Source organism: Camelina sativa, chromosome 4 (genome assembly GCF_030686135.1).
Source record: "Camelina sativa cultivar CO46 ecotype springtype chromosome 4, ASM3068613v1".
NCBI classification, from domain to species: Eukaryota; Viridiplantae; Streptophyta; class Magnoliopsida; order Brassicales; family Brassicaceae; genus Camelina; species Camelina sativa.
The window spans coordinates 8526718-8654366 of NC_141883.1; the positions used below are offsets into that span (position 1 = coordinate 8526718).

At 36.8% G+C, this 127649-nt stretch overlaps 3 protein-coding genes, 1 long non-coding RNA gene and 2 other non-coding genes across 6 annotated transcripts; 3 read left to right on the top strand and 3 right to left on the bottom strand.

Moving 5' to 3' along the window:
• Positions 1-16834: 16834 nt before the first annotated feature.
• Positions 16835-16941, top strand: LOC147945609 (small nucleolar RNA R71). The gene has a single exon (XR_015597801.1). It is a non-coding gene; the product is annotated as a small nucleolar RNA R71 (small nucleolar RNA).
• A 16933-nt stretch (positions 16942-33874) lies between these two features.
• Positions 33875-33981, bottom strand: LOC147945610 (small nucleolar RNA R71). Its single transcript, XR_015597815.1, has one exon. It is a non-coding gene; the product is annotated as a small nucleolar RNA R71 (small nucleolar RNA).
• A 16465-nt stretch (positions 33982-50446) lies between these two features.
• On the bottom strand, positions 50447-57608 carry LOC147945611 (uncharacterized). The gene is made up of 5 exons (XM_087509316.1): positions 57472-57608; positions 52375-53972; positions 52140-52323; positions 50995-52044; positions 50447-50744 (listed from the first exon to the last, which is right to left on the bottom strand). Exons 1-5 carry the CDS (start codon positions 57606-57608, stop codon positions 50447-50449), a joined length of 3267 nt encoding a protein of 1088 aa, XP_087365442.1.
• A 34676-nt stretch (positions 57609-92284) lies between these two features.
• On the top strand, positions 92285-95318 carry LOC104780197 (cytochrome P450 85A2). Its single transcript, XM_010504694.3, has 9 exons — positions 92285-92604; positions 92683-93007; positions 93393-93542; positions 93626-93871; positions 93957-94043; positions 94131-94209; positions 94529-94635; positions 94732-94856; positions 94961-95318. Exons 1-9 carry the CDS (start codon positions 92414-92416, stop codon positions 95046-95048), a joined length of 1398 nt encoding a protein of 465 aa, XP_010502996.2. The 5' UTR covers positions 92285-92413; the 3' UTR covers positions 95049-95318.
• A 5662-nt stretch (positions 95319-100980) lies between these two features.
• On the bottom strand, positions 100981-102638 carry LOC104780198 (uncharacterized). The gene is made up of 5 exons (XR_766664.3): positions 102017-102638; positions 101730-101915; positions 101613-101651; positions 101411-101502; positions 100981-101297 (listed from the first exon to the last, which is right to left on the bottom strand). It is a non-coding gene; the product is annotated as an uncharacterized LOC104780198 (long non-coding RNA).
• A 6889-nt stretch (positions 102639-109527) lies between these two features.
• On the top strand, positions 109528-111679 carry LOC104780199 (uncharacterized). The gene is made up of 3 exons (XM_010504695.2): positions 109528-109828; positions 110527-110656; positions 110945-111679. The coding sequence occupies exons 1-3, from the start codon at positions 109651-109653 to the stop codon at positions 111462-111464; spliced, it is 828 nt and encodes a 275-aa protein (XP_010502997.1). The 5' UTR covers positions 109528-109650; the 3' UTR covers positions 111465-111679.
• The last annotated feature ends 15970 nt before the right edge of the window (positions 111680-127649 follow it).

A 127649-nucleotide genomic window follows, 5' to 3' on the forward strand; every position in this document is an offset into this window, starting at 1 on the left:
GTCGGCCGAGTGGCTCATCGAGTAGGAGAAAATGGGAGAATCAACCTGAGGAAGAAGATTGGGTCATGACTGAGAGTGAGGGCGAGTTGGTGTTTGATTTTTGTGAGCATAGGAGCAAAATTTCAAGAGGAAAGAGGCCAGCTGAGGAGCCACAATAAGAAGAAAGTTATGAAGAGGAGGTAGAAGAAGATTCTGGAAAGCTGACCACAACCCAGCTCTATGATGCCTTCATGAGCATGAAGTTCCAAGGGACAAGATATCCACACAAGGAGACCACGGTGGAACTTGGTATAGCTGAGGATGTGGAGTTTCTTTTTGACAAGTGCAAGATAACCAAGTTCATGGGGATGCACATGGAGGGTTACAAAGAGATGAGCTGTGAGTTCTCAGCCACTCTCCAAATGCATGGCTATGAAGACCAAATGGATCAAGATGAAGAGCTAGGCTACATCACCTTCTCCATAAAAGGCAGAAATTATGAGCTCTCTCTAATGAAGATTGCGGAGCTTTTTAGGTTTGATATGGGAACTGATGCAAACTATTGGAGAAAACAAGCCATATTCCTCCTCCAGAACCAAGAGTTCCAAAATCAGAAGCCCAGCCCAAAGGTACTTCCACAAGGCTTTGGCAAACACTCTTTTTGCTAGGAAGGAGAATGGTAATGTCAATGAGGGAGAGCTCAAGCTGATAGATATAGCACTATATAGCATCATCACAACAGCAAGAGATGGAACCATCATTCTTGGGAGTAGTGTGTCAACAAACCTTGCCATGTTCCTGGTTTACCAATTAACATGCTACAGAAGCTGGGTTAGCAAGTTATACAAGATGGGCTCAACTGGAGTCCTAACCACTGGAGGCATCATCACTCCAATCCTTGTGGCTGCTAATGTTCCATTGAGAGGTGAGAAGACCAAGCCAAGGTGGATTGACATTTCATACCTCACCTCTACTCTCATTCTAGCCAAGGATAAGCATCATGGGAGATACTTGTTCAACTTTGATCACATAACAGTGGGGAAGTCTCAATTTGTTCTACCAAACCCAGAAGCAACAACAATAAGTGAAGGGCTCAATATTGATTTCTGGCCAGCAGCTGAGCTATTGTTTGATGGAACAACCCCTTATGCTGAAGAACAAACTCGTGATGTTGATAAGTAATAACAGGCTTTTCCACCCAGGGTATCAATTCCCTATGCAGTTGTAGTACAAAGGGTTATCAATCCAAATGGTTGTTATGCTAGCAGATAAGATGCAATCAGAACTATGCAAGTCAAGCCAAACAATAATGGGGTTTTGTCTAACAATCCTAAGATAATAAAAGAAAAGAATATAAACAAAGAACCACACGACCTAAGCACTCGATGCAAGCATTCGAGTACAGGATCAGGTGGGGTGATCGAGTAAGTAAAGAAGGTATGAACAACTCGAGGGGTTACTCGAAGAAGGTGATCGTGTACCTGTTTGGGTAAGGAATCGAATGATGAATAGATACGAAAGCTTCTAAGGATGGGGTAATCGAATCCTAATTGTTCCTGACCAATACGGATGTCTTACATGCCTCAAGTAAATATTCCCTAGACAATGAATCTCTAATATCTTGTTAAAACACTCTCGTGATAGAAACAATCAACCTTGATCACTCCCCTACCCAACTCTCGTTGGAGAAACATGACCAAGCATGCAATAAGAATCGATTCATTATTGTCAATAAACCCCTATACTCATCTAATCTTTTAGGCTAAGTGAGTAAATCTCTAGCATTGGTTGATTCAAACATTTCATCTACACCTCTCGGTGGTAAAACACCTTAGATCTAATCTCACCCTCTCGGTTTGTTGACAGCATTAAGAACACCAACCTAGAAGGGAATCTATAAAACATATTCAATCAAACTAAGACATCCTAACCGATCAAGAACACAAAATCATCTATCCCATCCCTAGAAACTTTACTACACTACTCGGAAATCATTGCAAGAAACATAAAAGCAAATATGAACGAAAATTGCATTGTATTAAAAGATAGAGTAGAGGATAAAGAGTACAAAGTAGAGATCTAAGGAAATGAAAAAAAGATATATAAAAAATCCTAACAAAAAGTAAAAAGCGTTTTGAGTCGCTCAGTTCTCTCACAGAAGCTCTCGCTCTCTGGTTTGGTGGTCTGCGGCTTGCTCGTTTGCAAGGAAGAAGAGGAGGGGTTTATATATGGAAACCCCTTTGACCTAGTTTCCCAGTCTTGTCCGAGGGTCTACTCGATGGGGTGCACGAAGATGAGGTCGGGTTAATCCTCGGGTAAATTTTCGGGTTGTTCTTCCTGCTCTCGGATCCTCCTCGATCGTGTTGTGATGAGCTCGATGGCTCCTTCGGGTACACGTTCGGATTTGTCCTTGTTTTTCCCCATTTTAGGCTCTAAAGCACCTGTTTTCATCCAAAGTATGCAAATGCAAGAATGCAACACCCTAAATGGCCTAAAAGCGAATTACTAAAGTTAATGATCTAAGAATGCTAAGTGAAGGGTATAAACAATACATAATATGGACAAAAAAGGATACTTCAAACATGTAAATTAGAGAGTTATCAGACCCCCAAACTTAAATCTTGCTAGTCCTCTAGGAAGGAAGTAAGAGGGTGCCGTTCGAAAATGGGACTCATAACCTTTGGATCTAAGCGAAGGATTCAAGCTATAGTCCTTAAAGATAGTTTAATGGTGCTAAGATCAATCAACATACTTACAAATATTTTTCTATGCTTATTACCATGCATTGATCTAGTTCAACCTCCAACTAAAAGTAAAGTCTTGCAAGTCCAAAGAACATCTCTTTCACATTCAATTAAGTGTTTGGCGAATTCTTGCAAATGGGATGTGAATCAAGCTCAATCGGTTTCAAGGGTAAGGCTTTTTTGGTAAGGTGGTTTCAAACAAATTCTTTGGGTGTTTTTCTCTCAAAAGAAGGAATGCTAGACAGTTGTGAAAACTATCTAAGATTGAGAACAATTTGGGCATACAAAGTTTAACTCTTGATAATCTACCATTTTCTCATTCATTTTCTCTCTTTTTTTTTATTTAAACCCCCTAGACTTAAACTACCCACAACCTTGATTTTTAACTCTCATTTTTTTTTTTTTTGTAATCCCTAAGGTCTAAACTTTAAACATCTAGCTCTCTTCTCTTTTTTTTTTCTTTTCTTTCTTTGTTAAACTCCTAATATGTATATATATATTTTTTCTTTCTTTCTTTCTAGGAGACTATAGCAATATCCTTTTCTCTTTTTTTACTTAGAGACTTAGAGCTACTTTATTCTAACCTTAGGGACTTCTTTTCTTCTTCTTTCCTTTTTTTTTTTTTTATTTCTCAACCCAACCCAAATAAACATGCTAACCACCTATCTTTCAAAACCGATTCTATTAGCTAGTCCAAATGATTCTAACTCAGCTAAATCAAGAGCCAGTTCTTTGTCGTTCTCAATACTCTCAAGGTTTCACAACCTATAGCACAATGAAAAGGTCTCACTCAAAAATTCATAACAAGGTTTGAAAGAATGGTTTGGGTTCAAGGGTAGGGAAAAAAAAATCGGGTTAAACGAAAAGATTGGTAAGAATGGAGTGCTAACCCGAGTTTAGAGTTACCATGAGCAAGTATTCAAATTCCATAAGCAAGACAATTTTAAGTTCAAATTAAGTCCAATAACATAGAGATGATTCAATGTTCAAGCAAGTGGAGGAAGCATTCAGACACAAGGTTCTAAAAAAAGATGTTTCATTTTTTTTCCAAAGATTGATCTAGCAACAATGAACTATGATTAAGGGCTATAGCTTCAATCCTAAGGTTTGGCATTAAACAAGGTGGTTTTAATCATTGTACCCTAAAATGCATATGCAACAATCCTATATGAAGCAAAGTAGACTCAATCCTAATATGTAAATGCAACTACATGAACACTTTTTTTTTTTAATATTTTAATTTTTCAAAAACTTTTTGGGTTTTTTCAATGCACATAGATGCAGACTCAAATGAATAAAACTAGCATGCAAAAATTTTGAAATAAGAAAATAAAACGCAATGTTATATACATTCTAGGACCCTCCCCCCAAACTTAAATTACACAGTCTCTGTGTAAATAAAAGTCTGAAAAAGAATCGAAGAATCACACAAAATGAAATAAAACTAAATGCAATGTTATTTACAAAGGGTGGGTGAATTTGGTACCTCATGGGTTGGTGAAGAAGGAGGTTGTAGCAGACTCCATACTCGCCAACGTGTAGCCAGGGTCGTCGCCGGCTTCAGCAGGTGCCGGTATTTGCTCGTCAGAGAGCTCGGTGATATGCACGGATGACTTGCTCGGACCAGCATCCGAGGGGTTGATTGTGGGGGTATCGCGTAGGTCATCGTGTAGTTATATTTACAATTCTTCATCTCAGACTGGCGCGGGATCGACGAGATGCAGAGACGACACCGTCTCTGTGCTCTCGTTTGTCATGTATTTCTTCACTCTCTGGCCGTTCACAGTAAACTTAGTCTCATCCTTCCCGAGCAAAGTCACTGCTCCATAGGGCAGGACCTCTTTAACTTCGAAGGGTCTCGACCATCTTGACTTGAGCTTCCCTGGGAATAGCCGGAGTTTAGAGTTGAATAAAAGGACTTTGTCTCCAGCTTTCAAATCCTTGTGTTGGATCTTCTTGTCATGAAAGGCTTTGGTTCTTTCCTTGAAGATCCTTAAATTATCATAGGCCTCCAACCGTATCTCATCAAGTTTGTGGAGATCCATTGCTCTCTTGTCTTGAGTAGTCTTTATGTCCAAATTCAGTAGCTTGGTCGCCCACATTGCTTTATATTCTACCTCGACCGGAAGGTGACAGTTTTTTCCATAAAGAAGCTGGAAAGGTGTTTGCCCAATCGGTGTTTTGTAAGCTGTCCTGTAAGCCCATAATGCATCATCTAGCTTAAATGCCCAATCCTTTTTTGTGATTCCCACGATTCTGGCTAATATTGCTTTGATTTGTTTATTACTTACTTCCACTTGTCCGCTGGTCTGCGGGTGGTAAGCTGTTGCGACCTTATGCTTGACTCCATGCTTTCTCAACAAGCCATCGAAAACTCTATTAATGAAGTGGGTTCCTCCATCGCTGATTACTACTCTTGGGATTCCAAATCTTGGGAAAATGATGTTTTTGAACATCTTCAAAATGACCTTGTGGTCATTTGTAGGACTGGCGATTGCTTCGACCCATTTTGAGACATAGTCGACTGCTACCAGGATGTACATATTTCCATTTGAGGGGGGGGGGGGTTGAAAGGTCCCATGAAATCTATTCCCCAAACATCGAAAACTTCGACTTCCAAAATCGGCTGTTGAGGCAGCTCATTCCTCCTACCGATGTTACCGATTTTCTGGCATGGATCACACTTGGTTATGAAGAGCTGTGCGTCCTTGAACATGGTTGGCCACCAGAGACCAGCTTGAAGTATCTTTTGGACGGTTTAGCGAAATGACCTCCATAGTCGGACCCATGACAATGCTCTAGTACTTTGTGCTTCTTCCTATGCTATACATCGTCTGAACAGGCCATCTGTCTCTTTTTTGTACAAGTAAGGCTCATCCCAATAATAGTTGTTGATGTCCCTGAAGAATTTCTTCTTTTTGTGAGCATCATAATCCTTAGGAATTTCCCCGCAAACCATGTAGTTCACGAAGTCAGAGTACCAAGGTAGCCTAGCTGACTCGATTGCCATGAATTCAACCAACCCTGTTGACTCGGGGATCGAGTGAGCTATTGTGTGCCTGATCGTGTGGCTCATTTCTTCCAAGAAGTCGCTGTGCATTAGCCTCTCCTCGGGCATCGAGTCATCTATTGGAAGTGGATCCTCAATTCTCATTCTAGACAAATGGTCTGCCACTCTGTTCTCGATTCCTTTCTTATCTAGAATTTCTATGTTGAATTCCTGCAGAAGAAGTATCCATCTGAGGAGCCTAGGTTTGGTTTCCTTTTTCGAGTAAATGTACCTTAAGGCAGCGTGATCTGTGTAAACAATCACTTTCGATCCGACCAAGTAACTCCGAAGTTTCTCAACCGCAAAAACTACAGCGAGGAGCTCCTTTTCAGTTGTTGCATACCTTGTCTGGGCATCGTCCATGGTTTTGCTGGCATAGTAGATCACATGGAGCTTTTTGTCTATCCTTTGGCCAAGTACCGCCCCTACTGCGTAATCTGATGCATCACACATTATCTCGAAAGGATAATCCCAATTAGGAGCTTGAACTATTGGTGCACTCACCAAAGCTTCCTTTATCTTGTTGAAGGCATCTAAACAATCCTTATCGACGATAAATTCTGCTTCCTTACAGAGGAGTCGCGTTAACGGCCTGGCGATCTTAGAGAAATCTTTAATAAATCTCCTGTAGAAACCTGTGTGACCTAGGAAACTTATGACGTCTTTCACCGATTTAGGTGGTTGTAGTTGAACCATCACTTCTATCTTGGCCTTGTCAACTTCTATCCCCTTTTCTGAGATCTTGTGTCCTAAGACTATCCCCTCCTGGACCATAAAGTGGCACTTTTCCCAGTTTAACACCAGGTTGGTTTCTTCACACCTTCTGAGCACCTTGCAGAGGTTTGAAAGACAGGATGAGAAGCAGGCTCCGTATACTGAAAATTCATCCATGAAAACCTCCACCATTTCTTCTATTAAATCCGAGAAAATGGACGTCATGCATCTTTGGAAAGTCGCGGGAGCGTTGCACAAACCAAAAGACATCCTTTTATAGGCAAAACTACCATAAGGGCAAGTGAAAGTCGTTTTCTCTTGGTCGGCAGGGTGAATAGGTATTTGGGAAAATCCACTATACCCATCAAGGAAACAGTAGTAAGGGTGGTTAGCGAGTCGCTCCAGCATCTGATCGATGAAAGATAGGGGGAAATGATCCTTCCTGGAGGCTGAGTTTAGCTTCCTATAGTCAATACACATTCGATGACCAGTTATCGTCCTTGTGGGGATTAGCTCGTCCTTCTCGTTTATGACAACGGTGATTCCTCCTTTCTTCGGGACGCAGTGCACCGGGGACACCCAAGTGCTATTAGAGATGGGGTAAATTACTCCAGCATCGATCAACTTCAAAATTTCCTTTTTCACCACTTCTTTCAGGTTTGGGTTTAGCCGACGCTGAGGTTCTACACTAGAGTACGACTCATCCTCCAAGTTTATCTGGTGGGTGCAGAGATCAGGGGATATACCCTTGATGTCATCTAGAGTGTAGCCTATTGCTCTTCTATAGTTTCTTAATTGAGTGCCAAGCAATTTCAACTCTTTTTCAGGCATGCTAGAATTGACGATAACCGGATAAGTTGAATTAGGTCCCAAGAAAGCGTACCTTAGTTCAGATGGAAGAGGTTTGAGTTGCACTTTAGGCGTGAAACTAGTATCTTTCTTGTGTGTGTGTGAAATGGAATGTGAATGAATGATATGATGATGAACAATGGTGAAAGCAAGGTGTTTCAATTCCCCTTATGCAATTGTAGTATAAGAGGTATCAATCCTAAATGAGTGAATGCAAGCAATCAGGGTGTGCTATACTTGTCTAAGTTAAGCCAATTATAGAGGGTGTTTGTCACTAACAACCTATTGCAGAATGTAAAATGCAGAATGTAATAGCTGAATGGACAAGATACTAAATGTAATGGAACAGAATGATTATGGCAGTAATGAAACTAGAACAGATATCAAACTATAGTAATGCAGGTAATGAACTAATGCAAGGAAAGTAATGAACATGAAACTAAATGAATGCAACAGAAATGCAACTAGAATGAAATAAGAAACAAGACAGGACAGACACGAATCATAAACAAGAGTTCTGGGAATGAACTCGAGCAAGCACTCGATCGAGTGTTGATAGAGTGCAGGGTCGAGCTGGACAAAAACGTAAAACAGAGCAATGCAGATAAAACAGAGCAAGACAAAAGTAAATCAAACAACGATCAAACAACAGGATTTAGACTAAGAAATCAATAGACAAGGAAGGTCTTAGGGATGGATTCATGGGCTGAACTTAGATTGTGGTTATCTAACTTGATCAACAAACCTCAATCAACATGAGCTAATCTCTAGATATTAATCTCTAAGAACATGTTAATCCACTCTCATGGCAAAAACAATCAAGCTCATATATTTCTAGACTTGTTCTCACAAAGTAAAGAATCTATACAAGCAAGCATTAAGCAATATGTCAAGAATCAAACAAGACTTCTAATCTCTTAGCAAGCCTAATGATAATCTCTAGATCTAGCCTTATCTATGCACCTTAGACATTGGTGTGATGCTAAGAGCTTGAGATCAAACTCTACCCTCTCAGTTATATGATCAGCATTAAGAACATCTAGACTAGAAGAGATCTACAACAATCAAGCTTCACCAAATCAAATAACCACAACATCCATCCAGCCTAAACCATCCCTAAGAGCTAAGGAAACTACTCACAATCACACATGATGAACAGCAAAGTCATAAACCCAGAAAAACACGAAACTTGCATGATTAGAAAGAAAAAACAAAGATCTACAATATTGGAGAAGGAATCAAACTCGAATTCTTGATACTTTGAAAGTTATGAAACAAACAAGTATGAAGAATCTTGTGTTTTCTCCTTCAAAAGAGGTACAAGATCTAAGAAAATAAAAGTGCAAAAAACATAAATCCCAAAAAGGGTAAAAAGGGTAAAATATCTAAAAAACTCTCCCCTTTGTGGCTGCAGGGTACAAGGTCCTTAAATAGGAAAAAGGAGGGGAAGCCCTAAAAATGCTAAAAGACAAAATAGCCAGGCGGCTCGGCCAACTCGACCCGGTGCTCGGTCGAGTGACCGGTCGAGTTGGGTTTTCTTGTGCTCCTTCCACTCGGTCGAGTCACTCTCAGCACACGGTCGAGTGTCTGGTCGAGTGGGCAGTCGAGTTGGACTCCGGACCTTGGTTCTCCAGCCTTAACTCCTTTGCTTTCTCCTCATGATTGCTTCACTTCTTCTCAGCATTGCTTCCATGCTCCTTAGGCTCCAAAATCACCTGTTTATGCAAGAAAAGATGCAAATGCAATGCAACTACACTCTAATGCAAGAACAATCCTAAAACTATGCAATAATGGTCAAAAAGGATAGCAAAGGATGCAAAAGATGTGAATATATTAAGGGAAAACAGGGTAAAATATGTAAACATCAACACCCCCAAACTTAGTCTTTGCATGCCCTCAAGCAAATAAACAAGACATAAGAAGGTAGGTGAGGGTTGAAAGTGGAATCTCAGCTCCTAAAGCTTGCAAATAAATCAGCTAGAATCAATTTCCAAGTTACTAGTACTATGATGCAAGTTGAATGAGCTGTACTTAAAGACTTTAGACAAACCTATCACAACCTTTACTGATTTGAGCCTTAGATGTCCACATGCCTTCAAATCAACCATTTCCTTTAACATTCATTTAATCAAGAACATGGATCAATCTTATGCAATGTTTTAAACTCATTTGGCTTGGAAATAAAGATTTAGAGACAATGATGGTCTCTGTTTAGAGTGGGGCTTATCAATATCAAGGTTCTCTCATAAAAAATGGATTGAGCTTTAGAAAAATGCTAAAGGTAAGAACACTTAGACACATACAAGAACAAAACCTTGTCTACCCAAAAGTAACCCAAGTGTTTGATCCTATCATTCTAAGCCCAAATGATCCTAGTTCTACCCTTTATCTTCTTCTCTTCTCAAATACCCTTTTCTCTTTTGTTTTCAAGCCTTAGGAGAGGTTTCTTATTTGATATTTCTAGTGGAATGGGAGATTCTTACTTATTTGCTATGGTTCTCTTTTCTTCTTATTCTTAAGACATAAAAGCATTTTGCTATACTCTTCTTTTTCTTTCTTTCTTTTTTTTTTTTTTTGACTGAAACCATCTTTAAACAATATCATACTTCCCATTCTTTCAATAGACTTTGATTTTACTTAAACACATTCCCCTCCTAAAGACTCTAACCTTTTCTTTCTCTTTTCCTCTTTTCTTTTCTTTCTTTTTCAAACAACCAAATCCCAAACCCAACAATGAAATCACCTAGTCCTATCTAGTTTGGAAAATGCAAACTAGAACTACACAAGGCATTATTCTTGTCAGTTCAAACCTAACACTTTCTACCAAGCTCAATCCCAAAATAGGCCTTACACACTCAAGAATAAACATGACTTGAAAGAAGGGTTGGTTAAGGGTATTGGAAACTGATTTTAACGATTCAATCAGCTACTTGGATCAACAAGAGTGGTAAAAAGGAGAAAGATGATCCAAATATGTATATGGTATCCATGAGTTTAAAGCAATGCACAAACTGATAATTACAAGTCAATATTAGGTTCATATAAATAGGAAATGGCATCAAATCACAACATGCTTCAATTTAGACCAAATGCAATGCAGGAATTCAAGGCTTGGTTCAATCTTATGTTTCTAACTACTCAACTAGCATCAAAGTACTATTAACTTGGGCATTGATCCTAGTTTAGTGAATTAAACAAGCTAACAAAGCAAAACTCATCATAGATCCCTAATGCAAATAATTAACAGTCCTACATGAAACATGCTAAACAAGATGCTATTATGCAATGCAAACTACATGAACACTCTTTTTATTATAAAGATTTTTGCAAAAATTTTCAAATTTTTAGGGGTTTTCTATGCCTTAGATGCTATGCAAATACTAACATGATGATGCTAAAAATTTGAAATAAGAAAACAAAACACAACATCAAATGCTATCTCAAACCCTCCCCCAAACTTAAATCACACAGTCCTCTGTGTGAAAGAAATTTGCTAGAGGATTCAAGACTGAAAACAAAACACAACATTAAATGCAATGATATTTACAAGGAAGGTGATAGTGGTACCTCATGGATTCTGGAAGAAGCTGTCGACATCCTCATTCATACTCTCATAAGTGTATTTGAGGTCTGGTTGGTAACTTTGAGGGGGAGATGGAGGCAACTCGACGATGGGAATCGACTGGCACTCGGTCGAGTGCATGGTCGAGTGGGGGGCTCGAGTTGGCTGCCGAGTCTCCTTTTCTTTGTTTGTTTTGACTCCCTTGCTTCCCTGATTATGAAAACAACAAAACAAATATCAAAATAACAAAATCCTAATCATTATGTACAAGGATACCTTAGGGACTTCCTCCCTAGTGAGCTTGTTTAAAGTCACTAAGCTTGACTTTTGATGCCTTTTCAAGCTTAGTATAGGGACCAAGGAGGTGATGAAATCCCCCCTGGTTCTACTTGATAACCTTGGTGTTCCTTCTTGATCACTACTTCCTTGACACTTGAACCATGTTTCTTCTTAAACTTGAGTCTTGGTTTTGCCTTCTTCAAAGACCTCTTGTTGAGTTGCACTTGAAGATCCTTCACTAGATCAGTCAACTCTTGAACTGAACCCTTGAGCCTTTCAACAGATTCCTCTGGAGATGAGAACTTAGCCTTTGGAGTTTCCTCTTCACTTGAGACCTCATGACCACCTTTGTCCTTGATAGTAAAAGGTTGATCACCAATAGTAGGCAGGTTGGTTGGGTTATAAATGTCAAATTTCATGGTTAAACCCTCAGCTATGTTCAAGGTTACAAGACCTTCCTTGACATCTATAACAGCTCCAGCAGTGGCTAAGAATGGCCTCCCTAGGATGATAGGGTCTTCAAGTTCCTTATCCATCTCTATAACCACAAAGTCTGTAGGAATTCTTGCCTTTCCTATCTTGACTGGAAGGTTTTCCAACTTACCAACCACATCCTTGTTTGATCCATCAGCTAGACATATGTGAAGATTGGTGGACTTGAATTCAGTTTGCCCAAGCTTTTGTGCTATAGAGTAAGGCATTACACTGATAGATGCTCCCAAGTCACATAAGCATTTGTTGAAGTGAAGGTAGCTGATGGAGCAAGGTAGATTGAATGGACCTGGATCTTCAAGTTTTGTTGGAACAATAGCTGTCCCAATCTCCTCTTGATCTCTCCTGTCTTGATTCTGAGCCTTCTGCTTGGATATGTCAAGTAACATGCCTTTGTAGAGAGGATATGGGGCATATTGTTCCAAAGCTGGTCCTCTCTCCTCTTCCTTCTTTTCAATGACAACCTCCTGTTGAATGGCCATCACTTCCTTATTTTCAATCACCACCTCTTCCTTCAAAGCCATCACTTGCTCTTGTTGCAAAGCCATCTCTTCCTTGTTTTCAATTATCTCCCTGAGTTCTTTAGGCTTATGTGCCTTGAAACGTCCTGGGAATGGTAGAGGCGGTTTGTAAGCATGAGGGATGTATCTAGAAGGCGTAACAGCTTCAGTGTCTTCAACTCGATCAGTCACTCGAGTATGCACTCGGTCGAGTGCTTTGACGGCTTCAGTCTGCTTTGAAGAACCTTTACTCTGGGCTTCAATAATTGAATCCTCCCAACCTTGAACCTCATTGTCCACTGTGACAGCTTCTTCATAGAGATTAATAGCTTTAGCTTTAAACTCCCTTGGGTTTTGAATAGCTTTTTCAGGAAGTTGGTTTGGCTTAGGAGCGGAAGTAGAAGCAATGGAGCTCTCCATGTACTTGACCGTAGAGTTCAGGTCAATAGAATAAGAATTCAACGTTTGGTTCAGCTCAGCAAATTGCTTTGCTACCTCAATCTGCCCATTTGCTTGCCCAAGTAAAAATTGCTGCATCATAGCTCTTAATTCAGGTTCTTGGGCTTGTGAGGTCTGAAACCCTAGAGAGGGATACAATTCAGCATTGTACACTGGTTGATGTTGCATGGGTACATAATGGAACATACTGCTTTGAAACATGATTACTAACTCGAATGGACACTCGGTCGAGCACTAGCTCGAGTTGAAGGTCGAGTCGTCTGAGATGAGAAGTCTATTTGAATCCGGGTTGTGGCTCGATCAGGTACTCGAGCACTCAATCGGTCGAGTGGTGGTCGAGTTGAAGGTCGAGTTGGTACCTGAAACTAAATCACAAACAAGCAGTAGAAGAATCGAGATCAGTAGCGAACAAGGGGATACAGGAACTTAATCTTAGACTAATATTGACCCTAATTGTCACAAATAAACACTCAAATGGGCAACAGCGCCAAATTGAAACTAGTATCTTTCTTGTGTGTGTGTGAAAGGGAATGTGAATGAATGATATGATGATGAACAATGGTGAAAGCAAGGTGTTTCAATTCCCCTTATGCAGTTGTAGTATAAGAGGTATCAATCCTAAATGAGTGAATGCAAGCAATCAGGGTGTGCAATACTTGTCAAAGTTAAGCCAATTATAGAGGGTGTTTGTCACTAACAACCTATTGCAGAATGTAATAGCTGAATGGACAAGATACTAAATGTAATGGAACAAAATGATTATGGCAGTAATGAAACTAGAACAGATATAACACTATAGTAATGCAGGTAATGAACTAATGCAAGGAAAGTAATGAACATAAAACTAAATGAATGCAACAGAAATGCAACTAGAATGAAATAAGAAAAAGGACAGGACAGACACGAATCATAAACAAGAGTTCTGGGAATGAACTCGAGCAAGCACTCGATCGAGTGTTGATCGAGTGCAGGGTCGAGCTGGACAAAAACGTAAAACAGAGCAATGCAGATAAAACAGAGCAAGACAAAAGTAAATCAAACAACGATCAAACAACAGGATTTAGCCTAAGAAATCAATAGACAAGGAAGGTCTTAGGGATGGATTCATGGGCTGAACTTAGATTGTGGTTATCTAACTTGATCAACAAACCTCAATCAACATGAGCTAATCCCTAGACATTAATCTCTAAGAACATGTTAATCCACTCTCATGGCAAAAACAATCAAGCTCATATATTTCTAGACTTGTTCTCACAAAGTAAAGAATCTATACAAGCAAGCATTAATCAATATGTCAAGAATCAAACAAGACTTCTAATCTCTTAGCAAGCCTAATGATAATCTCTAGATCTAGCCTTATCTATGCACCTTAGACATTGGTGTGATGCTAAGAAGCTTGAGATCAAACCCTACCCTCTCAGTTATAGGATCAGCATTAAGAACATCTAGTCTAGAAGAGATCTACAACAATCAAGCTTGACCAAATCAAATAACCACAACATCTATCCAACCTAAACCATCCCTAAGAGCTAAGGAAACTACTCAAAATCACACATGATGAACAGGAAAGTCATAAACCCAGAAAAACACGAAACTTGCATGATTAGAAAGATAAAACAAAGATCTAAACTATTGGAGAAGGAATCAAACTCGAATTCTTGATACTTTGAAAGTTGTGAAACAAACAAGTATGAAGAATCTTGTGTTTTCTCCTTCAAAAGAGGTACAAGATCTAAGAAAATAAAAGTGCAAAAAGCATAAATCCCAAAAAGGGTAAAATACTAGGTTTTAGAATATCTAAAAAACACTCTCCTTTTGTGGCTGCAGGGTACAAGGTCCTTAAATAGGAAAAAGGAGGGGAAGCCCTAAAAATGCTACCTTCTTATGTCTTGGAGGGTACAAGGTCCTTCCACTCGGTCGAGTCACTCTCAGCACACGGTCGAGTGTCTGGTCGAGTGGGCAGTCGAGTTGGACTCCGGACATTGGTTCTCCAGCCTTAACTCCTTTGCTTTCTCCTCATGATTGCTTCACTTCTCCTCAGCATTGCTTCCATGCTCCTTAGGCTTCAAAATCACCTGTTTATGCAAGATAAGATGCAAATGCAATGCAACTACACTCTAATGCAAGAACAATCCTAAAAATATGCAATGATGGTCAAAAAGGATAGCAAAGGACGCAAAAGATGTGAATATATTAAAGGAAAACAGGGTAAAATATGTGAATATCAAGGCGCCTTTGACTCGGACCAATCATCAGTGGTTCGCAGTTGCGGCTCGAAGTTGTGCTCGATTATTTTACCCGATGAGGCGATCGTGTTAACCACCGGGTTGGTGATCGGGTGGACTGGTGTTGAGCAACTGCACGACATGACGTAGGAGGTGACTCCTGACATGTCCAAGCTTTGGATTTCGAGCATTATCCCCTCTCTTTCAGCTTCCCCCATGTCTTCATTTATCTCCGGTTCGATGACTTCCCGATAGGTATCAAGCAGTTCCTTGTAGAGCTCCGTTTCTTGATGTACGAATCCCTCCTTACTATCAAATGTCAGCGCTGGTTGTAAACAATCCCCGATTGCAATCTCCTCAAACGCCTCTTCACTCAGTTTGTCTAACTCCTCTATCCAGAAGGTTTGCCCTGCTATTGTGGGTTTCTTCATAGTTTCCGGAATGTAAAATTGCATAGTAAGGTCTTCCCCGCGCTTCAGATCGATCTTTCCATTCCTCACATCTATCATTGCCCCTGCGGTGGCTAAAAATGGTCGTCCTAAGATAAGCGGATCCCTTGGCTCCACATCCATCTCCAAAACCACGAAGTCGGTTGGTACGTCAACTGACCCTACCTTGACCGGCAAGTCTTCTAATAATCCGCTTGGCAACCTTGTAGTTCAATCTGCTAGGACCAATTGGATGTCGGTGGGCATGAATTTCTCGAATCCAAGACGTTTGGCTACAGTTAAAGGCATTAGGCTGACTGATGCTCCCAAATCGCAAATACATCTTCCGAAATTCAAGTGTCCAATCGAGCAAGGTAAAGTAAACGACCCTGGGTCGCTCAGTTTCTTAGGTGTAGTAGTCCTCTGGATTATAGCACTGCATTCATGATTGAGTATGATCATCCCTTGAACTTTTTTGATCCGTTCCATCATTGCATCCTTCAGGAATTTCTGGTAAGGAGGTATCAGGGTGAAAGCGTCTATTAGAGGCATGCGAAGTTCGGGTTCCTGCATCTGTTTCTCGAACAATGCCTTGTACTTCTCAAGAAGTTCCTTGCGAAATCGTCTAGGGAATGGAAAAGGTGGCTTGTAAGGTGGAGGGATGAATCTTCTTTCTTTTTGTTTCTCTCATCTTGGCTTGTCTGCAGGAGGTGGACTGACCTAGGTGTCAACCCAATCATCTATCCGAGTAGTGTGGTCGGGTGCCGTGTCTGGTTGCTCTGGAGAATGGTTTGGTGGTTGAGCAGGAGTGGGCGGTTCACGGAGATCCTCCCCATCTAAATCATTGCTGGCCTCAATAATGTGCGGTGGTGCTGGCCGAGGTGGTAATTGGCGTCCACTCCGTAGGGCTATGGCAAGCGCAGACTCCTGACTTTTGGAAGTTGAGGCCGATTTATCTGTAGGCACCTGGATTCGAGAGCCTAAGTCATCAAACTTGTTGTGTAGTTGCTTGAAATTGGCTGATAAACGGCAGGCAAGATCATCGAATCTTGTAGTTATTTGTATGGCATCGGTCTTCTGAGTTGACAGGACTTGGTGCATCAGTGAGAGCAAAACTAGCGATGAGGAATATATGAAGGTATGGGGCTGATAGTCGGATTAGTTGGGAGGTAGGTCCTAGTCCTTGGTGTGTGACCACTTTGATTATAGATGTAGTTCATGTCCTCTAGCTGAGCATTCTCCCCATCTTCTTGTAAAAACTGTTCTTCCTCTCAGATTGCATGAACATGCTGCTGCTGGCTGAGTAGTTTATCGATCTTGTCATTGAGGGCTTTCATGTCCCTCTTGTACTTGGCATCTTCCTCTCCTGTAGATCGCACAGTACGATCATATTCCTCATTATAATACCCATCAGATTGAGCCAAGTTCTCCACTAGGTCCCAACCTTCATCAACATCCTTGTTGAGGAAGTTACCATTGCTTGCGGTGTCCAGCAACATCCGTATCTTGGGGACCACTCCTCTATAAAGTGTACTTAGCAAAGAAGCATTGCTGAAGCCATGATGAGGGCACCTGGTAGTGTATCCCTTGAAACGTTCCCAAGCTTCACTGAACATTTCATTGTTCTTCTGAACAAAGCTGGAAATATCATTTCGATGCCTTGCGGTTCTGGAGTTGGAGAAGAATTTGGCCAGAAACGCCTTCTTGCACGCTTCCCAAGTGGTGATGGACTCCTTGGGGAGTGATTTCTCCCAGAGGTGCGCTTTGTCTCCCAAGGAAAATGGGAAAAGCCTTAGTTTGAATCCATCCTCACTAACTCCATTTATCTTTGTGAGGCTACAGAGCCTATCAAACTCATCCAGATGGTCTAATGGGTCCTCCATTGGCAATCCATGAAACTTGTTGCTCTGTATCATCCGGATGAGACTACTCTTGATCTCAAAGTTGTTGTTCTCGACAGCAGGTGGCACAATGTCATTCCTTTGAGTGTGAGTAGATGGAGCATCTCCTGCTCCGATGTAGATCCTTGCTTGAGGAGCTGGTGGACCGTTTTGATCGTTCATTGTCTCATCAATTGTTGGTGGTTGCGGTTGTCGAACTTGTTGTTGGCGGAGTAAGTGTGGTCTGTCGATGTTGTCGATGAATAGACTTAGGTTTTGGTTACCCTTGGATCGTGTTTGCATGCAAAAGTAGGTGACCAAGTGTGTACACGAGGGTCAACTCGATCCAGGTGATCGAGTGACGGGTTGGCTGGGTGCTCGGGTTTGTACCTGAAATGCAAAACGAACAAAAAAGAAAGCAAACAAGTCCAATTCCGAACCAATGTAGATAAGAGAACTTGATCTAGCAAGTGCTGAAATCCTAAACGTAGTAAAATTAAATTCAACCAAATTGCAACAACGCCAAATTGATAACAGGCTTTTCCACCCAGGATATCAACTCCCTATGCAGTTGTAGTACAAAGGGTTATCAATCCAAATGGTTGTTTATGCTAGCAGGAAGGATGCAATCAGAACAATGCAAGTCAAGCCAAGCAATAATGGAGTTTTGTCTAACAATCCTAAGATAATAAAAGAAAAGAATATAAACAAAGAACCACACGACCTAAGCACTCGATGCAAGCATTCGAGTACAGGATCGGGTGGGGTGATCAAGTAAGCAAAGAAGGTATGAACAACTCGAGGGGTTACTCGAAGAAGGTGATCGTGTACCTGTTCGGGTAAAGGATCGAGTGATGAATATAAATGCAAGCAATTAAAATACGAAAGCTTCTAAGGATGGGGTAATCGAATCGTAAGTGTTCCTGAGCAATACGTATGTCTTACATGCCTCAAGCAAATATTCCCTAGACAATGAATCTCTAATATCTTGTTAAAACACTCTCCTGATAGAAACAATCAACCTTGATCACTCCCCTACCCAACTCTCGTTGGAGAAACATGACCAAGCAGGCAATAAGAACCGATTCGTTATTGTCAATAAACCCCTTACTCATCTAATCTCTTAGGCTAAGTGAGTAAATCTCTAGCATTGGTTGATTCAAGCATTTCATCTACACCTCTCGGTGGTAAAACACCTTAGATCTAATCTCACCCTCTCGGTTTGTTGACAGCATTAAGAACACCAACCTGGAAGGGAATCTATAAAACATATTCAATCAAACTAAGACATCCTAACCGATCAAGAACACAAAATCATCTATCCCATCCCTAGAAACTTTAATACACTACTCGGAAATCATTGCAAAAAACATAAAAGCATATATGAACGAAAATTGCATTGTATTAAAAGATAGAGTAGAGGATAAAGAGTACAAAGTAGAGATCTAAGGAAATGACAAAAAGATATATAAAAAATCCTAACAAAAAGTGAAAAGTGTTTTGAGTCGCTCAGTTCTCTCACAGAAGCTCTCGCTCTCTGGTTTGAGGGTCTGCGGCTTGCTCGTTTGCAAGGAAGAAGAGGAGGGGTTTATATATGGAAACCCCTTTGACCTAGTTTCCCAGTCTTGTCCGAGGGTCTACTCGATGGGGTGCACGAAGATGAGGTCGGGTTAATCCTCGGGTAAATTTTCGGGTTGTTCTTCCTGCTCTCGGATCCTCCTCGATCGTGTTGTGATGAGCTCGATGGCTCCTTCGGGTACACGTTCGGATTTGTCCTTGTTTTTCCCCATTTTAGGCTCTAAAGCACCTGTTTTCATCCAAAGTATGCAAATGCAAGAATGCAACACCCTAAATGGCCTAAAAGCGAATTACTAAAGTTAATGATCTAAGAATGCTAAGTGAAGGGTATAAACAATACATAATATGGACAAAAAAGGATACTTCAAACATGTAAATTAGAGAGTTATCAGACCCCCAAACTTAAATCTTGCTAGTCCTCTAGGAAGGAAGTAAGAGGGTGCCGTTCGAAAATGGGACTCATAACCTTTGGATCTAAGCGAAGGATTCAAGCTATAGTCCTTAAAGATAGTTTAATGGTGCTAAGATCAATCAACATACTTACAAATATTTTTCTATGCTTATTACCATGCATTGATCTAGTTCAACCTCCAACTAAAAGTAAAGTCTTGCAAGTCCAAAGAACATCTCTTTCACATTCAATTAAGTGTTTGGCGAATTCTTGCAAATGGGATGTGAATCAAGCTCAATCGGTTTCAAGGGTAAGGCTTTTTTGGTAAGGTGGTTTCAAACAAATTCTTTGGGTGTTTTTCTCTCAAAAGAAGGAATGCTAGACAGTTGTGAAAACTATCTAAGATTGAGAACAATTTGGGCATACAAAGTTTAACTCTTGATAATCTACCATTTTCTCATTCATTTTCTCTCTTTTTTTTTATTTAAACCCCCTAGACTTAAACTACCCACAACCTTGATTTTTAACTCTCATTTTTTTTTTTTTTTGTAATCCCTAAGGTCTAAACTTTAAACATCTAGCTCTCTTCTCTTTTTTTTTTCTTTTCTTTCTTTGTTAAACTCCTAATATGTATATATATATTTTTTCTTTCTTTCTTTCTAGGAGACTATAGCAATATCCTTTTCTCTTTTTTTACTTAGAGACTTAGAGCTACTTTATTCTAACCTTAGGGACTTCTTTTCTTCTTCTTTCCTTTTTTTTTTTTTTTATTTCTCAACCCAACCCAAATAAACATGCTAACCACCTATCTTTCAAAACCGATTCTATTAGCTAGTCCAAATGATTCTAACTCAGCTAAATCAAGAGCCAGTTCTTTGTCGTTCTCAATACTCTCAAGGTTTCACAACCTATAGCACAATGAAAAGGTCTCACTCAAAAATTCATAACAAGGTTTGAAAGAATGGTTTGGGTTCAAGGGTAGGGAAAAAAAAATCGGGTTAAACGAAAAGATTGGTAAGAATGGAGTGCTAACCCGAGTTTAGAGTTACCATGAGCAAGTATTCAAATTCCATAAGCAAGACAATTTTAAGTTCAAATTAAGTCCAATAACATAGAGATGATTCAATGTTCAAGCAAGTGGAGGAAGCATTCAGACACAAGGTTCTAAAAAAAGATGTTTCATTTTTTTTCCAAAGATTGATCTAGCAACAATGAACTATGATTAAGGGCTATAGCTTCAATCCTAAGGTTTGGCATTAAACAAGGTGGTTTTAATCATTGTACCCTAAAATGCATATGCAACAATCCTATATGAAGCAAAGTAGACTCAATCCTAATATGTAAATGCAACTACATGAACACTTTTTTTTTTTAATATTTTAATTTTTCAAAAACTTTTTGGGTTTTTTCAATGCACATAGATGCAGACTCAAATGAATAAAACTAGCATGCAAAAATTTTGAAATAAGAAAATAAAACACAATGTTATATACATTCTAGGACCCTCCCCCCAAACTTAAATTACACAGTCTCTGTGTAAATAAAAGTCTGAAAAAGAATCGAAGAATCACACAAAATGAAATAAAACTAAATGCAATGTTATTTACAAAGGGTGGGTGAATTTGGTACCTCATGGGTTGGTGAAGAAGGAGGTTGTAGCAGACTCCATACTCGCCAACGTGTAGCCAGGGTCGTCGCCGGCTTCAGCAGGTGCCGGTATTTGCTCGTCAGAGAGCTCGGTGATATGCACGGATGACTTGCTCGGACCAGCATCCGAGGGGTTGATTGTGGGGGTATCGCGTAGGTCATCGTGTAGTTATATTTACAATTCTTCATCTCAGACTGGCGCGGGATCGACGAGATGCAGAGACGACACCGTCTCTGTGCTCTCGAGGGTCTGCGGCGTGCTCGTTTGCAAGGAAGAAGAGGAGGGGTTTATATATGGAAACCCCCTTTGACCTAGCTTCCCAGTCCTGCCCGATGGGGTGCACGAAGATGAGGTCGGGTTAATCCTCGGGTAGATCTTCGGGTTGTTTTTCCTGCTCTCGGATCCTCCTCGATCGTGTTGGGGTTCAGACTGTTCTTCCAGCTCGATGGCTCCTTCGGGTACACGTTTGGATTTGTCCTTGTTTTTCCCCCATTTTAGGCTCTAAAGCACCTATTTTCATCCAAAGTATGCAAATGCAAGAATGCAACACCCTAAATGGCCTAAAAGCGAATTTCTACAGTTAATGACCTAAGAATGCTAAGTTAAGGGTATAAACAATACAAAATATGGACAAAAAAAGGATACTTAAAACATGTAAATTAGAGAGTTATCAATATGGCAGATGGAGAGGAGCAGTTCTACTTTGATGACTATTAGCCAAATCCAAGAGATAGCAGAGGAGTGAGAGAGACCAGCAAGAGGGTGACACTACTCCAAAAGTGGAACAAGTGGCATGGGAAGACTGTTGAAAAGCTGAAGAAGAAGGTGGTGAAGATGTCCAAGTCTATCAAGGGAATGAAGAAAGAGATTGCTGAGCTTAAGAGTGGAAACTAATCCCCAGCACCAACTGAGCATTTAAGGAGGAGTAGCTCAATAAGGGTATTGTCTAGGGCTGAAAACCCCTTGGAGCCTTCAAGAGCTTTTTCATTTGAGCCTTTACAGAGGAGAAGAGGTCCAATTCGCATAGAACAGCAGGTTCTGAGGCACTCGACCAGTGCACTCGAACCAACACTCGACCGAGTGCCTCCAATGTACTCGGTCGAGCACTTCCCCAGGCCTCAGTATGGTTTCCCAGTTCACCAAGGTTATCCACCTTACCCCTATGGCCAAGTTTACCCTCCCTTCCCACCTTAATACTTCCTGGACCCTGCTTTCAGGCACCAAGCCTTCTATGGACAGCAAGGGCAGCCATTCAACCCACTCGACCGAGTGCATGTCCGGAGCTATGGTTGAGTTCCCCCCTTCTCCATCAACAAGCCAGATTCAAGCCTCAGGCTCAAACTACACATATGACAACATTAGTGAGGCTGTTGATGACCTTTTCCACAACCAATGAGATACCATCATCACCTTATCCATTGTTTATACCATTTAGTTGCATGTTTTGTTTGTTTAAGTTCTTAAATCCTTTTTCAAATTTTTATTACACAAGGGACTGTGTAATTTAAGTTTGGGGGAGAGTTTAAGATAGCATTTAACATTGTTTTCTGTTTTCTTATTTCAAAATTTTAGCATAATCATGTTAGTACTTGCATTTCATCTAAGGCATAGAAAAACCCTAAAAATTTGAAACATTTTACAAAAATCTTCAAAAAACAGAGTGTTCATGTAGTTTGCATTGCATATTAGGATCTTGCTAGCTTGTTTCATATAGGATTGTTTCATAATCTGCATTAGGGATCAATGATGAGTTTAGCCTTGTTAACTTGTTTAAATTCACTAAACTAGGATCAATGCCCAAGTTAATAGTACTTTGATGCTAGTTGAGTGGTTAGAAACATAAGATTGAAACAAGTCTAGAATTCCTATGTTGCACTCTGGCCTAAATTGAAGCATGTTGTGATTTGAAGTCATTTCCTACTTATAAGAACCTAATATTGACTTTTAATTATCAGTTTGTGCATTGTTTTAAACTCATTGATACTTTATACATATTTGGATCATCATTACTTTTTTTACCACTCTTGTTGATCCAAGTAGCTGGGTTTGGGACTTGGTGTGTTTGAAAAATAAAAGAAAAGAGGGAAAAGAAAAAGAAAAGGATAAAGTCCTTAGGAGGGAAGTGTTTTAAAGTAAATTCCAGCTCTAAGTGAAAGGATGGGGTGTAGTAAAAGTTTCAAATAAGGTTCTGGTCAGAGAAAAGAAAGAAAGAAAAGAAAAGTCTAGTAAAAAGCGTTATGACTTGGGAAACAAGTAAGAGAAAGAGTCTTAGCATTTAAGAAATCAATAAGAACCCTCTCCTAGGACTGAAAAACAAAATTGAAAACGAGCAAAAGAGAAAAGATGAAGTTAAAGGGTGGAACTAGGACATTATGGGGTTAGAATGTTAGGAGCAAACACTTTGGGTGCCTTTGGGTAGAAAAGGTTCTGTTCTTGTATGTGTCTAAGTGATCTTACCTTTAACCTTCTTCTAAAGCTCAATCCACTTTTTGTGAGAGAAACCTTGATATTGATAAGTCCCACTCAAAAGAGAGACCATTTTTGTCTATAACCCTTATTACCAAGCCAAATGAGTTTAAACATTGCATAATCTGATTCATGTTCTTGTTTAATGAATGTTAAAGGAAATGACTGATTTGAATGCATGTGAAAGTCTAAGGCTTGAATCAGTTAAGGTTGTGAAAGGCTTGTCTAAAATCTTTAAGTATAGCTCATTCACCTTGCATCTTAGTACTAGTAACTTGGACATTGATTCTAGCTAGTCTATTAGCATGTTTAAGGTTCTGAGATCCCTTTTCAAACCTCTCCACCTGCTTATGTCTTGTTTGCTTGAGGGCAAGCAAAGACTAAGTTTGGGAGAGTTGATATGTATATATTTTACCTAGTTAACCATAGTTTATTCACATTTTTTACATGCTTTATTAGCTTGTTTTGTTACTTTCATACAGTTTAAGGTATGTTTGTGCATTAGAGTAGAATTTGCATTGCATTTGCATTGTTTCTTGTTTAAACAGGTGAATTGGACTCAAGAAGCATGGAAATAGCATCTGGGATGAGAGGAGTGCAACCATTGAAGCAAATAGGATTTGAATCAAGGAGAAGACCAACAAAGCATGAAGCACTCGACCACCACTACTCGTGCACTCGACCATGTGCTACTGAAGCACTCGACCGTGTGCTACTCAGGGACTTAACCAGTGGAGAGCAGAAGGATGGACCCCTCGACCAAGGCCACTCAACCGCTTGTGGTCGAGTACATCGAGCCGACTTTCTATTTTGTCAGCTAGCCAAATCAGAGCTTCCTTCCCTCACTATATATACCCCTTGTACCCCATGGCCGCCAGAAGACCCTCTTTAGGCAAAAAAGTACCTGTAGCCACCAAAAAAACCTTAGTCCTTACCTCTTAAGGGTTTTTAGCTTTTTAATATCATTTTGCCACTTTTATTTACTGTTTTTCTCAGATTTTAATATCTTGTAAGTCTCATAACTTTTAGGGTATTGAGAATCTGAGTTTGCTTTTTTATATTAAGTTGTTGTTCATCATCTCATCTATCTTATCATGCTAGTTTTATCATTTTCTGGGTTTATGTTCATCATCATCATGTTTTGTTCATCTGAGTAGTGAGTTAGGATTCTAGAGATGGATTAGGCTGGTTTAGGGCTGTGGTTGTTTAGGTTGGTTAAGCTTGATTGTTTACATATCTCTTCTGGGTTAGATGTTCTCTAAGCTGTTCTTATATCTGAGAGGGTAAGAACAGATCTTAAGCTTCATTGCATCATACCAATGTTTAGGTTGTTAGATAAAGCTAATACTAGAGATTATCATGCTTATCCCAAGAGATTGATTGTATAAGGTGATTTTTGACAAGTAATGGTCTGGTCCTTAATGCCTGTTTAGTATGGTTTCACCAATGAGAGTTGGGTTAGGATGTTACTTAAACTTGATCACTTCTGTCATGAGAGTGGATTAGTGAGTCATTAAGATCATTGTCTAGAGATAGCTCATGTTTGATTGAGGTTTGTTAACCAGTTTAGATAGCCCATGAATCCATCTCTGGAAGCCTACTTTGTTATTTGATTGTTTATTATGGCACCTTATCTTGTTTCATTGCATTCTATTCTGTTTTAAGTTGTTTAGATTGCTTCTGTTTTTTGTATTTACCCACTCAACCTAGCCACTCGACCATACACACGGTCGATTGCTTGATCGAGCACCTTCGGGTTCTTCATTTTACTTTATGTTTCATTTTTGTTTCATTTAGTTTACTTCCTGCATCTCTACTGTTTTGTTTCATTGCTCATATCTAGTTATTGCGCTTGTTTAATTTACATTCAGCATTGTTTACATTCTGCATTTTACATTATCGTCTTAGGATTGTTAGAAATCAATCATCATCATATTTGGCTTAACTTGAGTCACTGTTACATCTTGATTGCATGCAACACACACTTTATGGATTGACATCCTTTATGCACACATTCTGATCATCCATACTCATGTCTGTTTGTTTGATTGCATCATCCATTCATTGCATAAGTAAACCCTGAGAAAACTAGTGTTTCAACAACCTAACAACATTCAAACCAAAACACCTAACCAAACATGAACCAATGAATTAAATAACCAAAAACGAACAAATCTATAACATCTATCCAACAATACTAATAACATAAAGCAAGTCAGAGAACAATGAACCAACAACCTAAACAATCGTTCTGGACCACTATATTTCATTCTAGCAACCTAACAACAGCATAGAATGAAACAACCAAGCCTCTAAAAGATCCTCCTATTCATTGCGCTGATTCAACGATTATACTTTGCCTTTACCTGCACCACAAACACAAATTGAGATGCATGAGTATTGCAATCCTTCCATCTACTGGGATATACACACAAGCAACTGAGAATCCAATGTCAAACAACAACCAAACAAACACAACAAACCAGGAAAACAAGTATCAGCCATCTACTGAAAGGGTTAGTCTCGACCGACACTGCTCCTTGGTATCGACAGACACTGGGAGTCAGTGTCGAGCGACACTGCTCCTTGGTGTCGACCGACACCGCCTTCTGGTGTTGACCGACACCCCTCCTCGACCCGGAAACCCTAGCATCAACACATGCCAAGACTCTGGGCCGTCAAACTCCTTGGTTTCGATAGACACCAACCTTATCTCGATACCTGGTGTCGGTCGTCACCGACCCCGCAGATGCATTCTGCCCGAAGACAAAGCTTTTTTTCATCGGATTTCACCGATCCAAATCGTCCAAAACTCACCCAAAAGCCATAAAATGCCATTGGAACCATGAACAAACCAAAAACATGCAAGGAAACAACCAAATACAGCCATAAAACATGAAAACAAAGGAATCACAGGCTTAGATCAGTCATGGTCATGCACTCACCTTTTTAGCAGGAAGTTTCTGACCAAAACTGACTAATACAACCTCTTAGAAAGCTTCTCCCTCGCTCCTAGCACCAGATCTCCACCCCACAGGAACAGACCTCACAAACAAAGCCAAGAAATCTCCCAAAAACTCTAACACCCTCAAGAACTCTTTTCTTTTTTTCTAAAACTCTATGGAACGAGAAGTGAGCGGCCTTTGCAACCCTCAAAATCGACTTCTAGTTTAAATATTTTGGTTTAGGGATTCCCCAACCCAACCGGTCAAACCACCCACTCCCAAAAACCAACAATTCGGTTCGCGCGCGGATGTTACATTTATTTCATGTCAAGTATGGATATAACAAATATTTATTGGTATATACGGTAAAACCTCTATAAAATAATAAAGTCGGGACCATAAAATTTTATTAATTTATAGAGGTTTAAATTTATCAATAAATTAATAATTATTAATTTATCGATAAATTAATAAAATATTAACTTATGAAAAGTTTTTTTTCATTTTCATAATTTTAAACATTTTCTATTACAAAATAAGAACTTTGTTATGATTCACATTTTTATAGAATTTTTTTTAATTATAATTTTGGCTATCGTAATAAGATTGATGCTAATAATTTACTTAATTATGTAGATGAAAATGATAAATGTTAGAAGTTTAGAGTTTAGAAAAAAATTGCTAGTACTATCCTTCATGGTAATGATGAAGTCGAATAAGATATTGGAGTGCCTTTAGAACTAGTTACATGTAAAAAAAAGTAATTATCGCATCTAGGACTCTCCACAATTTTTGTATGCGATTTGAGAAGACAACACCAAAAGTTTTTAATACAATGAAAAAGATTAGAGATGAGTTCTAACTAGAATACAAATTCAAGAATACACAAACAATAATAAAGCTATATTGCAATAAGAGAACATTCTCCCGGAAGCATTCATTGCCATGTTCCGATCCACCGGATGCCTGAGATCCAACACAGTCAAGCTAATGACTGAAAACAAACGCTTAGTGGGAGGCAACCCACTCATAGGTTTTTCTTTTCCACTTAAATTGAGTCATTTTTATTCTTGTTTTGAGTCAGTTTGAATTTGTATTGAATTCTGAACTTCTATCTATCATGTTGCGTTTAATCTTGTGTTTGAGTGATTCTTAGCAGTGCTAACATCCAAGGAATGAGAAAAACACAAATTAATCGCAGCTAACTCAAGAATAATGTTCGAACTCTCTGCATCTGCAGAATGCATCGACCGACACACCATCAGCATCGGTTGACACAGAACATCCAAATTGGTAACACGATTTTGTTCACAATTTCAATACTTATTCGTTTTTGTTTATTTTTCTTCACCAATCTCTTACTTGATAACACTGGGGACAGTGTTGTCTAAGTCTGGGGAGGCAGTTACTAACTACGTTTTTGTTTTAGAATTAAAAAAAAAAAATTTATTGAGTCAAAATTTTTGTTGGGAACTATGATTTTTCTATTTAGTGTACTGCCTTGGTTGATTAATGCTGCAGATTGAATCCAGAATCCGACTAATGAAAAATCCAAAGGCTGACCAGTGAACCAGAGACATCCGAATTTCCAACAGAATCCATAAAAGCATGAGATAATTTTCTGTGCTTTTCTTTTTACCTCATCAAGGAGATTGATGTTCATAGAGCTTGACTCCTTATTCATACCTGACAAGTAAGATTTCAGAAAAAAAAAATGGTACTCCTCTCCCTTATTAAAGTTTTAAATATTTTTCCAGAGAGCTTTGTTTAAAAAAAAAAAAGTGAATAAAAGATGAGATGATTTTAATCAGTTTAGAGAGGTAGGTAAATTACATGTGACCTCACTATTCTACTCTTGAGTCAAATGATCACACAAAGCTTGGAAGAGAGGGGTAGGTAAATTACCGATGACCCCATTGTTCGCCTACAACTTTGAGAAAAAAAAAGAAGAAGATAAAAAAAAAACAAAGCAAAGCTCTAAGGAAGATAAAATAGAATAAGTCTGAGGGAGAGAAAGAGTACCACATGTGGTAAAAGATATGTCTTGCTTGTTATGGTATAGTACGGGAATGAGTCTAGAAGGTTCTTGACATTGACCAAATTGATGAGACCCACCGATGAAGGCTTAATGGAGGAAGTAGTGGAATTTGGTTTGAATTTGGGATACTATGAATGTCAACGGAGAAGTACATGGTGGTTCAATTTGGATTTATCTGCTAAGCATATGGATTGTGGTTTGGATGATCATGGCATTACTTTAAAAAGAAAATGATTTCCTGCATTTTCAAACCTCTTTCACAGGTCTAAGTTTATGTTTTGCTTGAGGGCAAGCAAAGGCTAAGTCTGGGGGAGTTGATATATCATGGTTTTTAGGTGTTTTTAGCCATGATATAAGTCTTATTTATAGAGTCTTTTTGGTATTTTTAGAGTCTTTTGACTCTTTATAGGATTTAGTATGGATGGGAGCATAATGGAGCTAAATAGGAGGATTTGGAGCATAGTCAAGCATTGAGGCTGAGCTACGAAGTTGGGAGACCAGTTCAAGAGCAAGCATCGATCGATGCTTCATATGTGTCGATCGATGCATAGCCAAAGAAGAAATCGGAAGTTTTCCCACAAGTTTTGAAGATTTACAAAGCTGCCACAAAGTTTTCCATATTTGCATCATTTGTCCCTGGACGTGTTTTAGGAATATATATAGGATTTTTATGGTCATTGTTTAGACCTAAGCTTTATTTTTCCTGCAACCTTTTGAGAGAGAAATCCCTGAGAGATTTTAGAGAGTTTTTGGAGGGAAGAATCAAGACTCCTTCTAGAGAAGATTCAAAACTCTTTTTCTACTTCTTTTAATCTTTTAATGCAATTTATTCATAATATGATTTGTGTTTCATTGATCATGTCTGAGTAGATCTCTTGTTAGGTTTAGGGTTTTCAAAGGAATTCATGAATTGTTAGGTTATCAGATTGTTAGGTTAATATCTATAGAATTCTTCATCTAGATTGGTTTATTGTGTATTCTAGAGTAGCGAGAGCAACCTAGAATCTGATCTTAGGTTAATTGATAGACATGAGAGTGTTATTAATTTCCTGAAATAATCTATTTACAAAGTGATTTGATTTGCAAAATACCTATTTACAAAGAGATTTGATTTGCAAAATACCTATTTACAAAGAGATTTGATTTGCAGAAAAAAAGAACAAAGAGATTTGATTTAGGGATTTTGTGAACTTATCAAACCTGAATTTAATGCTAGTTTAATCATTAGGATTTGCAAAGAGATTTGGAATTCTAGTTTTTAGACTTAGGTAATTTTCGCAGCGAGAGCTGGTTAATTTTACTTTTGTGATTTGAGTTATAGAATTGTTCTTAATAAATCCTAACAATTATTTTAACTGATTTTTATGAATTTCCGAAGAATTTCCCTGAACCTATCTTCTCTTTTATTGAATTAACTCTTCTTTCTATTGTTTTTCTTGCTCTTTTGATTTTAATACAATTTATTTCTGTTTAGCTTAATTAAAAGATTAATAAATCTGTTGTGTGATCTAGAGTCTTTGTGGATATGATCTCTAAATACTACAGTGATCTCTTAATTTGAGAGAGTAGCTCTAGAGTAAATTTGAGCATATCAATATATATATATATATAAATATATATATATATATATATTTATTTCGTCTATATTATTATTAATTTATGATACTGTTGCAACCATATTTTTACATAGGATTTTCAAAAAAAATTATTATCTTATTATTTTAACAAATTATGTCATTTTATATACCGTCCCAGCTCGGGACCGAAAAAATTTATTAATTTATAGAGAGTATTAATTTAAAGAATATCTAATATAATAAAGTAGGGTTACAATTATAAGGAGGCTCTAACTGCTTGCCACGTGGCACTTGTAGAAAATCCTACACCTGTCTTTTTTTTTCTTTTTCTTTTTCTTTCTATCTCATGTTTAAATAAATTGTTAATGGGTTGTATATTATGTTTGTAGTAAATAGTTAATGGACCACTTTAACTAAGCCTAACAAATTTATCGACTTATCCCCACAGATAATAGCGACAACGGAAACTATGAGTTCCCGTCTTCTTCTCTTCTACGTCTCTCTCTCTTCCCCACAAATAAGATTATTTCCAATTAAACCAAAAATAAAACACTTTGAATTATTTAAATTTAACTCACACTTTAATATAAAGCTAAAATTAAAAAAAAATCAATTAAACCATAAATAAAACACATTTAGGAATGTACATTTAACTCACACTTTAATATTAAAACTGAAAAAAATAAAAAATAAAATATTTCCAATTACACCATAAATAAAACACATTTTTCCATATAAATTTAACTCACACTTTAATATAAAACTGATAAATTGTTTCCTATTAAACCATAGTTAAAACACTTTTAGTCATACAAACTTAACTCACACTTTAATATAAATCTAAAATAAAATAAAAAATTCATTTAAACCATATATAAAACACATTTAATCATATACATTTAACTCACACTTTAATATTAAAAAAAAAGCATTAACTATATTTCTCCACTCAGTTTTATTCAAAACACAATAAATTAGAATTAACTCTCATACATTTTAGTTTCCAAATTGTAACTCTCATCACTTCCCATCCTATAAATACTCATATTTTTAATTTTCTCATTCTCTTTCACTTTATCTTAGATATTATACACTTTTTTGTGTTTTTTTGTAGGTTGTTGTTGTATGTGTTAGAAAAAAATGAAATATCGTTTTAAAAGCTTAATTCTATATTTTAATTTTAGAGACTATATGATATGTATCTTAATTTTTTTTTTTTTTTTTTTTGAAGATTCATCTCTATTCTCTGCAAAACAAACATTCTCAAAATCAACCTATTAAAACTTACAGACCATTTGTCCATATGTCAAAATCCAAATATTATCACTTAACGAGTCCATATTATAAATAACTCTTGTACATACAACTAGCCTAGATTTTTAAGTTAATATTTTTTTCTCTAATAGCATATATTGCTCAACTGAAGCCCTACATTCCTCCTATCTTGATGTTCATATATTTTACCCTGTTTTCCCTTAATATATTCACATCTTTTGCATCTTTTGCTATCCGTTTTGACCATTATTGCATAGCTTTAGGACTGTTCTTGCATTAGAGTTTAGTTGCATTGCATTTGCATCTTTTCATGCATAAACAGGTGATTTTGGAGCTTAAGGAGCATGGAAGCAATGCTGAGGAGAAGTGAAGCAATCGTGAGGAGAAAGCAAGAGAGTTAAGGCTGAAGAACCAAGGTCCAGACCGGAGTCCCACTCGACCGCCCACTCGACCGCCCACTCGACCAGACACTCGACCGTGTGCAGAGAGGGACTCGACCGAGTGGAAGGAGCATAAGAGGAGCCAACTCGACCAGTCACTCGACCGAGCACCGGGTCGAGTTGGCCGAACCGCCTAGCTATTTTGTCTTTTAGCATTTTTATGGCTTCCACTACTTTTTCTATTTAAAGGCCTTGTACCAGCAGCCACAAAGGAGTCCAGCTTTTTAGAGAGTCAAAAACCTAGTTTTTACCCTTTTGGGGAATTATTCCTTTTGCACTTTTATATTTTAGATCTTGTACCTCCTTGAAGGAGAAAAACTCATAATTATTGGATTTTGTTGGTTCCATAACTTTCAAGATATTAAGAATTTGTGTTTGATTCCTTCTTCAATATTGTATATCTTTGCTTTATCTATCTAATCATGCAAGTTTCATCATTTTCTGGGTTTATGACTTTGATGTTCATCATGTTTTCTTGTGAGTAGTTGCTTAGGATCTTGAGGATGGGTTAGGCTGGGTTGTGTTTGAGGTTTGATTGATTTGGTCAAGCTTGATTGTTGTAGATCTCTTCTAGGCTAGATGGTCTTAATGCTGGTCCTATATCTGAGAGGGTAGGATCTGATTTCAATCATCTTAGCATCACACCAATGTTTAAGGAGCATAGATAAGACTAGATCTAGAGACTATCATTAGGCTTGCTAAGAGATTAGAAGTCTTGTTTGGTATTTGACATATTGCTTAATGCCTGCTTGTGTAGATTCTTTACTTTGTGAGAACAAGTCTAGAAATGCATGAGTTTGATTGTTTCTTGCCATGAGAGTGGATTAAACATGTCTTAGAAATATATGTCTAGAGATTAGCTCAAGTTGTTTGAGATTTGTTGACCAAGTTAGATGATCTCATTCATTAGTCCAGCCCATAAATCCCTCCTCAAGACCTTCCTTGTTTATTGATTTCCTAGCTTAAATCATGTTGTTTGATCATTGTTTGATTTGCTTTTGTATTGCTTTGTTTTTCTTGCATTGCTCTGTTTTCCGGATTTGTCCAGCTCGACCCTGCACTCGATCTACACTCGATCGAGTGCTTGCTCGAGTTCATCCCCAGAATTCTTGTTTATGCTTTGTAGTTGTCCTGTCTTGTTTCCTGTTTCATTCTAGTTGCATTTCTGTTGCATTTACTTAGTGTCTTGTTCATTACTTGCCTTGCATTAGTTCATTACCATAGTTTCTATTTCTGTTCTAGCTTCATAACTGTTATAATCAATCTGTTTCATTTACATTTAGCACCTAGTTCTAGTAGCTTTTACATTCTGCATTTTACATTTCATCATAGGATTGTTAGTGACAAACATCCTTAATATTTGGCTTGACTTAGACATATATGCACATCCTGATTGCTTGCAAACACTTAGATTGGATTGACACCTCTTATACTACAACTGCATAAGGGGAATTGAAACACCCTGCCATCCATTCATTTCATATCTCACCATTCCATACATCCATCATCCACCACCACAAAATATACGTGTTTCAATTTGGCGCCGTTGCCCATTTGAGTGTTTATTTGTGACAATTAGGATCAATAGAAGTCTAAGATTAAGTTCCTTTATCCCCTTGTTCGCTACTGATCTCGATTCTTCTACTGATTGTTTGTGATTGAGTTTCAGGTACCAACTCGACCTCCAACTCGACCTCCACTCGACCGAGTGAGTGCACGAGTTCGTGAACGAGTCAGAAGCTAGATACAAATAGACATCACCTCCCAATCGACTCGACCATCCACTCGAGCCTGCGCTCGACCGAGTGCCTGTCCGAGTATGTACTCGAGTCTGTTGATGCAAACAAGATCCAAGGGTCATCACAATCTTCAGAGACTCCTTGATCACATCAACCGACCACCAAGGGACCTAAGACAGTAGAGAACAAGAATCAATCAGGAACAAGAACAACAAGTGCTAATGGAGCAACAAGATCAACAAGCTCCAAGGGCAAGGAACATTGGTGTTGTGGATGCACCTAACACACACAACCAAAGAGATGGTATTGTGCCTCCTGCAGTTGCCAATAATAATTATGAAATCAAGAGTGGATTGATTTTCATGATACAAGCCAACAAATTTCATGGGTTGCCAATGGAGGATCCTCTAGATCACCTTGATGAGTTTGACAGGATATGTGGACTCACAAAAATCAATGGAGTGAGTGAAGATGGCTTCAAGTTAAGGCTATTCCCATTTTCCCTTGGAGACAAACCTCATCTCTGGGAGAAGACTCTTCCTACTGGAGCAATAACCACATGGGATGCATGCAAGAAAGCTTTTCTGGCCAAATTCTTCTCCAATGTAAGGACTGCTAGGTTGAGGAATGAAATTTCTGGGTTTGCTCAAAGGAATAATGAGAGCTTTTGTGAAGCTTGGGAGAGGTTTAAAGGATTCCATACTCAGTGTCCTCACCATGGCTTCAGCAATGAGTCCCTTCTAAGCACTTTGTATAGAGGGGTGCTTCCCAAAATAAGAATGCTTCTTGATACAGCTTCAAATGGCAACTTCCTCAACAAGAATGTGGAAGAAGGATGGGAATTGGTTGAGAACCTTGCTCAGTCTGATGGAAATTATAATGCGGACTATGACAGAACAATAAGGTCCACATCTACTGATCAAGAGGACAAGTACAAGAAGGATTTGAAGATGGTCAATGAGAAGCTTGACAAGATCCTACTAAGCCAATCACAGACAATCCACTTCATTAGTGAAGAAGAAGGAGATAGGGAGTTTGTTGAGTTGTGCTACATGCAAAACCAGGGAGGATTCAAAGGTTACAACCAAGGAGGATTCAATAATAACAATCTCTCTTATAGGAGTAACAATGTGGCTAACCCACAAGATCAATTCTACCCCCCCCCCCCCCTCAACAGCCTCAACAACCTCAACAGCAACAAAACTATATACCCAAGCAGCAACAACAGGTGTTCCATCCCCAATTGTGTCCCCCACCAGGGTTTCAGACTAACCAAGGCCAGGAACAAGACCTAAGAGCAATGATACAACAGCTGTTGATTGGGCAAACCAATGGGAAGATTGAGGCAGCAAACAGAATTGCTGAGCTGAACAAGAGGATAGAAGATATTTACAGTGAACTTCATGCCAAGTTTGACACACTAACTTCCAGGATTATGACTATAGAAAATCAACAAGCTTCTGCCCCAAAGCATGACCATCACAAGGGCAAAGCTATTGTGCAAACTACTGAATTTGCCAATGCTATCAATCTTCGCAGTGGAAAAGTCTTACCAACACGACTAGGAGCACATCCCAACACTGAGGACAGTGGAATTCAGGAAGGGGAGGGTTTCCAACAAGAAGAGACTCAGAATGAAAACACCATTGAATTCGACGCACCACTCGACCACTCACTCGACCGAGTAGGTGGTCGAGTACCCGATCGAGCAGCTTCTCAGGAGAAAATCAATCCAGTTATCTCCAAAGAAAAAGAAGTCCGGTTCATTCCTCCTCCTTACAAGCCTCCACTAGCTTTCCCAAAAAGATTTAAAAAACAGATGGTTGAAAAATACAAGGCATTGTTTGACAAACAAGTTAGAGAGATTGAGCTTAGGATGCCTCTAATAGATGCCTTTGTGATGATCCCTCCTTACCAAAAATTCTTGAAAGATTCTGTGATGGAAAGGATCAAAGAAGTTCAAGGGATGGTGATTCTCAGCCATGAGTGTAGTGCCATAATCCAAAAGCAAGTGAACCCTCAAAAGCTAAGAGATCCTGGTTCCTTTACTCTACCTTGCTCTATAGGGCCCTTAACCTTCAATAGATGCCTTTGTGATTTGGGAGCCTCAGTAAGCCTAATGCCTCTATCAGTTGCTAAGCGCCTAGGGTTTACAAGGTATAAGCCATGCAACATCTCCCTGATCTTAGCTGATAGATCAATAAGATTACCACATGGTGTTTTGGAGGATCTACCAGTTAGAGTTGGAGTAGTGAAAGTCCCAACAGACTTTGTAGTCTTGGAAATGGATGAAGAACCAAAAGATACTTTGATCTTGGGGAGACCTTTCCTGGCTACAGCAGGAGCAATAATTGATGTGAGACAAGGGAAGATTGATCTCAACTTGGGAGAGGACCTCAGAATGACATTTGAAATTGTAGAGGCTATGAAGAAACCAACAATTGGAGGACAAGTCTTTTGGGTTGAAGAGTTGGACAAATTATCAGGAGAATTGATGGAAGAGCTAGCAGAACAAGATCAACTTAGAAATGTTTTGACCAAAAGTGGAGAGGAATGGTTCATCCATAAAGAAACCAAGGCCTATGAAGATATATTGGACTCCTGTAGAGAATCACACCATCCAGAGGTTTTTGAGGGGTTACCAGCATTAAGAGAGGAAGTCTGGTCAGTTCAAACAGCAAATACAGATAGCTCGACCACCTACTCGAGCATACACTCGACCGAGCACCAACACTACTCGACCGAGTGCACTGCCAAGTCCTCCACAGACGACTGGTCTGAACTGAAAGCACCAAAAGTAGAGCTAAAACCTCTCCCATCTGGGCTAAGGTACGTTTTTTTAGGTGAGAAATCTACTTATCCTGTGATAGTAAATGCTAACTTGGGTAGGGAAGAGCTTGATTTGCTAGTTATTGAGCTAAGGAAGTTTAGAAAAGCTATTGGTTATACTTTGGATGACATTAAAGGAATTTCACCTAGTCTCTGCATGCATAGAATCCACCTTGAAAATGAATCCTACTCTAGTATTGAACCTCAAAAAAGGCTTAACCCTAACCTAAAGGAAGTAGTCAAAAAAAGAGATTTTAAAACTGCTTGGAGCTGGTGTGATCTATCCTATTTTTGATAGTACTTGGGTCTCACCAGTCCACTGTGTCCCTAAAAAAAGAGGAATCACTGTAATAAAGAATGGTCGTGATGAGTTAATTCCCACTAGAACCATAACAGGACATAGAATGTGCATTGATTATAGGAAGCTTAATTCTGCTACTAGGAAATATCATTTTCCTCTTCCATTTATTGATCAAATGTTGGAAAGATTAGCCAGTCATACCCATTACTGTTTCTTGGATGGATATTCTGGATTATTCCAAATTCCTATTCATCCCAATGATCAAGAGAAGAGAACATTCACATGTCCATATGGTACCTTTGCATATAGGAGGATGCCATTTGGATTATGTAATGCTCCAGCTACCTTTCAAAGGTGCATGATGTCAATCTTCTCTAATCTTATTGAGGATGTGGTTGAAGTTTTTATGGATGACTTCTCTGTCTATGGAGATTCCTTTTCTTCTTGTCTTACTAATCTATGCAGGGTTTTAAAGAGATGTGAGGAGACAAATCTAGTCTTGAATTGGGAAAAGTGTCACTTCATGGTTGAAGAAAGGATAGTTCTTGGTCATAAGATTTCAGAGAAGGGTATTGAAGTTGACAAAGCAAAAATTGAAGTCATGGTTCAACTTCAACCACCAAAAACAGTCAAGGACATAAGAAGCTTTCTTGGTCATGCTGGATTTTATAGAAGGTTCACCAAGGATTTCTCAAAGATAGCTAGGCCATTGACAAGGTTGCTTTGCAAGGAGACTGAGTTCAACTTTGATGAAGATTGCTTGAAGGCTTTCAAGGAGATCAAGGCTGCTTTGATATCAGCTCCAATAGTCCAAGCTCCAAACTGGGATCTTCCATTTGAGATTATGTGTGATGCTTTAGACTTTGCAGTAGGAGCAGTTCTGGGACAGAAGAAAGATAAGAAGCTGCATGTTATTCACTATGCAAGTAGGACATTGGATGAAACTCAAGGAAGATATTCAACAACAGAGAAAGAGCTTCTAGCAGTGGTCTTTGCCTTTGAAAAATTCATAAGTTACTTAGTAGGGTCCAAGGTAATTGTGTACACTGATCATGCTGCTTTGAGGCACATCTACTCAAAGAAGGACACAAAACCAAGGTTGTTGAGATGGATTTTGCTTCTCCAAGAGTTTGACATGGAAATAGTTGATAAGAAAGGGATAGAGAATGGAGTAGCTGATCATTTGTCCAGAATGAGGATAGAGGAGGAGATTCCAATCGATGATTCAATGCCTGAGGAGAAACTGATGCAAATTGGGACAACTCGGCCTCCAACTCGACCGCCCACTCGACCAGGCACTCGATCGAGTATGTTTGGGCACTCGATTGAGCAGGATGAGATGGAGGAGTGGATGGCACTTGAAAGTGAAGATTTACCTTGGTATGCTGACATAGTCAATTACAAGGTGTGTGAAGAAATCCCAGCAGACATGGACTCTTATAAGAAGAAAAAGCTCCTCAAGGACATCAATGGATACTATTGGGATGAACCTTACTTATACAAAAAGGGATCAGATGGGCTGTTTAGGAGATGCATAGCAGAAAATGAAGTTGAAGGAGTGCTAGGGCATTGTCATGGTTCTACTTATGGAGGCCATTTTGCAACTTTCAAGACAGCCCAGAAAGTCCTACAAGCTGGTTTATGGTGGCCTACATTATTCAAAGACACTCACAAGTTCATCACAAAGTGTGATGCTTGCCAAAGAATGGGGAATATCACAAGAAGGAATGAGATGTCCCAAAATCCAATTCTTGAAGTTGAGATATTTGATGTGTGGGGAATTGATTTCATGGGACCTTTTAATCCTCCTTCAAATGGGAATGTCTACATATTAGTGGCAGTGGACTATGTCTCCAAGTGGGTAGAGGCTATTGCCAGCCCTACTAATGATCACAAAGTGGTTCTTAAACTTTTTAAGACCATAATCTTCCCAAGGAATGGAATTCCAAGGGCTGTGATTAGTGATGGAGGAACACACTTCATCAACAAGACCTTTGAAGGAATGCTAAGGAAGTATGGAGTTAAGCAGAAGGTGTCTACAGCCTACCACCCTCAAACAAGTGGGCAAGTTGAAGTGTCAAACAAACAAATCAAGGCCATTCTATCAAGAATAGTAGGAGCAACAAGAAAGGATTGGTCTAGTAAACTTGATGAAACACTTTGGGCCTATAGAACAGCTTTCAAGACACCTATAGGAAGAACCCCATTCCAACTGGTCTATGGCAAGTCTTGCCATCTCCCAGTCGAAGTTGAGTACAAAGCCCTATGGGCAATCAAACTTTTGAACTTGGATCTAGAGACAGCACAAGCTAAGAGAAGCCTTGAATTGCATGAGCTTGAAGAAATCAGATTGGAAGCTTATGAAAACTCCAAAATCTACAAGGAAAGAACTAAAGCCTTCCATGATAAGAAGATTCTCATCAAAGACCTATAGGCTGGAGACCAAGCTTTGCTTTATAATTCAAGACTCAAGTTATTCCCTGGGAAGTTGAAAAGTAGATGGGGAGGCCCTTTTGAGATAAAGGAGATCCTACCATTTGGAGCTGTCACACTTCTCAACAAGGATGTTAGTGAGTTCACAGTCAATGGTCAGAGAGTTAAGAAGTATTTGGGAGAAAAGGAAACACCTGAGAAGTTCACAATGCTTCTCCAGGATGCTCCTCAAGCCTAAAAAGGCATTAAAAGTCAAGCTTAGTGACTTTAAACAAGCTCATTAGGGAGGAAGTCCCTAAGGTATCTCTGTTTATATTGCTTAGGATTTGTTTTGGTATTTTGATTTGTGTTTTGGTGTTTTCATGGTCAGGGAAGCAAGGGAGTTTAATTAGAAGAAGAAAAGGAGATTCGCAGTCCAGCTCGACCCCCCCCCCCACTCGAGCACATACTCGACCGAGTCCCAGTCGGTTGGCATCGTCGAGCTGCCCCAATCACCTTCTCCAAGTCACCAACCAGACCCCAACTACACATTTGACAGCATGAATGAGGATGTGGACAGTTTTTTCTCCAATCCTTGAGGTACCACTATCACCTTCACTTGTAAATATCATAGCATTTCATATTGTGTTTTGTTTTTGGTCTTGAATCCTCTTACAAATTTCTTTCACACAGAGGACTGTGTGATTTAAGTTTGGGGGAGGGTTTGAGATAGCATTTGATGTTGTGTTTTGTTTTCTTATTTCAAATTTTTAGCATCATCATGTTAGTATTTGCATAGCATCTAAGGCATAGAAAACCACTAAAATTTGAAAAAATTTGCAAAAATCTTTATAAAAAAAAAAAAAAAAAAAAGAGTGTTCATGTAGTTTGCATTGCATATTAGGATCTTGTTTAGAATGTTTCATGTAGGACTGTTAGATATTTGCATTGGAGATCTATGATGAGTTTTGCCTTGTTAGCTTACTAGATTCACCAAACTAGGATCAATGCCCAAGTTAATAGTACTTTGATGCTAGTTGAGTGGTTAGAAGCATAAGATTGAACCAAGCCTTGAATTCCTGCATTGCATTTGGTCTAAATTGAATCATGTTGTGATTTGATGCCATTTCCTACTTATAAGAACTTAATATTGACTGTTAAATATCAATGTGTGCATTGCTTTAAACTCATGGATATCATATACATATTTGGATCATGTTTCTCCTTTTTACCACTCTTGTTGATCCAAGTAGCTGATTGAATCATTAAAATCAGTTTCCAAATACCCTTAACCAACCCTTCTTTCAAGCCATGTTTAATCTTGAGTGTGTAAGGCTTATTTTGGGATTGAGCTTGGTAGAAAGTGTTAGGTTTGAACTGACAAGAATAATGCCTTGTGTAGTTCTAGTTTGCATTTTCCAAACTAGATAGGACTAGGTGATTTCATTGTTGGGTTTGGGATTTGGTTGTTTGAAAAAGAAAGAAAAGAAAAGAGGAAAAGAGAAAGAAAAGGTTAGAGTCTTTAGGAGGGGAATGTGTTTAAGTAAAATCAAAATCTAGTGAAAGGATTGGAAGTAAAAAAATTGTTGTTGAAGATGGTTCTAGTTAAAGAAAAGAAAAGAAAGAAAAGAAAAGTCTAGCAAAATGTTTATATGTCTTAAGAATAAGAAGAAAAGAGAACCATAGCAAATAAGTAAGAATCCCCCATCCCACTAGAAAGATCATATAAGAAACCTCTCCTAAGACTTTAAAATCAAAAGAGAAAAGGGTGAAAGAGAAGAGAAGAAGTTAAAGGGTAGCACTAGGATCAATTGGGTTTAGATTGATAGGATAAACACTTTGGGTGCCTTTGGGTAGACAAGGTTTTGTTCTTGTATGTGTCTAAGTGTTCTTACCTTTAGCATTCTTCTAAAGCTCAATCCATTTTTATGAGAGAACCTTGATATTGATAAGCCCCACTCTAAAGAGAGACCATCATTGTCTCTAAACCTTTTACTACCAAGCCAAATGAGTTTAAGCATTGCATAGAATTGATTCATGTTCTTGATTAATGAATGTTAAAGGAAATGGTTGATTTGAATGCATGTGGACATCTAAGGCTCAAATCAGTAAAGGTTGTGATATGCTTGTCTAAAATCTTTAAGTACAGCTCATTCAACTTGCATCATAGTACTAGTAACTTGGACATTGATTCTAGATGGTCTATTTGCAAGCTTTAGGAGCTGAGATCCCACTTTCAAACCTCACCTACCTTCTTATGTCTTGTTCATTTGCTTGAGGGCAAGCAAAGACTAAGTTTGGGGGTGTTGGTATTCATATATTTTACCCTGTTTTCTCTTAATATATTCACATCTTTTGCATCTTTTGCTATCCATTTTGACCATTATTGCATAGCTTTAGGACAGTTCTTGCATTAGAGTTTAGTTGCATTGCATTTGCATCTTTTCATGCATAAACAGGTGATTTTGGAGCTTAAGGAGCATGGAAGCAATGCTGAGGAGAAGTTAAGCAATCGTGAGGAGAAAGCAAGAGAGTTAAGGCTGAAGAACCAAGGTCCGGAGTCCCACTCGACCGCCCACTCGACCAGACACTCGACCGTGTGCAGAGAGGGACTCGACCGAGTGGAAGGAGCATAAGAGGAGCCAACTCGACCAGTCACTCGACCGAGCACCGGGTCGAGTTGGCCGAGCCGCCTAGCTATTTTGTCTTTTAGCACTTTTAGGGCTTCCACTACTTTTTCTATTTAAAGGCCTTGTACCAGCAGCCACAAAGGAGTCCAACTCTTTAGAGAGTCAAAAACCTAGTTTTTACCCTTTTGGGGAATTATTCCTTTTGCACTTTTATATTTTAGATCTTGTACCTCTTTGAAAGAGAAAAACTCATAATTCTTGGATTTTGTTGGTTCCATAACTTTCAAGATATTAAGAATTCGTGTTTGATTCCTTCTTCAATATTGTAGATCTTTGCTTTATCTATCTAATTATGCAAGTTTCATCATTTTCTGGGTTTATGACTTTGATGTTCATCATGTGTTCTTGTGAGTAGTTGCTTAGCATCTTGAGGATGAGTTAGGCTGGGTTGTGTTTGAGGTTTGTTTGATTTGGTCAAGCTTGATTGTTGTAGATCTCTTCTAGGCTAGATGTTCTTAATGCTGGTCCTATATCTGAGAGGGTAGGATCTGATTTCAAGCATCTTAGCATCACACCAATGTTTAAGGAGCATAGATAAGACTAGATCTAGACACTATCATTAGGTTTGCTAAGAGATTAGAAGTCTTGTTTGGTATTTGACATATTGCTTAATGTCTGCTTGTGTAGATTCTTTACTTTGTGAGAACAAGTCTAGAGATGCATGAGTTTGATTGTTTCTTGCCATGAGAGTGGATTAAACATGTCTTAGAAATATATGTCTAGAGATTAGCTCAAGTTGTTTGAGATTTGTTGACCAAGTTAGATGACCTCAATCATTAGTCCAGCCCATGAATCCCTCCTCAAGACCTTCCTTGTTTATTGATTTCCTAGCTTAAATCCTGTTGTTTGATCGTTGTTTGATTTGCTTTTCTATTGCTCTGTTTTTCTTGCATTGCTCTGTTTTCCGGATTTGTCCAGCTCGACCCTGCACTCGATCTACACTCGATCGAGTGTAGATCGAGTTCATCCCCAGAATTCTTGTTTATGCTTTGTAGTTGTCCTGTCTTGTTTCCTGTTTCATTCTAGTTGCATTTCTGTTGCATTTACTTAGTGTCCTGTTCATTACTTGCCTTGCATTAGTTCATTACCATAGTTTCTATTTCTGTTCTAGCTTCATAACTATTATAATCATTCTGTTTCATTTACATTTAGCACCTAGTTCTAGTAGCTTTTACATTCTGCATTTTACATTTCATCATAGGATTGTTAGTGACAAACATCCTTAATATTTGGCTTGACTTAGACATATATGCACATTCTGATTGCTTGCAAACACTCAAATTGGATTGACACCTCTTATACTACAACTGCATAAGGGGAATTGAAACACCCTGCCATCCATTCATTTCATATCTCACCATTCCATACATCCATCATCCACCACCACAAAGATACTAGTTTCATATCTCCAAGCTAAATTACCAAAAATTTCCAGAAAAAGTAGTAATGTCTAAACTATCCAATAACATGAACAACACATCCACTTCTGAATCCCAATAGTTCAAGAACCAACGCTTTATTGGGTGATTAGTCACTTATTTAGAATAGATATATATTATATGTAGGTTATACTATATTATATTCAGCTGCTACCATCAGCTAATTCCTATGTTTGATTCTAAAATACCACCAGAAAAAACAAATCAAAAATTGTTATCAAAGAATCTGATGAGAGTTTGGTGAGTAGGTGACAGTCTGATCGTGCCATGGAAGATAATGTGCCTAACACTCTCTCATTGAAGATACACAAGAAGATTTAATGTTTAAGCCTCTTTTCTAGTCAGCTTTGTTATGCTTTTTTATTTGATGGTTTGTTTTCCCTTGATTATAATATACACTTCAATAATTAACAAAAGTGTTTTGGTATTTCTCAGCATATAATAAACAAATTCCTCATATCTTTGTATTGTATTCTTATATATAAGGTTGAAGAAGATATCTGAGCTTTACACACGCTGATACCACACAAACCAAGTTTACTACCCGTCCTACCAAGCTTAAATATTAAATTGTCACTCTATTTAAATTAATTTTTAATGCAAATCTTCAGTCCAAACTTTTATGACTAGTTTTAGTTTTAACTTCCAAAACTATTACAAATAAATATTACAATCTAAATTACAATAATTATAGTAGTCCCCATTTCTGAAATACAAATTAAGAGAATTATAATTATTTTTAAATTTCCAAAGCATATATTTGGGCTTATGATTTATTTACGTTAAAACTAAATTTGATAATTATATCCTAAATTATCAACAAAATCTTCCTAACAAAAATAAGGTCATCACCTATATAATTATGTGTTCTAATATCATACTTTAGACAATATATTATTTCCTCCCAAAAAGTTCTTATTAGCTATTAAATATTAATTCATGTGCTGATTAGGATAGAACAAGTATATAGATGTGTCGTCATGATTTACCATGCTTTAAACTCTTCGTATATATTGTGCGTATTTTTATAATTTTTTTTAAAGTAAATATGATCATTCTGTACATACGAGGAATGGATGACATCAAAATATTTAAAAGTGTTTTTTTTTTCGAACCTCATAAACGTATATTTTTATACATGGTCAACTCCCAAAATTATTTATATAGGCAAATAATATTTTATTATTTGAAAAAGAGAATGACTATCGGATATTCAACTAAATGGAGGATGAACTCAGTTGTTTTATTCCAAAAGTACATGTGTTTAATTTATAACGGCATATTAAGAAGATTTGTAGGTGTAGTAGTGATATGCTGTGAATTGGCAAGCATTTACTAATAAGAACTACTTCGAAAAAAAACAATTTCCAAATATACTATTAATCAAATTTGATTTACACCAAAAAATTCATCATGAATATATTGCAAGCTGGTTACATCACAAGACAACAAGTCCTAATTGTAGAATAGAAATAGTATAAGCTTTAATAAATTTTCTAATCTAAAAAAATGAGCCTGAATTATAAAATTATTTCAAACTATGAGAATGGTTTTTACTTCTTTGATCATTTAAAAAAGAGCGAACAAATATTTATACAAAAGGTAATGAAAAGAATATAAAAACACATAATAAAAATAAAATTAAATAAAAACTAAAAGGGAATGCCCATTATCAAATAAGAAAAAAAATTTCATTTACGAAACAATTCAATTTATAGAAACAAAAATGTTTAAAAACAACAAACAATAACCCTTGCAACGCATGAGACTCTACCGTTTATATTTTAGAGCTCCCTTCCGTTTCTCAGTATGTAGTAATTCAGTTATGGTTTTTTTGGATGTAGGAGAAGTTTAGGATAAATTCGAGTATGTATATCGGTTGTGGTTCGGTTCATTGGTTTCCAATTTGGATTGGTTCCTATTTCATTCTTCATATCTGAATATTTTAATTATGCCTTATTGATCGAGGACTTGATAATAAGGCCGTCCGTACAAACGTCCGTACAAGCGTCCGTACATGCCAGGTCGTTAGGCCATTAGGCCATAAGGGAAATAAGAATGAGATGAGCTGCAATGGCCTTATAAGAAAGAAGCCCATGAGGGAGAAGGATCTAGAAGGAATGAAATATCTCCCATGGATAGAGAGTCACGTGTGCCTTCGGTTGGTGAAGCTTGGCGAGTCAAACAAGGGAATGGCATGTCGCTTTCACCATTAAGAATGATCACGACATGCCCAAGCAAGTGGCTAATCTTCTTCCTTTTGTATCCAACGGCTATGTTCTCTTTGCCTCTATATATTAGGCCATGTAACAACATAAAAACTATTCTAATTTAAGCATTCTATCCTTCATTCTCTCTTTTCTTATTCTACCTTAGTAGTTCCGCAATTCTAACATGGTATTAGAGCTAGGTTTCTGCCCTTGACAAAACCAACTCCATTCTCTAAATCTCTAAGTCTTGATTCTCCATTCTTGTTGTTCGCTTTCTATTCTCTTTCATATTACCCATCGGTCAAAAAAAAAAAACTTTACCCGGCGGTCAATAGCATACTACCATGGAGAACACCAAACCGCTTGTTCTCCCTACTGTCCTGAAGGGAGGCAACTACCTCCTGTGGTCAAGAACCACAAAAACCGCGTTGTGTGGCCGCGGACTTTGGAGCCACATCGAAGGTGGAAAAGCTCCAAAGAAAGTCACTCAAGAAGATGGAAAAGAAAACATCAAAGAAGATGAAGAAGAGGCCAAGCTTCAAGAAGAGGCTAAGTGGTTTCAAGAAGACCAAACTGTCCTCTCCATACTTCAAAACTCTCTTGAGGCTCCCATATTAGAAGCCTATTCGTATTGTGAGACAGCTAGCGAATTATGGGAGACACTTAAGAATGTTTTCGGCAATATCTCCAACCTCACCCGAGTCTTTGAAGTAAAGAAGTCTATCAATGACCAGAGTCAAGAGGATATGGAGTTTAACAAACACTTTGGGAAGTTTAGGTCACTTTGGGCTGAATTTGAGATGCTCCGGCCAAACACCATGGACCCGACCATACTCAACGAGAGAAGGGAACAAGACAAGGTCTTCGCCCTGCTCCTCACCCTCAACCCTACCTTCAACGACCTCATAAAGCACATCCTAAGGTCAGACAAGCTCCCAAGCCTTGATGATGTGTGTGCACAGATACAAAAAGAACAAGGCTCTCTCGGCTTGTTTAGCGGTAAGGGGGAGCTAGTCACGGCCAACAAAGGAGTCTTCAAGCAAGAGGATCGGAAGCCAAAGGGAGGATGTGAGCATTGTAAGAGGAAGAACCACACTAAGGAGAAATGTTGGTTTCTACACCCTCACTTGCGCCCAAGTCACTATCACAAAGATCCGAGAGCCAACGTGACTCACACCAAGGACGAACAAGTCCAGACCGACAGTTCCTCGAAGAACGGTGAAGAGATGGCTTCCGGAGACTATGTGAGGAAATCTGACTTGGAGGCCTTCTTTAAGTCCTTGGCTCTCAAGGAGTCAAGTGGTAAAACTTTTTCTACCGTAAAGCTTAATAACTCTCTAGTAGTAGATTCGGGTGCCTCTCACCATATGATTAGTAACTCGAATTTGCTAAATAATATAGAACCAACTAAGGGAAATGTTGTTATTGCTAATGGTGATAAAATACCAATTCAAGGCATACGAAACTTAAAATTGTTTAACAAAGAGTCTAAGGCGTTTTATATGCCTAAGTTTACTTCAAATCTTTTGTCGGTTAAGAGAGCTACCAATGATCTAAATTGTTATGCTATATTTGGGCCTAATGACGTTTACTTTCAGGATATTGAGACTGGAAAACTGATTGGTGAAGGTGGAACCAAAGATGACCTTTATATTCTTGAAGATAGTTCACCAAGTTCACCAAAATCTGTTTATTTTAGTTCTTGTCTTGGAATTTCTTTGAATGCAATGTGGCATGATAGGCTAGGTCATCCTCACTCTAGGGCTCTTGAATTAATGATTCCTAATGTTTCTTTTGATCACTCTAGTTGTGAGGCTTGTATACTTGGAAAACATTGTAAAACTGTTTTCTCTAAGTCTACTACATGTTATGAAAAATACTTTGACTTAGTTCATTCAGATGTTTGGACCTCTCCATGTGTTTCTAGGGATAATAACAAGTATTTTGTGACGTTCATAGATGAAAAATCAAAATATACTTGGGTAACCTTACTTCCCTCCAAGGACCGTGTGATTGATGCTTTTATAAACTTTCAAAACTATGTGACTAATCAGTTTAATGCTAAGATTAAAGTATTTAGAACAGACAATGGAGGCGAGTATACAAGCAATCGATTCAAAGAACACCTAGCAAAGCATGGCATTATACATCAAACAAGTTGCCCCTACACTCCTCAACAAAATGGTGTAGCCGAAAGAAAGAACCGACACTTGATGGAAGTGGCGAGATCGATGATGTTCCATACTAATGTTCCAAGGAGATATTGGGGAGATGCAGTACTGACAGCCTGCTATCTAATTAACCGAACTACAACGAAGATATTGGACGATAAATCGCCTTTTGAGGTACTAAACCAATTTAAACCGTCACTTAGTCAACTAAAAGTGTTTGGATGTGTCTGTTTTGTGTTAGTACCAGGTGAGCTAAGGAACAAACTAGAAGCAAAAAGCACCAAGTGTATGTTCCTTGGTTACTCCATCACTCAAAAAGGCTACAAGTGTTTTGATCCAGTCAACATCCGCACTTTTGTCTCTCGCGATGTCAAGTTTCTTGAAGACCATGGCTACTTTGACAAGAAGGATTGGGCTGGCTTGAGAGATTTGGCGACGCCTACGGATCAGTCAGCGGGTCTCAAGTTCCTCCTCGATCATCTTGGAGTCACCCCCACTCAGCCGTCTCAATTGTCCCAGAATTCTACACCTGACTCCCGTACCGACCAATCATCGGAGCCTTTGCCCGAACGGTCCGACATACCGGTTGATGTTGTGGCTCCGGAACCGGAGGGGGAGACCAGTAGGCTAGATCTGGAAGCTGCTGCGTCCGGGGACCCAATATCGACTGAGCCAGCTCCAGAACCACAACCGGTCTCTCAGCCGCGTCGGAGCACACGCGTCCGGTCACATCCATCTACTTGGAAGGACAAACGCGTCTACTACAACAACCAAGCTATGGCGCATCCCATACAAGCTGCATGTTCTCTTGCGCACCTACCAGCTGATCATCAAGTGTTTCTTGGGAAACTAGACGCACAACCGATACCAAACACCTATGAGGAAGCGAAAGAAAGCAAAGAATGGCTTGGAGCGGTAGACGATGAAGTTGACGCCATGATACGTAATCACACGTGGGATGAAGCTGACCTACCATTAGGAAAAAAGGCAGTGAGCTCAAAGTGGGTTTTCACAATCAAACATCTCAGTAATGGAGACATCGAGAGATACAAGGCAAGGTTAGTGGCCCGTGGCTTCACACAAACATACGGCCAGGACTACAAAGACACGTTCGCACCGGTGGCGAAGCTTCATACGGTGAGAGTAGTCTTATCCTTAGCTACGAACCTCTCTTGGGAGTTATGGCAGATGGATGTCAAAAACGCCTTTCTACAAGGAGAATTAAAGGAAGAGGTTTACATGACACCATCACCGGGTCTTGAAGACATGATTGCTCCCGGGAAGGTATTGAGACTAAGGAAAACTATATACGGTTTAAAACAATCCCCGCGAGCATGGTATCACAAGTTGAGCACCACACTCTTAGGATACGGCTTCAAGAAGTCCCACTCGGACAATTCTCTATTTAGTCTTCAAAACAACAAAAGTATAGTGGTTGTATTCGTCTATGTGGATGATCTTATCATCTCAGGAGACAACCAGGAAGGTATTAAAGACATTAAAACTCACTTAAACTCTGTTTTTGATATCAAAGATCTTGGTGAGCTTAAGTACTTCCTTGGGATTGAAGTGTGCCGTTCTCCGGAAGGCTTATTTCTTTCACAAAGGAAGTACACCCTTGATTTGCTTTGTGAGACAGGAAAGCTAGGATCCAAACCAGTCGACACTCCACTTCCTGATGGCTACCAAGTCGAACGAAAGGGGGAGAGGAATGACCCTCCATATGAAGATCCCTCTCGCTACCGCCGTCTTGTGGGTAAGTTGATCTATTTAACACTCACTCGACCTGATATCTGCTATGCTGTGAATCAGGTTAGCCAATACATGAAAGCTCCAACAACCTACCACTGGAGTATCTTGGAGAGAAACCTCCACTATCTCAAGAAGGGTCCAGGCCAAGGCATATGGATGGGGAAGAATGACAACACCGAGCTTGTAGGATATTGTGACGCAGATTGGGCTGGTGATAGGACAGATAGGCGGTCTACAACAGGTTACTGCACCTTCGTAGGAGGCAACCTAGTGACGTGGAAGACCAAGAAACAAAAGGTGGTATCAATGTCTAGTGCCGAGTCCGAATATAGAGCGATGCGGAAGCTGACCACGGAGCTCACATGGCTCAAGGCACTACTGGAAGAACTAGGCATCAAGTCATCAACACCAATTCCTATGCACTGTGACAAGAAGCTGCAATTCACATAGCCAAAAACTCGTTGTTCCATGAACGAACTAAACACATCGTGTTGGATTGCCACAAGGTTCGAGAGAAGATCGAAGAAGGCGTTACACTACCATACCATACACCAAGCGTGGACCAACTCGCTGATGTCTTCACCAAAGCAGCCAGTCGCAAAGTTTGTGATCACATTCACAACAAACTTGGACTGGTTGACTTGACTCATCCTTGATCAAGTCCCCTACTCGTGACCATCACACTCTTTTTCCCTCAAGGTAGTTTTGTCCCATGAGGTTTTCTACTTTGAGGTTTTTAATGAGGTGATGGCTTACGAGACTCCAAGCTTAACCACTTCACCAGGTTAAGCTTGAGGGGGAGTATTGATCGAGGACTTGATAATAAGGCCATCCGTACGAACGTCCGTACAAGCGTCCGTACAGGCCAGGTCGTTAGGCCATTAGGCCATAATGGAAATAAGAATGAGATGAGCTGCAATGGCCTTATAAGAAAGAAGCCCATGAGGGAGAAGGATCTAGAAGGAATGAAATATCTCCCATGGATAGAGAGTCACGTGTGCCTTCGGTTGGTGAAGCTTGGCGAGTCAAACAAGGGAATGGCATGTCGCTTTCACCATTAAGAATGATCACGACATGCCCAAGCAAGTGGCTAATCTTTTTCCTTTTGTATCCAACGGCTATGTTCTCTTTGCCTCTATATATTAGGCCATGTAACAACATAAAAACTATTCTAATTTAAGCATTCTATCCTTCATTCTCTCTTTTCTTATTCTACCTTAGTAGTTCCGCAATTCTAACATGCCTAATTGGGGATTTGATCCCGCAAGAGTTTGTTTTTTTTAACTCATGAATTAATAATAAAGAATGAGGAGTGTTACAAGAATAACCAAAGAAAGAAACATAACAGTAGTAACAGAATAAAACAAGAACCAAAGCCTCTGCACTTAGTATCTTCGGCATCGCTCCTCTTCAATCCTTTCATGTAACCATGCCGGTCCGCCTCTAGCCAGATAAGAAGTAAGACGACCATCGCGAGTGACACTACCAGCAATATCCCTGACCAAAGAGTTAGCTTTCGAAGAAGAAAGTTTAAAAGTAACCTCTCCCATCTCCTGCACCACTCGTTGTATTTTCAATAATTGCGACTTGTACTTTGGCCAAGCGGACGGAGCCTCTAAAGCTGAAATAGCTGCATTGCAGTCCGACCAAACTTCAACCTTTGCGTATTGTAGTACCTGAATACTCGTTAGACACCACCAAATACAATTAAGTCTCGCAAGAGTTTTAGCGACAATTTTTTGTTAGTTGTCTTTGTTAAAACTATTTTACACTGACTTAATTCAGATATTATTATTATTATTATTTGTATGAATGTTAAATTATATTCACCAAAAAAAATTTTGTACAACTTAATGCAACATTTTAGCTGAAGATAGAAACAGAGGTAAAGTAAAAAGTATTAGAAGCAGATTAGATGGGGTGGGTTTGAAACCAGAACTGGAGACCATTCTCATAGCCAGGAACAGTCAACAAGGTGAGCAGCCGATTACGGATATTCTTGTCAATGAAACGGAGGAGATTGGAGGGTGGAGTTGGAGCTTCACCATGTCGTCTAGCATTCCGTTCCCGCCAAATGCAGTGTAGCGAAGTTTGGAAGACATAACGGAGGATAAAACGTTGGAGCCAAGGGGTGGAGGAGTCAAGGAGCAGAGTGGCCAACTGATCCCAAAGCGTGGTGTACTTGATGCCTAGCACAGCACGAGTCAAAGCAGACCAAACTTGAGAAGAGTAGGAGCAAGAGAAGAAAAGGTGATTCCGTGTTTCCAGTTGGCCTTGGCAGAGAACACAATCACCGTTTGCATCAGCATTACATTGTACTAGTTTATAGCCCGTCGAGAGTCCATTATGAAAAGCAAGCCATGAGACAAAGGAGTATTTTGCAGTTGAGTGAGAGAACCACACCCCCGTAGCCCAAGAACAAGGAGGGTGGTGTTGTCGAACAAAGTGCCAGGTAGCTGATGTTGAGAACTTAGACTTGTAAGAGCCATTCTTATGTTGCCAAAGATGTCGATCACACCCTAGGGGCTGCACTGAGAGGCGGAGAGAGTTCAGCTCATCCTCGAGCTGGTTTAGTAGCTCTGTTCGATGTCGACGCCTGAGATGCAGAGTAAGAGCCTCGGCCACTGTACTCTGTTTTGGGATGCCCATATCAATACATCCTCGAGCCCCAAACCAAGCAAATAGTTGCCCAAGAGGGCACCAAACATCGAACCGGAACGAAGTATCAAGCCCGGATTTCACCTCCACTTTACGAAAAGATCTGGCCAAGTTTCGATATTTCAAAAATTTTCTCCACATCCAGGAGCCACTCACACTTGCATCCCTAACCGACCAGAAAGAATCAGCTCGTATGAGGGTGTTACGAACCCAACAGACCCATAGAGACGATCCAGCAGAGACAAGACGCCATATTAGTTTGAGAATGCTAATTGTGTTCGTATCAGACAAACGTCGAAGACCCAAGCCTCCCTCAATTGTCGGCCTACACACATCAAGCCAGGAAACCTTAACTTTTTTCGAATTTAGATTCGGTCAATTTCCTTCAAACATTTCTTTGGTAGACAAAAAGTTGATAGCCAGAAGTTGGTAAGGCTAGAGAGCACAGATTTGATCAACTGTAGACGACCCGCAAAGGACAGGAAACGACTTGTGCAGGAGGTTATGCGGAGGCGAATATGTTCAAGGAGGGGCAAATAATCAGCTCTTGTCATTGACCTGGTAAGAAGCGACATACCCAAATACCGGACGGGAAGAGAGCCAGCTGCAAAAGGAAAGTGTTGAAGGAGTTCTTATTGTTGCTATGGCGTTGAACCAGCCATGAAAAGAGTAGACTTCTCTAGGCTGATTTTAAGACCAGAGCCAGCAGCAAACTTATCAAACACAACCAAAGTTTCAGCTACAAAGCGAGCACTCCAATCTGTGAAGACTAAAATGTCATCAGCAAAACATAGGTGGGTAAGACCAAGGGATTTACACCGAGGATGGTAGCCTATGCGACGATCGACTGCTGCTTTGTTAAGCATGAGAGACAACATATTCATACAAATAACAAAGAGGTATGTAGACAGAGAGCAACCTTGGCGCAACCCTCTTGTACTCTGAAAATAACCGGCTAACTCCCCATTAATCTGAACAGAGAAAGAAGCAGAGCCAATGCAAAGCTCAATCCAATGGATAAAAGCAGCAGGAAGGTTGATGACCTTGAGGATGTTGAGCAAAAAAGACCACTGAACCGAATCAAATGCCTTAGAGATATCAATCTTCATCATACAACGTGAGGAAATAGATGCTTTATGATAATCCTTAACCAGCTCCGAAGCTAACAACAAGTTCTCCATCATAAGTCTATCTTTAATAAAAGCAGATTGGTTAGGAGCAATGAAACTTGGTAAAATTTCCTTAAAATTATTGGCAATAATCTTGGAAACAACCTTGTACAGCACGTTACAGCATGAGATTGGGCGATAGTCCTTCATTTCCTTTGAATCCGTCTTTTTAGGTATGAGAGCTAAAATTGTCGAACTAACACCCTTAGGGAGGAACTCCTTGATGAAAAAGGATTGAATATCAACAATAAAATCATTCTCCAATATTGTCCAAGTTTGCTTGAAGAAGTCGACAGTGTATCCATCCGGACCAGGAGCCTTACACCCTGCCATTTTAAAAAGAGTGTTGCAAATTTCCTCCGCTGAAACCATCCTCACCAAACTAATTTGATCGGAATCGGAACAACGAAAAGGTACCAACTGCTCTAGCTGAGCAACAGTAAGTCCAAAAAAATCAGATGGTGTATGCCTGAGAAAATCCTGGAAAAACCTCACCGCCTCCATTTTAATCTCAGATTGAGATTTAATAACCGTACCATCAGAGCAGGCTATTGCATTTAACGCCTGCCTTGACTTAACAGCAGAGTGAAAGAATTTGTTATTTTTGTCACCAACTAACATCCAATGAAGCTTCGAACGTTGATGCAAAAAGTTCTCCTCAAGATCAGAGACGTGATCCAAACGGTGGAAAGTCTCAGCTTCAGCTGCTAAAGATACCGGAGTAGGGTTGGAGAGGGTGGAGGTTTGACAATCACAAAGTACCTTGTGAGCCTCCTCCACTTGCCTAGTGAGCTTACTGAGTTTCTGCCGACCAAAAGAACGCAAAATGGGTTTGAGAGCCTTAAGCTTTTTAGCAAAACGAAACATAGTAGAAGTGGATTGGAAAAGACTATCAGTGGTATCCCAAAAAGTTTGCACTGTTGACTGAAAGTTCAGGAAAGACATAAGAACATTGGAGAACTTAAAAGACCCTCGCGGCTTAAGGACTTGAGTTCCCACAATAAACCTACATCGAAGATGATCATAAACACCACCCGAGTCAAACACACCATAAGCATCAGCAAAACTACGGCTCCAAGCCTCACTGACCAAAACTCGTTCCAACTTTTTACATACAGAAAAAAGTTTTCTAACTTATTTGGCCTAACTTTTTACATACAGAAAAAAGTTTTCTAGTTACATCAGCAAAACTCGATCCAACTATTTTACTCTAATATAGTTTTCTTTCTTAGCCTATTATGCTGCAAAGTATTTGTTTTCTAACTTATTCATCCACAAAAACATTTACAAGAAAGTTTCAAATTAGAAAATTTGAAGAATATTAAGGTTTGAGTAAGAACAGATATGTTACCAAAAAAGGATTCTTGACTTTGAAAACATAAGTTATCTTATAGATGATGTATTTATGCATCTTTTAGATAAGAATGGAGTGTCTAAAGTATACTGGAAAAAACAAATTATGTTAAAACGGTTAGTCAAAATGATTTATTTGAATACAATATTACTATTCTAAACTCATGGGCATATAATCTGGAAAAGATACTTCAAACTATGTCTTTGGGCATGAGAACAAAGCTTCACTTCTATTGCAGATAGATTTTCATCGTTTGGAACAAAGAATTTGAAAACATTACGTTGATCACTTGATCACATGACTTCAACATAAATTCATGTCTAATGATATTTTCATATCAATTGGGATTGCTTTAATTCTTTGAGAATAATTATTCTGAATGTACAATGCTATTTCGGTAGTTATATACCATTTTAGTTGTATCCTAGTTAATTAACCCATTATTGGTGTGACACCTTTGTTTTAGAGATTTGCGGAGAGGTTTAAAGAATTGATTTGACCATTTCTGTCATCAAAGTGTACTTATCTTTTCGGTCAAAGGTCCCGAGAGAATTCCAGAGTTAAGCGTGTTTGAGCTAGAGTAGTTTCAGAATAGGTGACCTTCAGAAAAATGACTGAAACGACCCGACCAGTTTTTTTAATAGATAATAATAATAATAATAACAACAACAACAACAACAATAATAATAATAATAATAATAATAATAATAATAATAATAATAATAATCTAAGATGGTCTCATACCCACTAGCCACCTAACCACAATCAAACCAAAAAGCAGAAATTAATCAACACTTACCAATATCCAATAACTAAATAACTGATATTAAATCATACCAACTATCCAATAACCAAACAACATGAAACAAAGAACCAACAACCTATCAATGTTCTGTTGACCAACCTCTAGCAACCTAACAAAAGTCAGACAACAACCAAACGAGTCCCTAGAACATCCTCCTCTTCATTTCCTTGATTCCACGATCACACTTTGCCTTTACCTGCACCACAAACACAAATTGAGATGAATGAGTATTTGATAAACACTCAAGGCAATTCTCCCATCTATTGGGCAATACACACAAGCAACATAGATACCAATGTCAAAAACAATCAACAAACAAGATATACAAACAAAGAAACAAGTATTGTCTTCACTGGAAGGGAGGTGTCGTGCGACACCAGCCAAGTGTCGACCGACACTACCCCACAATGTCGATCGATGCCGCTCCATGGTGTCGACCGACACCCACCTGGAGTCGACCGACACTAACTCTGCAACCGCGATCCGCTCGAAGCTGAGAGTCGAATCTCGTTTCCCATCACCTCCAATCCGTCCAAAACTCAATCCCAAAGTCATATAAATACGTAGGAACCTTAAAGCAACCATATCCAGCAAGAAAAACACAACAACAACACAGAACAAGCAAGACAAAAGGAAATCTAAGGCTTAGATCAGTCATGGTCATGCATTCACCTCTTTGCAGGAAGTTTCTGATCAACAACGACGAATCCAACACCCTAGAAGGCCTCTCCGTCGTTCCTTAGCACAAGATCTCCACTCTTCAGAGACAGATCTCACCAAACAAACCTTGAATCTCCAAAATCTCCCAAGAACACTCTCTTCTCTCTAACTTCTCTTTGTAGCGGCTAAAAAGTGATAATCCCAAAACCCTCAGGTCGATTTCACGCTTATAAACCTTGGTTTGGGATCCCACTTAAACCAAACCGTGCCAAAATGACGATTTAAAAATGATTTGGTCGAACCATAAATTGTTGGTGTCGACCGACACCACCCTTGGTGTCGATCGACACCCATCCCAATCGCGGATGTTACAGTGACTGTCGGAACTGTGTGAGTGAGGACAAAACACAGGGAAAGATCATGTGGTGATTTGTATGGATGGTATCAAGTCTTTAAAACCTCCCGGACGTAGCAAACCGCTGTGTGACACCCCGGTTTCAGAAACTTGCGAAGAGGTTTAAGGGAATTGATTTGGCCACCTATGTCAACAAAGTGCACTTATCATTTCGGTCAAGGGTCATGAGAGAACTCCAGAGTTAAGCGTACTTGAGGTGGAGTAGTTTCAGGATGAGTTACCTTTCGGGAAGTAACTGTCGGAACTGTGCAAGTGAGGATAAAACACAAGGAAAGATCATGTGGTGATTTGTAGGAATGGTAACAAGTCTTCAAAAACTCCCGGACGTAGCAAACCAGCCGTCGGATATGGATGGACTCACGGGCCTAGTGAGAGGACGTGAGGCCCATTAAGGAAGGTGGACCCATAGACTGGAATTGGACATGGAATCGACTAAGAGGTAGCGGTCAGGGCATTACAGTTGGGAACTGTCGTATGTGTAAGCTATTACCGGTGTGCATTTTGGATTTTTCGTTTGGTTTTGCAATCAGAGTCAAAGAAAAAAAAAGAATATGAACAAACATATGAAAGTTAAGAATTTTGATGAACAAAAAGAAAAACTAGGAACGTATGCAAAAAAATCTCCTTCTATTGTAGGAACTGAATTTTTAGAAATAAAGTTTTAAAAATTGCAGGTTTTGAGACTACGTGAAACGACCCGACCCGTTTTTTTTAATAGATAATGATAAATAATAATAATAATAATAATAATAATAATAATAATAATAATAATAATAATAATAATAATAATAATAATAATAATAATCTAAGCTAGTTGTTTCATACCCACTAGCCACCTAACCACAATAAAACCAAACAGCGAAAATTAATCAAGAATTACCAATATCCAATAAATATCCAATAACAAAATAACCAATATTAAATTATAGCAATTATCCAATAACCAAACAACATGAAACAAAGAACCAGCAAACTTGCAATGTTCTGTTGGCCCAACTCTAGCAATCTAACAGAAGCCAGACAACAACCAAACGAGTCCCTAGAACATCCTCCTCTTCATTGCCTTGATTCCACGATCACACTTTGCCTTTACCTGCACCACAAACTCAAATTGAGATGCATGAGTATTTGATAAACACTCAGTGAGGCAATCTTCCCATCTACTAGGCTATACACACAAGCAAATGAGATACCAATGTCAAAAATAATCAATAAACAAGACATACAAACCAGGAAACAAGTATCGTCTTCACTGGAAGGGAGGTCTCGACCGACACTGGCATTGGTGTCGACCGACACTACCTCACAGTGTCGATAGATACCGCTCCATGGTGTCGACCGATACCCACCTGGTGTCGATCGACACTGACTCTGCAACCGCAATCCACTCAAAGCCGAGAGTCAAATCTCGCTTCCCATCACCTCCAATCTGTCCAAAACTCAATCCCAAAGCCATATGAATCCGTAGGAACCATAAAGCAACCATATCCAGCAAGAAAAACACAACAACAACACAGAACAAGCAAGACAAAAGGAAATCTCAGGCTTAGGTCAGCCATGGTCATGCACTCACATCTTTGTAGGAAGTTTCTGACCAACAGCGACGAATCCAACACCCTAGAAGGCTTCTCCTTTGTTCCTTAGCACAATATTTCCACACCTCAGAGACAAATCTCACCAAACAAGCCTTGAATCTCCAAAATCTCCCAAGAAAACTCTCTCTCCTCTCTTTTCTCTCTAACATTTCTCCGTAGCGGCTAAAAGTGATAATCCTGAAACCCTTAGATCGATTTCATGCTTATAAACCTCGATTTAGGATCCCACTTAAACCAAACTGTGCCAAAACGACGATTTAAAACGATTTCGTCGAACCAGAAATTGTTGGTGTCGACCGACACCACCCTTGGTGTCGATCGACACCCATTCCAAAAACCCAATTATTTGTTCACGGATGTTACACTATGACTTTCCCACGACTTTTCGGCCAAATTTCGGTCAAATGGCTGAAAGAGTACTACAAGATGGTTACTCATACATCCAAAAAGGAGTTGATTGAAAATGAGAAATAAGGGTGTGAAGTAAGCCACTTGGGATGGTTTAGAAAATACCCAACTTCGGAAATGGGAGTGTTTTTCATTCCTTTATATATAGATTCACACTCTTCTAATTTCAATAGTGTGTAGAAGGAAGATGGAAGGTTCCAACACGCATGATGAACCGAACCAAACCGGGCCGGATGCAGGCATGGGCCTTGGGCTCTTGGGAATTTTTGCCTCACCGAGTATTCTTTGGACCGCATTTAGGCCCATTTATATTTTTTGTAAAGACTTGGCGTGAACTCCAAGCAACTTGGCATGTAATCCGAGAATATTCTCTCGAGACCTTACTTCCTTCCACTATATATAAAGCCACAGCCTCTTATTATTTCTCAAGCTATCAAACACAAAAACTCAAAATTCTAAAATCGCCTCCCTCTCTTGCTTTGTCCAAACTAAGTTCTAAGTAGTTAATAGTCTCGAGAGTATAACGTAGATCTGTTTCCTTGAGTTCTATTACTCGTGTTCTAGAGTAATAGTTCATGATCGGTTGTATCCTGAGATTCATAAATCGTGATTATCCGAAGCACTTACAGCTGATTTATTGAATAAAGGAAAAAGATATCACATCTTGCCTCCGTGATTTATATTATGCTTTATATTAAGTTAAAAAGATATCATATATTACTTCTTTATTCTCTACTCTCTATGGTTTCCACGAACGCTCTTACTTGAGTGAGTTTGTGAAACGCGAAACGAGTTTCTACGAATGCTTCAGAAGAGAGTTTGCAAAACTAATTCAGTGTAATTTCATTACTTGAATTATTTGATTAATATACTAATCAGATTTGTTTATTGTTAAACAGAATGTCTGGAAAAACCACCAACAATGTTGACGGTAATAGATTTCTTGAGACCCCTGTTGAGACTCCTGAAGAGTTGGCTTTATGTCTTGCTATAGAACTTGAAACACGAAAGTTATCGATTATGGTATAGAAAATGTGCGTTGAAATCTGTTTGGTAATGGATCAATTCACACGCGGATACTACCTTCGGCTTCCCCAGGGATGATACCAGATAAGCTTAATGGCAAAGCTGGGTTCAAAACGTGGCAAAAAAAGATGCGCGACTACTTGGCCAACATAAACATGGAAAGATACCTCATAGAGGATCCACCAACGCTTGCACAAGGCGTCACATATGTGTATGTGGTTGGAAGTATGGATAACTGGATCCAAGGGGCCTATTGTTGCAAAGGTCAGATTCTCAACCATTTGGTCAGTGATCTGTACCACCTCTACAACATGTAAAAGACTTCAAAAGTATTGTGGATGGCTTTGGAGAATAAGTACAAGACTGACGAGTCTGGGATGTAGAAATTCTCAACTACGAAGTTTTTGAACTTCAAGATGATGGACTCCAAACCAATTATTGAACAAGTGGAGGCTCTTCAACGCATCTTTCAAAAGATAGAGTTGGAAGGGATGTCGATATGTAATGTCTATAAAACGTAAGGCAATGTCTTTTGATGATCTCATCTGAAGGTTAAGGGTTGAGGACAATAATCATGGAGCTCATTCAGGTGCTCAAAAACAAGGGCATGATGTCCATGCAGCTGAGTATAAGGTCAAGCTGAAAGGTAAGTAAAGGGATCTTTATTCCTCATAAGGATTTGAAGGCATCATCAGTAACAAACTTCAAGAAGAACAACTGATAACATCATTATTTTACCCATTTTAGCTATAGTTTTAGTATGAATTTAGGAAGAGTTTGACATGATTTCAAGGCTTTAATGTCTATTATCAAGTATTTTAGGTTTCAAGAAGGTTTTACAGGTTTTATAGCAAAAAGGACCAAAAGAAAAGGAAAATACGTTTCAGGACAGATTCAGAACTTTACAGTACGGGACACTTTTGAAGAACTTAGAGAACTCACATTTTTAGTAGCTTGGTGTATATGGAAAGCTGGAATAGTCATCTTACTCCTCGAAGTGGAATCAAGTCAATCTGTTCAGCCGTTTGGAAGATATGCTCGATTTACCATAACATGTTATAAACCGATGAGAAGATAAGTTTGAAGCCAAGTTGACTTTAATGACGGCCCGGCCCGGAGGAGCCACGATGGTCCAGAACCTTCCTACGCTGCCCTTTGTCTTGCAATCAACAAGAAAATACGTTTTTACCTTTACAAAACTTTAAGCCTTCAAAACCCTATAAATACTCATCTAAGCCTCGTTATTTCAATATAATTCGCATCTTTTCATAGTTTGATTTTTGCGCTCCTAACCTCTACTACTGTCAAAATGAAAAATGTTCATATGGTTCATAACTAATATATATAATCGAGAACCTTTTAGACAATGATGGCCTTTGTGACATATTGATCTAGATTGACGAATATGATTTCAGCACTGACTTACGAATATGGTTTTGTCAAGTGAAAATTCCCCTAGATAAGTTTGATAAGATTAAAGACTTTGTGTGTTTCTCAGAAGGATAGTTTAGCACAAAGTGTTAATACTTTAGCCGTATAATGTTATCACTTCTTTTTGACCACATGTCTAGAACCTATTTTAGCATCCGTAACCGGACTAAACCCCATCATCCTTAAAAAGAAAAGAGACTAGCATGTTTGAGACCATGGCTCTGATATCCTGTTAATGGGGTTGGGCATATGGTTATTATAAACTTATTTCATTCTTCAAACACGATCAGACAAACATTTCGTTATCTCCATATCTTCGTAAAGCTTACTTCATTGAAACTATTTTCATCGTCGTCGTAGGTGTTGATTTATGAATACGTTTCTGAATATAAATATACAATCTAAATCAACTTTTCAGCATTTCGTTTTCTTTTTAAACCTAGTTCTAAAGAGAATAAAGCGAACACCATTTATATAGTCTATTACTATATTGATAGGTTTAGTGGGGTTTTTTTGTTCGCTGGTGTTGAGGCTCTGATTTATGGATCTGCAAAGGTTATTTATACTAACATATGATGCAACATTGGCTTAGTTATATTATGAACGAGGGATCTGATGTGTAATTACTATATAGGTGTTATATAGTTCGGTTATTTCATTTTCATATTACGTATCAAGGTGAATGTTGTAAGCACATATATAATATATGATGCAACATTGGCTTAGTTATATTATGAATGAGGGATCTGATGTGTAATTACTATATAGTTGTTGTATAGTTCGGTTATTTCATATTGCGTATCTAGGTCAATGTTGTAAGCACATATATAAGGTACATCCTTCATGACATTAGAAATAAGAAAACCTTTTACACTAAACAAGGTTTTTGACATAGTAGCAAAGCAAGACCTAAAATTTTAGGTTCTTCGATCCTCTATACCCTTACTAGTCGAACTCTGCTTTCGATTCTCTATATTTTCTTGACCTTTGTATACTCGATTATTTTGTTGGTATACATCTTCTGAAATCATGACAGACGATGAATCTGCTTCGAAGCTTGGTTCCTCTTTGTCCTTGGGTTCTAAAAGATGACACAGCGTCGGATCGATCCATATGATCTCTCTACTAGAGATAATCACGGATCTGTGATTTCACAACCACAACTTCGTGGTTCTAATTATGATGAGTGGGCGATGAATCTCCGTCTTGCATTGCGGGCACAGAAGAAATTTGGATTTGCTGATGGGTATATCCCTAATCCTGCTGAAGAATTGGATGATCTTGAAGATTGGTGGGCAAATAATGCCATGGTGGTCTCGTAGATTAGACTTACGGTGTCACCTGAATTGAGCATCTCTTTGCCTCCTCATGAGATCGCTTATGATCTCTGGACAAACATACAAAAGCGATTCTCGGTGAAGAATTGACAAAGAGTACAACGTCTTAAGACGGAATTGGTGAATTGTCAACAAAAAAGTTCGCGGTTGAGGCATATTATGGGAAACTTATAAAGCTGTCGACGAGCCTTGCGGATTTTCAACTTACTAAAACAGTTGAAGAGATTGCAAAGAACGAGAAGAAGATAGGTTGCATCAGTTTTTGATGGGGCTTTATGAGAGTGTTTTTGGTGCTGTGAAGTCTTCTCTTCTGTCACGGATCCACTTCCTTCACTCGATGAAGCGTACCAGGTTGTTTCACAGGCCGAGGAGTCTAAACGGGCTGGTCGCTTACTTGAAGAACAAAACGAACGCAATGAAGGTGCTAGTTTCGCGGTTCAAGTGGCTTCACGTTCTGCTCTGCCGTCTCAGCTCAGGGATTCTTATGCCATCTATACGAGCTGTGGTCGGAAAAGACATCTTGTTGACCACTGTTTTAGCAAAATAGGTTATCCATGGTTGTGGGGTGATAGACCACGTTCCAAGCTTCATACTACACAATATGGAAGTTCTGGAAATTCGAGTGTCGATCGATGTGTATCATATGTCTTGCCGAAGCGTGTCTAGGGTTTTACAAGCGTGATAAGAAAACCTTTTACACTAAACAAGGTTTTTGACAAGTTATAAGTTTCATGGGTTTAATTTTTGCTGACAAGAACTTGTTGGTTTTTTAGAAGGGGCATATGTTTCTTTCACCTCTTGTACAAAACTACAAACTGCAAAGTACAAACTTATAATGACAATATTACTTTACGTAATAGTATTAGCCTAATACTACTAAACCAACGAAACCCATTTATAATTGGGCTTATGTCAGTTATGCCCAAAGGCCTTTTTCTTTCTTCGTGACCCTTCTACTTACTACCAACACTTCTTTCTCTTCTATGGCTTAAGATTCTTGATTCTTCATGCTCTTGTGCAGGAGCAGAGGACGAAACTTCATCTTCATGCTGTCATCTTATGAACTTTTTATTCGAAAGCGAACATGCGTGCTTGATAAATATCTGTCACAAAATGGTTATGGTTTCGGAGAAGTTGAGTTAGTGTTTCTATCATGCATCTTTGATTTTTCTGTTTTATAATTTTGTGTGTTTGTGATGTTTTACTATGGTTAAAAATAATATCATTATTAGTTATATATACTTCCGAAAGCTCAACTTTTTTGCCTTAATTGTGGATTTTTTTTTCTGTATTAACTTTGTATTGTTGAAAGAAAGAAATTAAGACACACAAAATAAATTTTGAATCTCAACATACAATGACAATTCTTAATGCTTCAAAATACATTTCAAAAGAAGTCCACTTGGTAGCTCGGTCTTTAACAAAAATTAACTATCCTTTTTAAACAAAAATTTACTCTCTATTTTGTTACGTATTATACCGTTTTTTGTTTTATTATTGGTTTACTAAGCAATGTAAATATTACCATCTTCCGATTGATTTCTAATTTATCGTTTGATATAATAATCGTGTACATTTACATCGTTACAAATTTGATAAACACATATCTTTTTTGTTTTAACATATATATGTTTTTAATTAATCTCCTATTGTTTTTACGTACAACGTAAGTGGTTATCTCAAGGAAGACAATACATAATGGAGACGATGGAAAAAGCCGGCTAGTGATCACATCAAGGCATGTTGCTATCAGCCTACAGATCGTACAATAAGGACACAATATATTGATTTGGAATCCTTAAGCCCACGAGGGGGCAACGTGAACTTGGGGCTAACAAATTCACCTTTTTCCTCTTTTGTTCTTTTCACCATTTATTATACACCAATCCATTCCATAAATACCATATATATACTGATATATATATATATGATAATTGATAAATATATACAATAACGTAGACAATACCAGAGAAAATAAATTGAAAACTCAAAATACATATGTAGTACTATCTTTACTGTTAAATAATTTCTGAAATTGCTTATACTTCCTTATCTTTTTTTTTTTTTTGAACAACCACTTATATTTCCTTATCTTAGCTCAAAAATTAATACAATAACCATCTTATCACATGCAACAGATCATGTTATCATCCTGTTATCATACTATACATCTTCATGAACAAGCATAATTAAAGTTGGGAATTTGTAATATTTTTGGTATGTTGCATCAAAATGTAACCCCACATAAGAGTGTCGATGTAGGGAGGAAAAAGGCACACCACATGGTAGTCTACTGGTGTATCAGTGTATGGAGAGTTTGTCTTAGTATCTGCTATTGCTGAATGTACAGTAAAAGCTATAAAAAATTAATGTTAGAATAAAAATATTTTATTAATTTACTGATAAATTAATAATTTTATAGAGAAATTTAACTAATTTTATATTTTAAAAAAAAATCTATTTAAAAATAAGAAATTTTCTTTGTAATACATATATTGATTCTTTGTAATAAATATTTTTACAGAAGTAATTACACGTAAGAGAAACAAATATTGCATTTAAAAATTTTCATAATTTTTTATGTATTTTGAGTAAGCCAAAAAAATATATATATATTATAAATGAGGTCCAACAAAAATGCAAATTCGAATAACAACAAATAAAAAATATCACTTTAGTTTTATTTTACTAAATTTTCTTTTGTATATATTATATATTAAATAAAAAAATATGTCATTTTTGGTGTATGATATTTTTTATAATTTATGATATTTAAAAAACCATAATTTTAGATATAGTTTAAAAAAAATAATATTTTATTGAATTGCTAACTATTCATTGTCACAACTCACGACCATAGAATTTTATTAATTCTATGATAAATGAATATGTGGCGAACCTAATTTTAGGATTTTTGCAATATTAGTTGTGATAAGATTCATGTTTTGTTTTTTAAATCTTATAAGTTCAAGAGATGTTAGAGTGAGAAAAAACTCTTAGACACGAAACCCGAGAATTCAAATTACTTCTTGTTTTTTCGTTAGATCGTTTTCTAGATCTGAGTTTTGTCACGTTGTGGCCTTCTTTCGATAGTGGTCGGAGTTAACCTATCCTGCCGCCTTTTTCTGTCCATCTTTACTTCTGGGTAGAGAGCTTTCTAATTGAATCTCGGCTAGAAGTTTCAGATCTACTTTCGCAGATTCTTGAATTGAAGCTTTCATATCTATTTTTTGTCGATATGGCCGAACGCTTCTCTTATGCTCAGAGAGGCAAGGCAATCGCCTCCTCTTCAGTACGACCGCGAGTTTCCCGAGTCAAGGCCCCTGACAGTGACAATTCCATTTTGCTTCTCCGTCATAAACTCACGCTCATGGACGGGTTACAAACCTGGTGGTGCAGCGAGCATGGTCAATAATTCCCTTCTTTACGGACCATTGGAAAACTTCTTCCAAGCTGCTGGGAGCAGATCCAGATCATGGGCAATTCTAGTTCCCATTTGCCTCCGAGGAATATCCTCAAATGGTGTTAGCGGGCAGATGCTACCATTTTGCGGGTCTTGCAGAGATGGGAACCCACCATCTCAAGATCTTTTCCTTCAAAGAACCTGTTTTGGATTCAAGTCACTAGAATCCCAGTCTATCTTTGGACCAAAAAGTTGATTCAGAGTATTGGAGAGGTATCCGAACGGTGAAGCAGCTTGATGACTCCTCCACAGTGGCTTGGATGAGAGTGCGTATTAAGGGTATCCAACCCGTGGTGAAGACCGCCAGTGTTGAGTTCAAAAATGGAAAAGAAATTGAAGTCGAACTGGTTTACGAAAGACTCAAGAAGCATTGCAAGTTGTGCTATCGGCTGGACCACAATGACAAAGATTGTCCGTTGGTAAAGCCAACTAGAAACTTTCCTCCGCTGCCACATTCGTCAAGGGGAAGAAATGATAGATCCTTTAAACATTCAGAAGACATATCACGCTCTTCTAAACTTCCACCCATGGTTTTCTTGGGAATCATTCACCTGCAAAAAGTCGTGATTATCAAAATAGAGAGTCAAGATCCCGGGATCTTCATTAGTCTAATACGAAGGATACTTCTCCTTCTGCTAGGCGATATTCCACAGAGCGTTTATGGGGGTACATGCAGCATTCAAGTAGCCATACAAGGCTTCTATTGCATCAAATTGCCTCGGATGAGATGAGACATAGTTCATCTCACCATGTCGATGAGAAAAGATCTAGATACTACTCTAGCAGCTATCAACCAGGAGATAGAAGGCAGGAGGGTTTTGGACAATCAGGTTTTAAGGAACTCTCAAGTAAAGCAATGTACATAGAGATTTCTACTAGAGAGGATACTACTTCCAATCATAAAATTCAATAATTGCCTCATGACGCTATCGAAATGGCTCTCGGTAAAGTTAGAGTGCAGCTAGGAGGAAGAGATAAAGGCAAGCGGAAGCCCAGGGGGAGCTAAAGAAAACAATAGAAAATCTGGCGAGGAATAGTTTGCAGCCTTCAACTCCTACTGATTCACGAATTGATTCTCCTGAAAGGTCTAATAGATACAAGAGAATTCTAACAGATCTTAGGCTTGGTCCAATTAACATTCCAGCTATCCTTCCCAGGCCAAGGAATCCCAGGCAAAGGAAGAATACTGTAATTAAAAGAAAACCTATAAGACCTCATGCTTGTGCTTCCAAAAAATTCCATGCTGCCAAGAAAGCTCAACCAAGTGCGACTTCTATGCCGGGAGAAAGGAAAAAAAAAAAAAAAGAGGAAACTTCTCCTTGCAAATGCTTCACCAGAAGGAGACTGAATATGGATACTCTACAAGAACTTGGACCAATCGTTAGGGGATCTGAGGAAAGGATTGATCCAACGATTGTGAGAGGCAGTTCAGGGTTGAGGGATTTTCATAATCCCCAACTCCCCTTCCTTAGATAAAATATTTTGGAACTGTCAGGGATTATGGAACTCCCAAACAGTTCATCGGATCAGAGAGATGCACCGTTTCTTATCTCCTGATATCCTTTTTCTTATGGAGACAAAAAACTATGGACATTGTAACCCTGAAGGTAGTAGAGGGGTTGAGTTTTACTAAAAGTAAGTTGGTTCCCCCGCATGGTAGAGGTTTAGCTCTGTTCTAGAAGGAAAAGATTAAGCTAGAGGTTCTCTCTGTTGGAGACAACTTTGACAATTCAAAAATCGTAACAAAGGGCAAGTCCTTTTTTACCACCTTCGTTTATGGAGATCCAAATCTTGGTAAGAGGAGACTAGTTTGGGAAGTATTGAATAATCTTGCAGCCAGTAGGAAAGATGCTTGATTCCTATGTGGTGATTTCAATGATATTATTGATAGCACAGAGAAGAAAGATGGTCCTCCGAGGTCAGAATGCTCCCGAGTGGATTTCAGGTCCTTTATGGCAGAGTGTGATTTTTATGAACTGGGCCATTCCAGAAATTTTCCCTTTTGGAGGGGTGTGCGGCCCTCACATGTAGTTTATTGTCGTTTGGACAGAGTTATGGGTAATAGTTCATGGATTGCAATGTTTTTTAGTGGTAGAAGCATGTATCTGTGGTTTGAGAGATTTAATCACATACTTGTTCTGTTGGAAGGAAAGAAGAGGTTTTTTCCGGTATGACAGACATCTGAAAGGCAATGAGGAAGTTAGTGGAAAATACTTGGTTTAGAGAGGAAAATACTTCTGTTCAAACCTACATCACAAATTTTTGGAGCGCCTTGGTTCAATGGAACAAAGACAAGCATAGGAACAGTCAGTTAGTCACTGGAAAATTCCAAGATGATTTGGAAAAGGCAATGGTAAGTCTTTGCAATGATGAAACCCTTATAACTCAGATAAATGCTTCTTTAAAACAGGCGTATATAGAAGAAGCGGATTTCTGGAGGCAGAGAAGTAGACAACTATGGTTGTGTTAGAGAGATCAAAATAGTAGCTATTTTCATGCGACAACGAGAGGGAGAAAGGCCATTATTAAGATGTCAGTATTCAAAGACGACACATAAAATGCTTGGTCTGAAGAAAGCCCTATTAGCGCAGTTATAACGGCTTATATTCAAGATCTTTTCTCTACTCTGGAAGTACTTAGGTCTCCCTGAATACTTTGGAAGGAAGAAGAAAGATTTATTTTCTTGTATCATGAACAAGATTTGTTAGAAAGCACTATCATGGTCCAATAGATTTCTCTCTGAAGCAGGAAAATTGACATTGTTGAAGAGTGTGTTGATGGCAATGCCTTCGTATGCCATGTCATGTTTTCAACTACCAGCTTCTCTATGCAAAAGGATTCAGTCAGTATTGACCAGATTATGGTGGGATTCAAAGCAAAGAAAAAGGCATGTATTGGATTGCTTGGGAGAAGCTCACACAGTCTAAACAAGATGAAGAATTGGGTCTGAGAGACCTTCAAGACTTTAATGCAGATTTGTTAGGATAAGTAGCCTGGAGAATTCTGAATAATCCTTCCTGCCTGCTTGCCGGTGTACTAATGGGAAAATATTGTGGTTCATCCTCTTTCTTGGAAGGTACTTGTCCAAATTTGGCGTCTCATGGATGGAGAAGTATCCTAATAGGAAGGGATCTTTTGGACAAGAATCTTGGGTGGGTTCTGGAAAATGGTCACTCTATAAATGTTTAGAGTGACCTCTAGATTTCCATCAGTAAGGTGGTGAGACCAATGAGACCTCCCCCTATATAGAGCAAGGATTGTGTGGATAATAATCTCTTTCTCTGATGCTCTATTAACTGGGATGAAGCCAAAGTGAATATAATTATTCTATCATTGGGCTCGGAGATTCTAGTTATCAAACCAAGTCGTTTAGGGGCGCTGGATAAGCAAGTTTGGTTTGGTACTCCTTCGGGAGTTTACTCCACCAAGGCGGGTTACTATGTAGCAAGAGATGAGATATGTATTACTACTATTCGAATTCATGAGAGAGCGGTAAAATAGAAAGAGGAAGTTTGGTCTTTGCACATTTCCCCTAAAGTGAAGATGTTTTTGTGAAAAGTATTACATGGAGTCCTATCCACAGGAAGAAAACTAGCAATGAGCCATATCCCGGTGAATGAGGTGTGTAGTGATTGTGAAAGTCTGAAGATCATTCTCCACTTGTTATTTTTCTGCTCTTTTGCCATCCAGGTTTGGGAACGAGCACCGTTTTGAGTAGGCTGTAACACCTCAATGACAAAAACGGTTTGAGAAGAGATGTTGGTAGACAATCAGTTGACATATTTACAACCCATAGGCCTTACTTCAGGCCCTTTAGCTCTATAGATCTGTTGGAGTCTTTGGAAATCTAGAAACCAGCGAGTGTTTAACTCCAGATGATTCAGCATGGAGGAAACTTTACAAAAAGCTATCCTAGTTGCGAAAAAATGGTCTACAGCGCAAACAACAGACCACAAACTGGCGATCTCCTAGCTATATTTGGTATCTACATATAGAGTCTACGGTGATCTCCTAGCTATATTTGGTATTTGGTATTTAGTGAACCAAGTAGATTTTATTTTCACTGATGATTCCTTCAAGACAAGCAGAACCAATATAATGATATTTTCATCTTCTCCAAAACAATATTTAGAAAATACAAAATCTGAAGTAAAAAGTATCGCTACAAGTGCTTGTTTAAAAGCAGAACATGGACATAAAAAAATTTTGAATGTAAAACCATTGAAGATTGGAGGAGGAGATTTTGTTGGTTGATACAAGGTATAGCTTTTTCTTTTTTGACAGCGATAAATTTTTAATAACTAAATGATTATTTTTAGTTTATATCATATATTTTAATGCTTATGTAGATAGTATTCTGATTAAGATTATCTTTTGAATTTTTTATAATTTCCAGGTTATTTTATTAATAGTTAAAAGAGTTTTATTTTAAAAAAATGATTGACACTACTTATTGTATACGCATACAAACAATATAAATGTCTTGTTAACTATTGTTATCACATAAAGACATCCATAAATAAACATAGGTTAAGTGTATAACACCATAAACATTTGAGGTTGGCTGGAATCCGACGTTGACCAGTGTTGACCGACGTTAACTAGTATTAATCGGTGTTGGCCAATGTTGACCGGCGTTGACCAGAAAAAAATATTCAAAAAATATATATTTTTTACTTTTTTCTTAAAAATAATATTTTTTTGTTTTTATGTATTTTGATAAATAAATAAAAAAGATAACTGATTTGTATAATTTACAAAAACAAAATATAACAACAAAAAGTTATACAATAAAAAAATACAAAAAAATTATATACCAAAAAAATATTAAAACTATATGACAAACAAAATTTATGAAATAAACAATGATGCAAAAAAGCATGTGAAGATTAATTACAGTTCATCATTGTGAGTTTTATTTTATTATATGAAAGAATTTGTAACGGTTAATTTTGGTATAGTAGTTTTCTAATTACAAATCCTACTTTTACACGATTTTGTGCACATTTATTTTTGTTTTTTTAATTAAAAATAAAATAAAATCTGATGTGGCTTAATTCGATTGGACATGTCACTTGTGCTTTATAGGATTTGAAATATATCCAAGACATTGCCAACTATTTCTTTCATTTTACAAAACCAACATTTGATTTTACAAAATCAACTTTTGCTTTTTAATTATCTTCTAGATATATGTCTTTCATGTAAATAAATAGAATTTTCATTATTTTCTTCCTTTCCTTTCCTTATTAAAAACAAAGAAATAGTTGGCAATGTCTTGGATATATTTTAAATGATATAATCTTATAAACAAGTAAAAAGTAAAAAAATATTTAAAACCTCCACCTTTAAAGATACAAAATAAAAAATGTTTTTTTAAAAGAAAATGTATATATTTGTTATTGTTTTATGAAAAAATCTACTACATATAAAAATTTGGTGGTATAGTTTTATTATATGATTTTTGGTATATTATATGTATTAACAAAATTAGTTACTAGATATACCACAAATGTTGTTTGTCATATAACTTTTAATTTTTCTTTTGGTATATAATTTTTTTGTATTTTTTTGGCGTATAACTTTTTGTTGTTATATTTTGTTTTTGTAAATTATACAAATCATTTATCTTTTTTTTTATTTATCAAAAATATATAAAAACAAAAAAAAATATTTTTAAGAAAAAAGAAAAAAAAAATTGAATATTTTTTCTGGTCAACGCCGGTCAACGCTGGTCAACACCAGTTTATACTGGTCAACGTCGGTCAACACTGGATTTCGGCCAACCTCAAATGTTTATGGTGTTATATACATAACCTATATTTGTTTACGAATATCCTTATGTGATGACAATAGTTTACGTAGTTAACAACACTTTTATATTGTTTGTATGTGTGGTTATGTATTATCGCATACTTAAGTAGTTGGCAATCATTTTTTCTTTCTTTTAATTACTTTTGAGATTTGGTAAACGAGTTCTGACAAGGTTTTTGAGAAAGTTTTTTAAATTTGGTATAAATAAAGGACACACAAAAGAGTTCTGATTTGCAAAGTCTCAAGTCGAACGTCTGGATACTTGTGTTTATTGATACGATGATCTTTTAGAGTGACATATCTATCTCGGAATTACTTGAACTATCTACCCAATATATTATAACTTCGACTAAAACAAGTGTAAGCCTACTATGTACATACACCCACGAGATCTCCTCCAACCCTAGGATCTACGCAAAGCTCCACGAAATGATAAGTTTCGCTCCTCAAGGTAGTCGTTTCTTTAAATTGTTGTGAAGAATATTTTGTGAATCTCTACAACAACTCTAGTATTCAACTATCTCACCAAGTCATCAGTTCCCGCCTCTTTGACATATCACATCGTCTTCTCTAGCTTCGCCACAAAGTTCTGATATGTACTAATGGAGTCTCTTTATTCAAACAGTAAGTTGTGTCCAAAAGCTGCATCTTCATTACATCCATATTTCTCGTTGATCTCAATGAGATTAAGATAGTTTGATTTATTTTCAGAATTCGTTGACTAACAAGTAATTGTATTTATCATTATTTCCGTTATTACCAAAATCAAAAGATGACTATCCTATCAATAAAAGTTTCTGCTACATCTTGCCTCGCTCGATCTTCGCGTTCTTTAGTTTCTGAAATTTCATTTGTAAACTCTTATCCTTCAGTTTGGGCAACCAATCTTAGAGTTATATTTTAATTAAATGTTTGGTTGAAAAAAAAAAAAAAAAAAAAAAGTTTCCGCTACATCATTAAGTTTAGTGCACATGACAACCTTCGAATGTGTCTTTGGTAGAAGAAAATATACGTGCACATTATATCTTTTTAATTAACAACCATATAAGTCACTTGTGTTGAGATCAATCACTAGATCTCTAAAAGAAAAGTTCTTTCTAGAACTAAACTATACTCAAAAAAATTTGGCATTATTATTAGTATTACTATAAGATTAATGCGACTTAACATAAGTAGCGGACGACATCGATAAAGCCTATATTGTTATGTATCTATCCAACCCCATGAACATGACTTATCATTTTAAAATAGATTTTCCATATTACCAGAGGGTTATATGGATGTGAGCCTAGAGGGAAAAAGGGGGCAATGCAACTAATTGACTCATCATTTCAGATTATTATTTTCCTCATTCGATAGAACCATTGTTGATATGGATGAGAGGATATAATATATTCGTATCCGTTCAAGTAATATATATACAAACATATCTAGAAATATAGAATATTTGAAATTGAAGCAAAGGGGAAGATGATGGAGAAAGAAACAACAACCAAGACAAGCACTTGGATATGAAAGAAAAAGAACAAAAAAAAGAACAAAAGAAAATGTAATGGGGACCTTCACACATGGGTGTTAGAAAGAGAAGTATATAGTGGAGCTCATCTTAAGAATCTTTTCTAGCAAAATGTTGGTTGCAACCTCACCTTCCCTACCTTTTTATTCATCTTAATTTCAACATTGACAATCTTTTGTTTCAATCATCTTTTCTATGGAAAACATTTGCACTGTTTTTAAATAAAAAATTAAAGTATGCATGAGTCGTGTGCTGGTTGATCGAGGGATTGAATACCGTATAAATGTATGATTAAAGACTATTAAGTTTGGCTTAGTAGTTTTTAACAGACAAAAAGTTTGGGTAGTTGAAAAACATTGTGCTGCATGAGCAATGCATGTGATTATTGATTGAATTTGTACCATATTATATTTGGTACATGATCATTTTTGTATGGTGGTGCATCCATCTAATCAATTCTTTTTATTATAGAGAATAATAAGAAACCAAAAGTATTATTGATCTTCTTTTCTTCTTAAGGGATAACAACCAATTGTAGTAATATAATATAAATAAACTTACGAACATTCTAATGTTTCTCCAATATAGTTTGTAAACCTTTTTCCCCTCTTGGAATCATGCAAACCAAGAGTATTGGTGCTGACGAACTTATCCTTAACTTATAATTATGTATGCTACATTTCGTTATCATTCGAAAAATCCATTAGTTGCCAGCTTGTTAATACAGCAAAATATAAATATTTAAATAATTTATAGAAACTTCAATAATACTTGTCATTGAAGCCCACAGATTCTTTATGGCCCATTATTGTCCATGCAACCGCAGCCACCACACGGATGGCTAAAGTCACCATATATATTTTGGTTTCCTTTAATAGACCGTATCTTATAGTATATACATCTTTTAAAAACAATATAGGAATTATTGAAATATTATTAGTTCTGTGAAGGTTACCCATGTGTGTCACATTACTCTAGGATAAATGATGCTTAGCCATTTCGCTAGGTTTGGACTAATTAGTCTTCAACTTTGCCTTTTGTTTGATTTGATAAGACTTCTACTCCTACTAATCCTTGTTTAGCCACGTATGGATTCCTTCTAGTTTATGTCATTGACCGTAGTATCTCTCGAGTCAAAGATCTTGAGATGACTATTTAGTAATTAATGATTAGTTCGGAAGGATCTATCAGGGTAATGAAAAGACAAATATTTCATCAAAACATCTAAGTAGATTTCCCGAATCTAGATATATATTTTTCTTTTTTTTCATCGATCAAACCATACCATATATGTAAGTGTTGTAAATGTATCCCCTTTATAATAAAACGGAAATACACAACATTATTTTATAGACTATATAATTTTAATAAATTAATTACAAATAAGTTATACATTAATTGATAAATTAATTGGTTACAAATAGATTATACCGAAAATCTTAAAGAGAATATTCTAAAAAATCATATCATCTAACTTACCATATTAATTTCATTTATTAAATTATTCATCAAATAAAATCTTTTGATATCTAACTTAACATATTAATTTGTTAATTATCATTATACTTCACCTCTCATTTTTATATATGATTCTATTTTGTGAACAAAATAAATTATCATATTATTTATTATAATTAGAAAATAGTTTTATTTCCGGATATAACATAAATTGAATTTTTAAAAACAAATCTAAATTGTTCAATCTATAAAATATTCAAGCTTTAGTAATATTATGCTTTAAAAATAATATCTATTGAATTAAAAAATGTACTGAGTAACGGGTCAAAATTTGACTATTTAAATTCAATTTCATATTTTTTTGTTGAATTTTATAATTTTATATAATATAATAAACTTTAAATCATTTATTTTGAAATATTTTTAATATATTGAAACTTGATATAAAAGTTAGAAACTATAAACACTCTAAATTGATTTGTTATAGCAATGTCAATAATATGTCACTATAATATGAAAGAATTTCAAGAAACCAAGTATATTAAAACAAAAAGTATAATAATATAGTAAATTACTCATAATATAATAACTCGTTTTTTAAAAACCAAATTTACAAAATTATGTCTTATAATGACATTCAAGTCGTGATGTAGAATATACATTGTTGAAATAACTTCACATATATAACCTAATACAATATATTAAAATTTTATTTTAAAATATAAAATATACAAAAAGTTTTATAAAATAAAATTTAATTAGTGTTATAGCACGGGTACTAGTCTAGAATCATTAACAATATAAAACTTACAAAATAGGTGTTTTTTCAAGACATCTATTTTATTGCATAATGTTTTATCCAAAAAAACTTTTAAAAACAATCACATAAATTATATTTTATATAAAATTTCACATGTGCTTTAGTACGGATCTTAATCTAGTTGTGATTCAAAGTGGGGGCAAAATATTTTTTGAACTTGTCAACCATCCACTAGGGTGATTTAGTGTCGTTTAATCTTTAAAACTGAAAATGTTTTCTATATTGAAATTTTTTTGTTTCTGACATCCGAGATAAAGAAGAAAAAATCAAAGTTAAAATTTAGTTATTGCTATATAATCTTTATCGATTTGTTGTGATTCCCATTTAACTTTGGTTTTGTTTATTTGGCACCGGTTAAATATCATATCTGTTTAGTGTGCTGTTTCATACCATATGTTAGTTGTCACCATTCAGACAATGTTAAGACTCGAACGCGTCACGGTGACCAGGAGACTTGGTGTGCTAGTCATAGTGATTTAAAATGTTCTCGAGCCTTGTAATTTTTGAGTCCAAGCTTGACTTTAAATTTGGATACCACATTTCACATGGTAGCCAATTTATTATACTAGTTTTCACATGAGGGTTATGTCACAATAACATATATCTGTAATCTGTTCCCACTTGTCTCGTTATTAAATAAATTACAAAATTGTTTTTGTGACAATATAGTTTTTTTATTCTACTTTACAAAATCAACTGAATTTTACAAATTTCGCTAAAGCTTATCATTTTTGAAAATAAATCACAAACAAATCGTGGAATCGATTGATTTTTTTTTATATATAAAATCCATTGATCTAAACATTGCAATAAGTAAATTATACTGTCAGAACTTAATAAGATCAGAAATCTAAACACAATTTCAGTTGAGCCTTTTCACATGGGATAACATGGAATCTAGCCTTCGTAGTTGGTAGTTAGAAAATAATAGGCAATGGGCTACTCACGACTAGTGTTGGTAATATACAGAAGGATGGAAAAATGTAAATAGCATCGAGCAGCAAATATGAAATGAAACCTTTCGCTTTTTTTACCTTTTCAGATTTTTGACATCTAGTTCAAAAATGGCTAAACATTGTATTTATTGAACCTCGCATTTCGGTTCGACATTTATAATTGAGTTACATAACTGATCACTTTCCTAAACATTTACATTGTTGCCACTACTATAAAGTTAAGTACAGCAAATGTAAAGTGTTTTTTCTACATTAGAGTTGAGTTATATTACTGTTCATTTTACTTTTACCCCTCATGATCATCGTACAGTTCATGTGTGAATAGAATATCAAACAAAATCCCGACTAGAAAAAAGCACATCTCTTTAAGGAAATTAAATATGCATATGAATTGGAATATAGAATTAAAGAACATATATAAATTACAATACTGAAAAATACTTAATAATTTTGCCTATAAAATTTTGAGACAGTCTTAACTGTATCGTTTATGGAAAGTCGATACACTAATAACTAACTTTACAAATTTATTATGAAAAAAAAGATTTACAAACGAATAGTTTCATCGTTTCAATTTTTTTTGCTTTGTTATTTTCTCTCAATTTCATAATCATTGATGTTTTACTGAAATTGTTTTGTATCATTTTATATGATATTTTCAAATTTCAATGTAAATGTTTTATTATATTTGCATTTTTATATTATTATTGATCAAATTATTTTTAGGTATGTAAAAACTAATATTTAATAGAAAAAGTGTTAGTTAGATATTTTTAACTTACATGAAAAAACCTTAACCATGGTATAAGCGAAAAAAAACTAATAAATTAGGGTTCACTCTATTAACAAAATGCTTTGATTATCAATAGGTTTAGTTCATCAGATAATATTCTAGTTTGTAGGTATTTTCATTTTATGAGATAATTATTATTATTTTTTGATTCGCGTAAGTTAAAGCTTTTTTTTTTATCGTCCGGATATATTATTGATTGCAAATTATGAGAACAATTACATATGATTCTACTATGAGAACGGCGATAATTGTGTTGTAACGCCCCCGAACCGTCCAATGACCACGCACAATTGATAAATCGCATTATCCGGGATTCGGACCCTAGACCTCCTGGTGAAGAAGCATTAATGAACCCTACACCAACCACTGGGCCAAGAGGACTTCCACAAGCTTTTTTGTTTATAAACATAATATTGAATATTGTGAAATTGTTTATTATTAGATTATCATTATACATTCTTTTAAACGATTTTCTGGTCACAGATTTTGAAATTATATTATGAGTCGACAAAAATGAAGATTAATCAAACCTGATAAAACGACTGACAAAAAAAGCTTCTCTCTCTTAACTCTCTCGGATCTTTGAGAGAGAGAAAGCTTTGTATCTTTTGTTTGTCCGATTAACATCGGAGATCTTCTAACTATATGTCGGTTTAATTTTTTGTCTTAGGTTTTCCGGCTTTGTGCGGATCTAGTTCCGACGTTTTGTCGGTTTAGTTTGTTTAAAACCTTTTGCTTGTTCTTCATATCAGCGCTTTCATATCGAGGAAGTGTTGAAGTCAGAAATTTTTTTGACTGATCTTTGTTGTGATGTGCTTGAATCTTCGTCCAATTGATGGTAATATCCTCACTTACTCATAGATGATTTATATTGAGTGAAGGTTCTCTTTGGCCGTGTTGATTCAAGTTGTTGCGGTTGAGAGAAGTGGAGTATGAATATTTGGAGTCCTTGTCGTGTTAGATAGTTCTCTGAAGAATACTTCAGTTTCAATCGATCGAGATTAAATTCCAGTGAACAAAGTTTAAATTCAGTCAATAATTTCCGGAAACTTTTAGCAAAAGGTGATCAGTACAAATTGAAGGCTAGCTACAATAGAAAATCTGTGCAGAAGCTTGAAGAATCGGCCAACGGTGAAATATTCCGGTGAAGGAAGCTGTCTTGAGTGGGTGGCGATGCCGTGTGTGGAATACAGATCTGCTCAGAAGTTGCCACGTAGCTATACATGTGTCTTTTACTTTGCAATGCTTATCTTCTTCATATGTATTGCAATTTGTGGCTTGTTGGGCCTAAATTTATACTCTTGTGTTTGTCTGTGTTGGGTTTTTTAATATAAAAGGTAAAAAAAAAAAAAAAAATCAAACCTGATAAAACATTAGTTGAATATAAACGAGTGGGTAGAGTGTAGTAGACTGGTTGTGGTTGGATAAAGCGAATTGAACCATCACAACAAATCATTATTGTCACTGTAATACACCAAATTAAACGTTAGTAGTCCGGTCTTACCTCTTATTAGACTCGGTAACCAAACCAGAGTAACTTAGTAGAGAGACTTAGGTAAGAGAGAAGAAAGTCCGTGAAGGATAAGAGAGAGAGAAAGAGAGGAGGAGACAAAGAGGTCAACTTCAGAGAATAAAGACATGGGTACGTGGGCACTAGTAGCCACACGTGCACTCAATCATCACACTTATACATGCATAAAAGAAACTCTTTTTTTCCTCTCACGAGAAGCCGACGAGTACTTGTGGACAAACCAACTGACATTCTATAATCTCTTACTATGGGTTCCACTATCTTGCCCTTTTGTTACTCCATTCAATTATTCTTTCCAACCATACATTTACTATATTCATTTCGAAAACTGTAAAAATTTGACGATATTGAGATTTAAGATTGTCTTATGGGATAAAATAAAAGATTGTCTTACGTTTCCTTATATTTCTCATCATATAGTAACAATTGTTTTGTTGAACACAATGTGTAATAGTATTTTTTGTTCTAAGGCAAATATGGTGACAAAATAAGATTGCCGGGGTTGTTTTTTTTTTGTTCCAACTTCCAACTGATAAGCCTCGAAATGAAAAGCATGCAGCCAATAATATTTAGTATGACAGTTTTGGTCCATGAATATATTTTATTGCATTTTTATTATCCTGCAAGTTGAAAGACAAAATTGCGAGTCTCAAGACTGTCAATTTTAAAAAGATGTTGGGCCTATTTTTTTTTTCTATTTATTGTTTCCATTTTATTTTTAATTTGTCGTACATTTTTTTTTCTAAACAACACTATTGTTTGATAAAAAAATAGTAATTTTTTCTTGTTGAAATTTATATACTATTCTGTTTAAGTTTTGGAGGTTACACACGTAAAGAAAACATGCTTTTGTAAAAAAAACATAGCTAAAAGAATTTGCATAGTACATTTATATTAAAAGTATGTTTAAGGGATAACTTTAAAAGTATGGATTTTATCAGTAACTAGTACTCTAAAAACATAAAGGTGCAAATTGTAATAGTTAGTGTGTAAAGTATTGCGAAGTATAGAATAAACGAGAACAATTAATCATGTTTTTTTTTAATTCCCTCTAAAACTGTAAACATTTAAACATGCATTGACCTATTTATAATAAGTTTGATAATGTTGAAGCTAATTTGTGGTTTTTCTTGTAACAAATATATTAGGAAAATTCTCAAAAATAATACCAAAATAAGTTTTTTTTTCACGTGTAGCACAATATCTTTAAAATTTCAAAAATAGAATTATATTTTAAAATTCATTTTTTAAAATTAAATTCTAAATTCAAAATACTAAACCCTATCCCTCAAAACTACCTAAACGTGAAATTGAGAACCCAAATCTAAAATAATTTTTTTTAAAATTAATTTTAAATATTTTAATATGTTAAATAATGTTATTTTTGAAAATTTATGTAATGTGTGCTATATTTGTTAATAAAACTTGTTTTAGTACTATTTTAAGGTATTTCTCAATATTATATTATCTTTTCTTTTAACAAATAATTATCAATTACTTTTAGTTATGTTTTGATCCGTCACTGACATTTAATACGAGAGGAAACCATTAAAGGCTTTTTTGATTTATCACTTTTAACATGAATGTTTCTGTTAATTTGTTTTCCTGAAAGCAAATAAATGGCTACAAATGTTTGGTCCCTCCAGAAACAGAAAGAGGATAATCTGAGTTGATACATTTGTAAATCTTATAAACTTTAATATTAATATATAGTATCTTGGTTGAAATGGTATGCATATTAAATTAACTGTAAGCTTTGATTTTTGATTACTTCACATGAAGTTTTTAGTCTTGTCTGTAACAACCAAAAATAATTTATCTAGTCGATTATCCAAGAATTTATAAACGTCTCAGTAGTAATTTATAAATTATAAATTTAAAACAGCACAAAAAAAAACTATTATTTGTATGCGCGCGCACACACATGCATGAACATGAACACGAACACAACCAATCAACAGCAGATTTTGGATGCATTATATTTCTACGCATTATATGAATACACACATAATAATACTATTATTTGATGATACCTTTCTTTCATATATGAAATCTTATTAAATAAGTTTCTTTATTAAAAGGCATTCCTAATTATTAATCACTAAAAAATGCAATAATCAAAATGGGAAATAATACGAGAGAGAGAGGATGAAAAGGATAGAGCAAGAGGGGACAAAAGAGAGGCCCTCGTGCAACTGGAGATTTTTCAATGTACGATATACAATTGCAGCTTTTATTTAAATGTCTCAAAAATTAATTTTCAAGTTCTTGAAAATAAGTAACATATTTATATATTCCATTAATTTATCCAACTTCAATTTTTCAGTGATGTGCAGAGAAAATCATATATTATTTGCGCGTGTGGGTGGACATTCCTCCTCTGGTCTCCATCTATGCACACGTACGTTTTAACTATTTATTACTTCTTTTTAAATAGTATAATATATTTTATACAATTAAGTTTCTATAGTTCACACGAAATACAATTTTATCACATTGACATTCATTTTCATTTATGAGTGTATGGCCAGTATGGGCCCTGTCACTCTTTCAAGGTTACTCTTTGAAGTTTGAACTTTGAAATTATCTTCAATATATGACTTTAAACAATAATGGCCCCGGTCGGTCATTTGGAGCGGTAAACTTTATGCAATAGTGTAAAATTATATTACAAATTTGAGAGTAAATTTTTTTAATAATATTTATGAAATTACGAGTAAAAAATTACCAATTAAAACTAAGGAGAGTTACTGTAATATTACTAAAATGTTTCCTTATTATTTGTTTAGTACAAAATTGTTGGAAATTACTAGAATAATTTCTATATCCTTTATACCTCTGAAACTAGTGTTGATAAAAAAAGTAATTACGGATAATGCCATTAAAAGAAAAAAAAACATTGGGAACTCGAAGAAACTCTACCGGTTGTTTGATGGTACATAATTCTGGTACATAAAGATGGTAGATATAGTTGGTATATTAAGATGACAGAGTGAAGTGGTACGTTAGATTTAGTTGGTATATTTAGTTGTAGTGATGGTACACTTAAATTAAAGATAGATTAATTTGATAGATATATGATGGTGGTAGATTAAGTTGGTAGAGGAATTGCCTTTGATGATAGACTTATTTTTTGAGGGAGTAGATCGATAGACTTAAAAGGAAGGGAAGAGATTTATGATAGACTAAAGACCCGTTGCAACAGATATATTTGACAGACTTAGTCTTTAACAGATATTTTTGGTATACTTACATTGTTTTTTGAAATAGTTGTAGTAGTGTACTGGTAGACTTATAATTTATGGTAGATTAAGTAGGAATTTGTGACAGCTGTAAGTCTTACCAGAATACTACGAATTAGTTTGAGCTTGCAAAGAAAGTATAGAGTTGCGATAGACTTATAGGGGAACCTTCACGACATTCTAAATGTAAGTATACCATTATGCAAAAGTAAAATAATAACTCACTTTTTATAGGTTTTTAAGTTAGAAATCAGATGTTGAGATGATAATCCATAATAGTTGAGTAAAAACCCCACAAGTGAAACAAAAAAAATAGACATAAGTCGTGAAAAAATAAAGTGAGGCAGGGGAAATTAGGGTTTTCAGTCGTATGTTAGAGGTAGAAGACGAGGATATTCTGGTAATTTCGGGTTCATTAAACCTAAAATCGAACGTGTGCGTACATATAAATGTGTGCGTACATATAAACGTGTACGTACATATGAACACATACATACACAAGTTATTAACGTGTATGTACATATGAACACACAAATTGTTTACAAACAAAACATTCAAAACATGTACATACACAAGTTATTTTAATGTAACATTCAAAACAAGTACTTATGTGAGAAACGTGATAGCAATCATCATAAAGCATGGCATTCAATCTTGTTTGAGACTAATTAGGGAGATAAGTGAAACAATCACACATAAAGATATATATACCTAAAAGGTGCAATATCACATTTTATCACCAAATTCTCACAATTACAAATAAACCTACCGTTGAGCATAGTTATAGAAGTGTCAAACTCACCGTTGAACATAGTTATAGAAGTGTCAAAAATATAAGCTATGCATGTTGCAGTTTGGGTGTACGTACATAACGTTCTTTTGTTTAATGTATGTTGCAGTTTGGTGTACGTACATAACGTTCTTGAGATTAGTGTACGTACATAACGTTCTTTTGCTTAGTGTACGTCCATAAATCCGTTTTAATGAAGGATATTATTGTAATTTTGTAGTCATGTTCAACATATCTTCTTCTGCAACCCTACCTAATATTGTCAGAAACCCACCATTGCGCTGATGGGAGTGAAAGATTGTTCACTCTTGTTGTTGTTGTTCCAACGATAACTCAGGCAAAATAAAAGCTAGATCTAAAACTTTGTTCTCGAGAGAGAAAGTGAACAGTGAGCCCACGAAAAAATTGTCCAGCTCTGATAATTTTCTTTCTTTTGTCATGATTTTAATCAAAGAAGATGAATCAAATTAGAAGGAATCAATCTCATGTTTTTTGCCAACCCAAATTTAAGAGAATCCCAAAAAAATCAGGAATCGATCCTTCAAAGTTTTTGTGTTCCCTTTTTCTTAAAAATCAAAAACAACTTTAAATGTAAATGGCATTACTGTAATAAAACAAATAACATGGGTTTATAAGTAATAATCAAAATTTTTTGTATTGTTTTAGTAAGTCAGTTTTCAAACGTATTATTATTGTAATAAGACTACTTTTTAGTAATATTCTAGGTAATTTCCCTTAAAACTATATACAGAAATTTTAGTTTCAAAAATAATTAGTGATATTATATCTTATCATACGATTTCATCTCCATTCAAATTTGTATTTATATTTGGCAAACAAAGCAAACTTTCATTTAAACAAACAAAATAGCAAATCTTACAAAAGGATTTCCAAGCAAAGATTGATAATCAACATAAACATCAAAGGAAAGATATGTAGAACGACAATCATGTCCAAGAGGAGTTGGAGGTGTGATCAAAGAAGTATCAAACCACAAGCTAGCTCAAGATGAGTCGACCTCAAATTCGCAGTTGCAGCGGAAATGTGGTAAATAGTCCTTATCAAGCTGACATTGGCAGAGACGAGGAACAAGGTTACAGGGGCTGTTTGAAAACTCAGATATGGCGTTGAAAGGCTGGAAACTCATATTATATTTTTTTTATAGATTTTTTCACACTGAATACAAAGATCACATCCATTCGCCTAGGTCTATTTTTTTATATAGGTTCTAATACCAATTGTTGGGTTCAAGTGATCTAACTCTCGTAGATTTTTGATTAGACTCTTTCCCAAAATGCATTATACTATAACAAAGGTTGGAGTTAACTTATATATTTCAATGTACTACGTTGGTTTGTATCCTAACAGTTATTACTCTTTAGTTCTCAACATGGTTTACGTAAACAGTTATTTCGTGCAAATGATTGTGGCGATGACTAAGACTCTCTATATAGTTTCTTTGTGTACTAACGATGGAAAAAAATCAATCTAACTAGAATAAAATCATTGACATAATAAATCCAATAGACTAGTCTAACCAAGAAAAAAATGACGGAAAGGTGCTCAAGTTGCCACATCTCTTTGAAATGATACGTACGTGTTTTGAACTCTCTTTCCAATTGTTGGCAAGTGCAATAATTTCATTTCAGAAACAAACCAAATCAACCGACACAAATCTTTCTTCTATATCCAATAGTTTGAGGTATTCTAGTTTATACAAGAGACACTACGATCGAGTAATTAATAAACAGAAATAATTTATTAGAACAAGTAGAAAAAACATGCAAACTCCGGTTCTTTAAAAGATGAACACTCATTCTCAAAATCACTAGCCACCATCTAGTTTGTACGTGTATGTATATGTAGATAATGCAAATTGAAATCGATTATTTTCTTTGTAAATTCCACAGGAAACCTCTATACATATTTATATTTTTATGAATAACTAAAATGTTTTAGACCAAATTCCATACATTTTTCGGCCTAAAATCAAAGCAGATTATATATATAGTTTCGTCGAAGAACCATTCGTATCAATTTAAGTTTCGTTAAAAAATTTACTAGTTGAACTATTGACTGGAGGTAGGAAGCTCTATATTATGAAAATATATGGTAAAAATTAGACGTACGTGCAAAATGATGTATGTGTGTCATGTCGTTTTCTAAGGATCTGGAATTGGATACACACTTAGCTTCAAGTCGCATTCTAATGCAACTTTATTTGCACACCAAGACAAACTCCGTCGCTCTCGATTTGTCATTAGTTTTAAATTCGATAAAACTAGGGCAATAATAGTATATCTATTTTCTAAAGTAAGTAAAGGACTTATATACAATACCAGTTTGCCAAAATATATATATATATAGAATACAAATGCACTGATTAGACGTATCGTTTATCATAACATACATTGATGTTCACCCGAACTGTGTACGGACCCGCTCATAACACCTACTTGGCTTGATCACATCTATTTTTTTTTAGATTTTTAAATTTGGTTTTGATATAGTAGTCATAAAGTATTAGAAAAATAAGAAAAATCATAAAGATAAATAGAGAATATATATAGTAAAACGCGAAAATAGAATAGAACTTTCATTTAAACGCATTTGCCGAATATGTTAACATAATTCAATAATATTTTGAGCCATAAGCTTTACATACAATTCAATATGAGATGTCTTTTTGTCAATAAAATATGCACTCTTGTTTGTTCCTAACTTCCTATGTACATTGATCTCTTTTTGTGACACAAAATTAACACCTAGAGTTACTAGTTACTACTTTGACCAAAAAAAACAAAAAAAGAGTTACTAGTTACTACTAAATCAGATTTATGTTTTCCTATCCATATAGCACACATGTCGATGTACCACAATCAATAATTTTTTATTATTGCAAGAGATTAGTGTGTCCCCAATTCCACATTATACCTTAACCTAGAAATTAAAAGGAAAAACAAAAAGGAAAAAAAAATTATAATATTGACAAAAAAAAAAGAACGAAAGGAGATCTCTGCCAAACTACTAGAAAAATCCAAATCCAAAATCAATATGAACGTCAAATTGATGTGATTAATACCAAATTACGTATTGATCTCAATCAAAAACAAAAGAACAAACTACAAAACTTTCCATTCATTATGACTTTTATTTAGCATTTTGGAAGCTATATTAAAGAGAAAATAACAAGATTCAATAATCTATATATCTGGTGTAAACAAGTATATACAAAAATTCTTATTTGTTAAATTTGTTGTCAGACTGAACATGTAAAAATTTTAAAAGTCGATTCTTTTGATTTTTTTTTTTGTTTGTTTTTTAAATGAAGAAGTAAAACCTTATGTAAACATAAAGTGGAATAAAAGTCATTTGACTTAATTTGTTGTTTCTGTTTTAATGTTCCTATTGTGGAATTTCACTGGCTCCGCCGATTCATTAGACAAATAAGATGGTGGTATATACTTTATCCTCTCCAGCAAATTCATCCATTAATCTTCCCAATTCAGGTGAAATAAATTACGATTTAGAAGTAACGTCATTTTTCAGCTATCGTAAAGAAAAATATCAAACCAATTCCACTATAACAAAGTTTCCACCTAATAACCATCCATGTTTTCCGCCTTATTGTAAACAAAAAAATATAAAATGAAAGTTATAGTAGTTAAACTCATGAATTACACTGAAATTAAGTTGATACTTGATTGGTAGTACGTTAGAGTAAAAAAGTGGAAATACACAAGTTGAAGAGAGAAAAAATAGAAAATGTGAAAGTGGCCCAAATATTTTCACTTCAGATAGAAGCATGTTAACACTAGGCCATATATTTTGATATTATCTAAAGTTCATAATTGTATGAAAAAAAAATTTCATTAAAAAAACAAAAAATAATAATTTATATCTATATTAATTATTAATATATTTTCTAATGTCTTTATTAATGATATTCTGCATCGGTTTTTTTTACCATTCAAAATTTTAATTGTGAATTGCAATATTATTTTTACCAATCAAGTTTTAATTTTACATAAATTTTGGTATTTAAAATTCAGAAATTAAAACTTTATTATTAATGAAAATAAAAATAAAATAAAATATGAAATACGTACTGCAAATTATTTTTTACCAATCAAATATTATTTTGTACCGCTTATTTTAGAACAACCGTACTTGTTCCACAAATACATTTATACCGCAGTTGAATGGTACCACAGTTAAAACGTACCATATTTTTAAATTATTTGTCCTGTATTACTAAATCCCTATTAGTATTAGTATTACTTTGACATCCCTCTATCAGTTCATATATACCAGCCGCACCTTTTGGTAAAAAGAAGAAAGATTCCCAATATTTCTTAAACGTCATGCATGGTTTGATGACGTATACACAGTATTTTTATGCAATTATGTGTACACATTTTGATGATTCAAGGCGGACCAAAATTCAAACTTGCTGTTAGAACAGAGGCAGGAATGTTGTAAACCCAATGTGCTACCTCCTTGCTATATATATATATACCAATATTCACGTGACAAAGCTCATATTCAAAATAAAAAAATGACTGGATCAGAACAAAAAAATGGCCGGAAATTTTATAAATATCAACTGGACGTAAATCTATATAAGTAGTTGAGATAATCTCGATTAAATCAATTTTTCTTTTAATATTTTCTTATATCGATACTTCATCGATATTGTGCACGACGACGATAACTCACTGTGCTAGTGTTAATTAATATAATATAGGTGTAACCAGTTAATTAAAAGTGATTGGTTATATATCACACATCACATTTCCATATATAGGTTTAATTTCTCAAAACTTCTTTTTTTATTCACATGCAGGAATGACAGTGGCGTGTGTGTCTCTTAGAGAGTTAATGTAAAAACTCTATATGAAAATATATATATATTTTGTAAGAACATACACGTGAACTTCTTGTAAGTTCTTTTAAGGAATAAATTGAACAAAAAGGTTTTAAAGATGATTTTAGGTATTTTTTTTCTTTCTTATAAAGCTTTTGGCTTAAATGTACTTTTTGTTTGGGTGGTGGTGCCCATGTGCCCATCCTCGTCTCTTTCCCAAGTACTCTTCCTCCATTTCTTCCTTTCCTTTTCTTCTCATTTTATTAAAATTTTTTTTTATTACGAATGGATAATTTAATTAATTTATTTTGATTTTATTTTAATAAACGTTACTTTTACCGTACTACACTGTAGTATCATAAACATACCCTTTAGACTTTTAATCTAATCGATTATTGGATACCAAAATCTTTAAAGTGTAGAGATAAAGTTTTTAATACAGAATTTGAGAGTATATTTATTTGAATATACAAAATATTACAGTTTGATTCTAAACTTCTGATGCAAATACAGATATTGGAGTCGGTGCATAAGATATATATAACTTATAAAATCTGACCAATAATTCAAATGTCAAGTTAAATAACAATTATCGATTTTAAATTTGAGTTTTACCAAGAAATCAGGTTAGGAAAAAATAAAATTACTTTGATATAACCAAGACTCCCTAATATACTTTAACATGATTTGTCATTCTCTTTAAATAAAATTCATTAAAAAAAATTTGATTAGCATCTAAGAGAATATTTTTTTGGCTAATATTTAAATAAATGAGTACGGATAGAAAATTTTACCACAAATATTTGTTTATAAAAAGAATGATCATCTTCGTTGATTAATTTTATAATATGAATTAGTACTACATATCCGTGCAAAAACATTGTAGTATATATAGATTTGATTGTATATATATATATATAATTGATACCGTGAAAAACCATTGTAATATATATAGTTTTAAATGTATATATAATTTATACCATATTAATTGTTTATCATTTAAAGTTACCGTGGTATACAAACCGAAGGTACATAATACCTACATCTTTTTATCATCCCAATTATATCGAAATCATTAATGTGTTTATTTATAACAAAACCCATAAAGATGCAACCATAAAGTTAACAACTTTAATTTGACCTGAAAAGAAGAATCTTCCCTCACCCACTACCAAACAAGCATTTATGTTTGAGATCTTGAAGAATGAGTTGGTGGTTTAAATTCTACTCTGTCTACATCCCTTTTCCTTAATCATAAAAAAAACTGTCGTAATTTTAATTATTACCTTTTATATATTCATTTAAAAGTTCTAAAACCGCTGCAGTTTCGTAAATGACCTCTTTTGAATCTTATAACGTATTTGAAAACATAATTAGATAACAAAACTATATCTTAAACCAACTCATATAGTTCGCCCTAGCCGCTTCTTTCTCTGACACAACTCCCGAGACTCTTCCTCCTCCCGACGACGTCGACTCAAATCGGCGTCGCTGGGCTACTTCCCGTTCACTGCAGTTCTCTCCTTTGCTATTAAAATTTCTTTTAGACCGTTTTTGAATCCATCGGAGGTTCTTCGGTTTGCCACGCTACTCCGGCCATGCTCCAGCTTCAACTTCTATCTCCCCGCTTTGCTCAACCAGTGGTTCACCTCAACGAGGTCATTCTCTCGAGACTCCAGCCTTTCGATGAAAAATCTGAGATTTTGGGGCTCCATGTGTGTTCTACTCTCCGCCTCTCTCACTGGCTCCCCTTGAAGTCATTTACATCGTCTCCTTCCTACTTAGGTCCTTACCCCATCACCAAGTGTTCTACTTGGTTGATGCTATAAGGGAGCTCTGTTTTTACACTGGAACTGTGCAAGATCTGGTCGGTAAAAGCTTCAACCATGGTGACCCTGTATCCCCCTCCTGCATCTTTGGTCTCTTTAGTTTGTGTATTGGCTATGCTCTGCCCTGATCTGTCGCTTTATCCAACGAAGATTTGCCTCACAAACCAGACCACTCGGTTTTCTTTCGATCCTGGTATTGGACTGAGTTTAGACGACTTATGTCATCAATGCAGCTCCCTACCAATTGTTCCTCTGTCCCCTCGATCCAGGTTTGAGATCAACTCTCATCCACGAACCCTGGTAGATAGAGTATTTCGGTTAGTCCTGGGTACATATCTAATCCTGAAGATCTTTAGACCCTATTAAAGATTATCAAATCCAACCCGGTTAGGTCACTCTACCTCTATTTTGGTTAGCCGCAAACAATCATATAGTCGTGTAATTGCCTCTCTAGATTGGCTACTTAAATCCTTCTGTCAAGATCAGTTGGATATTGGATACGAAAAGCCCTTAAAACCCCTTAGTCTGTATCATTACCATGTGTCTCTTGGTTCTAACCTACTGTCTATCTTAGTGCATCACAGCAAAGACGACAACAAGCTTTGTGTTGGAACCCTTAACCTCCATGGCTATGAGCTTCATGTGAGGGATGACCCACCTGCTTTATAACGACTTTGCTTTCTTCTCCCTAGGTTCACTCTTAAATCAATCATATCCTTCAATCTCCTTGATCCGCCTCTAGGGTGTAAACTAGGGTATGTCTTAATATCACACTGCAATATCGGCTACAAGCTTTGTGTGGGACTCCTTAACCTCCATGGCCATTGGCTTCATGCGAGGGAGGACCCACCTGATTTGTTACGATATTGCACATATCACCTTCGAGTCCCGGTTGTAGCTATATCCCATGTTATGAGAATTGAGCCAGAAACTGTTTTAAACTTTGATCAATTTGTTTTGAACATTCTCTTATCGGCGAGAGCATCCTCCCTCACTTCACCTATGTACCACCTTTGTAAACGCTCCGCTGCATATATTGCAAGAGCTATTGTTGATCACTTGTTGATCAAGGAAGACACATAGCAAGTCTTCAAATGCTCTTCCACCATGGTCCCAACATATCTTTCAAGCTTTGCTAGCCTTCCAAAGACTTGCACATTCTTGGAAAACTCATGGAATCAATATCTCTCTATACTTTGTAACCTTGTTAAGTTTTGTAAACTTTTATGTTTCTCTTCAGTGGCGGATCTAGAAAAAATATTAGCATGAAGCACAGTTCATGTAGTTAGTAAATATTTTAAAAATAATTTGTGTAAAGTTACTAAAAATTGCATGAATTTTATAATAAAAATTAACTTCCATTGATTTATATATATATATATATATATACATATACTAGTTACATATATATCACAGAAAGTATATATAGATTGTAAATTATTACATAACTTTGACCAAAAATATGTTACCTAAAAAATGATTTTAATTAAATTTGCTCAAAATTGAAAGAAACTTACATGTAAACATTAGAAAACAAATTATATAATAGAGATAGAGCAAATAAAATAAAAATAATAATGTGAAGAGATGTCAACCAAACCAAAATGGGAGAAGGGAGATTCCAACTCATCATTGTATATCTATACTGCACAAATAACCAATTGATCTCATCATTTTATATCTATATACTGCACAAATAACCAATTGATCTAACAAATAAGTATACAGTACACTATTGATTTTTTTTCTTTTAAATCAGCATGGGACACCTACCCTACCTTCTTCCTATGTGCATCCGCTCTGTTTCTCTTTGTATGAACTCTCCTCTTTGAAAATTTAAGTTTTAATGGAAGCTTGTTTGACAAAAAAAAATTACATAACAAAAGTAACGGCAAAAATAGCAAACTTACGATTTCAAAATAAAAAAAAACACGAACAAATGGTATATCTTTTACTCCTTTAATTTTTGGAGATTTTGGACTCAAAACTTAAGTGGGTGCAAAATATTTCCAGAATGTTAAAGCCGTTGAACCCCTTAACTCAAGTATTCAGTGAATGCATTCTTAACAATTTGTCACTCTATAAATTTTTATGAAATAACCCCTTAATCCCTTATCATCAAAACTAAGATCAATTAAAAATATATAATAACCAAGCAGAAAATATTTCCAAATAAACAAGTCACTTTTCCTATTTAATTTTAAAAAACTAATAAACTTAGCATAAATTCTTCGAAATTTTGAAAATGCCCTTAAACCAAACTAATATGTATGTTAGTTATATACTTATATATCTATGTGTTTATTTATTTAAATTTCCACATAATAGTGTACCTTTTTTCTTATCAATTCATATTAAAGATATTTTTGAAATATACAATTGCCGTCAATTTTGGCATATGTTCTCTTGGACCATAATAACAGTTGTTACGTATCCTAATGAAATTAGAAATATGCATCCAATCAGTTTGACCACCTCTATTTATGTGTTAATAAGAAAAGAGAAAGTTGAAACGATTCTTTGCTATGTTAATATTTAATGTTCTTATGTAAGTGGCTATGAAAAAATTATCAGGTTTAAATATTATAAATTTTATAGTATATAATCATATCCTGAAATTTTAATATACTAGTGTATATTCATTGTTGGGTTTTAGTGCATATATATGTGTATATGTATATATATAATTTTCATTACTGTAATTTATTTCAGTATTTCTTATTTTTAAAAAGAAATCTGATTCTTATATGTAGACTTATTAATAATAGTTGGACACAAAATTAAAAGAAGACACTAAGCTTAATTAACTTAAAAACAATTACTGAAGTTGACTATTTCAAAATAAAAACAATAATAAGTATTTGTAAATAAATTGATCATAATTAATAACATGATTATTATTTGAAAATTATTCATAAAGTTATACAAATAGCTATATATAAAAAAGTATAAGAACTCATTAGAGAACATGAGATATCTACATGTCTTCTAACACAGTTAACATAAAATAAATTCAAATATAAATTTCCATAATTGATTGGATGCATATTTTGTTTCCACCACTTGGTTAAAAATTGATTGGATGCATATTTCTAATTTCATAACCTTGGAAACTGCTTTTATAATTTGCTTATGTTGTTCTCAAAACAGTAATGTATACGGTCATTGAAATCTTAGACCAAAAAAGACTAACCGAGTTGGTTAAAAATTAAAAACCTGTCATCTCTCTCTCTCTCTTTCTCTCTCTTTCTCTTTCATAAGCATGTTTGCACCTTTAGGTTCCTATATAAACAATGTCACACACACCCATTTAGTCCCAAACCAAAGACTCTTAACCATCTTTCTCTCTCCTTCTCTTTCTCTGTTTTGAAAGCAGAGCACCAAAGAAAAAGAAAAACATAGGAAAATTAAAAGAATGGGCATCATGATGATGATTTTGGGTCTTCTTGTGATCATTGTTTGCATCTGTTCTGCTCTTCTCCGATGGAACCAGATGAGATATTCCAAGAAAGGTCTTCCTCCTGGTACCATGGGCTGGCCAATTTTTGGTGAAACCACTGAGTTTCTCAAACAAGGTCCAGATTTCATGAAAAACCAAAGACTAAGGTATAAAAAGTTTCATTAATTTTTTAAAACAAAATCAATCGAAGAGTTCTGAGCCGAGACCCTTAACATTTCTTTCAGATATGGTAGTTTCTTCAAATCTCACATTCTTGGTTGCCCGACAATAGTCTCAATGGACGCAGAGCTAAATAGATATATTCTAATGAATGAATCAAAAGGACTAGTCGCTGGTTATCCACAATCTATGCTCGATATCCTTGGGACATGCAACATAGCCGCGGTTCATGGCCCGAGCCACCGGCTTATGAGAGGGTCGTTGCTCTCTCTAATAAGCCCGGCTATGATGAAAGACCATCTCTTGCCTAAGATTGATGATTTCATGAGAAACTATCTTTGTGGTTGGGATGACCTCGAGACAGTTGATATCCAAGAAAAGACCAAACATGTACGTTTTTTAAGCTTCTTCTCTCTCTCTTTCTTTCTTTCTTTCTTTGTTTTTTATTTTAGACATTGAATCTGAATCTCGTGTCTATTATATCCTTATATTGGGGATTTTATGTTTTTAATATGTCAGAGCAATTTATTACTTTTGATAAAAGAATTTTAATTACTATCATTCTTTTGTTAGTCATCCCTTTATATAAAATAATGTTGGTCTTAACATTTTCCTCACATATTAAAAAATAATATAGTATATGTGTATATTTGAGTATTTTCATATTCCTCTATATACTCATTTTTTATATTACATTTATGTGTAAGATTAATTAGGTATGTATCATTCTTAAAGATAATTGTTTATGTCTGACTCAAGTTTTTGTATTGTGCAGATGGCATTTTTATCATCGTTGTTACAAATAGCTGAGACTTTGATAAAACCAGAGGTTGAAGAATATCGAACAGAGTTTTTCAAGCTTGTTGTAGGAACACTATCGGTACCGATCGATCTCCCGGGAACGAATTACCGCTGCGGAATCCAAGTAAGTACTCGAAGACCGATGTCAAGAAAACAAAAATGCACAAAAAGTGAAAATAATCTGACATTTTTCTGGTTGCTTTTCAGGCAAGAAACAACATAGATAGGTTATTGACAGAGCTTATGCAAAAACGAAGAGAGTCTGGAGAGACTTTCACAGATATGTTGGGTTACTTGATGAAGACGGAAGATAACCGATACTTGTTAACTGATAAGGAGATAAGAGATCAAGTGGTAACGATCTTGTATTCGGGTTATGAGACTGTCTCTACAACCTCCATGATGGCTCTTAAGTATCTCCATGATCACCCAAAAGCTCTTGATGAACTCAGGGTATGTTCTTAAGAAATAATCACTAAACCGGTTTCATTGATCTGGTCCGGTTATTGACTTTTTTGTTTGGTTATGGATTTTGCAGAGAGAACATTTGGCTATAAGAGAGAGAAAACGACCTGACGAACCGCTCACTCTCGACGATATTAAATCGATGAAATTCACACGAGCTGTGAGTATTTTCGTACACAAATTAAATTATTTATATTCATTTGTTTCTTGATTTTGACATTGTGTTTGGACCATTTTTGTTTAATAGGTCATCTTTGAGACATCAAGATTGGCAACGATTGTTAACGGTGTCCTGAGGAAAACTACTCATGACTTGGAACTCAACGGTAAGAAATTATTTTCATGTTGATTGTTATATTTGTAAGGAATTTTTATTATTATTACTAGTTTTTGTTTAATATACTTCAAAGTTCAAAAGAGAAAAATAAATTTGGCATGTGGACCTTACATTACATCAATTATTTACAAAAATATACCAACCAATCCAGCGAAGCAATCATCTCCCCGTGACCCTCTATGGTTTTATTTCAATTATTTTGACAGAGGAGAAGATCATTAACCCTTTTTAGTTTTAACTTTGCAATCATAATGAGACCAATCATTTTAATCTGTATTAATAGTGGTTGTGTTTTTATATAATTACAGGTTATTTAATCCCAAAAGGTTGGAGAATTTATGTATACACTAGAGAGATTAACTATGATACATCTCTGTATGAAGATCCAATGATCTTTAACCCATGGAGATGGATGGTTAGTGTTTTGTATTTTTTTTTTCTCTTTTTTATGTGCCATTGTGTTTTGTTGTTTGAAACCTTTGTGGCTCACAAAGAGGGTTTCTTTATGCAGGAAAAGAGTTTAGAATCAAAGAGCTATTTTTTACTCTTTGGAGGTGGAGCAAGACTTTGCCCTGGCAAAGAACTTGGAATCTCTGAAGTCTCAAGCTTTCTTCACTACTTTGTTACAAAATACAGGTATGCTCTTTATTAGGCTTAGATCATATTTTGATATTGTTCTTGTGATTAATGATTTTGAGGTCTCTAATTTTTTTTTTGTTTTTTTGTATGGTTTTGTGAAGATGGGAGGAGAAAGGAGGAGAGAAACTAATGGTCTTTCCAAGAGTTTCTGCACCAAAAGGATACCATCTTAAGTGCTCGCCTTACTAACTAGTTTTGTCCTAGCATTGAAATATGTGTATATAAATCAATTAAAGGTCTTTTGTTAGGGTTAATTAACCTATTTGATCTATTAATTCTCTCAAGATTTTAGTGGATAATGTACAAAGAGAGAGGAAAATGGAATATAGAAAGTATAAAATATTTGAAATGTTGAGCTCAGTCTCTTGTCTTGTAAATTTGTAACCCATAATTCTTGCATTTCATAATTATTGTCTTCGATCGTTTGTAGTTTTGAATAATGACCATCTTTGTTCCAAATACAACATATGTTTTTCTGATGTTCAGAAATTGTTCCCAGACATTGTGAATGATATTCACTTTTTTTTTTTTTTTTTAAACGGTATATTCTCCTGCACCTTGTCTGAATATGAACAATATGAAGATGGTAAAAGTAAGAAAGATGTATATTTTACTATTTAGGAACACCGGTACTTTTAAGTTTTTACAAGGAGATAAGTAATTTAGTCAATACTCAAATCATTCAGTGATATGGTTTGGACAAACACAATATTGGGCCGGTTGATTACTATGTTTATGGGCCTCACTGAGTTCATTATGGGCTATTCTATTTATTGACGAAATGTGAACACTTGACGTGAGTATTTTTGTTTCAGAATCGATCCAGATTATTTGCCGAATGTCTCTTTTTATACCCAAATTATCCTATCATATATATTTGTCAACCTAAGTTGTCTAAAGATTCAAATTTGCAACATGAATCATATGAATTTTAGTCGATTCCATCTCATAACATTGTATTGTCGTCCATATTTGTTATGTTTTCATTAGGTTTCCAGTTACGTTAAATGATTTTTTTTTGGAAAAGCTGCTTCTAAATTTCGTAACCGAGGTTGAGTAGAAAGTTAAACACAAAGTAAACTCTCTCCCAGATACGATTATCAAGACAACTTCACTATCTTACTGTCCAGCATCAATATAGCTCGGGGATTCTTCAATCTGCTCCTCTCTTTTTCAGTTATTCATTTTTTTTAGCTTCCTTTTTCTAACTTTTTTTCTCAGTTTTTTAATCTTTTGCTCCCTTCTCCAAATTTCTTTGAAATCTCCAAATATGGGTAGCTGTTCAATCAACGGTTGAAGTTGTTTTCCAACGAACCTCACCATCCTCTATAAGTACCCAACCCTTATAACCGTAGAACTAAGTTTTTCATATCTCAATTCGGAAGTCTGGTTTCACCTGAAATCTTCACTTTGGCTTTGTTAATGGTAGGAGATCTTCTCTTTGTACCATCAGCTGCGCCTTGTCAGGGGAAGATGTCGACATCGAACGACGAGGGTTTCTTCAGGGCCACGGTCTTCAATATTTTTTGGACCTCCGCTTCAACCAAACATCATCGCCAGAGCTTGGCAGGGCCGAACCTGTTCCTTCCAGAGATGTAACATTCAATGCAAATCTCGTCAATCTCTTCGATCAGCCGCCACACTTTCAACTTGAGAGGGTCACAAATTGAAAACCGTAGTTTTCCTTTGTTGTGCCTAAAATTTGACAATGGCCCATTAACAGATGTTGAACCTCAGTCCAACTTACTAAACACCAGGTCCGATTCCATTTCTCCTTTGCCAAGCCTTAGCTTGTATCTTGATACAGTTCGTGGTTATACTCTCCTAGGCAGAAGACTCCTCTCGAGATTTAAACTGACTAGATTGCTAGGTTTGTGCACTCATTCTATTAGAACCATGGTATATGCTCTTCATGTGGCAATCATTTCTGCTCTTATCTCCTTGAAGTCTCTTGGCGTTTTAGCCATGAATTCATAATGCCAACAGTTTGATTATGGCTTTGGAAGACCCTTAGTCAACAATCACTCCTTGCCAATACTAGCTAGCGACTTTAGCCACCATTCAGAGACCATCACTTCTATATGTAGTGTTGAAACGACCCGACTTTTTTTTAATATAATAATTCTCTAGTGATCTCATACTCACTAACACCCTAACCACATTCAAACCAATGAATAAAATAATCTAGATGCAATTCCTCCAAATCCCTAGATGCATGGACCGACGCGCTCCTTGCATCGACCGATGCAACTCCTCGAATCGATTGATGCAACTCCTCGCGTCGCCGTCAAATCCTAACTGCATCGAACGATGCAGTCGCGCAACGAATAGCCGCTCACGATCTCCTTCGTCTCCTCTCGACTCCATGATGCCGAAATCGACTCCAAAGACCACAAAAGCCCACAACAAACACTCACAAATGAGCACATAAGCAAACAACACCCAAAAACACACAATCAAACATCTAATCGCTTAAATTTGCCATGGTAACACACTCATCTTTGAGAATGACGAAAACTGATTCTAAAACCACAAAAATAGCCTCCTTGCAAGCTCCTCTCACGTTCTCAGGAAAAACTCTGAGGAACTTTTAAAGCTATAGAGACGAAAAGTGGTTGAAACCCTACAAGGATGTCGAGTTTCCACTTGAATACCTAAGCCTTAAGGTTCCCAAAACCCAAAACGCATAAACCAGTGCGTTTCACTTAAGACATCCCGCAAAAACAAACTTTACATCGACCGATGCACAAGCTGCGTCGATCGATGCACATCCAAAACTAGAATTTTGGTTCATGGGTGTTACATTTCTTCCCATAGCACTACAGATTCGTTCTCGAATCTCGAACAACCATCAGCCAAGGACTCTCGTGCAACTGTCTCTAGGTCCCACACATCCTCTAACCGATCTATGAAGGTTACCTCCAGGCGATAAACTCACGTTTGTGGCATTATTTGCTCTCGACGTTTGGATTTTCCTTACTCATATGTCTCAACCTTAAGTTTTTATTGGCTCCTCATCAGGCCTTAGCCTGCATGCATGCCATAATAATGGCTCCTCATCGGGCTTAAGCTCGCATGCCATAATATATAAGGAAAGTCCAATATTCGACTCTTGGGTTGCCACCCTACAATGTGCCCCCAGACCGTCATCCAAATTTGATATAACAACCATACTCTCAAGTCACAAAGTTAAAGAATATAATGGTACTAGGAGAACTAAATCTCTCCAAAGAGTCGATCATGACCAACTGTCCTTAGAGCAAACAATTCTGAACACGTCTGAGTCCTATCCATAACAAGAGGTCTCCTCATGTGGCTCACGTAAAACATCACAATGTCCTACCAACAACATATTTCCTCACTGAAATACTTCATGACTACACAAGGATCATCAAAGTGCCACAAGGGTCGTCTCTAAGACCAACAAATATCCTACACAAGACTGCCACAAAGGATAAACAAATTTCAAAATAGACCGCCACCAAGACCAAACAATTGTCCTAACAAGGACTGCAACCAAGGCCAAACATCCCAAATGACCGTCACAAAGACGACACATCATGAAGGACCATCACAAAGACCACACGTCCTGAAGGACCGTCACAAAGAATATACATCCTGAAGGATCGTCACAAAGACCATACATCCTGAAGGACCGTCACGAAGACCATACATCTCGAGAGACAATCCTGAAGACCATATATCCCGAAGGACCGTCACAAAGACCACACATCCCGAAAGATCGTCACGAAGAACACACATACCAAAGGATCATAACGAAGACCACACAATTGGCACCGACCACAAAGCCCACACAATGTCTCGCAAGAACGCTATACACGGGCCACACAATGACTCAACAGTCTGCCAGAAAGGCCACACAAGCCCCACCAAAGCTCACAACCACTAAAAATGGACAAATTCTAACTCACATAGAACTTCCATTTTTAGAACTTTTTGCTTTTGGAAACTTTCCAATTTTAGAAACTTCCACTTAGGAAAACTTCCCATTTTTAGCACAACCTTCACGGAATCACTTATCCCGAACACTACCTCATCTTGGTACTTAGTCTAAAAACCAACCACCCCTAAGCGACCAAGTATCAAGAGAGAGGGGATAGAATACTCCATTTTGCTCCAGCCACGAACTACACCGCACCAATACCTACCACAACAACTAGGACCAAAACTAGGCAAGTTCAAGCCTCGACCTGCTTCTTGAACCACTTTTTGAACCTTGCCTTCATCCTCGCCTCCGGCTCCCAAGTCTGCTCCTCAACACCATCATAGTCCTTTAGGACTCTCATCAAAGGAACCTTGTTCTTCCAAAGTTCTTTGACACTTCTCTCATGTTGGTCTCGCCTCCAAACTCATGTTGGGATGAAGATCCTCAGGAATCTTAGCCAACAACTGATCATCCTTGCGAAGACACTTCCGCATCATCGACACATGGAAGACCTTGTGAGCGGTCCCATCCGCTCAACAACCCGGAACGGACCCATGTACCTCGAACTCAGCTTAGTCTCTTAGAATGACCTGTTTGGACCCCGCATCATGGCCATATTGAGGTACACTCTATGACCCACTTGAAACTCAAGATCCCACCTCCTCTTATCAGCATAACTCTTCAGCTGATCCTGAGCTTCCTTCATGTTCAGTTTCAAAACCGGAATCTTCTCCAAGGTCTCCTTAACAAAATTTGCACCATATATGCTCCTCTCCCCCAACTTGATGGGGTTCTCCCAAGGAATCGACGCTCTAAGGTAGGTATACTGATAATCTTAGAACTCCGATGGCTCGCGAAGCTGGATGATAAGGCGTGAGATGAACTCGAAAATCCTTATGCCCCTAACTCTCTTAAAACAAAACAAACAAAGCAAGGCGGTGAAACTTTAGATAGAAGCTTCTCGGAGACAGATGACAAGGCGTGAGATGAATCCCGAAAATCCTTGTTCCCTAGACTCTCTTATAACGACTCTTCGATCCTCAGCTAATGAATGACAACGTCAAGTGCGGCAGAATCACTTGTTATACCGAAAACTCTTTGATGTAACCACCAAGGAGAAAAAACAAGTTCCAAAGGAACAAAGGAGTTTACCACTCTCAAATAAAAGATAAAAGACTTCTTGATTGATGATTTCTCACATGAGATTACATGTGTTTATAAAGAGATAGAAAACTTGGTCACAAAGCCAAGTATTGATTATTCTTGAAACTAAAAACATTAAAGATACTAAGTTGAATGAAGACCCAACTCTTGGTGCATGTTTCCTTCCTCCAAGTGACTCTTGATGCACGTATCTCTTATTTTCGTCACTCTTCTTTGACCACAAAATAAAATGATTATTTTGGGCTTTCTTGGGCTTGTAAATGGCCAGAAATATGCCGACTTAGTCAACCAATCCACAATGACACAAATTGCATCAAAGGTCCGAGACATTGGCAATCCTACTAGGAAGTCCACCGTGATCGTGACCCAATTAGCTACATCCTTCTTCATCCTGACCCAATTATAGTACCGTTTGAAGTCACAATACATCTTATTCGCTCCTGGATGAATGAAGAATATGCTCGCATGAGCCTCCCTCACAATCTCCTGCCTCAAATCCTCATCCTTGTTCACACAAATCCGATCGTGGACAAGAATGGTACCATTGGCAGAGACCTGATACTCCGAATCAACATCTCTATAGGCATTCACCTGCCCTGCATCCTTCTCCTAAGCCAACCGCATTCTACTCAGAAGATCTGCTCGATCAGCCGCCTCCTAACCCAACGACTCCTGAGAAATATCACACAACCTTAATGCACTAATCTCTCCAACCAGAGTCTCTATATTGTGCTCGTAAGCTGAAATTGCCCGCTTCTGACTTAGAGCATCTGCAACCAAGTTAGCTTTACAAGGGTGGTAAGATATCTCCAGATCATAGTCTCCCACCAGCTCCATCCACTGCCTCTGCCTCAAATTCAGCGCTTAGACTGAGTGAATAAGTACTTCAGGCTCTTAGAGCATCTCCATTGGTTGGTCATAACCAAAGTTGCTAAAAAAAATTTTAGTTCTAAATTTTGAAAAAGGTTTAAAAACTTGTTAAGAAACTGTGAAATTTTATGAGTTCATTGGTAGTACTTAAACTTGGAGTGCTTAAATATTATTTTGGAAATTATTCCATGATGTAAGCCAACAGTCATCTCAAACATGGGCTTATGGTGCAAGCAGGTAAAAAGAACAAAATTGGAGACAAAAGTCTGATGGCAGTATCTAGTTACCAAAATCCGAGACTGAGAAACAAGTATGTCATCTCCATTACCTCTTGGTATCTAAGTTTCCTATTAGATGTTCTAGAATCATCTGCATCTTCCATAGTTACGTCTTCGTTGGTTGGTTGGGCAAGCAGATCAGCAATTCCGGTTGTTCAAGTGATTTAACAAAAGCCTCAACTGATACAGACACATTCATTGATAAAATTCAAATTCAAATAGCAAAATACACAAACGGTCATGCAAAACCAAGCTTTGATATCTAGATTGAAAAATAAAAGTGATTTACATACTTGTTTCTGCAAATATGCCTTCACAGTGGCCCTGCGTTTATTTTCCTGTCATTAGTTACAAGCAACACCTGAGATGTACCTCCTAGATGCTTCTGGTACGAATAGATGAATTCCAAATAAATTCCAAAGTTGTAAAACATCTTCTATGAATTGAGACATCATCATTAGCAAACAATAAAGTGATTAAATAGTAAATAAAGACCTCTATCGTTATGGGCATTGGCACTCTCTTTCTCCATTGCTGCACAAGTATTTGTGTGGAGAGTTTAGTAAAGGTGAGCAAACAACATTAAGAACACAGATAGAAAAAAGTGTTTACATCTTAGTAAGTTCCAGTGGTCATATGAGAGTATCTAATCAATATAACAAACAACATTTCCCATGCTGGATTGCTGCAGAGAGCTCTGATTCTGTTGTAAACAGATCTATTCATGTTCTTAACCTCGTCCAGCACCACAGACAGAACAACAACATTGTCTATAGTCGGATTCTCCAACAAATCAATCTACCAAAACAAAACAGTACATTAATAAACTAATACTATCCACAATATAATACCAAAAATATGAAAGCTCCGAGATAATAAAAAAAAAGCCAAAAAAATACTTGATGAAGAACGACGTTGGTATCAACAACGAGTAACTTAAGGGAAGACAAACGAGCAGCTGAAGTATCATAAGACTTGCAAGAGAATGCTCCAAAGATGTCATCTCGTTGATAAATCTCTCTCGCTTGTTGTCGGAGAGACACCATAGAAGAGGAAAAAAAAACTTTAAATAACCAAACAAAAAAACTAAAAAATCGGAAGGAAGAAGAAGAAGCCTCCTCCATCGTTGCCTAGAATCATATGTTTTACTACAACTAAGCCATCTTAAAACATAGAAACAGAGAAAAAAATCAAATCTGCTAACATCATAGAACCTAGAGATCAAATCACTTCCTAAAAGAGCTTGATTAATAGTAGAGCTTGACGGAATTGAGCAACCGACGAATTTAATCAACCGATGATGCCGGTGGAGTGAACATAATTGTTCCGATTTAATCAACCGATGGTTCCTTCGCCAAGTAGAGAGAGAGAGAGGAAGAATGAACGTCGTGAAAGAGACTTGGGCTGAAAAAAAAATCCCTCATCCAATCAGAAGGTGACATGCACATGGTTCTAGACGGTTTTAAAAACCCTTATGTAAACATCGATCATTAATTTTGCATATAATTATTTCCTTTTATTGTTAAGCAACTTTGTCATCTCCATCTAAATACCACCGACAGAGATGGTAGTATGATCTGTAAACACTTGTACCTACACACCATAAAGATAAGACCTTCAAATCTTTAGGGCGCAAACCACAACAACCATCTGTAAGTCATGAGTAGGATAATTGTCCTCATGCTTCCGCAACTGCCGCAAAACATAGGTAATAACCTTCCCATGCTACATCAACACACACGCCAATCCAACACGTCATCGGGCATGCCTTACTCATGAACCCCCTCATAAACCTCCTATAGTAACCTGACAAACCAAGGAAACTCCTGATCTCTGAGGCATTCTGTGGTCTAGGTCAATCCCTAATAGCCTGAATTTTCTCTAGATCCATAGAGACTCCTTCCGCCGAGACAATGTGACCCAAAAATCCCATCTCCCTCTGCCAGAAACTGCACTTGCAAAGCTTAGCATACAACTTCTCCTCCCGCAACTTCTCCAAAACTGCTCTCAGATGCATTGCAAGCTCCTCAGGACTCTTAGAGTATATCATGATATCATCGATGAAAATGATGACAAACACATCCAGAAACTCTTGAAACATGTTATTCATGAATCTCATAAATGTTGGTGGCACGTTTGATGCCCATACCTCATTATGAAAGTCGTATTCCTCACATCTGCCTCTCTGTCGGGATCTAATGGTAACCTGACTCCAGATCAATCTTAGAGAACCAAGTAACACCTCTCAACTTATCCAACAACTCATCAATCCTAGAAAGAGGGTTCTTGTTCTTCACAGTGACTCGGTTCAGATCTCGATAATCAATGCACAAGCGAACACTTTCGTCCTTCTTCTTAACGAACATCACCGACGCTCTGCATAGTGAGACGCTAGGACGAATGAATCCCTTGGCCAAAACATCCTCAAGCTGCTTCTTCAGCTCTGCCATCTCTGCTAGATCCATCATGTAAGGCACTTTGGATAACGACATAGTCCCCGGTTCTAGTTCAATTATAAAGGGATCAGACCGAGATGGTGGTAATTTCTACGACGACTGGAACACCTCCTCAAAATCCTCAATAACCCGGATACCGCCAACCGTAGATTGCCCACTGACTCTGACATTGATATTGTAACCAAATACGTCTCACCCTCCTTCTCGATCATCTTCCCTGCCTGTATAGTCGAGATCACGAGACTCCCCGAAATCGGTCGTACTCCCTCTAAAATGAACTTACCTTCTGGACGCTCAAACTCCACTCTACCGCGATGACCATCCAGATGTACCCTGTGATTGCAACCAATCCATCCCCAAGATAATATCATACAACTCCAAAAGGCTGATAATCAAATCCGCTGGTATAGACTCCCCCACGATCTGAATATTCACACCCCTCACACGTCCAAGGACTCTTAGAAATCGCCTCCTAATACTCTAACAACTCCCGCTCGCTCTCTGGGAACTCCTCTGATATTGGCGCTCTTAGCGCACTCCGGGGTAATGAAGAAATGAGTTGCTCAAGAATAAAATATGACGTGGGACCTAAACCCGCCCACCAATAATGTCCTTACACAAACCTCATTTACTAAGTACCCTAGCACTTTATAACAAGCAATTCATAAAATCTGAAACTACTGAAATTAACCAAGTCTGAGTCTCATAAAGTTATACTTGTGATCGCTCCGACACTGGTTTCACCGATCTCCACGGTCGAGAACACCTGTGGTGCATGCTCGATCTGGGCCACCTACTGCACTCTCGATTGCACTCCATGTTGTGCTATTGCAACTGACATCTGCTGCAACTTGGGACACTTGGGCTTGATGTGCCCAGGCTCCCTGCAATGATAGCACACACGAACTGCCGTCGAAGCAATCTTCTGGGGATAGCTACCACCTTGTCATCCATGCTACCACACCCTTAGCATCCCACACCACTAGGCCTCTGCGTAACCTCCCACTTTGTCTTGGTTCCCTGCATAGGCTTGCCGCTCTTACCATAACCTCCAGGATGCTGAGCCTTCCTCGGCTGGAACGCTGGACTAACCATCATGACCTGTGCTTGGATATCCTCCTCAATATCAATTGCATTCTCAACCAAGTCCGCCCTCGTAGCATAACTCCGCCCTTCGCAATGGACTCTCAAGTCATCACGAAGCGCCCTCAAGAACCTCTTGACCTAACCCTCCTCAGAGTCCATATATCAACAGTCGACTGAACTCTACGTCCAGCTCTCGTAAAGACCGAGTCTCCTAAGAAAACTGCAGGAATTGCACCTCCAAAAGGTTTAGCGTCTCTCGAGGGAAATACTTGCAGTTGAACTCCTCCACGAAATCAATCCAAGTTATCTCGCTTTGCGCCCTTCTGGCAGCCACCGACCTCCACCACAGGTGAGCATCATCTGTAAGGTGGTGAATCCCTTTGTCTACACAATACTCCTCAGGACATATGAGAGACTGGAAGTTGCATTCCAGCCTCGTCCTCTACGCATCAGCCACAATAGGGTTGGTATCACCCAAGAAATGCACCGTACCGATCTTAACCATCTCTCTTAGCATGCTGACATACTGAGATTGAGTTCTCGCACCTGCAGCCACTGTCTGCTGTACTTCTACCGCCACAGGAGGTACCTTTGCAGCCTCTGCTGGTACAACTCCCGACAACCATTCCAACAACTACGCCAACAAGCCTGCTAGGTAACATCTCAACCAGGGGCTCCACCTACTGTGACTCTCCATCCGGAATTCTAGCACCACCAGCCAACCCAGCACCGACACGCCCACACCGGCTCCACTGGTGCCTACGACGCCATCGACACCACCACCGGCCACACTCGCGGACCCCTCCTGGAATGTCTGCGACTCGTCGACGCTCTTTGCCATCACACTCTGGTCCATGGGGTCACTAACAGTTGGGTCTCTACCCCTACCACGACCATGTCCGCGTCCACGACCAGCAACAACTCCACCTCTAAGCATCTGCACTACCATGAACAGAAGGCTAAACAAGCAATCTTAAACCATACACAAAAACAAAACTTACCGTGGAATCTCATTAAAGGCTCGAAGAGGATGTACTAGGAATCCATGTCACACACAATTGAATAACTTACATAATCAATCAAAGCATACAAATCTACAACATCAGCATCCCAAAGCCTAATGAACCTGTAACTAGAACCATAAGGGCTCTGATACGAAACTGAAACAGCCCGACCCTTTTTTCTTAATATTATAACTCTTAGGTATCCCATACTCACTAACACCCTAACCACATTCAAACCAACATCAGAAATAATCAAATAATAAACCAATGAATTAAATAACCAATAACGAATAAATCAAATAACATGTATCCAACAATACCCATAACATAAACCAAGTCATAGAACAATGAACCTGCAACCTAAACAACCGTTCTAGACCACCACATTCTATTCTAGCAACTTATCAGCGGCATAGAACAAAATATTCGAGCCTCTAGAACATCCTCTTCTTAAAATCGCTGACGATAGATCAACAAAGACGTGTTCGTGGTTAGGTGTTGACCGACACCAGGAGGATGTCAATGTAGATCGACACCATGCATGATGGGTTGCGAGTTATGCGGCGAGTGTAATATATTGGTGTTGGTTTGATATGTCTTCTTTTGTGTATGATGGGTAATTGCTGGTTGTTGGTTGGTCATATTTAAATATTATTGAGTATTTAATTATATCATATTATATTTAAAGATAAAAAATGGATCTGGTTGTTTCAAGATCTCATCCTCATATTTGTCGATCATAATATTAGTGGACCAACCACTTGATTTTTAACTTTTATCTCACCACTATCATCAAGCCACTGAAGATCATACGTATTCAGCTGCTTATTGACTTTCAAACCAAGTTTCTTGACCAAAGTGTGACTTGTCACATTGGTAAAGCTTCCTCTATTAGTGATAAGGCTGCAAACTTTTCCTTGTACATGACATTTTGTGCGAACCAGGTTTTTTCTTTGATCTTGCTCCTCGGTCTTTAATTTTGGTGCGCTTGGTGCACGATGAGGACGATCAGAACTGTTAGTGGGGTGAATTGTAACACTTTGATTTTAGAGATTTATACAGAGGTTTAAAAGAATTTATTTGGTCACATACATCACCAAAGTGCACTTATCTTTTCGGTCAAAGGACCTGAGAGAATTCCAAAGTAAAGCGTGCTTATGCTGAAGTAGTTTCAGGATAGATGACATTTCTAGAAGTGATTGTCGGAACTGTGTAAGTGTGACTCCCCAGTTTCAGGGATTTACGGAGAGGTTTAAAAGAAATGATTTGGCCACCTATGTCACCAAAGTGGACTTATCTTTTAGGTCAAATGTCCTGAGATAACTCCACAGTTAAACGTGCTTATGCTGGAGTAGTCTTAGGATGGGTGGTCTTCTGGGAAGTGACTGTCGAAACTGTGCGAGTGAGGACAAAACACTGGAAAAGATCATGTGGTGATTTGTAGGGACGGTAACAAGTCTTTACAGTCTTCCGGATGTAGCAAACCGATCGTCGGATATGGATGGGCGAGTGGGCTCACACCATCGGGGGTGATGGTCTTGGTGTGCAACGAGGACGTTGCGATCTGTTAGTGGAGGTGAATTAGGACATCCGAGTTTCAGGGATTTGCGGAGAGGTTTAAAATAATTGATTTGGCCATCCATGTCACCAAAGTGCATTTATCTTTTTGGTCAAAGGTCCTGAGAGAACTCCACAATTAAGCGTATTTATGCTGGAGTAGTCTCAGGATAGGTGACCTTCCGGGAAATGACTGTAGGAACTGTGCGAGTGAGGACAAAACAGAGGAAAAGATCATGTGGTGATTTGTAGGGACAATAACAAGTCTTTAAAACTTCCCGGATGTAGCAAAACAACCGTCAAATATGGATGGGCTCACGGGCCTAGTATGAGTACGTGAGGCCCATTAAAAGAAGTGGGTCAATGAATTGGAATTGGACATGGGGTTCACTGAGAGGTTGGCAGTAAAAGCGTTACAGTAAATGAAGAAAAACACAGAAAAAATCATGTTGTGATTTATAAGGTCAGTAAACAAGTCTTTAATATCTTTCGAACATAATAAACTAGCCGTCGTATATAGGTAAATTCATATCAGAAGGGACATTGAACCCACTAAAACAATGATAGTCAGATGGTTACACTCAGTCTAACCTTTTGTAGTATCAAATAGTCCAAACCTCTTTTATTTTCCAATGGTTTACCTTAAGTAAAGACAAAGACAGACACAGGAAAGAAAACCAGTGGTTCATTTACGAGCGAATTATTATTTTCCAATACTCGTTGAAAATATTGTTGTCTATATGTGTAGACTGTGGAGTCCTTGTCAGAGTATCTTTATATATTTTTTTTTAATAGAAAAATGATCCTAGTTGCTTATGTCATTTAAGATTTTTTCTTTAATTAACGCTTATCTATAATAGCATCTACTAAAAATTTAACTTTCAAATTAAATTTAACATGAAAGCTGCATGATATGCTTATGTTTATAAATACTTGAAAAGGAGTATCCAATAGAGAATTTTTGAAACTATACTTTTTTTAATGCATTTTTTAAAAAAACTGTTTTTTTAGTGTTCATTTTCAAAAATAGCTTTCATTTTAATATGAAAAATTTCTAAATATATATAAAAGTTTAGAATTACTCGATCCAACTATATTTAAAAGTTTACAAAGTATTTATAATTAAGGTTTTAATTTACAATATATTTTTAGGGTTTTACAAGGTATTTATAAGGTATTGTAAAGTATTATAAGGCATTTTATACATATTTGGATGAATCTCAAATTTTCAAATGTTTTTGATAATTTTTAGGAAATAGTTATTTTTGAAATTACTCAGTATAGATAAAGAGCATCTTTAAAATTCCCGGTATTTCAAACCAGAATTTTTTTTTAACAATATATTAACTTGGTAACTATACAATATATATCTTTAAATTCCATGAACTAAGGAAGTTGCATCTACGACTACGAAGGTAAGGTATTTTTTTTATAGATTATTTTAGTACAGTTTTCAAGTTTTATCTTGAAAATAATAGTTAACTGGTTAAAAGTTAAAACTAAAAAAAGAAGTAGATCGTTTTATCTTGGTTGAATCGGTTTAACCAATTCAAGAAAACCCTAACATTGCCATAAATGCTGGTACGTATAACCGAAAGGCCACATGCACACAAGGTGAGTCATCGATACTTTTATTGAATGGAAGGCGTTTTCTATTGCCCGATTTAGAATACACTTCATTAGGCCCATTATTTCGAGCATAAATATATTTTTATATGTATAAACTAATCACGAATTACTCTCAAAGCATGCCTCTTTCTCATTATTTTATTACACAGATGTTGATATTCTACTGGCTCATAAGTTCTTTTCAATAAAATAAAGACAACCCACTAGTAAATTAAAACTATATATTTTTTTAATTTTTTCTCCCAAGAACTGAATCCAGAACAAAGTTATGCCTCTGATGATGTCTATAAGAAACTTTTGAAGTGTCCAAAGACAAAACATTGTTGTTCAAGAATATATGTTTAGTGATGACGAATATATTTATTGTACGGATCTATGTATGGATTTAGTAATGGGGTACTTGTAAATTCTTAATTGGGTAAGAAAATAATGAGCTGGTTCTCATTATGGCGTCGACACTTGTTCGAAGAATAGTGGCTTCTCAAGATTGTTTCCGTGATTGAGGAACTTAAGTAAAACTTTTATAATTCGTGAGGCTAATGATAATGCATATGCTACATGGTTAATCTAGAGTCTTTAGCTAAAGTAAATTAAATAAAATATATAGAATCAAACACCTTCAAAAAGTAAGAAGTGACTGTTGTCAAGCATATATAGATTAATAGACACACATACTATATATACACACACACATGTTCAAATATAGAAACATAGAAGAGCAGATTAATCACAGTCTCTCACACAGACAAAACTTGTAGTATTGGTTTGTGTGTGATAAGAGTTTGTGAGAATTGAACAGGTATGCTTGATTGGGGAGTTCAAGGCCATCATCAAAAGCATGATCATGATCCTTATCAACAACAACAACAACAACAAGGATGTAGAAAGGGACCATGGACACTTGAAGAAGACAAGCTTCTCGCAGAGTATGTTACTACGCATGGTGAAGGAAGATGGAGCACTGTTGCTAAGTGTGCAGGTAACTATTTTGATTCAATCATCGCTTTTATATGTACGTATCTGTTACGTATCGAATCTTCATCGTTAATATCGTACATATTACTAAGGCAATCTATACTGAATGTCTGAATCATCAACAGATAGCCATCCCTCTTCCTATTTGTAACTCTTCCTAATTGAGTTTTTCTATTTCTTTTCTTATTTAATATATCAATATTGTAAGTTAGATTCAATTTATAATCATCATATAATATTAATTAAAACATGCTTTTATGACGATTAATAAAGATAAGTATGAGATCATATACTGTATAAGGGGTAGTTGACCCGATTAAGCTCTTGATTATATATTTTACTCTTGATTCTTTCATATTTTTTTTAAAAAGAAATCTATAAGACACTTTAATTTTCACAAAAAGAAAGAGGAAAATGTCATGGTGGAGAGCTTTTTAGGGTTATTTTTTTCGAAAATGAAAAGATAATCTTATGATTCCCTGTGTTAACGTTTCTGGAGTTGACTTTGATCAGTTTGGGAACATTTTACATAGATTAGACCTTTTTCTTTATTCCAGCATTTTGGTCGAGAAAATATTAAATAGGAAAGATTCACACCATATTATATAGATAAAGATCATCAAGTTCCATTAATTTTTACATATCATGTCATACGTCAAACCCATTTATATTGCCCATTTTTTTCATGGAACTGAAAAATAGGGTTGAATAGAAGTGGTAAGAGCTGTAGACTAAGGTGGGTGAACTACTTGAGGCCAGGACTTAAGAGAGGACAAATCACTCCTCAAGAAGAAGGAATCATCCTTGAACTTCATTCCCTTTGGGGTAACAAGTAAGCTCCTCTTATTTATTTATTTGTTTCTTAACAACATGCAAGTCTACATACTAGATTGATATTTTATAATAAAAACGCTGTTCTATAATCATAAAGAATCACAATTACCCCAAAGTTTTTACTAAAATATGATAGTCCCTACTCCCTACTATTGCTCATGAGTTCATGGTTTCTTTTAAGGTTTATCATCATACGTTTGCATTAGTACACGTATGTTTAGTTTTTTTGTACGTATTCAATATACTTCATGGGAATTTACATATCGCTTTCACAACATATATATAGGTGGTCTACAATCGCAAGATATTTACCAGGACGAACAGATAATGAGATTAAAAACTATTGGAGAACACATTACAAGAAAAAGGAAAAATCATCTTCGAAGCAAGAAAAAGTTAAAAGATCTCGATCCCGGAAAAAAGAAGTAGAACTGAAACCACAACCACAACCACAACCTCAAAGTCACCCCTTTCAGCCAGTGTCCCGAGACCACATGAATCTCGGCAACGAGCAAAACATAGCTTCCTCTTTGTATTACCCGACTAGTGTCTTCAATGACCAATTCTCTATGCCACAAAGTGTTGCAGCAACCTCATCCGACCACTCTATGATCGATGAAAGTCACCTGTGGGGCAACTTGTGGAATCTAAACGACGATGATCTGCATGGTTTTGGTGATGGCTCAGGACAGAGGATACCTGCAGATTTATCTGAGAAGTTTCCCGATGGTGGAATCGAGGCCCCGTCGTGTGGATCAGGGGATTATAGTTATACTGGCTTTTACATGGGTGGTTATATTTTTTAATTAGTATGATCGAAGATACCAAGAAATTGTGTCTTCGTATGGTTAATAGAAATATTAAAAGACCTCATTGTGTATTTTCTAACTTTAGTAGTGATATCTCTTACTAAATAGATCAGAGTGAGGCTAATAAAATGGTTTGGAATGTGTATGTCTCGAAAAATATACCATTGTTTGTATAAGTTTATGGAATGAATAGTCTTAACAATTTCTTTCCATTTATTGATTCCATAAACCGTAAAAGTTTGTAGTCATCATGCATTTGAGTATTTCAGTAAAACCTTGACTCCATCACACATCTTATTCTGATAAAAACATATTTGGGTTATATTTCTCAATAGTCATATTGGTTAATTTTGAGGGGAAGATAAAAGTAATAGATATTCCTTTATATATATATATATATATATATATATTTCTTTTGCTGTGAAACCAATGATTGTTTTCGGCGTATTGAAGTTAAAGATTTTACTTGAAGTAAAACAACGTAAATTCATATCAAAATTTTACAACACTTTTTTTTAAAAAGTTAAAATAATTATAATTCAATAATTCACATTTTATGGAAAATTTGTAGCTTATTCATGATAATTTTTCAGTAGCTTTACAATATTTATTTCAGATTAATATCGGAAGGTTATGATGCAGTCAGTCTCTCCTCACCTCTTTTACGTTGGCCTAAGTGATTCCACCTTTTTCTCGTTCGTTTCCAAGTGTTGTGGATCGAGTGGTTGGACGCAGGCCGGTTTAGAAATGTGACAATGAGCAAGACACGGGTAGCTGAACACACAAGTTTTGTGTTAGAGTTTCCTTTAGTGAAAATTCGAGTTTTTATCTGGTAAAGTTGTTTAAACTATATTACTTACGCATGTGGTAGGTAAAAAAATTAATCTTTGCTCCACAAAATGATCGAGAGAGACCAATAATTGTTTCATAGAGCCTCCTATCTTGTGATATGCTAAATCTCACACTCTAATCGGTGTGGTCCTTACGTCATATCAAATCTTGAGATTAATTTATCGGCTCGCAGAGGAATAAGAAACGGTAATAGATGAAAAACACTTGAGCACCTAGTACATGTATAGGCCTAGAGCAGGTCATGGGTACAAGCCAGCCAAGCTAATGCTTGCAGCCAGATAATCTATATAAATTAATTTTTCGATCTAGTGGTAGTATTTTTGATGGGCAGATCCTGGGTTCGAGTCCCCAACTATCACTCTCTAGTCTCTACATTATTTTCTCCCCCGTTTTTTACTTACAATATTTTTTTATATTTAAAATTGCCTTTTTCTATGAGAAGCCTCATAAAAAAAATGTAGGGCTGGCTCTATTAATATGCTGATGGACCTGAATCTTACCTGAACCCAAACGCATAGCCTGATACATATGTGTTAGTTCGGAAGATAAACGTCTATATACAATCCTCTTCTTAACGAGAGGAGGATCCGATTATAAAAAAGAAATATTTAACTTGAGACAGGATAATAGCAATTTTTCTTTTGTTATTCCCATACTCAGACCATATTTTCTGACCATTCTCTGGGCATATTCTTTGACCAATTTTGGTTCTTTTTCTACTACTTCTAGAATCTAGTCTTCTCTTAACATGAACACATTATGGATCAGTTCTTTTCGACCATATTGCAAACAAATCTTTATTTTCACATGTTTTCCGGTCTTTCCTTATCCTAACCATGACAGTTAAATGATCTGTCTCCCTTTTTTACTCTCTTTTTTGACTAAACGTGTTTTTTGTATATCGTCGGTAGACAACCCGTCCTATTTTCGGACTAGATGACTTTTTTTTGCTTTCACAAAACAATTTTACCCGTTATATTTTGAACTCACGTACAAAAAACCTCATAAACATGTACATCAGCCTCTCTATTTTAGTGGAGGCCCAACAAGTTTGTGTTAGGGCAGTAGAATATATTATAATTTTTAAGAATGTGATATTGTGTTGCGGAAGTAAAGGGTTCGAATCTTTTATGTTTGCTTTTATCTGTTTATAAGTGGGCCTCAAAAGAAATTCAGGTTTAGGCAGAGATCAGCTTTAGGCAATTGCACATTGTAATCTGTCAATAACAATCACCAATAATATTACAATGCCTTTTCTTCTAACTTGTGGCACAAACGCTATTACAACCATTGTGGAGTACTTGTAGTGAGGGGAAAATCAGAATTTGGCAGCGCATAAAGGATCCATGTGCATGCACGAGAGAGTATTGGCTGTTGAAAGCTTATCTTGGTTGATGTTTTCTTAGGAAGTATCGTTAAGTTCCAAGATGTGATAACAAGACCAAAAAGTAAGCCAAAAGACAAAAGAATTATGATAAAGTTGCTCACTAGCTTTAATGACTCCATAACAGCGACTCCACCAACTGATGTGATCTTGGCTATATTTCATTCGCGTCTCCGTTCATGATTATGACACCTTTAAAAGTATATGTTCTAGAATATCCGTTAACTAATTGAGACTCAAACTCTCCAATGTTGTTACTTATTTTGTCGCTTTGAACCATGCTACTACTCTTACGTCTTAACCCTTTCATCTTTGCATCTCCGTTAACCTTCACAACACGCTTCTCTTCTGATTTTCTGGTTCCAACATCATCGTTGGTTGAAATCACCTCATCTTTTGCTTGCGACAGCTACGTCCATGAGTAAAAGATTACTCTTTGCTTATTTATCCTCTAATAAGAAATATAAAATTAATAATGTAATAATCGATCTGATGAATATCCTTCTTATCTCGAGGACTTCAAAGCAGATTCTTTAGATTGGCATTTTACTAATACCTAAGCATGCTAGTGGGAGAGACGAGGAGCAATGAGTCACCATATGGAATTCCATTGCAAGTATATGAACCATATCCCAATGGGACTCCGTGCAGTGCATAACACCTTCCTACTACACATGTATGTACACCCCTCTCAAACAGTGGCCAACCAGCTCGATTAGGTTTTAGGCTTTGGGAAAAATTTAACACATGGGCTTAGGCCTAATGGCATAATAGGGTTTGCATTAAGTTATTCGTTTTCAGTTTGATGATTACTTTACACTTTGACGATTTCTTAATATTTTTAAAGAAGCGATGGTTGTTTTCCTATACTTTTTAATTTACTATTGAGGCCATTATTTAGATCTTAAACTCCATGATCTCTAGAAGTCTAGAACAGCGATATGTACGTTGCCAAATATGATAATTTTTTAGTCAGTTTTTATAAGCACCACAAAATTCATGTTCTCCTGGAAGTATAATGATTCTTCTATTATTTTTATTCGTGAAAAGACTAAGCCTTTATAGATTTTATAATGATTCTTCTATTATTTATAGATTTTTGTTCGTGAAGGTAATGAAAACTTTTATAGATTTTTTAACAGTAGATGCAAACAAAACAATTTTGTCGAAGTTTTCTTCTGCCTTTATTTTGTCGCAATAGGAACTTTCACAGACATGAATGATACATAATGCATCTCATTTATTATTAGCGAATATAAGAAACTACTTTCTAAGCGAGATCAACACATTTTCTCTTGATAGATTTTTCCAAAACTTCCCAACTAGATTTTACATTTTACTAGATGTGCCAACACTATAAAATATTAACATTTGGCAATTGATAAGTACACTTATGTACTCATTACAAAAAGTAACATAAGAAAACATGTTCGTTAAAAGCAAAATTAAAACATAAGTGAGTGTACCGCTGAATGCATGGACTGGGAAAAATCATGGGTTTCAAAACTGTAATTTTGATTAAAATATTATTGAAAACAATCATATTATATTAATAAGAAGAATATTTAAGATTATTTTGAACTCTTTCATACCCAAAGTTCTTATTTGATATCTAGAGAGGTTGGTGCATATATTGTAAATTTGCCAATGGTTTCAATAATATATTATTGGTATCGTTCAGTACCCCACTGATATATAATAACCAAAAGAAGGTTGAATTCAAAATTATTGTGATGGATGCACAAAAGGAAAAAAAGTTGAAAAAGGTTGATGGTGCAAATTGGAGCATGCAAGAATGGTGTCCAACTATCTATTTTCAATTTGATATAAGAATCTTTCATCTTTTAATTATTTAGTAATATTATACTGTTTTCTATAATAAGGTATGTTCATATTTTAAAGAGGTTTTGCTTCTTTTAACCTTTTTATTATCCAATAATATGATAGTTTAACCTCCCGTTTTAGAATCGCTAGGCACTAGTCGGACGGTCGGGATCAGCCTAGCGCTTATCGAGAAAATCGAAAATTAAACAGAAATTAATCGGGGATTAGTTTTAGGGTTATTTTATTAAATTAATAATAAAATAAAATATGTAGTATTAAATATATGTATAATTATGTTTATGTTAAAATAAAAATATCAAATAAAATATAACACTATAGTACTGTCTTTAAAATTATGGTAAATACATAAAGCGTAATTTTAAAAGAAATTTTTTGATTTTCATTAAAAGTTTGTACATTAGTTATTGTAAAACATCATAAACTCTTAATTTAAATGTCTAAATAACAAAAAAAAAAAAAATACATATTTGCTTTATATTTGGCTCTAAAAATAATCATTATATATAAAATTAAGCGGGAAGTAATCGGATTAGACGGGTTATAATCAAATTAGACAAGTATAATTGGATAATTGGTGCTAGGCGGGTATTAGTCATTAATCGAGGCGGAGAGGGTGGGCATAGCAATTTTGCGAGGCGTAATCGATGCTATGCGGAGATTTTTAAAACAGAGGTTTAACCTAATGAGTTTTCAATACATAGTTTAAGGGTAAATTAATTCATCTAACTGTTGTCTATGGGGATCCTCTTCGGAAAAATCGGAAAGATGTTTGTCAACGGTTAAGTCGTATTAGTTACTTCGATCCACTCTGTGGTTTTTAATAGGGGATTTTAACGAGCTCACCAGGAACCATAAGAAAAGAGATGGAGTTTTACGGCATACCAGAACCTTTATCCCTTTCAATTAAATGATTAAGTATTGTGGATGACATGCTCAAATTTACCCTAGAGCTACTCTCTCAAATTAAGAGATCATTGTAGTATTTAGGGATTGAATCCACAAAGACTCTAGATACACACAATAGACTTAATAATCTTTCAATTATGCTAAACATAATATGTTGTATTTAAATTACAATGCAAAAAGAAAATAAAAGTTGTGTAAATTCAGATGGAAGAAAAGCTAGGTCTAGGGAATAATCTCAGGAAAATATGGAATATCAAATCAATCAATAAATCAGGATTCAATCAATTAAATTCAGATCATGAACTCTAAACTCTGTTGTAAAATAAATCTGTTCTCACTACAAATACAATCTAAGTTTAAAACTAGAAAAACTAAATCTCTTTATAAAATTCAAGTTAAAAACCAGCTTTAAAAACAAGTTTAGTTTGTTTAAAAATTTGCAAAATCAGACTCTTTGTAAAAAGCATTTTTGTTCATCAAAGATTTTTGTCAGGAAAATCAATTATATCCTCATATCAATTTATTTTCTAAGTTATTAATTCTAGGTGATCCATCAAGAATTAATATGAAGAACAACAAAAGATGAAGAATAACCAAAGATGAAGAACACAGAAGAATATGAATCCCACGAAATCAACAAATCTAATAAACCATAAAAATCCTAATGAGAATCCCTAAACCTAACAAGAGAGTTCCTCAGACATTATTACAAAGACACAAATCAAAATTTGAATAAATTGCATTAAGAAAATAGTATAGAGAAGTAAGGGAGTTCGAAATCTCTCTCAACAGGGTTGAGTTCTGACTTGTCTCCAAAAGCTCTCTGGATCTCTCTCTCTCAAAAGTTTGCAGAAAATAAAGCTTAAGGGTTTCTAAAACCTTAAAATCCTATTTATTTATCTCTAAACACGCCAGAGACTTAATATTGCAATTAGAGAAAATTTTGGGCTAGCTTTGCAAAACTTCAGAACTTGAGAAACTCGGACTTGTCTTGATGTGAATACTGCATCGAACAACGCAAACACCTGCATCAGTCGATGCATCTCTGTGAACTCTTATTCGAACTTCACAGCTTAGCCTCAATGCTCAAATGTGATCCAAATCCTCCTATCTTGCTCCATTATGATCCATCCTAGCCAATAAGTACATAATCCTATAAATACTCAAAACAACCTAAAAAGTAAATCAAAAGTCTAAAAAACACTTATATCATGGTTAAAAACCGTAAACACCGTGATTTATCAACTCCCCAAGACTTAGCCTTTGCTTGCCCTCAAGCAAAACATCAGCTTCACCTGTGAAAGAGGATTGAAAACGTGGAACTTGATATATCATGGTTTTTGTGGTTTTTAACCATGGTATAAGTACGTTTTTTGAGTCTTTTGATTTGTTTTCTAGGTTGTTTTTGAGTCTTTATAGGTTTAGGTACTCATTGGCACGGATGGAACACAAAAGAGCTAAAAAGGATGATTTGGAGCATAATCAAAGCATTAAGGCTGATCAACGAAGGTCGGAGACGAGTTCAAGAGTATGCATCGGTCGATGTATCATTAAGCATCGATCGATGCAGTCCCCAAAAGCCGAATCGGAAGTTTTTTCCACAAGCTTTAGAAGATTTACAAAATTTGTCCAAGTTTCCCTTATTTGCAATTAAGGCCCAAGACGTGTTTTAGAGTATATTTAGGATTTTTATGGTCATTGTGAAGACCTAAGTTATTTTCTAGCAAGTATTATTTTTCTGCAACCTTGAGAGATTTTTGAGAGCGGTTGGAGAGACGGATCTGATTTCATCTGTAGAGAGAAGATTCCTAAACTCCTTATTTACTCCTTTAATATATATTGCATATTATTCAGAATATGTCTGAGTAGTTTGCTTGTTAGGTTTTGGGTTTTTCTTAGAGTTTTTATGGTGTATTAGATCTGTTATTTTTAGGATTCATTATCTTCTGTGATCTTCATCTTAGGTTGTTCTTCATATTAATTCTTGATTGATCACCTAGAGTTAATAACCTAGGAAAATAAATTGATATGAGAATATAATTGATTTTCCTGATAAAACCTTTTGATGAGCAAAATTATTTCCTGCAAACAGATTTGATTTAATAATTTTGTGAACAATCTAAACTAGTTTTAAAGCTGATTTTTAACCTTGCTACAAAGAGATTTAGATTTTCTGGTTTTAAATTTAGATAATATTTGCAGTGAGAACTGACTTATTTTACAAAAGAGTTTAGAGTTCTAAATCTGATTTAAATTGCTTGAATCCTATTAATTTATTGATTTAATAATATATAATTTCCTGAGAAATTCTCTATGCCTAGCTCTTTGATCCTTTGAATTTACAACACTTTTTAATTCTATTTTCTGAATTGTTTTTAAATTAATATTTTGATTGAGCATAATTAAAATACTGATGGGTAGGTAAATTACTGATGATCCCATTATTCTACTCTTGAGTCAAATGATCACACAAAGCTTGGAAGCGAGGGGTAGGTAAATTACTGATGATCCCGGTATTCGGTTACACTTTTGATTAAAAGAAAAAAAAAATCAATCCCTTGGAAGTGAGAAAAGGGAGAGGAAAGGAGATGTATGAAGAATGTCTTGGCTTGAAGAGAGTCCATATGCCACTGATCGATACACCAAGGTAAGAACTCACTTGTATTTGCTTTAATTTATGTAATGAGATGACAATGGTGAGACTGGAGATTCCTAAGGATTGTGAGATTTGAGTAAGGAATGTTGATGCTTCTCAATTGACAAAGTATATGAAGTAAGTTCTGAAGATCAAGGCGATGAAGAGTGCGAAAAACAGTTACCTGCAGTTGAGAGAATTCCATGTTTTCAAACCTCTTTCACAGGTCTAAGTTTCTGTTTTGGTTGAGGGCAAGCAAAGGCTAAGTCTGGGGAGTTGATATATCATGGTTTTTGTGGTTTTTAACCATGGTATAAGTACGCTTTTTGAGTCTTTTGATTTGTTTTCTAGGTTTTTTTTTTTGAGTCTTTATAGGTTTAGGTACTCATTGGCACAGATAGAATACAAAGAAGCTAAAAAGGGTGATTTGGACCATAATCAAAGCATTAAGGCTGATCAACGAAGGTCGGAGACGAGTTCAAGAGTATGCATTTGTCGATGCATCATTAAGCATCGATCGATGCAGTCCCCAAAAGCCGAACCAGAAGTTTTCTCCACAAGCTTTAGAAGATTTACAAAATTTGCCAAAGTTTCCCTTATTACAATTAAGGCCCAAAACGTGTTTTAGAGTATATTTAGTATTTTTATGGTCATTGTTAAGACCTAAGTTATTTTCTAGCAAGTATTATTTTTCTGCAATCTTGAGAGATTTTTGAGAGCGGTTGGAGAGACGGATCTGATTTCATCTGTAGAGAGAAGATTCCTAAACTCCTTATTTACTCTTTTAATATCTATTGCATATTATTCAGAATCATGATTTGTTCTTTATTGAATATGTCTGAGTAGTTTGCTTGTTCGGTTTAGGGTTTTTCTTAGGGTTTTGATGGTTTATTAGATCTGTTATTTTTAGGATTCATTATCTTTTGTGATCTTCATCTTAGGTTGTTCTTCATATTAATTCTTGATTGATCACCTAGAATTAATAACCTAGGAAAATAAATTGATATGAGAGTATAATTGATTTTCCTGATAAAACCTTTTGATGAGCAAAATTATTTCCTGCAAACAGATTTGATTTAATAATTTTGTGAACAATCTAAACTTGTTTTTAAAGCTGATTTTTAACCTTGAATTTTACAAAGAGATTTGGATTTTCTGGTTTTAAATTTAGATAATATTTGCAGTGAGAACTGACTTATTTTACAAAAGAGTTTAGAGTTCTAGATCTCATTTAAATTGCTTGAATCCTATTAATTTATTGATTTAATAATCTGTAATTTTCTGAGAAATTCCCTATGCCTAGCTCTTTGATCTTTTGAATTTACAACACTTTTTAATTCTGTTTTCTGCATTGTTTTTAAATTAATATTTTGATTTTGCATAATTAAAAAATTAATAAGTCTATTGTGTGATATAGAGTCTCTGTGGATTCGACCCCTAGAGTATTACAACTGCAAGGCTGTTAGTACCATTAGGGTATTACAATTTGAGCATATCAAATTTTGGCGCCGTTGCCGGGGACTCTTTTGATTCACCATTAGATTAAAGTCTTTGATTTTGTCTAAATTTTTATTTTTCTATTTTACTCACACGCTTTTGTTTCTTTTCTCTTGTGTGTTTCAGGTACATGCCTAAGCCTAGCACCAGGAAAAATCCTACTGGTCCAGTTGTTAAGCTTACAAACCAAGAGTTAGGACAACTAAAGCGTGAAAACACAAAAGCGGCCAAGTTAGTGAAGATGGTCAAAACACTCATATTGAGACCTGATGATGGAGTTTTGAGGGATCAAGAGGGTCACGTGTACAACGATCAAGGCCAGAAACTCGATGCTGAAGGACGAGTTATTCAGGAAGAACTCGTAGTGGTCGATGAGAATGCACGTTGCATCGAGCGACGCAATGACAGCATCGATCGACGCAACCAAGACAGTATCGACCAACGCAACGTTGGCATCGATCGACGCAATGCCAGATCTGGTGCGAATGGTGCGGATTTGGATGGTAACGACCAGCAGAACCTTCAGGGCAGAAGTGATAACAATGGAGAGCTTGTCAAGACTCTTGCGGACTCCAACAGACCAGACTTGTTCTATGAGAACCGCTCCGCAATTGTCCCTCCTCCATTTCCCAGGAATGATTTTGAGTTGAAGCCTGCCTACTTCGCTCTTGTCGGCCAAAGACCATTCCAGAATTTGCCCCATGAGAAGCCTGTAGACCACATTGAGCATTTTGAGGATATAGTCACCAGCATTAAGGCTAATGGAGTCACATAGGATTATCTATATTGCAAGCTCTTCCCCTACTCTCTTGCTGGGGAAGCCTCTCATTGGCTAAGGCAACTCAAACCAGGATCTCTGAAGACCTGGAATGACATCAAGGTGGCATTTTTGAACTACTTCTATGATGATGCGATGTTTGATGAGCTGAGGATTAAGCTTTCCACCTTTAGACAAGGACCTGCTGAATCTTACAAAGCTGCTTGGGTGAGGTTCAAAGCACATCAGAGAGACTGTCTGCATCATGGGTTCTCAGAGGTGCAATTGATTAGTATCTTCTTCAGTGGTATTGATTGGAGGTATCAGATGGCTTTGGATGCTGCTAGTGATGGGAATTTCAAGACAAGGTATCCAGATGAAGCTGAACAGTTGATTGAAAGGCTAGCATCAAGCAACAGTACCAAGAATGCAGACTTAGAGCGGAAAAGAGCACATGAAGGGTATGATTCAAATCAGTTTGCTACAGTGAATGCCAAGTTGGATACAGTTCATAACCTTCTTGTTGGAAAGACGTCAGTCCATTTTGCTGAAGATGTTGAGATTTTTGAGCCAGAGCCACAAAATGTATAAGAAGATGTCAACGTTGTGTATGGAAATTAAGGCCAAAATTTTGGAAATCAGCAAGGCAACAAGTCTTTTAGTGGAAACAACCAGCGCAATAACTATCAGTCTAATTCTACATGCTACATTCCTAAGTAAGATTATCAGAAGCTGCAGCAGAGCAGTGGTTACACCAGGACCTATGGCAACTCTTCTTACCAATCTCCTCCTCCTAAGACAACTGAAAGTAGGATGGAGGCAATGCTTGAGCAGATCCTTCAGGGGCAAGAACAGTTAACGGTAACATTCAATGGGAAGATTGACCATGTCTATACTGAGCTTACTGGAAAATTTGATTCATTGAATATTCAAGTTAAGAAGCTGGAGAGCCAAGTTGCACAAACTGCTGGAGCTGTGGAGAGGCAAGAAGGATACTTACCAGCAAGAACTGAATCCAACCCTAAGCACTCCTGCAATGCTGTGACCTTAAGGAGTGGTAAGCAATTACAGTCTGAAGCTGAGAAGAAGCAGAGAGCCCAGGAATTGCAGGAACTGATCGATGAGGATGATGAGTTTGACGATCCGGAACCTGCGTCTACCGATGCAGCTGCAAAGCATCGAGCGACGCAACCCTCAGTGGTCGTAGAAGAATTGACTTTGCGAGACAACATCGACCGATGCAATGTCCAAACCGAGACTGAAGTTATGAAAGCTTCCATTCCATTTGCTGAGAGAGTGTACAAGCCTAAGGTTCCTTTTCCTAAGAACCCAAGAAAGTCTAAACAAGAGCTCGATGATGCTAAGTGTAAGGCTATGATGGATAAGCTTGTTATTGAGTTTCCATTGATTGATGCAGTTAAGACTTCCCCAATGCTTAGGAGATATGTCAAGAGGATGGTGACTAAGGATTTGAATGCTGAGCAGGGAGTATGATGATTTCAGCCCAAGTCAGTGCCATCATTCAGAACAAGATCCCAAAAAAGCTACCTGATCCATGTAGTTTTGTTCTTGATTGTACAATCTTCAGTGAAAGGTTTGATAGATCTTTGTGTGATCTTGGTTCCAGTATCAATTTAATGCCAAGATCAGTAGCACTCAGCCTTGGGATGACATATTTCCAACCTACCAAGATTACTCTTATCCTTGCTGACCGATCAGTTCGCATTCCTGAAGGTATTCTTGAAGATGTTCCAATTAAGATTGGTAATTGTTTGATACCTACTGATTTTGTGGGCTTGAAGTATGAAGAAGAGCCTAAGGATCCTTTAATCTTGGGAAGATCATTCTTAGCTACTGCTGGAGCTATTATTGATGTCAAGAAAGGACAGATTGGTCTTAATGTTGAAGATTTATAGATGCGTTTTGACATGGATAAGCTGGTTAAGAGGCTAACAATAGATGGTCAAACTTTTTATGTGGATACATTGTCTAATCTAGCTGAAGAGATTTTCTAGGAGTTGCATCCTGAAGATCCTCTTAAGAGAGCATTGGTTGCTTCTACTGAAGAAGCTGAGCATTTAGATGACATTGCTGCTGGGTATGTCAAGCTACTAGATGCTAATGAGCAAGTGAAGAAGTTGGTTGAACAAGAGGAATTGGTCGGTACTTCTTCACAAGCTGAGAAACTATCAGATTGGAGCCTTGAGAAAGCTCCAAAGCTAGATCTTAAGCCACTTCTTGCGGGGTTAAGGTATGCATTTCTAGGTGAAAATTCTTTTTATCCTGTTATTGTTAATGCTTCCTTAAACAATGCAGAGCTCACTTTATTGCTAAGCAAGCTGCGCAAGTTTCACAAAGCTCTTGGCTATTCTCTTGATGATATTGCAGAGATATCTCCGAAATTGTGCATGCATAGGATTCATCTTGAGGAAGGAGCTAAGACATCTATTGAGCATCAGAGGAGGCTAAATCCGAATTTGCAAGATGTTGTCAAAAAGGAGATCATGAAATTGCTGAAGAGAAGCACTTAGTTCTTAATTGGGAGAAGTGTCATTTTATGGTTAGAGATGGTATAGTGCTTGGTCACAGGGTTTTACAAGCTGGTATTGAAGTTGACCGAGCTAAGATAGAAGTGATGACAGATCTTCAACCACAAAGATAGTGTGGAGTTGGTCAGGAGTTTTCTTGGATATGCAGGGTTCTACAGACGCTTCATCAAGCATTTCAGTAAGATAGCTAGACCACTTTCAGCTCTATTATGGAAGGATGTCAAGTTTGAGTTTACTGATGAATCCCGTTTAGCTTTTGAACGGATTAAGCAAGAGCTTGTGAGTGCTCCAATTGTTCAACCACCAGATTAGGATTTGCCTTTTGAGGTAATGTGTGGTGCCAGCGATTTTGCAGTGGGAGCAGTGCTAGGACAGAGGAAGGATAAGAAACTTCATGTTATTTACTATGCTAGTAGAACACTTGATGATGCCCAAAGAAATTATGAAACAACAGAGAAGGAGCTGCTAGCAGTAGTGTTTGCTTTTGAGAAGTTTCGTTCTTACTTGGTTGGATCAAAGGTAATAGTTCATACAGATCATGCTGCACTCAAATACTTGATGCAGAAAAAGGATGCCAAGCCAAGGTTACTAAGATGGATTCTTCTTCTTCAAGAATTTGACATTGAGGTTAAGGACAAGAAAGGGATAGAGAATGGAGTAGCTGATCATTTATCAAGGATTAAGATAGAAGATGATGTTCCGATTCATGATTCACTGCTAGAGGAGAATGTCTACTTTGTTGATATTGGTTCTCAAGCAACATTGTCTCGGGAAGTTTTGCAGACTCGTGGCAATGCATCGATCGACACAGCTGGTGCATCGATCAATGCTGAATCTCGATACGAACAGGACTTGGCGATTGTGTCGACCTATGCATCATTAAGCATCGATCGAAGCTTGGTTCAAGAATTATCGGGTTATGCGTTTAACGACGATGTGACTGCTGTAACTACTTCTGATCAACCATGGTATGCTGATATCGCGAATTACCTTGCTGTTGAGGTGGAACCAGAAAAGTTTACAGGGTATGCTAAAAAGAAGTTCTTGAGAGATCTTAGGAGATACTATTGGGATGAATCTTACTTGTATAAGCATTGCAGTGATGGAGTTTACAGAAGATGTTTAGCAGAAATGGAGGTACTTTACGTTTTGTTTCATTGTCATGGATCCGACTATGCCGGACATTTTGCTACATTCAAGACGGTTTCCAAAGTTCTCCAAGCAGGCTTTTGGTGGCCAACGATGTTCAAAGACGCTCATGAGTTTGTTTCAAGATGCGATGTCTGTCAGCGGAAGGGTCAAATCAGTAAACGACATAAGATGCCACAAAACTTCATTCTTGAGGTTGAAGTGTTTGATTGTTGGGGCATTGATTTTATGGGACCATTCCCTTTTTCTTACAAGAACAAGTACATCCTTGTAGCTGTTGACTATGTCTCCAAATGGGTGGAAGCTATTGCAAGTCCCAAGAATGATTTTGATGTGGTTCTTAAGCTGTTTAAGACCATTATCTTCCTTAGGTTTGGAGTGCCTCAGATTGTTATCAGTGATGGAGGTAAACACTTTATTAATAAAGTGTTTGATAAGTTGTTGAAGAAGTATGGAGTTCAGCATAGAGTAGCCATCCAATATCATCCCCAGACTAGTGGTCAAGTTGAGGTTTCTAACCACCAAATCAAAGAAATCCTTGAGAAGACAGTGGGTGTTACAAGAAAGGATTGTGCAGCCAAGTTAAATGATGCACTTTGGGCATATCGGACTGCATATAAGACACCACTTGGCACTACACCTTTTCATCTGCTTTATGGGAAAGCATGTCATCTTCCAGTGGATCTAGAGTACAAAGCAGTCTGGGCTATTAAATTGCTGAATTTTAATGCCAAGACAGCTTCAGAGAGAAAGTTGGTTCAGCTGAATGAGTTAGATGAGTTTCGACATCATGCATTTGAGAACTCTAAGCTATACAAGGAGAGAACCAAGGCTTATCGTGATAAGAAGATCATTTCCAGAAATTTTGAGCCTAATGATCAGGTACTTCTGTACAACTCTCGCTTGAAGCTATTTCCAGGTAAACTTCGTTCTCGCTGGTCCTGGCCATTCACTATCCAAGACGTCCGCCCTTATGGAGCTATTGTGCTGCTGAACTCCAAGGGAGAGAAGTTTACTGTTAATGGACAGAGGGTGAAACATTATTGGGCTAATCCCGGGATACCAGACGGACACATTGTGCGTTTGGATGATGCACCTTCTGCCTAATCCGCTGCCAAGTCAAGCTAATGACTTAAAATAAGCGCTGAGTGGGAGGCAACCCACTGGTAGGATTTAATTATTTTTATTTTTATTTTTATTTTTAGGATTTACTAACATATTGATTTTTAGTTTTGAGTTTAAGTGATACAGCAATCGTAAAAAAAATACAGAAGTGATTTGCATCGACCGACACAGCTGGTGCATCGGTCGATGCATAGCTCAATGTTGTTGATGGATCCGAGATTAAACGGGCTGTTGGGTTTGAAAGAATCGAATTGATGGTGGGCCGAATTAAGCCCAGTTGCATCGACCCAACACTTGCATCGACCGATGCAACTCCAGCATCGATCGATGCAAGTTAACCTAGAGTCGCGATTAAAGTCCCCCCGACTTCGTCTTCTTCGCTTCTCTCCGTCAAAACCAGAACCGAAACAACACAATCTTCAATCGACCATATCTCCTTCGTTTCTTGCCCAAATCCATCAATTCAAAGGCCAAACTGCTCGGTTTTCTCTCCTCTACTTGATCCCATACTCAGTTTTCCGATTCAGAGCAATGGCGACCCACCAAAGATCGAAGAGACCTCGCCGCTCTACTTCCGCCGCCGCTCAGCCGCGCTTCCGCGACTCTCCACCACCGGCGATTCCTCCTCCAGCTCCACTGAGGCCAATCCAACCACTTCCAGCTCCTAATTCACCTCTTTAAGCCACATGTCAAGCTCCATGGCCAAGAAGAAAAGGACACCAGATTCCACCACAGCATGTTTGGGTTGGGAGTCCAACTGAAGAAGTTAAGAAGCTTGATTATATCAACCGACCGCTACTTGATACTTGGGGAGAGTATGAGACTCTGTTTTACAATGCTTGGCTTAAGGTTGAGATCAAGCCAACTCGGTTCGTTGACCCTGCTACTATGCAGAGGCTTGGGATTCATGATGAGGTACTGAGACTTCTGGAGAAGATTGGATTAGGGACCATGTGCACTCACTGCTATGACTATTTTCCGGAGCCGGTCCGACAATTCATGGCTTACGTCCGCCTTCTTTTCCAGAACGAGCAGGTCCCGAAAGCTAGTGAAGGAAGGTTGTCTTTCTTCATTAGAGGAGTTCGGTATGAGATTTCTTTACCTGATCTTTGTGACATTTACGGTTTTAGCAGAGAGCCAGAGGGAGTTTCACTTCCAGGAGAGTTTGTAGATGTCTCGCATCTCTGGTCCTACTTCGGTACTGGCGACTATGATTCCCGAAGTTCCACTATGACTGATGTGAGGCATCCAGTCATCAGGTACATTTTTAGGGCCATAGCCAACACTATTTTATGTAAGATGGAGCCTGGGAAGATGAGAGTGAGTGAGCTGGAAATAATGGCATATGGGATTTATGATTTGATTGTTGAGGATGATAGGTGGGGTCACCCTGAGAGGGTTAACTATGGTGCAGTGTTTGCTTCCCATTTGATCTCCCTGAAGGTCAAGAATTTTGGGCGTGGGAAGAAAGAGTATGTTGGGA

Excerpts from the sequence above, each read along its gene's own strand:
- LOC104780197 (XM_010504694.3), top strand. The coding sequence starts at position 92,414 with ATGGGCATCATGATGATGATTTTGGGTCTTCTTGTGATCATTGTTTGC. Across the intron at positions 92,605-92,682 it reads ATGAAAAACCAAAGACTAAG|ATATGGTAGTTTCTTCAAAT; the intron begins GTATAAAAAGTT and ends CATTTCTTTCAG. Across the intron at positions 94,210-94,528 it reads TCATGACTTGGAACTCAACG|GTTATTTAATCCCAAAAGGT; the intron begins GTAAGAAATTAT and ends ATATAATTACAG.
- LOC104780199 (XM_010504695.2), top strand. The coding sequence starts at position 109,651 with ATGCTTGATTGGGGAGTTCAAGGCCATCATCAAAAGCATGATCATGAT. Across the intron at positions 109,829-110,526 it reads CACTGTTGCTAAGTGTGCAG|GGTTGAATAGAAGTGGTAAG; the intron begins GTAACTATTTTG and ends ACTGAAAAATAG. Across the intron at positions 110,657-110,944 it reads CATTCCCTTTGGGGTAACAA|GTGGTCTACAATCGCAAGAT; the intron begins GTAAGCTCCTCT and ends ACATATATATAG.
- LOC147945611 (XM_087509316.1), bottom strand. The coding sequence starts at position 57,608 with ATGGTTGCTTTATGGTTCCTACGGATTCATATGGCTTTGGGATTGAGT. Across the intron at positions 52,324-52,374 it reads GTCTACTCTTTTCATGGCTG|CTGGCTCTCTTCCCGTCCGG; the intron begins GTTCAACGCCAT and ends TTCCTTTTGCAG. Across the intron at positions 50,745-50,994 it reads GAGAATGGTCTCCAGTTCTG|TATTCAGGTACTACAATACG; the intron begins GTTTCAAACCCA and ends GTGTCTAACGAG.